Here is a 144,179-nt window from a genome sequence, read left to right on the forward strand (position 1 = left end):
AATATTCTTGCCTGGAGAATTCCATGGACAAAGGAGTCTGGCAGGCCACAGTCCATGGGGTCTCAGAGAGTCGCACACGACTGAAGTGACTTAGTACGCATGTACATGAGGCGCAAGTGTGGGTGTTTAGGGAGGAGTGAGAATGATCTGAAAGTGGAAAATAAGAGTGCAGTCCTTGAGAAGCCTACAGGGGAAGCAGAATCCTCAGGGGAGAGAGGGAAAGACATTGTTTCCACTGGGACTTTCCACTAGGAAAGACATTGTTTACATGGGGAATTTAAGGCTTAAGAGAGACAATGCTTATACAGTATTCAGCACAGAAATGCCAGGGATTTTTTTTCTTTTTCTTTTTGTTACCAAAGCCTGAGAACTGTGCCGGTGCTGGACTTTCCCATTTTGGAAGAGAGCTCAGTTCATTTAGACTCCATTTCCTCAGGAACAAATGATAGCTTCAGGCTTCAGAGCCCTGGATGAGCTGCTGACTGAAGTGGCATGACTAGCAAACAGAATCAACTGCCTACGTGGTGTGATCTGTTGGGACCAGTGTTGGTTTCATTGGTGCCAGTTGCTCAAAGTGTTACCATTAAACTCCTATCAAGGAGTTGCCTCTGAGTAATTTTATTCTGTTTTTCCTCTATGTGCGTGCTAAGTCTCTTCAGTGGAGTCCGACTCTTTGCGACCCTATGGACTACAGTCCACCAGGTTCCTCTGTCTATGGGGATTCTCCAGGCAAGAATACTGGAGTGGGTTGCCATGCCCTCCTTCAAGGGATCTTCCAGACCCAGGGATCAAACCCAAGTCTCTTATGCCTCCTGCATTGGCAGGCGGGTTCTTTACCTCTAGTGCCACCTGATGTTAAAAAGTTTTCCCTTGTCTGCAGAGGTTTAATTTTCTGATCATCTAAAATGATCTTTTGTATAAGATGGCCACCCACTCCAGTACTCTTGCCTGGAAAATCCCATGGATGGAGGAGCCTGGTGGGCTGCAGTCCATGGGGTCACAAAGAGTCGGACACGACTGAGCGACTTCACTTTCACCTTTCAGTTTCATGCATTGGAGAAGGAAATGGCAACCCACTCCAGTGTTCTTGCCTGGAGAATCCCAGGGATGGCGGAGCCTGGTGGGCTGCTGTCTATGGGGTCGCACAGAGTCGGACACGACTGAAGTGACTTAGCAGCAGCAGCAGCAAAGATTAATTTCATGCTCAAATAATCTGAAATCAAGAAGAAACTGTTAGACCATGGAGGAAGGAAATAAGATGGAAACTCATATTAAGTGCTGACATATGCCAAGCATTGTGGTAAATATTTTCCTCATTTGAATGATTCATTTGTTCATTCATTCATTAACTTACCAAAAGTGTGAGTGTGTGTTTGTGTGTATGTGTATAGAATCCTTGCTAAATACTAGGGATTCAGCAATAAAATAGACAGAGATTTTCCTCCTTGGAGGAACTTATGGTTAAATGAGAGAAACAGCTAAGCAAATAGAAATTATAATATAATGGGACATATGTTAATAGTTTAAAATTCAAAAATATTTAGTAAGCACTAGGTACCCTGTAAAGATCCTTTACATTGGTTCATTTAATCTTGTCAGCAGTCTTCTCAGACACTATGTTAATTATCTCATAATAAAGCTGTGTTACAAACCATTTCAAACCTCAGTGGCTTGTGACCATAAATATTTACTTCTCTTGCATTTTTTTTTTTTTTTCTGCTTTAGACTATTGGTCATCTGGACTTGGCTCCAGGCTTCTGACTGGATTCAGGTCTGCTCATGTGTCCCCATGTTCTCCCTTATATAGCAGTTCTCCAGGACATATTAAAGCCCTCACTCATGGCAAGTCCATTAGTACTGCACTGGTCAAGGTCTGATGCATGGTCAAGCCCAACACCAGTGGGTGGGGGACGTCCTCTGCCTCCTCCAGTGAGAGTTCCTGCAGTCACAAGATGAGAGTGAAGAGTTGAGAACAGTGATTCAACCAAGCGTAGGTGCTGACTATTGTGTCATCTCCAGCTTGCCGGTGAGGACATTTAAAGTAAAGAAGGTAAGCAACTTGCCCAGGGTGAGAGAGCTAGGAACCTTAATCCCTGGATCCCATGCCCTTGACCACTACACTATTTTGCACAGGCTACTTGGGAAGGACATAGGGGAGGTGGCTTACCAGCCTATAAGGATATAAAGGGTTTAAGCAGGATCTGTAGGTAAGGAAGGGCCTGGAGTTGATCCTGAGTAAGATTTGGCCAGATTGGGAGTTTCTATCTGGTTTAGCAGCGAGGGGGGCATAGGTAGTGGTAAAAGCAGTTTCACTGGAGAGGTGAGAGCAGAAGGGAGGTGGGTGGGTTAAATGGTGCATGGGAGGTGTAGAAAGAGAAACAGGCTCTGGAAGCTTGACTAAGGTGGGTAGGGAAAAAATAAAACAACAGGATGGGAATAAGATAGAAGATTAGCACTGGGGATTTTTTCTTCAGAGACCTGAAAGTTAGTAGCGAGGTCCTGTTGCCTTAAGGTTTGATCTCTAGAATATCCATCACATCCTTGCCCTTCTGTACAAGATGGTCCTGCTGGATGGTGGGAAGTGAGGAGAGAGAAGAGTTGCTGCTGCTGCTGCTACTAAGTCACCTCAGTCGTGTCCAACTCTGTGTGACCCCATAGACGGCAGCCCACCAGGCTGCCCGGTCCCTGGGATTCTCCAGGCAAGAACACTGGAGTGGGCTGCCATTTCCTTCTTCAATGCATGAAAGTGAAAAGTGAAAGTGAAGTTGCTCAGTTGTGTCTGACCCTTAGTGGCCCCATGGACTGCAGCCTACCAGGCTCCTCCATCCATGGGATTTTCCAGGCAAGAGTACTGGAGTGGGGTGCCATTGCCTTCTCTAGAGAATAGTTGAATGTGACTCAAAAAAAGAGGGAGAGGGAATGAGTTCAATGAGTGTGTGTGCTTTTGCATATAACATGTAATCTCCCTCAGTGTCTGTCTTCTAGCCTACAGAACTGAATGGATACATTTATTTAATTGACATTAGATACAATAAATATGAGGTAACATATGTATTGCAAGCAGGTTTGAAAAGACTTTCTTGATGTCCCCATTGCTTGAAATGGAATCCTACGCAATATTCCAAGCTCATAGTAGGTTAGTAAAACTTACTCCATCCTTTCACATACAAAAGGGTCTGCTGAAGCCTCAGTCATGGAACTATGCGGGTTCAGTTGAGTTCTGTTGCTCAGTTGTGTTCGACTCTTTGCAACCCCATGGAGTGCAGCACGCCAGGCCTCCCTGTCCATCACCAACTCCTGGAGTTTTACTCAAACTCATGTCCATTGCATTGGTGATGCCATCCAACCATCTCATCCTCTGTCATCCCCTTCTCCTCTTGCTTTCAATCTTGCCCAGCATCAGGGTCTTTTCAAATGAGTCAGTTCTTCACATCAAGTGGTCAAAGTATTGAAGTTTCAGCTTCAGCATCAGTCCTTCCAATGAATATTCTGGACTGATTTCCTTTAGGATTGACTGGTTGAATCTCCTTGCAGTCCAAGGGACTCTCAAGAGTCTTCTCCAACACCATCTCAAAAGCGTCAATTCTTTGGTGCTCAGCTTTCTTTATAGTCGAAGTCTCACATCCACACATGACTACTGGAAAAATCACAGCTTTGACTAAATGGACCTTTGTTGGCAAAGTAATGTCTCTGCTTTTTAATAAACTGTCTAGGTTGGTCATAACTTTTCTTCTAAGGAGCAAGCATCTTTTGATTTTATGGCTGCAGTCACCAACTGCAATGATTTTGGAGCCCCCCAAATAAAGTCTGTCACTGTTTCCACTGTTTCCCCATCTATTTGCCATGAAGTGATGGGACCAGATGCCATGATCTTCGTTTTCTGAATGTTGAGCTTTAAGCCAACTTTTTCACTCTCCTCTTTCACTTTCATCAAGAAGCTTTTGAGTTCCTCTTCACTTTCTGCCATAAGGGTGGTGTCATCTGCATATCTGAGGTTATTGATATTTCTCCCGGCAATCTTGATTCCAGCTTGTGCTTCTTCCAGCCCAGCGTTTCTCATGATGTACTCTGCATATATGTTAAATAAGCAGGGTGACAACATACAGTCTTGACGTACTCCTTTCCCAATTTGGGAAAGTACAACAACAACAAAGTCTGTTGTTCCATGTGGGTTAGGAAAGTATAACTTTTAGAGGTAGTTGGTATAAGCATGCATGTGAAGCTTTTTGCATGCCAGAATTCATACAAGGATTTTTTTATTGGAGAATAATTGCTTTACAATGTTGTGTATCATATGAGGTTTTGAACTTTCACTTTATTATCTTTTAAAGCAATGCAGGTGACTACAGCTCAAAATAAACCAATGAAGAAATTCAATTTGCCTTTCAGTATTTGAGATAAATAGTCCAGTTGGTTAGGTCAGGTTTGCTTCCCAATATCACAGCTTTAATTGGTTTCTTTGACATTTAGGATTCAAATGAATTGAAAATATATGAGTGACTTGAAAGTGGTTGAAACATTCAATTCTGGACCAGGGATGATGTGGCTGACTAGGGGATGTGTTATGTGATAGTGAAAAGAATTTCAATTAATTAATATTTATTAGTGAATAACAAGTAATCTCAAAGTTAAAGGGTCATAAAATAAAAAGAGCTCATCCCATTCCTGATATGTGTCTGTCACAGATGGGAGCTGTGCTCTGCTTTTTCTTCTTCAAGGTCACCGTAGGAGGGGGAAACCATTCATGGTGAATTGTGAATTTACTTTTAAGGTTTCTGCCTGGAAAAGGCACAAGATACTCCAGCACATATAACACTGAGCAGAGAAAGTCACACAACCACACCTCACTAGAAGTGTCAGGGAAGTAGAATCAATCCCAGAAGGAAAGAAGCCAAAAATATTTAGTGAACAGCACTAATGAGGAACAAATAGAAGGTATCCTAGTTGTCATCAGCACTATTCTCTGATTCTGACTGTGGTCTGGACTGCAGGTGGCCATGGCCTCTGCTCACCCCTCCTGATTCTCTTTCCATCTTTATGTACTTTGCTCAGCTCCAGAGGCTGACTTTTATGTAATGCATCTCCTGGGCTCCCTTGCCCTCTGGTTTCTCATTGGATTTGACCACTGCAAGTCTTTGGCTATAGTTTGAAGAGTTAGGGAGGAAAGAAGCCAGGATATCTATTCTACGGATCCTTCCTTGCTGGGCTGCATTTGTTAGAGGCTGAATTCTTCTCTTCAAGGTCAAAGGCCCTAATCAGACAGGCTTCTTCTATAGCTACAACTGTCTCTAGGGTCTGTAGTCCTCGGATGGAAATGGCTTCTCTCTGGTGGTACACCCAAGGTCCTTCACCACCCTTTGCTGATTTCTTTTAATCTGTCCACATCCTCATAAAAAGAGAATCTTCATTAAATATATGTCATTTACCCTTTATAGTATGCTATCTGTTTCTTGCTAGGTGATATGATCAGTAAAAGTGTAATGACTCTTGGATCTACAGTTTTGGTGGGCAGTAGGCTAGCTAAGAGCTGCTCAGATTCCACAGAGGGTGTTTCCTCCAATGCCCTAAGGAGAATGAAGGAACAGGAAGATCTGCTTAGGTCACAGAGCAGAGCCATGGACTGGGAAGCTCCTCTCTGGGAGCAAGATAGAAGCAAGGAGTGTTCCCTATTCTCAAGGACAGAGGGGCCTGTCAATGACTGGTCAATAGCACACCAGAATTTCTATCATTAGTGAATGCCACGTGTTCCCTATTGCTTCGCCTTTGAACAAGCTTGTTTATTGTTGATTATCTGTCCCCATTTCACCATTGTATATTGACTGTGTTAGGGAAGATAAGCTGTCTTTTTAATTTATTTGTCTCTGGACAAGAGGACTCATGTCCACATCTGTTGGAGAGGGTACTGTGCATCACAATGGACATTGAGCTTGATGTCATGGTCAAATGGATTGGGTTTTTACATCTTAGGGACAGAGTGAATGTGTTTACATGAGGGGAGGAGAGTGAACCTGTTACTTGGTGACCAGTAGGGTGATAGTCATTGATGCTGGCTTTCCTTCTGAGCATATGATGGAATGACACTTTTCTGCTCATTTGGCATTAAATGTGGTTGTATCGCTTACTTGGTAGAGCCAGTGGTAAAGAGTCTACCTGCCAATGCAGGAGACACAAGAGATGAGGGCTTGATCCCTGGGTTGGAAAGATCCCCGGAGAAGGAAATGGCAGCCCATTTCAGTATTTCTTGCCAGGAAAATTCCATGAACAGAGGAGCCTGGTGGGCTACAGTCCACGGGTTCGCAGAGTCAGACACGACTGAGCACACACATGCCACGCCATCACTTACTTTGATCAAGAACCTGTTCTACTTCTGGGTGGAAGCTTTGAGAGAACCAGTGTGTGAGCTGACATGCTTAGGTAACATTCCAGATATGGGTCACCCCACAGGTCTTTGGCCCCAGAGTGAGGAATACAGCAGAGAAGCGTCCACCGTGACCCACGTTGAACTTGTACAGCTGGAGTAGGAAATGAATTTTTGTGGTTTTATTTCACTGAGATTTGAAGGATTTTTTTTTAATCACAGCTCAATCTAGCCTCTGCAGACTGATGTTGTAGGGAAGATGATTCTAGACAGAGTGCAGTCTATGCATGGAGGCCAGAAATTGCATGTCATTGGTGAATAATTTGGTGCCAGGATGAATAATTTGGTGTCTTAGGAGAGTAATGTTCTTGAGAAAAGAAAGGAATGGTGAGAACACTTTAATAACACTTATAGAAGTACAGATTTTATCCTGGTGATAAAGGGGAGGAGGTAGTGGATTATGGGAGAGATTTGATCAGAGTGTAGAGGACGCTATAGACTGGAGCAAAAGAGACTTATTAGTTGGTTGCTTTAAGAGTCTAATAGTGTCCAGGTTAGGGCAGTGGCCATGGAAGTCAAAGAGCAAGGAAAGAGGGGCAACCTGGAGGTCAGTCAGTGCTACATTATGATCATTTGGAGGTGTGTGGTGGGGACAGTGAGAAATCGAAGATGATCTGAGATAATCTGGGGGAGCTTGGGGTTGTTAGTTTTGCTTTAGGATCCATGTTTGCCTTAGTGGTTTTCAGCAAATTGCCTGATTAGAAATCAAGGACGATTGTTTCGTCTTATTCTGAGAATGATCCTTGAATTGCTAAAGTCAAGGGTGTCACGTCTCCCCCTTCTCATTCTCTCCTTCAGTGGGAAGAGTGGTGGCAGGGGTGGAGTATGGTGATCAGTACACGTTTACCTTTGCCTTCTCTGAAATGTTGTGAAGTCTGATGCCTGATCCAAGGAGGAAAATCACATTTATCAGTCCTCTACTGTTTCACACATTATTGAGACTAGAAGAGATGCAAGGAGGGTGAACCTTCAAATCAATGGGATTATGTGAGTTTTCTTTAAAGAACATTTCAAAGTCATATACACAATTTAAATGTAGTCCTGAGGAAATCAAGACTCCATGAAAAAAAAATCTGCAAGTGTAACCAGGCAAATAAACTGCATATTTCATAAAATTGCACCATCTCTACAAAGAGCTCCTAGTTCATCTCTTAAAGGGACAGGGGCATCTTCAGGTGTTTCAGTGTGTGTGTCGCTCAGTCATGTCCAACTCTTAGTGACCTCATGGACTGTAGCCTTCCAGGCTCCTCTGTCCACGGGGATTCTCCAGGCAAGACAGAGTGGCTTGCCATGCCCTCCTCCAGGGGATCTTCCTGATCCAGGGATCGAACCTGTGTCTCCTACATTACAGGCATGTTCTTTACTGTCTGAGCCACCAGGGAACTCTACTGAAACCATATGTCATATGAAAGACACAAGACCATTGGTTCCCTGACCTCACTTGTCTCTTAACCCTACTCCAGCCCCTAGGTGTTTTCTTTCTCGTTTTATTATTTTTTAAGTGTAGTTGTTCATTTTTTCTTCTTCTTGGATTCCGTTGTGTTCCACTCCCACTTTTTCAAATGGGATCGAATGTTTCATTTCATGGCCACCTCACTCCCCAATGGAACATACCCTGACCGAAATAGATGCTCTCGGTGTGGCTGCCGCCAAGAATCTCCACTACCCAGGTCCATTTCATTGTTTGTCTTGGGCTTCTCAAGTGGGTGTGCAGACAGGTAGCATGAGTGTCACCTGGGACCATGAGAGAGTGCACATCCCCAGGCTTATACAGATTCCGGGAATCAGAAGCTCACTTTTTTTTTTTTTTTTTTTCCAACAAACCCTCCAGATAGGACTCTGAAGCATAAATGAAGCTCAAATAAGGACCACTGGTCTAGGGAAGTACACAGAAATAACCTGTCTGCTCCGCCGTGGTGAGATTTGGGGATGGTCTGCTGATGAGCTACTTACTAGTAAGGAGATTGTGAGAAGTGGGTGTTGGGACCTGGAGCAAAATCACTTATCCCTCTCAGGGCCTTAGTTTCTTCATCTTTTGAGACTAGGCATTAGGCTGGTTGGCAGCTCCAATTTAGGCACCACAGAGTAACACCAGGAGTTTGTTGATCATTTCTAATATTTCAGAAAGCTTCAGAGAACTGATGGGATTATGCTTTCCCTCAATATGTTTTGAGGACTGAGCCCTTCTGGGCTAAAACAAACTATGAGACTATGAGCTTCTCACAGTGATTTGTTTTCATATTCCCAGGGCTTAATCATAGGCTTTGGCCCAGTGGAAACCCTTCAAGTAATGTTTTCCAAACTGAAATAAAAATCAGTGTGAGAACTCATAGATACAGAGAACAAATGAGTGGTTGCTGGAGGGGAGGAAGTTGGGGGTGTGTGAAATAGGTAAACAGGATTAACAGGTAGAAACCTCCAGTTATAAAATAAATAAACCACAAGGATGTAATAAATAGCACAAAGAAAACAATCAATAATACTGTAATAACTTTGTATGGGGACAGATGGTTACTAGACATTCTGTGGTGATCATTTTATAATGTATGCAAATGTCAAGTCTTATGTAGTACACCTGAAACTAACATACTATTGTAGATCAAACTGGATTTAAATAAGGAAAAAGTATCACTGTGAAAAAATAGCTTATTTTCTGCTCATCAGAAGCTCTGATTGATTTCCCAAAGGAAGATCATGGAATTCATGTTTTTAAGGATGTGTTTCAATGCTTGCAGTATTAGATTCCCACAAATAAAGGATATTCAAGATAGGGACCAGGTGGCCTTCACCTTAAACTTGGCTTGTTAGCACGCCTATGGATGATAGCCCAGTTTGCTTATTCATAAGTCTGTGTGGTTTCAATTATTTATGATTTTCTGCTAGAACTGGATGTGGTTCCTTTGGTCCTGCAGGATCCATCTGGGTCACTGACAGGCCCCCTGTGGTGTCCATGTGTGCAGTGTGTTTATTGGCAGTGCAAAATTCAGCAGTATGGTGGGGAAATCGCATTTTAACAGGCTGCGGAAGGTGTCCAGTGGCCGCGTGGGAGAATGTGAGGCTGTGCCAGGAACCTTCCAAGCGCTTTGAGAGGGGGTCTCTTCCGTAGACTTACTGGTCTGAAGCCGTGGTGTCTCCTTCAATCTTGACTATTTTCAAGGGGAACAGATTGAAGACTTCTCCCGCTGTGTTGGGCTGTCAGAGGGAAGAGAAAAGTGACGCTTCCTGCTGCTCTAGAAGGGAAGTGAATCAGCAGGGGTCCTGGTTTCCTTCAAACTCTAATTATTGTCTGTTTCTGAGACCGTCTAATCCAACAGCCACACTAGTAAAATCTGAACTCCAGGGTCAGACACACAGAAGGGCAAGAGAACAGACCAAACCTGTATTAGTTCACAGAACTCCAATTCTTTATTAATCACAGCTTGCTCACAATGACATACAGGAAAATAGCACTAATGAAGAGTAAATATGCAGGCAGCAACCTTCAGGAGTTGGGAGTTGGGGGAGAAACGACTTCAAAACTGCGATAGGTACTCACGGTGGGTATTTGGTGATTCTCTTAGTTGGCACAAATGCCCTGCCTAGCCCCCTCGACTGCATCAGCCCTCACAGATGGAGAATTTTTTTTTTTAATTGGCAGGATTGCCTCACACTGGGGAAGAAAGACCAGCTTAAGTGAAAATCCGCAGTGTTTTTGATTGTGTTTGCGTGTGTGTTTGAATGCAACAACCAGCTCACAGTTTCCAAGTGGAAAAATATTCAGTAGCATCATGTACTTGTACTATAGGTAAGAGCTTAAAATGAACATCATCAACCATGGCATCCACAAATAAGCCACCTGACACATTAATTCATTCCATCAAAAGAACTTAAACTAGAGAATTAAGCCCACTTCATGAAAAGCGATTTCACGGCTGCTTGAACCATTTGGGTTGGGATCTGTGTTCAGCACTTTAAAAGGTTCAGCTTTTTGCTTCTACCCAGATTGATCTCAGATCTGTCTTTTTCATCCATCCCTTTCTAAAGCCAAAGCACATTTGTAGCACATAATCCAGTAGAAGCAGAAGTAAATGCTACGAGTAGTGGTGTTACTTAGCCTGGTTTTGTAGTTTCTAGGCAGTTATTAGATTATGAGCGAACAAATGTGGTGGTTTGTGTGGAGTTATAATACCAGTGATCGAAGTATGGTCTCAGTCAAGTCCAAAGATTACCAAGCTGTCTAGGTCATTAGGCAATGGTGGGTTTCTAGCACCAAAGACTGTCTACTGACCTCATTTTTCTGTTGGAATGTAAAGGGTAGGGAATGGAGTCAGACGTGGGGAGCTTCCAAAAGAACAGACCTAGCAAATTCATTTGAGTGGAAAGACACAACATCGAAAGCCTGTTACAGGGCATGTACGATTATGAAATAACTTGCATAATGCAATACTTGTATTTTTTAACAAAAATGTAAGTATTTACAAAATAAGATCCAAGGTATTTTTTAAACATCAAGCAAAACATTCTGCAAAGAGACCGCATTGATTTTTTTTTTTATTTTTGATTCTGTTTTTTGTTTTTTATAATGAGTTCTTTTTTAAACCATGTCATACATTTCCCATACTGATATCGCATGATCCATTATAATATAGGCAGGGGGATTTACTAATGGTGGGGCGTGCCATACCCTCCGTCGCTTCAGCCAGACAGTTCGACCTGCAGCTCCTTGTTCCTGCGCACCTCCGCCGCATGCCTCTCCTGAAAAACACCAGAGGGAGAGTAGACATCACGCGCCTCTTCCACAGAGGAGCAGGAGAGCCCGCCCCGCCCAGTAATTTACATACTACGCGCTTGACAGAAAGTAGCTCCTCCTCACCCCCCCCCACCTCCTTCCCATTTAGTGTCTACCTTTGCTGCTGCTGCTAAGTCGTCGTGTTCGACTCTGTGCGACCCCATAGACGGCAGCCCATCAGGCTCCACCGTCCCTGGGATTCTCCAGGCAAGAACACTGGAGTGGGTTGCCATTTCCTTTAGGAGACAACTTTCTCATTTCACAAGAAAGTAAAACATGGCATCCAATAAGCGTCATGTCACAGAAGACCATGGAAAACTAATAGTGTCTATAAAAAAAAAAACTATCCCTGTATTTGACTAAAATAGTGACCAAAAGATCACATGATTAAGACAATTTTCTTTTTCATTTTTTTTCTTTTTTGATTGAGAGAATTTTGACTCTCAGGACTACTGTCTGAATCTAGCGAACAGCAATGAAATACCATACAGTCTCGTCTGTCTTTTAAAAAATTTGTCCCTGTATTTGATTAAAATGATGACAAAACGATCATATAGATCATATAGTTAAGAGAATTTTGACTATTAGGACTACTGTATAAATCATCAGAATAGCAATAAAATAGCACACTGTTTTCTCTATGATTTTTGATGGTCTTTTTCCTTTTCTCTAACACTTTAAGGGATTTGTAACTGCCAATGGACACTTTGGGAGGATGGGATGTAGGAAGAAGACCCTATGTATGCTTCCTAAATTCTTAACTCCTTAATCAAAGTCTTTCAAAACTTGAGTCGTCCAAATGACCTCTCCAACCTTACCATCTACTCTTTTCCTACACCTACTTGATTTCTTGGTTTAATGGAATTGTCATGAGATATTCAATTGTTGCAATTCCTAGTCTCTCATCACCATCTGTCAGGAGAAGACTCTTTATTTTTTTTTTTTTCTTTATAATATATCACTCTTTCTTTTTTTTTTTAATTTTTATTTTATTTTTTAATTTTATTTTATTTTTAAACTTTACAAAATTGTATTAGGAGAAGACTCTTTAAATCCCTGTAGTGGTTGTCTCTTTCTTCATGAAGATTTTCATTAGACTGAAAACTGTCTCACTTTGCATTTGTAAATGTGCATAAATCTCGTTCACGGGGCAGCCATTTTATTCTAACCTGTACTTTGGGCATTGCTGCTCCTGTTTCATCTGCTGTCTTTGACAGGTGCTTATTTAGAAGTTCCCTGAGGGCCAGGGCTGTATTTTTTCACTTTTGTTCCATCTGCAGGGCCCAAAAGAGTGTTTTGCATATAGTATATGATCAATGAATGTTTGTTTACATGAGAAACTGAGGTGCTAAATTTGACTTGGGAACTAAACTTTCTGAGGAGGGAGTTGATAGGCAATGTGGAATGCTATTTTTAGTACATCGTTCTTCTAAGCACATGGTTTTGCCTATTATTGTCTATTTTCTAAGTTATGTCTGACTCTTTTGGGACCCTGTGGACTGTATCCTACCAGGCTCCTCTGTCCATGAGATTTTCCAGGCAAGAATACTGGAGTGCATTGCCATTTCCTTCTCCAGGGAATCTTCTTGAAACAGGGATTGAACCCACATCTCCTGCATTGGCAGGAGCCAATGAGCCACTTTACAACTGAGCCACTGGGGAAGCCCCTTGTCCATTATAGGGGCTAAATAAGTGTTGGTAGGTATAACTAATATTCTAAATAGAAAAATAAATGTTGATAATGATATTAGTATTTTTCAATTTTAATTTAGTCCCTTGCCTATTATAGGATCTAAATGTTTATTAAATTAAAATAGAAAATGATTATTATTATTATGAATTTTCTATTTAGAATATTATTTATATTGCTATTCCCCCCCTGTAGCTCCAGAAATTTCTTGTAGCTTTACAAATTCCTTTAGAGGCAATGACCTTGACCAGCCATAAAGTAAATCTTATCATTAAGCTCTATTGATCTCAAGAAATCTTTGCTTATAGGTTCTATATAATACTAAGCATTTACTAGTCACTTAACATGTACCAGTTCTGCATAAGTACAGATTTTGCCTGTATTAATTCCCTTGATCATCACAACAATCCTGTGATGGAGACTCTATTATGGTTCCCATTTTACAGATGAAGAAATTGAGGCACAAAAAGATTAAGCCATTTGCCCAAGATCACATAACCAACAAGTAGCAGAGCTGAGACTTAAACTCAGAGAGCCTGGCTCTGCAGCCAACCCCACCCCTCAACCACTGCTATGTAGTTTTAGTGTGAGTGAGCAGAGAAAATTTTATAGTTGTGTGGAAAAAAATGTGTCTTTTCAAATGTAGGTCCTTGGAGAAAAAGGCATATATATAGCCATACATTTCCTTCAAAAATACAGGATTACAGTAAGCAGCAAGTTGATTCTAGAGAAAGAGTTTAAAAGCAATTTTATGTAATTGGTTTAAATGAGCTTTTTGTCTGCATTCAAAAGCCATGAAGAAAAGGGGAAAAAAGCATGTATAGAGAAATCATGTCCTGTTTGGAAATGTCACGGGGGAATTAGCATGGATGCAGCTGACTCTTCCTTCTTTTTGTTCTGCTCTGATGAGGAAAAAGATGCTGTAAAATCTTTTTCTCATGCAGGAAGAAACTAATTAGTAAGAGCTCAGTTCTGACAAAAATTGAGAAAAAGCTCAGACCATCACTATGCTAGGAAAAAAAAACCAGCCTCAAGTCTAAAGATTCATATAAACCCAAATTTACAATATAACAGGAAAGATTATAATTAGTATTATTAGGCTACTTTGGAGCACACTTATTACTCAACTTAAAAAATTAGTTGTAAAGAAATAGATTTTGCCATAGGAGAGAACAAATATAATCTGTGAACTGAAGAAAAAAGAAAAACAGGAAATTTAAAGGCTGTGCTCCTAGGGAAAATATTGTTTATTTTCAGGTATTTTAGTAAATCTGTTATTTGAAAATTTTATATTCAAATCATCAAATATACTTAAAATTGTAATGCAATTCCATATAAAAATGTGGGAGAATCAAATGGAGATACGCAGTGGGCTTGTCATTTTCAGCACAGTCTGTTTTTTCAATCAGCAAAATGTTGGTAATTGTCTACAAGACCTTCCAGAACTAACATCCCCCAAAGATGTCCTTTTCATCATAGGGCACTGGAATGCAAAAGTAGGAAGTCAAGAGATACCTTGAGTAACAGGCAAATTTGGTCTTGGAGTACTGAATGAAGCAGGGCAAAGGCCAACAGAGTTTTGCCGAGAGAATGCACTGGTCGTAGCAAACACCCTCTTCCAACAGCACAAGAGATAACTCTACACATGAACAACACCAGATGTTCAATACCGAAATCAGATTGATTATATTCTTTGTAGCCAAAGATGGAGAAGCTCTATACAGTCAGCAAAAACAAGACCAGGAGTTGATTGTGGCTCAGATCATGGACACCGTATTGCCAAATTCAATCCAGTCTGCTTACTGTGAAGAGTTGGCACAAGTTACATTTTTAACTTAGCATAAACGTTCGGAGTCAGAGAGACTTGTTCAGACTCCAAAGTCCTTAGCTTTGTGATCTTGACCAAATGGCTTGATTTCTCTAAGGACCGGGTTCCTTAGCTGTGAAATGGGGATGATTACAATATTTCCTTCTGGAATTAAATTCCATAGTATGTGCCAAATACCTGGCTTACAGTGAGAAATCAATGAAGGTTAGCTTTGATCCTCTTTTTCCTTTCATGATTCATTTATAAGACATATTCCGTAGGAAATAGTTACATAGATGTCACTCATGACTCAGAACGACAAAAAACGCCCCCCAAACCCAAATATCAGATGAGAAGGATGAAAGGTTACAATAAATGGAAATTGATAATGGTTGAAATCTCTACCTAAATAGTTATATGTTATCAAAATTACTTCTGAGATAAAGAATCACAGAATCTTACTCTCTTAAAATCTTTGTATCTTTTTAAACTAAGTCATATTAGTAACACCATTATCACTAAAATAGTAACTATTATGCTTTCACTTGACCTTTCATCCATTGTTAGAGGTGAAAGTATCAGTTACATCGAAACAGTCTCATTTCTATACTTTGTGGTTGAATAAGGTATAGTAGTTGTCAAGGAAGTCTGTTTTCTTTTCTTTTTTTCTCTTTCACTCCTAAACACCTAAAACTCCTTCAGTATTTGTTACAAAGTTTCAGGCTGGGAGGTCTTGACATTGGCTAGTGAATGACTCAGTAAAATTTTGAAGCCAAGATGTCTTACAAATTGGATTAAGAGAATTCATCAAGATTCAGTAGAAATCTTCTTAAATGACCTGCTAGGTGAGTTAGTAGTCCCCATTCCCTCCATGTTCTTTATCCAATCTCCTAAATCTAGCTATCATCTATGTTGTGTTGTTTAGTTGCTAAATTGTGTCCGACTCTTTTGCAACCCCATGGACTGTAGCCTGCCGGGCTCCTCTGTCCATGGGATTTCCCAGGCAAGAATTCTGGAGTGGGTTGCTATTTCCTTTCCAGGGGATCTTCCAGACCTATGGATTGAACCCACATCTCCTGCATTACAGGCAGATTCTTAACCGCTGAGCCATCGGGGAAGTCTTAATGAATATATGCCTTAAATGATTAGATCTGCCTTAACTGATTTTTCATGATTAACTATTCACTCCAGTTCCTGGTTGGGTTTGATAACAAAGCTGCTACTACTCATGACGCCTAATGTGTCAAACGGTGAGCTTTCTGAGGGATATAGTCTAGCGCATGAGGGGAAGAAAGAGGTGTTGGGTGAGGGAGAAAGAGTCTCTTATCCTTTCTGCATGGTGTTCCCCCTCCCCCTCTTTTTGAGAAATAGAAATTCAAAGAATAAAAACATTTTCAGTTTCACCTCAGTGTTTGTCATAATCCCCAGGTTACATTATTGTGACCTGGGCATGACTGTTTATATCAATTCGAGTGACAAAAACACATCAGCCTACTGTAGGTCTTTGTGGCCCAGGTATCTTTTTGTCCACACCCTTGTCACTTGATTCTTTTCTGTATAAGTGGGAGCGTTAAGAACGTAGTGCTAAGGAAAGAGAAATGGAAATTTTAGAAAGAGAGTAACATTCAAAACTGTACTGAGCACGAAGCTAATATGTGTCATAATATATGTTTGGTAAATGTAGCATCATTACAACTACATTTATTATCATTAATAATTCTTAAGCTAATGATTAATAATCATGAAGGTAAGTTCTCATACAGGAGATAGTACAAATTGTGGGAGGCAGGAGGAATCCTCGGAAAAGAACAGAGAGAGAAGAAGGACCATGAGCTAAATTCTGTATGTATGCATTCAAAAATATTTGTGGAGTTCTTCCTCTGTGTCAAGCAACATTCTAGGTGCTGCATTTTCAGTGGGGAACCATATAGACACAGTATTTCCCTACATATTACTTACATGTTGGTGCTTTTATATTTTTATAGTTGCTCATTTATTCAATAAACAAATAGAAATATATGTAAAAAAGAGTGTAACATTATTCTTTGAAGAAAGAACACTTTCATGGAACAAAGATGAAAATATTTTGAGATAACTTATAACAAGAAAATAAAACATTTAAGAAGCCTTTAACTCAGAGTTTCTTAACTCGGGCTAAATACAAGTGTCTACTTTGCTGCTGTTTGTTGTTCAGACGCCAAGTGATGTCTGACTCTTTGCAGCATGCCAGGCTTCCCTGTCTTTCACTATCTCCCGGAGTTTGCTCATGTCCATTGAGTTGTTCATGTCCAACCAGTGTCTCCTGGTAAGCTTTGAAAATAATGCTGATCTCTGGGTTCTGCCCCAGATGATTACATCAGAAGGTCTCATTTAAAAGAGCTTGTCAGGAAGTTCTAAAATGCAACTGGAATTGTTTTTGTTTTAGGCTTTCAGCTAAAGGCTTTGAGGGGCTTCCCTCGTGGTAAAGAATCTTCCTGCTAATACAGGAGATGCAAGAGACGTGAGTTGGATCCCTGGCTCAGGAAGATCACCTGGAGAAGGAAATGGAAACCCATTCCAGTATTCTTGCCTGGAAAATTCCATGGACAGAGGAACCTGGTGGGCTACAGTCCATGGAGCTGCAAAGAGTCGGACATGACTGAGTAACTGAACACGAGCATAAAGGCTTTGAGCTAACATGGCTGGGACTCCGAGAGGTTTGTGGGAATTCATGGGCAAATGACACGGAGGACACCATTGTAGTCACCACTGAGGGACAGGCTCTGTTCAAATACTCAGTTCAGTTCACTAAGGAGGAGGGGGGCTGAGCGCTGGGTGGTAGGCAGATTGTTGCAAAACCTCATGTGGAATTTTATCACATCTCTCGGCTAATTGGTAGGGCTAGGGAAGACTGTCAAAACGGTGGGCAATTAAAATGTATAAAAGGCACTTAGTGTGGTCACCTCATGACAACTTACTAAGTATCATTTCAGTAATGATCATCTTTTGTGGGAGATTACAGAAGAGCTTATGTTATATTGGCAGTTTCATACACTTTCAGTATTATTATTGACCCTTTCCTTAAAGTTCTAACTTCACTGTAGTAATTTCATTCAGACAAAAGGCTAGATATTGGCCATAATAAAAAATTTACTTTTTCTTATGTTAGGAAAAAGGAAAGTAGTTTTAGTATATACAAACACGTATACCGTATGCAAACAAAAAACAGTGTATTTAAAATACATCAAATGGAAGTAAAGTCGGTGTTCTCTAAGGAGTATCTCCACTTTACTGAAAAGATAACAGATCTTGGCAAGTGTCACTAGCCATGGAATAAGGGAAAATGTAGCCTTACATATGATGTGAGCTGCATAATTCAGCACAAGATAGAATGCTGTCAGCTGAGATTTATATCAGAACAGACTACAAACCACTAGTTTTCAGACCTGGCTGCATACTGGAATCATCTGGAGAGTTAAAAAAAAAATAGGGTTGCTTGAGTCCCACGCATGGAGATTCTGCAGCTTGATGTGAAAAATACTAATAATTCCATGGGCTGAATATTTATAGGACAAACTGTATGTATTCATGCATATACGTATGAATGTATGTTTGTCTGTATGGAGGAGCCTGATTCTGGATGACAGAAAAAGGAGCTGGTGGAAGGGGGTGGGTGGGTGAAGATAAATATGCAGAGAAAAAGAAATTGCCCATTAAAAACCAACACTTCTGGAAATACTAGTTAAATATGCAAATTTTATGACCTCTTTTACAATTGAAATCAAGAAGGATGTGCTGTGTGTTCGAGTGTGTGTAATTAAAAAAAAAAACAGTAATGCTCCTGGATTGCCGTGGAGTGATATAAATCTTGTACTTGAGATTAGAGGTCTAATTGCCAATCCTGGATAAGATCAGCATGCCCCATTCCTAGCAACGCCATTTTATTTTATTTTTTTAGGGCCTAGGATGAGAGATGAAGGTTGATTCATAATTATCCTGAATAAAAGATATTATAGTTCTGAAAGAATAATTTCCAGAGCATCTCCAGTACTGCTCATCCTGACTGATGGGAATGGCCATCATATATTCAGACTGATGAGAAGAAAAATACCAGGGTGCCAGATCTGGAGGTAATGAACTTCCTCTACTAGTTTTCCATGGTTTTTTTTTTGAAAGTTGCTCAGTTGTGTCTGACTCTTTGCGACCCCATGGACTATACATTTCGTGGAATTCTCCAGGCCAGAATTCTGGAGTGGGTAGCCTTTCCCTTCTTCAGGGGATCTTCCCAACCCAGGGATTGAACCCAGGTCTCCACATTGCAGGAAGATTCTTTACTGACTGAGCCACAAAGAAAGCCCAGTTTTCCATGTAGATTTTCCTACAAGGGCTTTCCACTGTTCATAAATATTCTGTCCTCTTTTGACAAATATATTTTTCCAAACCTATGGAAACATGTCCAAATATATTTTGACAATAAGTTACATATATAATATTATATATTAATTAAACATTAGACCAAATATTACATATTTTATTTTATATTATTGTTTTATATTATTATTTTTAAAAATATTCATTATATTATTGATATGTATTACTGTTTATATAAAATAGTTAACATTTCCAATTTAATATTTTTCCAGTAGGTGAGTTTCTAAGATTTGTACTGAAGCCTCATATACATTTGAAAAGCAAGAATCGGCCTCCCTCAGTCTATTCAGTACTGGAAAACCTGAGAGAATTCCAGCTGTAAGTCACACTTATATTCCTCAACCACATTGCAGAGCAGGAGACACTGCCCATGGGGTTAGTGCCTTCTGCACCTGCAGCAGAGTTTAAGTCTCTGATGCCCGGTATTTGAGAATTCACTCGCTGTGTGTTGCATACGGATGTGCATCTGCTCGGTTCTATGTTACGATTACCTTTTCCTGCAGACGTTCAATAATAGCAGCTAGATTCGCCTCACGGTTCTCCTTGATTTGTTCCATCTTCAGGATCAGCTTCTCCTCTGCCATCTTGCTGAAGTTGTTGTTCTCCTCCAAAGCCTTCTGGAGGACCTCTCGCTCATGTTCCCGCTTCTCCGCCAGTTGTTTCAGCACCTGAGCCTCCTGAGACTGGGGAAGAGAGACACAGCCATCTCAGAATCACCCAGACACAAACCTGGCCGAACACTGGTCCACTGATTCAAAAGAGCATTCTTTTTAAATGAATATTGCTTCTAGCCTTGAGCATTATTGTCAATTCCCTTCTCATCTTCACACCTTTGAGTTTTCTATAGAATCAGTGAGTTGGGAAGAGTGGTGAGCTGAATTTTCAGCTGTGAGTCTTTTGCACAGACTTTTAAGGAAGCATTTAACCCTGCTGGAAGAGTTCTTGTTTTTGTTTTAATGAGTTGCTGCTAAGGGTTTATGCAACAGGGAATGCTGTAATCAATCAGTGAATGACAACATCCATGGAAGCCTGTGGAAACTAGGTGAGGACTGGGGCAAGTTCCCGTCTTTTCCCTGCCTCATTGTTTTGATTAGCTGTAGGCTCCGCCCTGCAATGAGCCTTTCAACTTTCCCTGGTAAAATTGTCAAATTCACTTTCTTGTTTTATTCCATGTTTACCTCCACCCTTTCTTCCCTTGCACCAAACTGTCTTTGGAGACTTGTGAATACTGCAAACTTCATGGCCATGTGGCCACAGACAACAGAAAGTCCTTTTATGGACCCGTCTTGAACACGCCAAAGCCACGTGGGTCATCTTTGAAACCCTGAGATTGCTCAGGGATTACAGAAGAATCATCAGAGCCCTGTGTACCCCGTTCCCACACAGCCCCCACATTCTGTGCACTGTAATTCTCCTGCAGCATCAGGAAGCTGGATGGTTCTGTATGTTAATCATCACAGGGGTGCTTGGTAAATATGCAGAGGCCTAGTATCCACCTCGAGATTCTAACTCTGTGGTTCCTTCATGACACCCAGGAATCTATATTTTTGATAAGCATCCCCTGTGATTGTAATGCAGGCAGTTCAGACTACTTTCTGAAAAACACACTGGCATGGGCTTTGGTGTCAGGCCTGTGTTTCAGTCCTGTGTTGGTTGCCCTGGATACATTAATATCTTTCCACATTCATCTTTTCCTCCACAATCAAGCAGCTAAGAGAAGCCTTACCCAAGACTGAACTATCCAGGTTTAAGACTAAATTATTACACATCCATCATTCTGGGATAATTCCTTGGGATCAGTTGGTCCTCTGAGGTGAACCTTCATAGGAGTAATTGTAAATGTGAATATCTAAACAATGGTAGATCAAAAAATAGTCCATGGGCTAAGTATTGATTACCATTAAAAACATTAATAGACATTTCAGTTGATGGGAGTGCTTGTGGGACCTTACTGGAGAGCTCTTGATGTATAAAAGATATGAAGTCTGAGAGGGGAAGAAACTTCTCTTCAGATAAAATTCTACAGGAATAGTAAAATCATATAACCTTAAGAGTCTTTGCGGATGTGTTTGACATTTACCAGGAATATGTCTAGTGACTCACTGGACATTAAACAGTTTTGGGGACTAGCCCCCACTTTTCGCTTTAACCCCATAGTAGTTTCCTGACATCCTCAGTAGACCCAATTTCATTCTTGCTGTGTTACAGCTTGCAAAAATCTAATATGAAAAATGATAAATATTAATAGAAATTCAAGATCTAATGGAACCCTTCTGGAAGAAACAAAAAATATTTTCTAGTTTATTCATCCTCCTGCCTCTAGGTGGGACTATTGGTAAAAAATCCTGCATTGATTTTGCTTATCTCTTGCTACCAGGATTACAGAATTGCGACACGGGGCAAGGGAGACTGGCTAAACGTGTGTGTGTGTTTCAAGTTTCTCTCTGAGAAAAGTCTTCATGGGATTATTATTTTATGATATTATTTTATTTATTTATTATATTATTATTTTTTTGCATACTGGTAAAGATAGTACCTGTTTCATAGGACTCTTTGCCAGCATCAAATGAAATAATGTTTGCAAAGTATCAGCACAGTGTCTCATATCGAGTAAGTTAGTGCTGAGCAAATGGCAGCCATTACTATTGAAAGTAAAACTCAAAACACACTGTGACTGGAGCTGATGGCAACTGAACTTCCTGCTACAACTAAACCCAGATGTAGAATCTTGGTTATCTCACATGTTCAGGATATTTGTTCCAATCCTTTTAGTTGTCACCAGTTAGTGGACTCAGGTGTCCTCGTGGTGCCAGCCAGCCCTTCCCTAACTCCTTTGTCTGCAGTACACTGAATGGGGCTGTGTTGATAGGAATTGTCACAGTTGAGGAAGTACCACAAAAAAGTAAGAGGAAATGACTTGGATTTTTCATTTCAGAAAGTTCGTTCAATCTATATAACCTCCAGTCCAGAAAACCTTCAGAGAAGGCAATGGCACCCCACTCTAGTACTCTTGCCTGGAAAATCCATGGACGGAGGAGCCTGGTGGGCTGCAGTCCATGGGGTCACTAAGAGTCGGACACGACTGAGCGACTTCACTTTCACTTTTTACTTTCATGCATTGGAGAAGGAAATGGCAACCCACTCCAGTGTTCCTGCTTGGAGAATCCCAGGGACGGGGGAGCCTGGTGGGCTGCCGTCTATGGGGTCGCACAGAGTCGGACACGACTGAAGTGACTTAGCCTTAGCCAGAAAACCTTGTAGAGGGAAAGAAGTCTGGGTTATCACAAAACTCGGATGCAATGTATCCAAGAATTAGAGATAAGTTTAGGGCCTTACATTTCTCTTGTATTGGGCAGAAAACCATGTGGCAGCTTCAGGATATCAAAGAAAACCAAATCAATCAAAATAAAGCAAAACAAAGCTTAACTTTTCAAAATCCACTACAGCGGTGGTTTTAGATTGTATTCCTCTGACATCATGGACATCATATATATATATATATATATATACACACATGGACATCACCAGATATCTGGTTAACACCGAAATCAGATTGATTATATTCTTTGCAGCCAAAGATGGAGAAGCTCTCTACAGTCAGCAGAAACAAGACCAGGAGCTGACTGTGGCTCAGACCATTGTGAACTCCTTATTGCCAAATTCAGACTTAAATTGAAGAAAGTAGGGAAAACCACTAGACCATTCAGGTATGACATAAATCAAATCCCTTATGATTATACAGTGGAAGTGAGAAATAGATTTAAGGGCCTAGATCTGATAGATAGAGTGCCTGATGAACTATGGAATGAGGTTCGTGACATTGTACAGGAGACAGGGATCAAGACCATCCCCATGGAAAAGAAATACAAAAAAGCAAAATGGCTGTCTGGGGAGGCCTTACAAATTGCTGTGAAAAGAAGAGAAGTGAAAACAAAAGATATAAACATCTGAATGCAGAGTTCCAAAGAATAGCAAGAAGAGATAAGAAAGCCTTCTTCAATTGATCGATGAATGATCAATGAAAGAAAGCGATCAATGCAAAGAAATAGAGGAAAACAACAGAATGGGAAAGACTAGGGATCTCTTCAAGAAAATCAGAGATACCAAAGGAACATTTCATGCAAAGATGGCCTCGATAAAGGACAGAAATGGTATGGACCTAACAGAAGCACAAGATATTAAGAACTGATGGCAAGAATACACAGAAGAACTGTACAAAAAAGATCTTCACAACCGATAATCACGATGGTGTGATCACTGACCTAGAGACAGACATCCTGGAATGTGAAGTCAAGTGGGCCTTAGAAAGCATCACTACGAACAAAGCTAGTGGAGGTGACGGAATTCCAGTTGAGCTATTCCAAATCCTGAAAGATGATGCTGTGAAAGTGCTGCACTCAATATGCCAGCAAATTTGGAAAACTCGGCAGTGACCACAGGACTGGAAAAGGTCAGTTTTCATTCCAATCCCAAAGAAAGGCAATGCCAAAGAATGCTCAAACTACCGCACAATTGCACTCATCTCACATGCTAGTAAAGTAATGCTCAAAATTCTCCAAGCCAGGCTTCAGCAATATGTGAACCGTGAACTTCCTGATGTTCAAGCTGGTTTTAGAAAAGGCAGAGGAACCAGAGATCAAATTGCCAACATCCGCTGGATCATGGAAAAAGCAAGAGAGTTCCAGAAAGGCATCTATTTCTGCTTTATTGACTATGCCAAAGCCTTTGACTGTGTGGATCACAATAAACTGTGGAAAATTCTTCAAGAGATGGGCATACCAGACCACCTGATCTGCCTCTTGAGAAATTTGTATGCAGGTCAGGAAGCAACAGTTAGAACTGGACATGGAACAACAGACTGGTTCCAAATAGGAAAAGGAGTATGTCAAGGCTGTATATTGTCACCCTGCTTATTTAACTTATATGCAGAGTACATCATGCTGGACTGGAAGAAGCACAAGCTGGAATCAAGATTGCCGGGAGAAATATCAATAACCTCAGATATGCAGATGACACCACCCTTATGGCAGAAAGTGAAGAGGAACTAAAGAGCCTCTTGATGAAAGTGAAAGTGGAGAGTGAAAAAGTTGGCTTAAAGCTCAACATTCATAAAACGAAGATCATGGCATCCAGTCCCATCACTTCATGGGAAATAGATGGGGAAACAGTGGAAACAGTGTCAGACTTTATTTTTCTAGGCTCCAAAATCACTACAGACGGTGACTGCAGCCATGAAATTAAAAGACACTTACTCCTTGGAAGGAAAGTTATGACCAACCTAGATAGCATATTCAAAAGCAGAGACATTACTTTGCCAACAAAGGTCTGTCTAGTCAAGGCTATGGTTTTTCCTGTGGTCATGTATGGATGTGAGAGTTGGACTGTGAAGAAGGCTGAGCACCGAAGAATTGATTCTTTTGACCTGTGGTGTTGGAGAAGACTCTTGAGAGTCCCTTGGACTGCAAGGAGATCCAACCAGTCCATTCTGAAGGAGATCAGCCCTTGGATTTCTTTGGAAGGAATGATGCTAATGCTGAAATTCCAGTAGTTTGGCCACCTCATGCAAAGAGTTGACTCATTGGAGAAGACTCTGATGCTAGGAGGGATTGGGGGCAGGAGGAGAAGGGGACAACAGAAGATGAGATGGCTGGATGGCATCACTGACTCGATGGATGTAAGTCTCAGTGAACTCCGGGAGTTGGTGATGGACAGGGAGGCCTGGCGTGCTACGATTCATGGGGTCACAAAGAGTTGGACACAACTGAGCGACTGATCTGATCTGATCTGACAACAAAGTCCATCAGCCAAGGCTGCTGAAGGTAGCAGAAACGTGAACCTTCTCCTCAGTGAGTTAGTAAGTCCCTTTCTCCTCCACCTCCTCCCATAGATCAGAGCTTCCAGCGCTGCCCAGAGAGGATCTACCTGGACTTTTTTGTGTCCATTTCTCATGGAGAGAGTTACCACAGACATTTATCAAGAGGCAATTGTGTCATTTCTAGTTTTAATAGTTTTCAAGAGGCAATTGCATCGTTTTTAAATTTCAGATGCTTAAATTTGGAACTTTGTGAAATTGCATTGTAGGTTGAGGTTTATAATTGCACTTTTAATTTTCTTTTATGAAAGAGTCGAAAGCAGCCAGGAGACAGCAGGGGAAGAGGATGGAGAAGGGAAGCCTTTGGCATTAAAAGGGTAATAGAGCAACACATTCCTTTTCAACTCTGTTGCCGGAATGGGACACATTTGGTCTGTGTGAACACACTTTCCCACGGGGCCCATGAACAGTAATGGAAGCAGGCTTATTGCCCTGAGAGGAGTGTGGCATTTGGCTCAGTTTGAAATGCCTCAATTAACAGCGTTAGTACTTTTGCAGTCCTTGGGGCTAAATGAGATTACCCAGCCTAGGTGTCAAGTGCATTTCTTTAGTTCAATTAATGGGGTGAAACAGAAACAGAAGGCAGAATAGAGCGTTCTCATGTGAGGCCACTGCTAAATGAAGCAGGCCTGCCAAGCTGGGCCAGGCGACCCTTCAGGGCCGCTCACCTGTTATAGCCACGAGTGCCTCCACTGAGGTGTTTGTAGGACCTCACAATTATATACGTTTCAAATATAGGATGAGATGACTATGGAGAGAATTCCCCACTGAGAAAATGTCTTCCTCCCCATTTTGATCCTTCCTCATAAATACTCAACTCTTAAATTCTTTTATGGAGCTAACAGACCTGAGGGCCTCAAGCTCAGTTTCTAAGATTTCTGGAACTGCATTGCTGCAGAAAGTCATAATTCTTCCTTCTTACAAAGCCCAGCATTCAGAATAACTTCTCTAACTTTACTCCTGGGGATAAAGTGCTTCTCTCATGAATATAGCTTAATCTCTCAGTCACAGTCTTGCTGGTTCTGATTCTCATATTTCTATCAAGGAGCAAATAAGCATTTGGTCCAGAGAACTGCCCTAAAACATGACATGAAATGAGTGTGAGGATCGAGTACACAAAAGTGGAAGAAACACTTTCCTTAATTTCAGTAGAAGTGAAGATTTTGCTACATTGTTGAGTGTGTGTGTGTGTGTGTGTGCTCGGTCGCTTCAGTCAAGTCCGACTCTTTGCAACCCTATGGACTATAGCCTACCAGGCTCCTCTGGGATTCACTAGGCAAGAATACTGGAATGGGTTGCCATTCCCTCCTCCATGGGGAATGGCAAGCCACCTTCCCAACCCAGGGATCGAACCCACGTCTCATGTCTCCTGCATTGGCAGGTGGGCTCTTTACCACTGATGCCCCTGGGAAGCCCTGGTTGAGTGGGTATTCTTGTTTTATTTCTCACTTGAGCACATTAGCAGAAAGGAATCTTGATTGCCTGATGGGGAAGCTGGAGAAGCGGGATTTGTTGAAAGTTGTTAAAAATAAATTGCTTAAGGAAAAAAGATCTGACCCTGGAGAAACATTTCTGAATAGCATGTACCTAATGTTGAAGGTCACAGAAATTTAGAAATAGAAAATGAGGGCATGATAATGATCAGCTGGTATAATGCAAATGTCAAGGCAAAGTATTTATAGAACTAAGACATCCAGCATGACGGTCTGGGAGCTGAAGGGACGGATGGTCTCCATATTGCTATTGTAATAGTGGAGGTTCGTTAATGATGAACGGCCTATTCAAGGCATAAACTTCCTCACGCTGAACTCGGTACCACTGGAATAATTACAAGAGTGGTATGTGAAGGGAAAAATAATGAGATAGTGAGCAGAGTTATTGTGCATTTAGGAACACTTTAACTATATAATTTTCCAAAGAGGTTCATTACCATTTCTTATATTACTGAGTATAAGCATTTAATTACTATATAAATGAAATGGAAGATAAATTTGAGTTAAGTGGTATAATAAAACTCATTTTACTTTGTGTACACAGAGGAGATTTAAGACTATAGTTTAGAGAGTGCTAGTGTCTATCTCTATATGTTCTGAAGTAAGCATATTTCTAACTTGTTATGTTCCTGTCCCCTTGCATCATTTGGCTATATTACTATTCCTTGCCTTCTAGAACCATTTATCAGACATTAGATGTCCTAGTTCTTAAGTGCTTTTGTGGTAGTAGGTTAGAGGATGTATATCTCATTATTTGCTTTCCTATTAACAATGAAAAAACAGTATTAACCCAGCTAAAGTCACAAATAAAGCCTCGTTAAATATGATGATTGAATATAATTATGTAAAACAAGAGGGTTTACTATTCACTTTGTGTAGAAGAATCAGATGTATAAGATGAAATTTAAAATGATTAAAATCCAAAGACCTTTAGAACGAGCCCTTTGCCAGACTCTGTAATGCACTCACTGCGGTTAACTCCCAGGAAAAGAATCACAGAAGGTGAGGAGGGCGGCACTCTACATGGAGGGGATAACATGTATGAAGAGTCTGTAGGGCACGTGTTAGGTTCTCTAAGGAGCAGAATGCTTCCTGAGTGTTGAATTGTATAATCTAACACTTTGACTCACAATCCATTGTTATACAAAACACCCCCTCTTTTTCTGACTTCGACTTGAATTGCTGTCTGCAATGTGAGATGCCCGCAGACAGAAGAGGCAAGCCTATCAGATTTGGTGGCAAATGATCCACTTTAAGGCCATATTATTAAGAATAAGCAACACGACTTTCTTTCAGAGGTTCAGTGACTTTGGAGTTGATAGTGCCGATATCGTCTGTGTGCCAGTTATAGCTTACTGGAGTGGGTGAGTAGTAGTCTTTGTAATTTAATCTATGTTGTCATGAGATTTTATCAATGTCATCCAATTCCTTAAATTTTCATCATTTTTTCATAATATCAATCTTTTTCCAGCTACTTTTAGTTAGGCTGAACTATTTATATATGTTACATATCAAACTGTTCTTATAGTTTGATAACTGGTATTTTATAATGTTTAAAAATAGTCACAAAATGTATGTAACATTTCAATATATGTGTTAATGAGAAAATTTATAAAATCATGAGTTTACTAGATCGTCATCTCTGTGAGGCTGGCAACTAGATACGTTTTTACACAAAAGTAGCTCACACTTTCACAGTGCTTGTGGTATGCCTTTATGTGGAGTAACTCTTCTAAATCACACAGTGACTCCAGGATGTAGGTCCTACTGTTAGTCTCATTTTACGGATGGACAAAATAAAGCAGAGAGAGATTAGTGACCTGCCCGAGGTCACACAACCATTAGGTGGTGCAACCAGGCTTTGATCAAAGGTATTCTCTTAACCATGTGTTCTTAACCATGATGTTTTAAAAGATATTCTTAAACACTATGCTTGGCTTACAATAATCATATAATTTATTGTCTAATCTGAGATCCTTATGCAACTGAGACAATACTGATATCTACACAGCAGGAATAAGCTGGAGTTGTCCTGGGCCAACTGGGACCTAGGGTTGACTTAGCTCTGTTGCCTCTTACTAAATAAATGTTTGCTGTGTAAATAAATAAACGGATGGACAGATGGATGACTGAAGTGTTCATATCATTTCATCCATGTGGGTAAGCTGCTGGATGGAATATTTAACTTCAGATAATGAGTTTTATGTTGACTTCATGAGGTAATGTGGTTTGATGGAGATGAATACTGATTCTCAGAGATAATCAAAGAAGGAAGAAAAAATCAGGAAAAGGACTTCTTCCTTTTATAATACTCTTCTATCAGCTCACCAATGGAGCATTAACTCTGGTTCAGAGGAAGCTGATAGGAGGAGCGTTTAATGTAGTGACCAAATGGTCAGTGCTTCCATATCAACAGATGGAGTGAGGAGGTGGGGAAACTGCCAAAGCATTGAACACGAAGCAAATTTGAGCCCACAGGGAGATGCCCCAGAGGCAGCCCTCCAGTTCTAAATCCAGCAGTCTACAGCAGCACAGCCTAGGTCACTGCTTCCCAGATGTGGTCTCTTGACTCAGGTCCCAGGAGCAAATCTTTCAAGAGTACCAATGGAGGGGGAGTACCAATGAGTACCAATGTTAATAGGTCAGTCGTGTCCAACTCTTTGTGACCCCATGGACTATAACTTGCCAGGTTCCTTTGTCCATGGGATTCTCCAGGCAAGATTATTGGAGTGGGTAAGGGGCCTTGGTGGCTCAGACAGTAAAGAATCTGCCTGCAGTGCAGGAGACTCACCAAGGAAGCCCAATGGAGGGGGAGAGGTCTCATAGCCTTTTTGTTTTAAATGCCATATCAAAAATCATATTTCACCTTTGTGTCTCTATTTACTTTGAGGTAGAATTATGTCAGTGTAGTGAGTTAATGCTTATTTTATGATATTCAGTAATATTAATTGGTCGTTATAGATTGAAGGCAGGAGGAGAAGGGGACAACAGAGGATGAGATGGTTGGACGGCATCATCGACTCAATGGACATGAGTTTGAGCAAGCTCCGGGAACTGATGATAGACAGGGAAGCCTGGCGTGCTGCAGTTCATGGGGCCGCAAAGAGTTGGACATGACTGACTGAGTGACTGAACTGAACTGATAGATTGATTTGATCATAACCATAACAAAAGGAACTGTTTAATACCTATTTAAATGTCCCGTTCAGCTGGCGGAATCTTTACAAACTTTCAGCTTGTAGGAAAGGAAAGGAACTAGGGCAAAACAAATGTTGTTGGTCACTGGCTAGGTTGGACATCTGTGTGTTTTTGAAAGCTTTCAGTGACTCCTCATTTCTCAGATAAAATGGAGTTTGAACACCTAACTTGGCATTCAAGGCCCTCTACAATCTCACCTCACTACTCTCCAACTCCTTACCCAAGTCCACTAGCTCAAACTACTATGTCTTCCCACTGCCCTGAAAACAGACTTTCTGTACTCTCACCTCTGGGAACCATTCTTTACTCTAGAATGCTTTCATGTCTTCTCTATTTATCTAAAACTATTTTTCTAGTCACTCAGGTTTTTAAAGTAGACATTTCTCTGTAAAGATGCTGTGATCCACAGGGAATTAACTGGTTTTTATCTTTCTAATGACCTCCTCTTTCATTTGAAGTCGGTCTTTAAAAATGCTACTTTCTGACCTCAATTCCTACCTTCTCCCCCTGCTCCTTCTGCCCTGCCATTCTGTCCTCTGTGTTATTTCCAGAACAGTCCTAGCAGATTGCTACCTCAGGACCTTTGCACTTACTATTCTCTTTACTTCAAATTCTTCCCCCAGAGAAGAGTCATGTGGCTTACTCCTTACCTTCCTGCCTTTTTATAAATGTTCTCCCTCACTCCCTTCATGCTTCCTTTCCAATGTTCTTACATTCAAGAGGCCTTTTCTGACCATGTCATATGAAGAGCACTTTTCACCCCAGAACTACCATTTCCCTCTGTCCTCCTTTATTTAGTACCATCTTACTGGGCTGGGCATGTGACCCAGGACAGGTCACTGAGACTCAGTTCTATAACTTTTGTTAGAACTATTAGGAAAGAGAAGCTCTCTTTCTGCTGGAGTTGATGATTTGTGAGAAAAATAATTTGGGACTGACTGAAACAAAAATTCCTTGATATTGAAACCAATTAGTTGCAGAAAGAAAAGAAAAATGTAAAAAGAAATATCGATCTCCTGGATCAAGCTGGTTTTAGTCCCATAGTCTCTTCTGCTTTGAGTTGGTGTTTTGCTTATATGCTTGTCCTCAGTTACTGAGATATATGCACTTGCTAAAGGCTCTTTGAAGAGAATTAGAAGTTCTTCAAATGAGTGCTAATTAAGTCAGCACAACCCAATAGAAAAAAAAATCACTTAATGATTTCTTAAGTTGGCACTTTCTGTTAATTAGTTACATTTTCTTCTAATTTCCACTACCAGGATGTAATCTATATAATAGTTTTTTGCCTTGCAAATTTTAATAAGAGCAGAAATGTGAAGGAATGCTGATTTTTAAAGGGCTCCAAAGAACATTTTTCCTGGGTGTCACAATGTTGAAAGGTTACAGTTGTAGATGTCTTTTAGTTACTCAGCCAATTGCTAGTTCAAGTCAATTGTTTAAATGTAAAAGTGTTGATAATTTATTGTCTTCAGGGCACATGAATTTTACCATAATCAGTAATTAGTTAACTCAGGGAATTTTATGAGAATATCCAGTTAATTTTGGTCATCTCTGTGTTCTTTTTCTTTTAATATTTTCCTTCTAATTAAATATGCCAGCAACACCTTAAACCATGATGTTGAATTTTCATCTCTAATTTTCAATTTCAGCCTATTGAGTGACTTTGAATTCTAATCAAGTCATAACATCCCTATATTTCAACCTATGTCTTATAACTATACCTGTTACCTATAAGATGCCAATGCTTTGGAGAACTTTAAATTACCTTGACTGTAACATGTTCTCTACTACTATAGTTAGTTATTAATATCTCTTGGAAACAGACTCGAAGGACTGTAATTACATTAATACAGTTTTACTATGAGAACAAAGTTATAAATGACAACAAAAAGTCTGATAAATTTTTCTAAAACAACTTCCTGTATATATATTTTAGGTTAGTAGCTTAGTTTCCTCCTTTTGAAATCCAACTGTATAACAACAGCAATTTGTCAAATACGATAAATAATATGTAAAGAAATACTCATTGGATGTTAAGAGAACTTCATGAGTAAAAACTGAAATTGTGATCAGGATTGACACAATATAGGGAGACTTTCCAACTATAAAAGTTAAGACAAAAAGTAGTTTGGGGTTCAGAAAATTTAATCTAGGATTTATAATCTTTAAGTCTTGTTATTTGATGATATATGGCAACACACTCCAGTACTCCTGCCTGGAGAACTCCATGGACAGAGGAGCCTGGAGGGCTACAGTCCATAGAGTCTCAAAGGGTTGGATACAACTGAAGCGACTTAGCACACATACACAGGTAAGTGTGTGCATTTGTGTGATTGTGTGTATATGTAGGTATATGTAAGCACATAAACACACACACTTTTGGGTTTGCTCTGCACTCCCTGTTAGAGAATTCAGTTTTTAGGAAAAGCGCTATCTTCATTTTCTTTGTAGGTATCCAACACAGAAGTGTTTAATTTATTGGCTGACTTTTTACAAGCATCTAAATGAAATTTAAAATTATTATAAATGACATTCCCAGTCACACCATAAGATCATGCATGCAGCATATTCTTAGTGACATGGTTCTAAAAATGTCCCATGATAAAGTCAGTGAAAAGTACAACACAGTAATTTCATTTGAATTAATCAAGAGCATCTTGATGGGATGGACTTGAATATGGACACCCATATTCAAGCATAATTTCTGTCTCTATGTACGTAGTCCTTGGGGTTTCTGAATGTCTTGCATTTTTAATACCCTTGGCTTTTTTTATTCAGCTGATTGTGGAAAATTAAAGATTTAGTTCTGTAAGAAAAAGCTCTTGGATACAAATAAAGACCAATGGAAAAAAGAAAAAATGCCATCAAGGCTTAGATATGAGTACAGGAAGATACTCATAGATTCCAGAGAGGGTACTGATCTTGGATGAACCAACTTCAAGGACAAAGACTGAAGCCTGGGGGACAGGGGCAAGCCCCGGGGGTGAACAGCATTTCTGGGCAGGAAACATCTCAGCGGGGTACCTGGTGCTTTTTTGTTCCGAGGAAAACTGTCCACGATGCAGACTCTGAGAGGGAGGACTCACCACTTTGGCCCCTCGCCTCATGCAACACCTGGAGGCGCCTTATTTAAGGCTGTGCTTTCCTGACAGGATAGGCTAAGGCAGGCAGGCTTTTATCAAAAGGGACCCAACATGGGGAAAGGGCACTAAAGCATTGAAATTCGGTGTCTGGGACCTTTGGTTTTAACTACCCTCAAAGCAGCAGATTTTACTTGAACTAGTCTGGATCTATGTCTAGAAGACCTACATGTGTTGGAATGCTGCAGGTTCAGGCATCATTGTCTCTTGGAATTTCTGCTACAAGTGTGTGTGTGTGTGTGTGTGTGTGTGTGAAAGAGGAGGGGGCAGGGAAGAGAGAGAGGAGTAGAGAGAGAAGGTAAGAAGGGAGAGCAGAATCTAAAAACCTATGGATATTGAAGCTCCAACTAAAATCTTAATTTATCTACTTAAAAAGTAACTGTAATAGATAACAGAACTATATGTAACTTTGTTCTGTATTTTCCAGTGTTAAATAAGTGTTAGTCCACTCAGTCGTGTCCAATACTTTGTGATCCAACAGCCTATAAACCTCCAGGCTCTTCTGTCCATGGAATTTCCCAGGCAAGAATACTGGAGTGGGTAGCCATGCCCTTCTCCAGGGGATCTTCTTGACCCAGGGATTGAACCTGGGTCTCCTGCATTGCAGGCAGATTCTTAACTGCATGAGCCACCCAGGAAGCCCTCTATTTCCCAAGTCTCCTATAAATGTGTTATTATGCTTTCATAAGTTAAAAAACAAACAAAAAAACCTATGGAAAAGTTACCTTTCTTCTTTCCTCTGCAGCCTCCAGTTTTTTCTGGATCTCCTCCAGGGACAGGTCTTTCTTCTTGGGAGAAGCTAAAGTTCGTGGAGCTTCTGAGATGGGAGATGGTGGTTTTAAGATCAGCTCAAAAGCCTGGCCAGAGGCACGCTTGTTGATTTGCTTCACTTCCATATCTGAGAGATGAATATTTGAGAAGGTTAAGCAGACAGAACACAGGCACGCATTTACTTAAATAATTTGCACTCTGGCAGTTAAAAGTGGCCTTGTTACTCTGATGAAGATGAATAAAATGCTACATGTGATCATTTGCCCTACCTTGTTTTGAACATATAAGACCTCTTTCTTTAGTATATTTAAGGATCTATTTTAACTGAATAAATACTTATAGTGTTAGGAAATTCAACACTGTCCATAGGGAGTTAAAGCATGGTAGGCATGCCCAGAAAAAAGTTAGCCTGACTCCGTTTTAAACTAAACTTTATTTTCCTTTTGAATAAACACGAGCCTCATATGAAAATCAAGTAGCTCAGATTAAGGTTTATTTATTTTTTTGGAAATCACCTAAGTTGGAAACATTTGGAAACATAGTTGGAAACTAATTAATGAGGAAAGTAGCAAAGTCCTCCAGTTCTCACACCTAATCCTATGGTTGGGAATCACAGAAGCTGGGTTACAAGCAACATTACATTCAATATTAGCCTTGAATGGTTGGAAATACTGGGTTGGCAAAACAAACATTTTGGCCAACACAATATTCAACCCATTCAAGGCTAATGTGCAGGGTTTCCTACTGGTTCCTGTTTTGCCCTTCAGTGTGGCTGTTGATCTGAGTCATCAAGCAGCATAACGTCAGCCCTAGGGAGGACACTGTCATGGGAGCCCCTGTCTTCAAGGTGCTTACAGTCTAATGAAGACCCATGGTAATGCCTTTGCTTGTACTTTGTTGCTACTTGGAATGCCTTCATCATTCTTCCGCTGTAGACAGGAGCCGGGGGGAAGAGGCATTGTGGTGGTTATCTAATTTATACACTCCGTACTTCTGAACAATATTTACATTCAATAACTGCATAATTGCATAATAAGTCAATGGGAAAAAACCTGAAAATAAATGCATAATATGATTCAAAATATAAAAATATTATTTATAAAATAAAATAGAGTGACAGCTAGCATCTGCTAGGACATTAGTGCAATTACACACCTTACAGCTTAGTGAAATATACTGATTTTAAAAAGCTCATTAGACAACTCTCTACCTCTTTTTTACCTGAGTGTTTTTGATTTTCATCCCCAGACTGCATCCCTCTCATTTCAGCCCCCCGTTTCTTGTTCTGTCCTCTGAACCCACCCAAATTTAGGCTAGTCTCTGTTGTGCATCACCGTCTTTCAAGTATTTGAAAATAGTTATGATCTTCCATTTCAATTTTTTCCCCAGGTTAAAACACCCCCAGTGCCCCAAAATGACACTGTTTTTAGATCCTTACTGATACATCACTCCCTAACATCACAGGGCTTGCTAATTTATTAATGTCCCTTGAAAATTGTGGCAACCAAGCTGACCAGGTTTCTAGGCAAGTTCTAACTAGAGCAGAGCAAAGAAGAAATATCACTTCTCTTGATGTGACTATTAGCTTCCATTAAATTCTTTTAGCAATCTGATTAGCGTATTTTGAGGTTGTGGTCTAGAGCGACCCCAGGTGAACAGGAACTGAACTTATTTAGATCTATGAATGTTAACAGATCATATGTGTACGCTCGGTTGCTAATCATGTCTCTTTGTGACCCTGTGGACTGTAGCCCACCAGGCTCCTCTATCCAAGGGATTCTCCAGGCAAGAATACTGGAGTGGGTTTCCATTTCCTTCTCCAGGGGATCTACGCAATCCAGGGATTGAACATGCATCCCCTGCATTGGCAGGCATGTCTCTACCACAAATACCACCTAGGAAGTGTGCTCATACAAACAAAGTCAATTCATTAAGTATATTAAAAATGATGTGGGTTTTTTCACAATTATAAAAATATTCAAAATCTTTGTGAAGGCATCCAAATTTGTACTTATACCTTAAGTACAATTCTATAAAAAATATGTAAACTTATGGAAAAGGATTTCAAGAGAACAGCAGCAAACAAAAATCACTTGCTTGATAAAGTGATGGGATTTTAAATGGATAGAGTTAGAAACTCCAAAATCAGAACTGCCTGAATTTGCATTCATATAGTGATCCCTGGGTCAGGAAGATCCTCTGGAGAAGGGATTGGCAGTCCACTCCAGTACTCTTGCCTAGAGAATCCCATGGACAGAGGAGCCTGGCAGGCTACAGTCCCTGGGATCGCAAAGAGTCAGACATGACGGAGTGACTAACACTTTCATTTTCACTTTCAGCCAAGATGAAACCCAGGAATCCTCTTCAACATGGCCAATTTATATCCATCTATCAGAACTCAACTAGTCATTCTTACTAGGTGTGTGATACTGGGAAGATGAATTCACTTCTTTAAGTTTTCTTTTCCTCGTCTAAAAGATGCAGATGAAAAGCACCTTTCTCACAAGACCATGGTGAAATTAAAAGATAAAGGATACTTGTCCAAATCAATCAAATTACATACATTAAATATGTGCCGCCTTTTGTATGTTACTTCAATACAGCGGTTAAAAAAATTAAATTGTGAACATGTTCCAAAAAGATTTATAAAGGATACTAAATGTAAAGCACAGACTTTATAAATGTAAACAATTCTTCTTCTCATTAATTCTTATTATAATGTTGGTCTACAGTAAATGCTTGTTGTAATGTTGTCTACAATAAATATTGCCCAGTACAGAAACACAAGGCAAGGTTAAAGACTTTGGGAATTTGAAATTCTCTACCAATTCTTTAAGGAAATAGTGCATGAGCTATGGTGAACTGTCTTTCCAACTTCTAAGACTCAGCTTATATACAGCTTCTGATTTTCATTCCCCCCTCTCCAATCCCTAAGAAGGCAGACACCATCACCGTCTTCTGTGTCCTACCAGTAAATGTGTATAACCTCTGTCTTAACCGCACCGTGCTCCACTCGCTGGCTATCTGCACGCTGTAGTTCTCCTCTCCAAGGCCATGAGTGCCTGGAAGAGGCCTTAGCCGTGCTTGTCATTGGCTTTCCTGAGCCACAGTCGTCACTGAAGCCCCAGCGACAACACACGGTGACACATCAGTGCCTCAGAAGAGCAGTCCAGTGTATTTGCTGACTGCATGGACTTACACAAAGTAAGCATGGGCCTGCCTGCTAATGAGAATTTTGGTTGGAAACTGAAACTTTTTTGCATGAAAGGCAATCCCTTGTGAAACAGTTAATTCTTATTCATGATAGAATCAGTTTGGAAGAAAAACTGCTTTGAGTCCTGCAGTATTTTAAAGGCATAGAAGCAGTTAACTGCCATAGATCCCTTTGCCTTACCTGTAATGTATTTCCTTACACACACGGAAAAGAAAAAATTGTCATGAGCCAAACAGGTAGCCAAACATCCCTCATTTTTACTACACATGTAACAGCACCCAACATTTAGATAAATGGACAGAATTAAGTGAAGATGGGCTTCCCGGCTGGTGCTAGTGGTAAAGTATTTGTCTACTAATGCAGGAGATGCAAGGGGCGTGGGTTTGATCCCTGGGTCAGGACGATCCCCTGGAGAAAGAAATAGCAGCCCAATCCAGTACTCTTGCCTGGGAAATCCCATGGACAGAGGAGCCTGATGGGCTATGGTCCATGGGGCCGCAAAGAGTGGGACATGACTGCACTGAACACATATACATCACATCAAGTGAAGATGGTATTGTTGATGACAGCTACCATTCTGAATGCTTACAAGAGGACAGGCTCTGTGCTAAACGTGAAACCATTTAAATGCCACAAATTTGCGTTAAACCATTTAAACTCCACAAAAACACTGGTAGGAAGATACTAGAGTTAAATAAGGCTCAAAGAATCTGAGTTACCTGCCCAAGGTCAGGCAGATAGTGGCAGAACCAGAATGGTCATCAAACTAAGCAGAATGAACCAGGATAAATCAAACCAAAAGGTTTTCACTGCAAAATAAGGTTCATAGCTATGCCAGTCATTTACCCTCTTTATCTGGACTTCAGTCATAAGTCAGTTTTATTATTGGAACGTATTAGGTTGTTGAGATGCATACAGAAAATATGGGGATTTTATAAAGACCATGTGTACTAAGTTGTTTCTGTTGTGTCTGACTCTTTGCAACACCATGGACTATAGACTACAAGGCTCCTCTGTCCACAGGATTTCCATGGACAGAGGAGCAATAATACTCCAGGCAATAATACTGGAGTGAGTTGCCATGTCCTTCTCCAGGGGATCTTCTCAATCCAGGAATCAAACCCACGTCTTTTATGTCTCCTGCATTGGCCCTAGTGCCACCTGAGAAACCCTCATTAAGACTATGTTAAAGCATAAACTGTTGGTGGCCGATTTTCTTTCCTGAGTTTTCTAATTATAAAGCATTTTCTTGCAAACTGTGATCTTCTCTAATTATAGCTTAGTGAATTATGTTATTTGCAAAGAGAAGCTTCGAACATATTGTGGATATTGATATGCTGGATAAGATGGCTAATAACAGCTCAGCCATCTTTCTTACGAGACATTAATATGCTGTTATTAGCATCAAACTCATATTGTTTTCAGCAAATAGCAATCAATAAGACCCATTAGCTAGATCCGGCAAGTCAATAGTAAGATCTACAAAATATTGATTTCATTATATGAGGAGCTGTGAGAGAGAAACAACCACATCCAAGCTTTTTAAGCTGGTCCAGCCAGCAGGGGCATTTTGTAGGCAACTCACCATCGTAAGTGTAGATGTTGATGTTGCGAGGTTCCGGGTAGAAGCAAGAGCAGATCAGGGACAGCATGGACAGTTCCTTCATTTTTTCCTTGTAGGCTGAAACAAACAGCTCAAGATTAGTATCTCTCATTTCCTGAATTTCCTCTGAATGCTTCGTTTCACCTGAATGATTGTTATAGCCTCCTGTAGAATGAATGTTGGTAGGGACTCTCTCTCACAAATTCGATGGAAACAGAACTCTGGGGTGCATATTTCTTATTACAGAGGACATAAAAGGCAAATTACTGCAGGTTAGATAAGAAGTGAGGGGAAGGGAGCTAAAGAAAGACAGGAAGGTAGAAGGAATTGAGATCCAGCAAGGTAGGAGGGAGAGACAGAAAAGATATGGAGGAAACGGAAACAGACAAAATGGACAGAGATAGGTTCATTCTGTGCATGTGTGCGCAGGTCTGTTGTATATAAGTCAGTTTCAGGAGATGTGCTTTGTTAAATCTGAATGGCCACATATTCATTTGGGAAGAGGCAGAGAACTCATCAGGACAATTATTAAGCAAATACATCCTCCAGGGACCAGTGTTGCTGCCTTCTCTTCATCCCCAAGTGCACTTTCATTTATCTCCCTCTTTCCACAAAACAACAAACCTGGACTGGAGATCTGATAAGGATCTCCCTTCCTCTCTGCACACTCAGTTCGGATGCCAAGCAGCTGCAGGGATTCGGACCTCCTTCCTCCTTCACCCCTCCCAACTCCCATTTCATTTTTCCCTTTTCCCCTCAAGAAGCCTCCTGCCTAGGTGACTGTGGGGCCTCTTATCACTGTTGGCCATCACTGAGACAACAGACGGGGATAAGGAGGTGGGATTCTCTAACCTTTGTTGATTCTTAATTCTCAAGAATAATAAATTAAGGAAAATGAAAGAAGAATCATAGAGAGACTTTGTTCACTAACTTATGAGAACATATAAACAGATGGTGAGGTCCTAACATATTGAACCTCACAGGGAGCTAGTGCCTCTTGGCAGGGTCTTCTGATGGTTATGCAACCCATGGGAGAGGAGTACCTTGGGAAGGTGAGAACTCGCAGAAGATTGTTTGGGCATTATTGCCAGGTGCATCTGCAGTTAGCCAGTAGAAAATAGATTCGATATCTGGATGCTTTAGAGATACACAAATTTAGGTTGGGAAGGTTCTAAGAGATCATTTAGTCAACTGTCCACCCACCTTACCATCAATTTTGCAAATGAAATGGACCACAGAGGCTGATGTCATATATGACTAGTGACAAAGTTGCGGTCTTGAGAAAATGTAGTAAATCAAGGTCTTAAGATTGCCAAGAGGTTTCTAGCTACTTGTAAAATTGTCTAGGCAAGAATACTGGAGTGGGTAGCCATTCCCTTCTCCAGGGGATCTCCCCAAACCAGGGATCAAACTTAGATCTCCTGCATTGTAGGCAGATTCTTTACCATCTGAGCCACCAGGGAAGCCCTGTGGACAGCATACAAAGGTCAAATATTGCCATATTGCATATGGTGCAACCTAACACATCCTGAGCTTCTCTCTAAAAGAATCTCCTTCCCTATTTAGTTTATTTCCTTAAAATAAGCAACACAATTTGCCTTGTACCAAAACAGTTCTGCTAATACCTATTCTCTGAGATTTTATTGATTGCCTCTGGAATTTTAGAAGGCTGAAACCATATGTCTTTGTCTATGTGACTATTTAGTTAATAAAAGTATGTCCCTTATAAAGGTTCAAGCCAATCTTCACATGGATGTTCAGTGTGAATCACAATATCACATAAGAACATTCTGTGGTTCAATGTGTATAATTCCATGAACAGATTAAAACCAAACAGCAAGGCTTTGTAGCTTGTAAGGTTTTTAGTAAGAGGATGCCATATGGTATCTGAAATGCTTTGCAAAATTAAACACATATTAGAAGCACATGTTAAAAATATCAACCTTATTAGGGAAGGAAAATCCAAAAGCAAAATAAAAGATATTTTGTCTCATGGGAAAGGGAACCCTCCTACACTGTTGGTGGGGATAAGTGCAGCCACTATGGAAAACAGTATGGAGTTTCTTTAAAAAATCTAGAAAATGAACTACCATATGATCCAGCAATCCCTCTCCTGGGCATATATTCAGAAAAGATGAAAACTCTAAATTGGAAAGATACATGCACCCCAAAGTTCATAGCAACAAATAGCCAAGGCATAGAAACAACCCGAGTTCCCATCAACTATATTTATGTATTATATATTATTCCCATAATATATTTTATATATATATAATAGAAGAGAATGATATATTGCCGTTTGCAGCAACATAGATAGACCTAGAGAATATCAAACTAAGTGAAGTCAGTCAGACAGAGAAACACAAATATTACATGATATCACTTTTATGTGGAACCTAAAAAATAATACAAATGAGTCTATATCCAAAACAGAGACAGAGTCATAGACAGAAAACAACCTTACAGTTACCAAAGTGGAGAGGAACTGGGGGCAGGGATAAATGATAAGTATGGAATTAACAGGTACAAACTACTACACATAAAATAGATAAGCAACAAGGCTTTACTGTATGGCACAGGGAACAATATTCAATATCTTGTAATAATCTATAATGGAAAGTAATCTGAAAAAAATATAACGGAATCACTTTGTTGTACAGCTGAAACTAACACAATATTGTAAATCAACTATACTTCAATTAAAAAAAAAAGACTTTCCTTCTTATGGCGGTAATAGATTAAAGGTGTAGAAGAAAAAGATTTTCTGCAAAAGAAAACTCTTCACCATCAGTCCTTAGTTTCTTGGAAATGCAGCTCACTAATTTTCAGTAAGGTCACTCACTGCTCTAATTGTGCTTGATACAGGTGTATATGTTGTCAGGAACCTACACGTTTGGCGCCCATGTGTAATGTATAACTGTGACTGATAGAAACGCTGTTTTTCCTACTCTAAGGTGCTCTGGGGACAACCCCAGTTGATATCTGTGGATGATTTCTTTCTTGTGTGTGATTTCTTTAATAGCATCCTTCTTTTTCACTGGGGTATAGTAGCTTTACAATGTTGTTAGTTTCTGCTGTAAATTTAAGTGAGTCAGCTATGTCTGTTCAGATATTCCCGCCCTTTTGGACCTCCTTCCCACCCCCATCTAGATCATCACAGAGCACCGAACTGAGCTCCCTGCTGTATATAGTAGGTTCCCACTAGCTACCTGCTTTACACATGACAGTGCACTTTGATTATTTTTAAAAATCAGGACCTGTGACTCTACATGGCATGATTGACTCTGTCTAGCAGTAGATATGGAGAAGGCAATGGCACCCCACTCCAGTACTCTTGCCTGGGAAATCCCATGGATGGAGGAGCCTCATAGGCTACAGTCCATGGGGTCGCTAAGAGTCAGACATGACTGAGCGACTTCACTTTCACTTTTCACTTTCATGCATTGGAGAAGGAAATGGCAACCCACTCCAGTGTTCTTGCCTGGAGAATCCCAGGGACAGAGGGGCCTGGTGGGCTTCAGTCTATGGGGTCGCACAGAGTCGGACACGACTGACGCGACTTAGCAGCAGCAGCAGCAGCAGCAGCAGAAGATATGGTGTAGATTTTCACTCCTATAGTTGCTCTGAATCCTAGGCAACCCATTAAAGGCAGTTGAAACCACAGCCCAAGGAAATTCTGATTGTTGCCAGGTAGCAAAGTAAGTAAGTGTTAATTGCTCAGTCGTGCCCGACTCTTTGAGACCCCATGGACTGCAGCCCACCAGGCTTCTATGTCCATGAGATTTTCCAGGCAAGGATACTGGAGTGGGTTGCCATTTCCTTCTCCAGGGGATCTTCCCAACCCAGGGATCGAACCCAGGTCTCCTGCACTGCAGACAGATTCTTTACAGAGTTGCAAGGTAGCAAAGGCAGACTGTGAAGATGGGTCTCTTCCTCTCTTGCTGCACTACCCACACTTTCCCCTAGGTGGCACTGCCCTTTCTAATCCTCTCCTCTCATCTACATCCTTCCCAAGATCTGAATCTCCATTCAGATCCCCGCTCCTCACTGTTTCCCTCTTTTAGGGCTGCTATCCACATTGATCTCCTATTGTTCTTGCTGCTACTGCTAAGTCACTTCAGTCGTGTCCGACTCTGTGCGACCCCATAGACGGCAGCCCACCAGGCTCCCCTGTCCCTGGGATTCTCCAGGCAAGAACACTGGAGTGGGCTGCCATTTCCTTCTCCAACACATGAAAGTGAAAAGCGAAAGTGAAGTCGTTCAGTCGTGTCCGACTCTTCGCGACCCCATGGACTGCAGCCTACAAGGCTCCTCCATCCATGGGATTTTCTAGGCAAGAACACTGGAGTGGGTTGTCATTTCCTATTGTTCTTAGTGGGCTGTAATACCTAATCTTTATTATATTGCTCTACTTGATTATATACTGCTCCTTCACTGGAAGGACTGATGCTGAAGCTGAAGCCCCAGTACTTTGGCCACCTGATGCAAAGAACCAACTCATTGGAAAAGACCCTGACGCTGGGAAAGATTGGAGGCAGGAGGAGAATGGGATGGTATAGAATGAATGAGATGGTTAGATAGCATCTCTGACTCAATGGACATAATTAGAGCAGACTCTGGGCTTTCCAGGTGGTGCTAGTGGTAGATAACCTGCCTGCCAGTGCAGGAGACATAGAAGACACTGGGTTTGATCCCCGGGTCAGAGATATCCCATCAAGGAGGAAATGGCAACCCACTCCAGTATCTTTGCCTGGAGAATCCCACGGACAAAGGAACCTGGTGGGCTATAGTCCATGGGGTTACAGAGTTGGAGATGAGTTAGCAACTGAACAACAAGACTCCTTCATTACTAGTTTTTGATGTGTACTTTTTGTTTATTAAACTAAGCTCTTTAAAGGCAAATGTTGCATCTTACTCATTTATAAACTAATTTACAGCATAGTCCTGAATGGAACAGAAAGCAGTTGCTTTGTGAATCATTGTTTGCTATTTTGCTCATTGATTTTGAATGTCTCTCAATTAAAAAGTATTTATGGTCACTATCCATGGTCAACAGTTTCTGTGAGGCATTATGGAATTACAAAGAGATATAATATATGTGTCCTCATTCTTAAGGAGCTTTCAAGTCAGGGAAGTGAAGTATACAGATGTAAAAAGCGATAGTGTGAAACTGAACCATGTTAGTCGCTCAGTTGTATCTGACTTTTTGTGACCCCATGGACTGTAGCCCACCAGGCTCCTCTGTCCATGGAATTCTCTAGGCAAGAATACTGGAGTGGGTTGCCATGCCCTTTTCCAGAGGATCTTCCCAACCCAGGGATCTAACCCTGGTCTCCTTCATTGCAGGTATATTCTTTACCATCTGAGCCACCAGGGAAGCTAAAAAGTGACAGAAACACATGCAAAGTAAGGTAAGTGTCAAATAGAGGTACAGATGAATCATACTAGAAATTCAGAAGAACCTCCAAGTCCTGGGTTTGTGGAGAGGGTGGTCAGGAATGACTTTATAGTTAGAGTTGCCAGATGTAAAGCAAATAAAAATACCAACATCTAGTTAAGTTTAATCCAAATATTGCATGGGACATACTGAAAGCCATTCTATGCTTTTCTGATATTCAACTTTAACTGATTATCTTGTATTTTATTGGGTTCCAAAAAGCTTATTTGGGTTTTTCCATAACAAGTTCCCAAATGGACTTTTTGACCAACCCAAATTTATTTTTGTTGACATGGAAATGGTCTTCTAAAGAGACCATATGGAAAACTTTTATGGGTGGAACAGTGAATTCACTTAAGGATGAATGACTCAGCTCATTCCAGGGAGCATCATTCACTTAATCTTTGTGAATGGCATTCTCCGTGTTTCAGTACACAGCCTTCTCAAAGACTATGCCACAGAGGGATGTTAGAAGTTGTGTCCTGATAGTAAGTCTTCTTTGAGGTCAGTTGTATGCCAGGATTTTGGGTAAGATGTTTTGAACTTTTGCTCATGTAAAAGGATTGTTGTGACTTAAAACATTATGTTTATATTAAAACAAACATGAATATATACTACAATGTTAGTATTCTAAGAATTTTAAATGTGTAAATTTAAAAGAAATTTGAACTTGAGAGTTTGATCCCATCCTTAGGAATATTTGTGTGAGAAAGTTTGAGAAGCACAGAGTTGGCATTGGGTTGATTTTCTGTAAGTTCTGGTTTGCCTGTGTCACCCTGGTTTAAGCCCATTAATGACATCCTCTTTCACGGTTGGAAAATTTGTCTGTTACAAGTCATCCTAGCAATAGGTAGTCGTTGAACATTTTGAAAGTGAAATTACCTGATAAAAGGCTCTTCTTAGATCTATTTGGCCATTTTATTCAGGAAAGACACCAGGAGACACACTGAATAAAGTTAAGAAAGAACTGAATAAAGTTCAGTAGAGAAGGCAGCGTGACTTTGGGGAATGATAATACAGAAGAAAAGGAAAGAGAAGATGCAAGAGATTTTATGAAAGGTGAATTGATAGAAATTTGGAGTCAAGGGTAGAGGGAAGAGAGTGAGAGAGCCTCATGGCTGGGTAGCCAAGGGAAGCTTTCCAGAGAAAGTGTTGCTAAAACTGAGTCCAGTAAGATAAGCTGGCTTTGCAGAAAACAGACCATGGGTTGAAGTACTGAAATATATATAATTTGGATAAACTTTTTATTACCAATAAAACAAATCCCAAGCAAGGGCAAAGGCTATTAGAAACATGTTATTAAGATTTCACTATTGAAATTTCACCCTTTGAATTGACAATCATTTCCTTTATTGGTTTTTGGAAGTCAGCATATATTAATCTTTTCACTACACTCAACACCAAACAGAATGTGCATGCTTGTAAGGATGTGGGCGGAGGTAGGTAATTCCATATAATAGTTTTCATTGTTGGCTGCATTTGCTATTAACTATTAATGTTTTCAAGTAAGTGTATTTCTCTAGTAAATTCATTTAAAATTCAACCCACATGATGTATAATGATTTTATAGCAATATCCACTTAACCTAATGGTGTATGAACACATAATTTTTCCATTTTTTCCAAGTGGCTACAATGAACTCTGAATAATAGCAATGTGTATGCTAAGTCGCTTCAGTCATGTCTGACTCTTTCTGACCCCATGGACTGTAGCCTGCTGACTCTTCTGTCCATGCGATTTCCCAGGCAAGAATACTGGAATGGGTTGCCATTTCCTTCTCCAGGGGATCTTCCTGACCCAGGGATCGAACCTGGGTCTCACGCATTGCAGGGAGATTCTTTACTGTCTGAGCCACCAGGGAAGCAGGTGGTAAAGAATCTGCCTGCAGTGCAGGAGACTTGGGTTCAGTCCCTGGGTTGGAAACATATAACATATATATTATATATGTATAAAATTGTTTTTCCCATTCTTCTAAATATATATCAGACTCCAACCCTTTGCCTAAACTTTCAAACACATCTTAATTTTATATATATTGTGTTTCAACAAGAAAATAATGTATATTATTCATGGCAATATACTGCATTGTTTTTGAAAGGTCCAAATAATTAAAAATGAGTTTTTAAAAAATGTTCAGTTTTGTATTTCACCTGGCTTGTGTGGAAGTGGCCATCAATATGACTTCTCATACTCACTTTGTTATTTGACTTGGACAAAAATATCATTTGGTTACTCATTCTGAGAAAAATTTTGACTTCAGTTTTGGCTAATGCTGAGTGTAAAATAAAGTGATATGTATTAGACTTCCTATTAATATATGAATGACAGTTATGGAATGCTCTGGAAATATAATGTATATACTATTTTGGGAGGAAATACTTCACAATCACTGAATGGGCTGCTTGTCTGTGTTACCACAGAACAGTGTTCTTAACATCTGTATGAACACTGTCATTCAGGCACTGATCACCTGACTATGGACTTGTGTTTCAGGGGCTCTGATGAAGGATGCTCAGGGTCTGTTAACACCTTTCTTTCTCCCTTTCCTTTCTCATGTTTTCCCTGTGATCATTTTAGTCCAGCAAAGTTTTTTTTTTTTTTTTTTCAAGTCCTAAAATACACAACTTGGAGTCAATCTAAATTTCTTCTTTTGAAAGGTCTCTAGGCAGAAAGTAAAGGGCCAAGGTAGATGATATACAGAAGGCAGGATATAGTTCCCTAGCACTGGTTTCACAGCAAGTATATTTGCAGGTTTCTAAGAGATTTCATTGACAACATTTGAAGTTTTCCAATTTGTTACATATAAACAGTAAATTAAAAGCACCTCTTTCTTAAAAAGTCTAGCATTTTCAGGTAGGGGCATCTTTAGAATCTGGCAAATGGGGGTGACAGTTGTGGATATTCTTGGTAGTCCTTTGGGTGCTGGTGACACGGTTTCAATGATATAAGGGGAGAAACAGGGTCCTAGGCTAATCAGTTCTAAAAAGACTCAAGATTTATACCCACAATCATTAAACACCAAACCCACATTCTACCACCGATCTCTTAACTCTGTCTTCCTCTGTAGCCCTCCTATTTTCTAAGTCTTCAAATAGGTGAGAATCAGTTACCTATAAGCTCTTTTTTTGATGCTTTATTCATGTCATAAATTAAGCTCCTGCTGCTCACTTTAACTTGATTTTGACCATATTGTATATGTGTGTGTGTGTGTGTGTGTTGTGTTTGGTAGTCTGATTGTTTTGGAGTCCTAGAGCCTCAGGTCAGATTATTTTCTAAAAGTCAAATCTATCAACCCATTTAGAAATACTTTCAAGAGCCCCATCACTGATTTTCCTCTTGAAGGATGAAATGCATGAAAATGACTTTATTTAAAACATTTGCATACTATATTGGCTTCTATCTGGGCCCTAAAAAAACTTTGCTTGATGAATACGTAATTGAGAACTTAACATTTACATGAAAAAGAAATCTCAGATTTTTCATGATCTATTTTAACATCCTAGAAGATCTCTGATATGAGGTAATGTTCTAGATATTTCTGCCATGATGATGTAATGCTAATTGGCTTAGTATAAATATAGATTCAGCTGGTATTTATTCCATGCACATCTCCCCGTAAGAATTATGATCTCCTAAGCTATAACAGCCATGGAGGTTTTGAAAGGTTAATATTTTGATCAGCCAAAGCAGCATATTTTTTCTGTAGGAATAGATATCAAATCAAATCAAGGGACATTTAAGAAGGTCAAAGCTGTACAACCCATCATTGGATTTTGCAGAAGCATATGAGACTCTTAAATTTCAATTCCATTGATAATTGGTCAAGCAGTTGTAACAAGGAAAAGAAACTGGGTGACCTGAATCAGTCCCTGTGGTCAAAACTGTAATAAAAGCAGTAAATTGTATCAACTTGGAACTTCACCTTACTCTTACTTCCAAGTCAAACATCCCTTGAGTTTAATGAGAATTTAATCATGCAGGGTGTTGTTCTTTTATCTTTCCCTGTGATGAAAGAAATTCTTGTAGTCTTACATGGAGACCAAACTACACTATGGTTTACACAGGAGTAATGGAAGCACTTTATTTTATCTGCAAGTCAAGATTTTATTACCAAGCCTAATTCTAGGTATCAAAGGGTATATTTTTCTTAAGTCTCCAGCAGTAGTCACAAGCCTAGGATGATAGCTAAATTGGTTGGGACTAAAATGAGAGAAAACCAGAGTGGAAGAACAGAGAGTTTGTTCATTTGGCTGAGTGAAGTTCTCATAGAGCAATGGCTTTTTTTCTCCTTTTTTTTCTCTTCTTCCCTGTGGTCTCCTGAAGTGGAAAGTGTTAGTTGCTCAGCTGTGTCTGACTGTTTGCAACCCCATGGACTGTAACCCACCAGGCTCCACTGTCCATGGAATTCTCCAGGCAAGAATATTGGAGTGGGTTGCCATTCCCCTTCGTGGGGGATCTTCCTGACCCAGGGATCAAACCTGGGTCTCCTGCATCACAGGCAGATTCTGTACCATTTGAGACACCAGGAAAGGGCCCTTCAGGGGCTGCCATGATGTTTTTTGAATTGTGTCTCCAAAATGGCTAAATGTGACACCCAACTGATTTAAATCTTGTCCTGTTAATTTTTAACTTTTGACTGAGAGTAGAAAGATACTTTGTACCCATTCTTAATTCAGCAAAACTCATACTTCCTATGCAGACTGACTATGGTATAAATTCTAGAATCAAAAATGTTGTGGTCATCAATGAGGAGGATATTGGTTTCTTTATTCTTTTTCTTGTAATATGTAGCCTTTCTCTAGAAAATAAGCCCTGGGTTCCCCTTCCCATGGATTTTAGAATTCAGTCTGACTGTGATTCATGTTTCTGAATTGCAAGATCAGATCAGTTGCTCAGTCGTGTCCGACTATTTGCGACCCCATGAATCGCAGCACACCAGGCCTCCCTGTCCATCACCAACTCCCGGAGTTCACTCAGACTCATGTCCATCGAGTCAGTGATGCCATCCAGCCATCTCATCCTCTGTCTTCCCCTTCTCCTCCTGCCCCCAATCCCTCCCAGCATCAGTCTTTTCCAATGAATCAACTCTTCGCATGAGGTGGCCAAAGTACTGGAGTTTCAGCTTTAGCATCATTCCTTCCAAAGATTGCAAAAGGAAGTATAAAACTGCATATATGGTGAATTTCCTATTATATTCTCAGTGCAAGCAAGAACTTTCAGAAATAAAAAATGCAAGACTTTTATGACAAGTGAGAAACAAAAAAATCTATAAGATTCACATAACTTTATCTCACTTAATGGGCCAGTTGACTTTTTCCTTGAATTGATCAATGGTTTAGATGCTGAAGATACAAGGAATTCAAAGGGAGTCCTCTCTGTCTTTACAAGATGGGGTTGCCTATCTTCAGATAATGGAATATGCTAATTTATACAGAACATTAAGAAGAAAACAATCTGACTAAGCAGGGCTTCTGCAATAATTTGTGGGACAATTTCTATTAGTTATGTGTGTGTGTGTGTGTGTGTGTGTTTGTGCGCGTGTGCGCTTAGTCACTTTAGTCATGTCTGACTCTTTGTGACCCTATGGACTATAGACCGCTAGGCTCCCCTTTCCATGGGATTCTCCAGGCAAGAATACTGGAGTGGATTGCCATGAGCCACCTGGGAAGTCCCCTGTTAGTTATATCCTGATTTAATTCCTCTACCAATCTGAAAATTTGCTAGAAGTTGAGAGCACAGTTCTTGAAGTTTTCACACAAACCTCTACTCCCTTGGAATGGTGGAATGTTTCTATGCATTTGAAGAGTTCCATATTGTTGTTTTAGTTCTGAATGGGTCTTAAAAAACACTTACTACTTGTAATAGTTACTAGCTGCAACTGAGAATAAAAGAAGCATTTAACTTACTGGTATTGTTAAATAATACTTAATAAGTTTCCATTGACTAGAATTCCTATCTGGGTAGTATACATGCTGTATTTATAGCAGTCTTTCTAAAGTTTTTCTTAGGAAATGAATGGTATATAAATGATTAATAGACAATATTTCAGGAAAAGGCCACAAAAGCCTCATATAGGAGCTGGTATATTGTTTGTTCCTCAAAACCTGAGGAGAATGCTCGAGTCTGACTGTAACATTTACTCACTGGTGCTCTAAAGCTGGATTTTCAAAGCGTGTTGCTCAGAGTTCTAATCTAGTCATCCATTCAAAAACTGTGTATTAAATGCCTAGGTAACTGGAGTAGGGAACAAAAACTGAGCAGTCAGGTAAATTTCTCCCCCTGAATGAAAACAAATCTTGTGACCTTGTTAGTCACACTTAAGTAATATGTCATGCAGTCTTTTTGTGTCATAGAGAATAGAACGAACAAATATATATTTAAAGAAAAACAGAAAATAGACATTATCAAAATTTAGAACTCCTACCAATATTAAAAAACACTAATTGAGTGATACTCTTCTTGAATATCTCTGGGAATGGATGAAAGTACCAGAGCATTTGAAATGAATGTGAAGTCTGGTACAGCTTGCACTGGGTGATTACCTTCAGCATCCATTTTCGAGGCAGCTAAACAGTGTGGAAGGAATTTCGAGGTTAACCTAAATATGCCATGGAAATTGCTTTCTGTTTTGAAAATCAAATGCTACTTTCTCAAGCTTTATCATGTAAAGACTCGTTTTCTGAAATAGGATTCTTCCCATCATATATTTGAACTTACGTGAGTATAATTTTCTGCAAGGGATGAAAAGCAATATAAAAAGCAAGTAAGTAAAATGTCAGAAGGTTCTGAATTCCCCAGTCAATTTTGGGTCATGACTGTTACAAACAAGATTAAAATAGAAAAGGCAACTTGGTCCAAGAGAAGTTTTCCGAATTTTCTTTCACATCTTTTTGTTTCTTCTGGAAATAAAAGTTCTTCGAAGAAATTGTCACTTTCAGTGGCACAAAAGTTTTATATGCTTGTACTAAGATAAATGTAGTTTTGTTAAGTTATTGTTCTTTGTGTGACAAAATATCCTTTTGCCTTTTTTTTTGTAATAAAGCAAATGGCTACAGAAAGGCTAAAGATACTGAAATTTGGGTTTTGATTTATTTGAAATAAGCAATATATGTCACAAAAAGTCCAGAAATATCTAAAAAGTAACTGTATGTTCTCTTAAGGGTGGATTTCACAATACATTTAACCTTTAAGATACAAATAAAAATAACTGAGTGATCAGGAGAGTTTGTTCATACTTTGAGAAAATATATTATTACTGAGGAAATAATGTAACAAAACATTATGATGTTCTGGTTATGCATTGTTTTTCTGCTTCTACGAAATCTGGTTGACTTGAATTGGTGAGCACTATTTCTCAAAAACTTACTCTAAGATTATCAACATAAATATTATTAGGTTTGCATTTTGTTTAATGCGATTGGAATCACTAGCCATAGCATCTCAGAACTGGAAGGAAAAGCAGAATTTTGAAGGCATCGCAGAAAAGGTTTTTATGTTAAGACTTTGGACAAGCTATTTAATGTCTCTGGACTTTTTTTTTTCCTTCTCATTGATAGTTGGTATTCCCAAGCTCTGGAATTTTATGATTCTACAAATTTAGCAATTTTGTCTTTAAATGGATTAGCTTTCTCATTATGTGCTGATTCATTCTTTTGTGTTTTCTGCACTAAGGGTTTCCTTTATCTACCTTCTTTTAAACAAATTAAGCCATTACATTTTTAAAGAAAAGGAAAACTTTCTCTTCATATTTTTGCTTTGTAAATTTTCCTCTTACCAAAACTTTGTATTTCATAATAAATATTTACATGATAGACACAAAATGTTATATATAATGTGATTAATAAAGCTACTCATGGTTTGAATTTCAAATTGTCTAACTATTCGAGCAAACAACTTTACCCCATACTACATGGAGGATCTATTTTTGGCTTTAAATATGTATCTATTTTCACAATTAGGCAGACTAGGTGATGCATAAAGTGTAAGGTTTTGGATGCCATCTGGAGTTCTTTTTGAGTTCTTAATACTCATTCCTAAGATATGAGAAAGATTACATATCATTATAACTGGTTGAGTGAGATCAGACTAACATGCATCTTATTTTATGTAGCAAGTGGCCTTTGACTTGCTCATAAACATTCCTAATTAAAAACCTGAAGGCAAAATAGTATCAAGTATTTGACCTGTATAGATAAATATTAATTAGAATTTGGCATAATAAATTGCTTATATTATTTTAAAATCACAGCTTGGTAATACATAATACTTATAGGCATAATATGGGTTTTCCTTTATGTTCTGTTTTGCCTACATTTGTTCAGCCTAAACACATTCATAAAAAGGTGTGCTTGTGGTTTGGGATATTATTCACAAGTTCAAAGAAGTGTTCAAGTAATAATATATAGAGCAGGACAGAGGATCTGACTAGGTTAAGGTGAAAATTCAAAAATGTCTCTAATGGTTGTGACTTCCAAAACACAGAAGGGACTGAAACTTGATGGTTTCCATTGCAAGGGGCTTTGAGTCTCTTCTCCTTTCAAAGCCACAGTCATATTCCTAGCTTGTTTCACAAAGCTTAGCCCTTATTCCTCTACTGTTGTGTTTGCTGTTAATCATTTCTTCCCAACCATATTTAAGGTTCTGAGGGTGAGAGAAGGTGTCTCATTTGATGTGTGCATATAGAGTTGTGTGAGGCAGTTGCGCTCAGTTGCTCAGTTGTGTCCGACTCTTTATGACTCTATGGACTGTAGCCTGTCAGGCTCCTCTGTCCATGGGACTTTCCAGGCAAGAATACTGGAGTAGGTTGCCATTTCCTTCTCCAGGGATGTGGCAGTTAGTGTTCTATAACTGCTAATCTTTTGGTGGCTGAGGGGGAGGAGGTGTCACCAGCTGTAAATGACACCAGCCCTCCACCCCACTGTTCCCCTGTCCCCACCCCCCACCCCCCATCTCTCTGTGGCTCAGCTGGCTTCCCCACAGAGGATAGGTGAAGAGTGGGAGTGGTTAAGAGCCCAGATGTTGGACCCAGACTGAGCTCACTGATTCTCTCCAGTAAATTTATTAACTTCCTTTTATGCTACAGACAGGAATTTCTGTGCTTTGCAGTGGCCTGTTTCTGTCACTTAGCTCTTATCCCATAGCTGGAACTATGGCGATAGTTTCAAATGGTGTTAATTAGTAACACAACAATAACTGCTCAGTTTCCAGGCAAAATTTAAGCAATCCTCTCACCCTGTCTTTCATAAGGTCAACTTCACAGCTGGTAATCACGTCCCTCTATGTAAGGAGAAAAAAAGAGGCAGGTAAATGTTTCCTCTGCATTCATTTATAGGTTCTGTTGCTTTTCTGGGCTTCCCTGGTAGCTCAGCTGGTAAAGAATCTGCCTGCAATGCAGGACACCCTGGTTTGATCCCCAGGTTGGGAAGATCCTCTGGAGAAGAGAATGGCAACCCACTCCAGTATTCTGGCCTGGAGAACTGATTGCCAGGATCCACTCCATGGGATTTTCCAGGCAAGAATACTGGAGTGGGTTGCCATTTCCTTCTCCAGGGAATCTTCCCAACCCAGGGATTGAACCTGGGTCTCCTGCATTACAGGCAGACTCTTTACCAGCTGAGCCACCAGGGAAGCCCATGATACTGACTAAAGGTGAGTAAATATTACCTTGGCATAATAGAAAAAATATGAATAAGAACTCAAGACTTACGCTCTAGTTTAGGATCTTACGCTCTAGTTTAGGACTTTAACAAATTTATTAAACCTTCTAAATATGAGTTAATCCAAAAAATGGGGGTAGGATACGATATCATTGTAGAGACCAAATTAAATGATGTTTTGCGAAACTGAAGTGCTAACTAGTATAAGATATTGTTATAAAGATTAATCCTCTCTAACTTGTTCTTTGTTTTTTGACTTTTGAAGTCCTGCAGAGCGTGGCTATAGTGAAATGCTGTGGCATTTTTCTTCTTGTAATTCTGAGACTTCGCTTCATCCTTATCTCATCAAATTACTGAACACAAATGGAGCCCCTGCTGTATCCAAGGGAGGCTGTAGGCACTGTTGCCCTTGCAGGTTCTGGGGTCAGACTGATTTATTTCAAATCCTAGCCTGAGCACCTACTAGCTGTGGGTGACTTGCCCTCCCTCCCTTGCTCACCTGTGAAATGGGGATGGGAATAATCTTAAGGTATTTGGCACAGTTTCACTACACTCAGCACACTAAACACTCAATGCACATTAGCCAACAGTATTATTACTGCCAGCCATGAGGGGAGATGAGGTACATGAAATGTGGTTCTGGCCTAAAAGAAACCCTTGGTATAGTTGCATATAAGACAAATAATGTCTGTAGCAACACACAAAGTCAACAACCATTCTTGGCAAGGCAGTTGGAGCGAATAGAGAGAGCTTGAGACCTGAAACCCGCCTCTGCCCTGAACAATGTGTGTGACTTCGACAAAGTTACAGAACTTCCTGTGGCTTCTTCCTTCCTTCCTTATCAAGGGGGGATAATGAAACCTGTTTAAGAGTTGACATAACAATGAAATAGGAAAAAGGGCAGAGGGGTATACATGTCACTGGTTCATGCATAGTAGGGGAACAATAAATGACAGGGAATATGATGACCACAAAAAGGTGCCACAAGTCAGTATGTGGCTAATTGCCCAGTGCATTGTTAGATGGTAAACCTGTAGAGTTCACAGGAAGAAAGATCAAGGAGAGCTAGATTTGAAGTTGATTTGCAAAGCCTGCTTACTCTTTGTTTCTAGGAGACCGAACTCTTTTTCAGAAGCAGTTCTGAGAAACCTTATTTGACTTCGCTGACTGGTCCTCACTCCATGTATTCACTTCTAAAATTTATCAAAAGTGATAAAGTGTTGGCTATTTGTTGTCAATAGCAGCAAAAGTGGGTAGGCATTTATTTTCAGCTATGTAAGCAAGTTATAAAATTCATTGCTGTCTCCCAATTTATATATTTTTCTGCAGTTCTTTTACTGACAATGAAGTGTGTGTGTGCGTTAGTCACTCAGTCACGTCCAACTCTTTGCGACCCTATGGATTGTAGCCTGCCAGGCTCATCTGTCCATGAACTCTCCAGGTAAGAATACTGGAATGTGCTGCCGTTTCCTTCTTCAGGGGATCTACATGAACCAGGGATTGAATCCACGCCTCTTGAATTGCAGGCAGATTCTTTACCACCTGAGCCACCAGGGAAACCCCAACACACACACAGCAGCAAAAGTGGGTATGCGTTTATTCTTTTCAGCTCTGGAAGCAGGTCATAAAATTCATTCTTCTCTCCCAAGTTACATTTTTCTGTGACTCTTCTCTTGCATATGTTGGAATATAGCTTCCTGAAACTCAAAACCAATACAGACTGCTACTGTGTATGCTTAAAAAATTCATTTTAAGAAAAATTTCAGCAGATGGAATTAAATTCTTTCAAAGCCGCTTAATTCAATATTTCTTCAATGTTAATGCTGAACGTATAAAAAACGTTCATCCTAGATACTGAATTGCATTTTTTTATATGTTCTACTACTAAGCTCTTTTTAAAACCAAGTGTTTTGTTAATGGAAGAGATGTAGGTCTTTTTTCTGTACTTTCGTGTTTTGGTTAGGCATTTGGAACCTTGTTTGACTTTTTAAGGTGAGAGAATGTCTACATTTTCTTTACAGCTGAACTTTTCTACTCAGTGTAATATATTATGACCTCATGAGTGTTTAAACTGTATTGATGCTTTCATATAAAGCTCCTCCTTTGTCATTATTTCCTGTTTATGAGAAAGGAGAAAGTATATTTTATCATCTGCATTTTATGGCCTATAAATGTGAACAATAGGGAGCATCTTTATATGTAGATGGTAGTCATCAACAGTATCTAATTTGTAAAAGGACTACACTACACTTGTAAATGTAAACATATTTCTATTAATATGCCTGCAATTATGTCATATATATAATTCCAGGCTTATGTACCATATATTTATATGAATTGATGGATTGGAGGCAAAACAAAATAGTGATAATGCCCCTTTAGGTCATTAGTCAATTATGCTCCGTTAAGTCTCTGTAACATCAGATGTCAGATGAATGCTAATCTTACTTATTTATTGTAATTATTTAAATAATAACATTCCACTAATATTTTACAGTGTTTTACTGATCAGTACTTGGAACACTACTGATTGAAAAGGTATTATTTTTACGAATGACTTGGAGAACAGTACTAAGCTGTACATTTCTGTATCCATTTCCCCACCAGAGTTATCTAAGGAGCATTCTGTTTTTACTGCTTGGCTCTAGTTATTTCTGTTGTGCTTATTTACTAATGGGTGGCGAGTAGGAAGGCTAAAATGGTCCAGGTAAGAAATATCTGAAGTTATTCCTGAAAGAAAAGATCTAGCTGAAGGATGGGTGTTGAAAATGGAGGAGAGCAGGAGAGTTCTAGGTTGGGAGGAAATTGAAGAAACAGGAAAGAGAGATTATGAAATAGTCAAGTGATGTCAGATTTGGATAAAACTGATGGGCTAATAAGATTTTAAGAACAAGAGACTCTGTGTGTGTGTCTGAGTGTGGAATGTGATATAATTTCCCCCCAAACTGATAGGTTAATAACCTTTTTAAGAACAAGAGACTGCTCTCCAAGAAAATTCAGTGAAGACTTTTAGATTTTAATGCTTCTGGAATCAGTTTTTATTTCTATTAAATATGATATTTTATGATGATGAGCCTTACTAGGTAGGCAAGAGGGTTAGTTTTATTGATGCTATATATATATATTTGAGGGAGGAGGAGATATGAAATACAACAGGGAAACATGAGATGAGAAATAAGTTCAGAAGAAATGGATTGGATTGGCCAAAAAGTTTGCTCAGGTTTTCTCTAACATCTTATGGAAAAACCTGAATGAACTTTTTGGCCAACCCAATACTTTTTATTCTGGCATTTCCTGGAATGGATTTATCTTAGAGATATATGATATTGGCAGCTCTTTCTTAAATATTGTTATCAGTTCTCCCCTACCACAAAGAATTATTGAGTAATGATCATTTCCTAAATTCCAAGTAATTCTAGTAGATTTGTTATTACATGTAAAATTTACAAAGTAAAATAATTTAGTCATTTAAGTTAATATTTTTGTTTACTGCTTTCATCATCCATTGAAGGTGTCAGGGAAGGTGATTACTATTTGGATTGTGAAGTGAAAGTCGCTTAGTCGTGTCTGATTCTTTGCAACCCCATGGACTGTAGCGTGCCAGGCTCCTCTGTCCATGGAATTCTCCAGGCAAGAATACTGGAGTGGGTAGCTGTTCTCTTCTCTAGGGGATCAAACCCAGGTCTCTCGCATTGCAGGCAGATTCTCTACTGTCTGAGCCACCAGGGGAGCCCGTGATGGATTTGGATTATGAAATGCTTAATATTGAATTGTTTACTTAATCCTCTCAACAGCCATGTGATTTTCTAAAAAATCAAAGTATAGTTGATTTCCAACACTGCAATAGTTTCGGGTGTACAGTATAGGGATTTAGTATTTTTTCATATTATACTCCATTACAGGTTATAAGATAATGGCTGTAATTCCTTGTGCTATACAGTATATCCTTACCTGTTTTATATATAGTAGTCTGTATTTGTTCATCCCATACCCCTAATTTGTCCCTCCGCTCTCCCCTTTCTCCTTTGGTAACCGTGAACTTGCCTTCTATGTCTGTGAGTTTGTTTCTGTTTTGCATGTATGCAAAAATAATATCATTTGTACTTTTTTTAGATTCCACATATAAGTGATATCGTATAGTATTTGCCTTTTTCTGTCAACAACCATGTAATTTAGGTGGTATTATTTTTCCTTGAGATATATTGTGAGATATAATTGAGAAAATGGCAGTATAGAGATGATAATTCACTCAAGGATTATCAGATAGTGAATAGATGGGGCAAGACTTAAAACTATGTCCATCTAACCCCATATCCACTTCCGATCTGCCAGAGGTGCCTTAACAGTCTTTGGGTGGATCTCTGTGCTTCCTAATCGATGGTCTTAGGGTATCATGTACTGTATTGTAATAATGTTGCAGGGTAGTATAGCAAAATTGTTAAAATTGCGGACACTTCTATTTATAGTTATAAGCTATTATTACTGATTATTATTTTTTTGTATATTCAGGGTCCTGTTTTCCACAAAAAACTAAATTCTCCAAGGGTGAGGACCATGATTATTTATATTTTCACAACACCTTGCATAGGCTTCAGAATGGAATGGGTGCTTGAATCTATTTTAATTAATGCCATTAACCATTAATAACTTTAGACTGAAGGCAAACCCACTCAATGCCTGCCTTTCTTCACTTGTGCATATTTCATTACTGGACAGGAGAAAGTGCTAAGCTTTATTAGCTTACTTATATATTATCATAACATATCTAATACAGGTGTAATATATATGATATATATCATAGATATCATATCTAATCTAATTCTACCTAATCATATAATATTAAGATATACAATGTATATTAGATATCTACATCTTTTTATTGAAGTATAATTGACTTTAATATTAATGTCAGGTGAACAACCTTTTGATTCAATATTTTTACACATTATAAAATGATTCCCACAGTAAGTTTAGTTACCATCTGTCATCATGTATAACAAAGTTATTACAATATTATTGACTATATCACCTATGCTGTACATTATATCCTTGTGGCTTATTTTTTATAACTGAAAACTTATACTTAATGTTTCTCACCTATTTTGCCCAATCCTGCACCTCCTCACCTATCTATGAATTTCTATTTTGTTTTGTAGATTTCATATATCAATAAAATCATATACAGGTCTAATAAAGATGTGTATTTTTACTAGACCTGTGTTCTAATAAAGAAATATGTATATAAAGGTCTAATAAAGACATATACATATCTTTATTACACATATACATATGTATAATAAAAATATATATTATATATACCATATATATGTTATATATACTATTACATATATAATGCAATGTGCTCTGGCTCTAGTTCTAAAACTTATCATATGTAAACTTGCTTAAGTAAGTTTTTTGAGCATTTTTAAACAGAGTAACATGTATACTATGATCATTTCATAGGGACTATTTGAAAGTTAAAAAGGATGGAGCTTGTGAATATTTTCTGAGAACCACAAGGTCCCATGCTAATTCTTCTTTTGAACATTTTCAATCTCCTATGTTTATCTGCTTCTTTTTTTAATTCTAAAAGGAAAAAGTAGGTCAGAAGTAGAATGAACAGATGATTTTTAAAGTGACAGGAGTCTTGGATCATGTAACCGGGACATCAAAAGACTAGAATCAACTCGTGATACTTCATGTGTTTGAACAACTAGAGTGAGAAGCATGCTAACTGACACTGCTCAGATAAAGCTAAGACTTAAGTGACAATAGGCATTAGTGTGTTAGGAAAAAAAAGAAGCATGGAGTAGGAAAGACAAGTCTGCATGTTCTGAAGCAGGGTTCCAAGGCAGGCTGCACAGCCTCCCTCCAATTGCTTGACATGATTGGTGCTCCTCCCCATTAGAGTCTAGAACTGTTAAGAAGTAACATCTTGATACGATATTCTCGTCTTCTCGTCTCAGTTCTGAAATAGCATTTTATAGATTGAACTTTATCATGTGAGTTAGGCTTCTATTTACTAGAAAGCCCAAACTGAAAGACTGTTATTAGGCTTACTGTAATCAGTTTTGTTCAGTGGAACAAAACTGGCTCCATTATGGTTGCTTTTTTAAAAGGGGGAAAAAAAAATCTTCCAAGATAGGGAGTAGAAGGAAAATCTAAACTTTAAAATACTTTCTTGTACAAGTATTTGTGGAACTAAATCTAGATGAATGTCATCAATTTCTTTTTATACTGATATAGACATATAACCAAGAGATTGACAGACTCATATCACTGAGGATTTATTGTTATACTAAGTACTTGTGCTAATGAATGATAAACAATCTGACATCTAAAGTACAATTACTTCAGAAGAAAAACTGCTAAATAAGCATTCTAATAGCCACCACTTTATAATTTAAAAAATCAATTCCAGAAAGCATTACATTTAATGTGCTATACAAGAACTATAATTATCTATGTTTGGTCACAAAAACAAATTTTTGGAATCTTATAATTTTTCAAAGTATTAAATATTTTAATCTGGAGGTCAACAAAATTACAAATGAGAAAAACCTTAAAATTTTGGTTATGGTTTTATGGTAGAGTGTGTGGCTTCTTTTCTTAAGTACAATTCCTCTAGAAGCTATATTTCCAGATGACTAGCAAAATGATTGCTGAGATGCATTAATTAACCTTTACGTTCACATAAAAGTGTTTTGCAAGAACAAACGAACACAAATTGTTATCTTTAATCACGACTAATAAAAATGGGCTATATAAACAGATTTTACTACTGCAAATGTCTCCTTGACAAATGACAGGACCTGATTCCTTTATTAAAAGATAATTTAAAATGTTTCACAGGTGATTCAGAACCTTCTCAGAGATCAATCTTGCCTGCTTGCCTGCTTTTGAGATAATATGATGGAGAAATCTTCAAGTAATGTCTAATGGTTATACTCAATGTGGATACCACTGCCGTATCTCTCTTTTAGCTCTAGATTTATTTTATAAAACAAAATATTAAAATTATACATCTAGGGCCTATGGAGACAGCTGAGAGTCCATTTGAAATGTGCCAACCAGGATGATACTGATTAGATTAAGATTTTTTTTTTTCCAGAAAGAAAATTATTGTGTCCACATGAGAAGTCCCTGCTGTGCTCTCAGCTGAACCTTCAGCAAGCCAGGTGGTGCCATGTATTACAGCCCCCAAGGTCTCATAGCTCTCTTATCCAGAAGCCTGAATCATGGCAATTACTGTAATAAGCCCCAGGTTAGCTATTATAACGAGTCATTAATTTGAAGGTGTTTCATCTTCAAGGTGCTTCTATGCTCAGAAAGGATGAGCCCATTGGGCCTGTTAAACAAAATGGTGCTATCACTGGTTCAAACCCCATTGAGAAAACCTCTGACATGTAAGGTTACCCATTAAAGATGAAGATTCTGGAGCCAGGACACGTGGGTTCAAATTCTGGGTCTGAGGAACCATGTGACCTTGGGAAAGTCATCTTCTTCTCTGGGCCTCAGTTTCCTCATCTGTAATGGTACTGACTGTTGAGGAGGCCTGGATAATGAAATGTGTGAAGTGTTCAGTGCCTAGCATGTTATATATGCTATGTAAGGATGAAATCAATAAAGGAATTTCTTATACACACTCTGAAATTTACTTCTGTGCCAGAAAAATGACTCTTGAAAACAACGAACATCATAGGAAAACTATTGATTGAAGGACCAATCAGCAAGTTTTTTTTTGCTCAGTCTTCAAGGACCACTAGTTTAGATTTTTTTGTTATGTCCTGATGAAGTACACGTCCAGCTATCAAGACTGCTAGGATTAAATGTTCAAAACATGTATTACTTTAATAATGCTGTCTTCTTCCTTTTGTAATGTACTAGGAGTTACAAAAATGCAAAGTTTCCTAGCTTTTGAGAGACCCTGAAATGGACAGGAGGAACAAAAGAATGGATAACCTTGAGGCTTACTCTAATTTCACAGAGAAAAACAGCGTATTGTACTATCTCTGGTCAGCTTTATTTTGGGACCATGTTGTTAATGCCCTATTTGGGAAATAGTAAATTTATAATTTGAGATATTTCATGCATAGTATCTTTTCTATGCATAGTATCAGGATAGCATTTCCAGAGATGTGGTAATGTTTGGATGGTCAGCAACCCACTGCATGGAAGGATTGACGTAGGATATCTTTGATGATATTCCTTGACGGCACATTTCTTTACCTCTAGGTCACCTTTTTAGAAAGTCAGCATTGAATAACAGAAGTCCCTTATTAGTTTACATAAACAGATAACACACACATAATTTGTTTTCAAATATCCATCCATACTCAGTAGATTATTAATAATTTGCTAATATGGTATCCAGGAAGAAATGCTCTTAGATAATTTGGTAAGTGATAAATGCAGGATGTATTGAGAGAAAATTTTAGCGCTGCTAGATCCTCCTTGTTAATTTCTTTAGTGTGTGGAGTACTGGCAATGAATTAGTCAATGTGGTAAATGGGGTTACAGACTTTTGCACAACATTCCACAAGTAAAAGGTTCTGAATTGAACTTTTTGTTCTGCATATTGTTTTGCGAATGACAGGAACGAGCATTATTGATTTGTCATCCTTCTCAACTGTACCACAATTTACATTCTGTTCTTACACACACACAGGTACATACACATGCACAAATTCTTATTTCCACATTCTCCTGAAGGTCTTCTGCTGAGTCCTGCAATACGAATATATTTTAAAAGTCCAATTAAAAGAGAATGGATGGCACAGAACACATAACTCCCAGAGGAATAAAATCCCTAAGTGTATGAGATTGGAGGTGAAATATTTTGTAAAGATTGCCATAGACTTGAAAATGTTAAGACATAATGTCAGAGCTTTCTGTGGAAGGTACGTATATATCACAGTTTTATATTTCTTAAATCAATGTATTTGGTGGTTAGAATCAGCATCTTCTCGGAACTTGTTAGGAATGCAGCATATCTGGCTTCAACCAGACCTACAGTATTAAAATTTGCATTTTAATGAAAGTCGGGGGTAATTCACATGCATATTATATCTGGGGAGCATAGTAATATGAACTGATTAAATATTTTATGGTTGGATTATAGTTACATGAAATATAAGAGAAAAAGAATTCCCTACCAATGCAAATATTTAAAAAATCCAATTTTGATAATCCTAAAAATTGGCTTATGCTTATCTGTTTCTTCTTATTTCATTAAAATTAACATCAATTTTCTACTAAACTAATAAAACTACTACAAGGGGGTACTCAATAATTATTGAAAGCTGATAAAACATTAGATTTAAATATTCGAGCTGAAATCACACTGGATTTAATTTAAAAGAGATATCCTTTAAATGGAAAAAAGCTGAAAAAGTAGGAAACAGTAACAGCCAATTGGGGGGTAGGGGAGCCCTCTCAGTATCACATTGTATCTGTCTGCTTTAGCCACTAACTTGCAAGATCCCTGAAGGTGGAGAATGGCATTCAGATGCGTCCACAACAATGAGCACATTTTAAATAAATGAATAAGTAAACAATGTTTTTGTTTAATTAATTTATTTAAACGTTGAAACATTCTGTACCTATATAATCTTGATATTACTACTGACCACTGTCTACTATGTATCCACTCCCCAAATAATATAAATGACATTACAATAACAATGTAATGATACCAGAAAAGTAAAATCATCAGAGAATTAACCAGGACGTACACCTACTTCCTGAACTGAACACCTACTCTCAGATTGTTAAGATGGCTCATTTCATGTTTCCTTGAAAAAGTGCACAAACCCTTTTCATTCACTAGATTAAGCATGACATTAACTTATCCAATAAGCAAGTGAATGCTTCAGGCAAAAGAAGTTATTATAATAAATAGCAAGTATTTGAAACAGGGCTTAAATAAGCAAGTAAAATTTGCTTAAAAAGGCAAATCTACTTTTTTGAGAACATGATTGCCCTCTAGTGGTGTGAAAAGTTAATGCAGGCACCAAGCTTTCACAGTTCGAAGAACCAGCAAAGAGCCTTGGTTCTGGAAACATCTGGGTCGCTGGCTAATTCTGTATTTTTTTTTTTTTTTCGAAAATTTCTTGCGTTTTTTATACAAGGTCACAGATTGTGTGACAACAGAATAATGTGTATTTGTCTAAGACCACAGGGGAAACTAGAGTGAATTGGAGTTAAATATCAGCAGCCTGGGGTGACCACACCCAAAAAAGGTAGCCCTCGGCTCTGAGGCCAGCTTCCTCCAGCCTATGTGAGCAATGAGCTGGTGGGAGTGGGGCTGGGGTGGGGGTGGGTGTATAGTTGGCTGGAATAAAAAACACAGTTATTGATCAATGAGGCATTTTCTTAAAAATGGTTTGGCTTTATCAATGACAAAAATCCTCAATTAATTATGCAATTGATTTATCTTCCATTTCATTTTTAATTTTACAAATTTAGCTTAAAAATTCTGCTTGATAGCTACAACTAGATAATCACAGAAATGAGTAATTATTTTGATCCTAAGTTACAGGGAGGAAGACTATTTCATTGCATGAACCGGCTTTATGACACTGGGAGAGGACATTTCTTGAATCTGAGGAAAATGTAACCTCCTGCAGCATTTCACCACTGAGAACGAATTATTTGATGGAAGACACAATGTGTCAAATGCTTATTCCATGTTCTATCCATTAATAATGAAAAAATACGAAAGTAAGCAAATGGATTTTGAATGTAACTATACAACTCTGCTAAAAATGTTAATGATTAAGGGCAGAGACAATTCCTCTGACAATAAACACTCCTTTTCTCCTTAGAATAATTTAGTACAAATCTGTAAGTCACACCACAAAGGCATGATTAATTTTAATTAACTTTAATTTAAAAGTTGTAGATTTTAATATGACAAACCATCCAATCTTAATTACCACTGAAAAAATTATTTTCTTTCAGGTAAGACAACCACCAGCAAATGTATTAATTTATATCATTAAAACAGTTACTTGCCTTTGGCTACACTGGGTCAGTAATGCTTACTGTAGGCTCAGCTTACTCACCTGGTATGAACTATACATATACGATTAAATGATAAGCTACTGCTATTTCTCTTTCCATCTTATCCTGAAATTTTGATCAAATCCTCCTCTTTCGACTTCCAGTTATTTATGTATCCATTTAGACGGTGTCCACTTCATTAGAGACGATAACAGAGAGTATTATACGCATCTAGTACAATCATGCTGAACACAATAATTGTTTAATGAATCAGGAGAAAGCATCCGCCCTGGTGATTAATTGATTATGCGTTGCAACTGGAATGATTTCAAAATCCATTATTTTAATAATGCAGAGGTTGTACTTCTTTTCCTGATTTGCTTACTCATGGCAGAAAGGGCCCTTGCATTTATCGTATTTGGGGTGGAATTTTTATTAATGGAACGATGGCTACCGTTTCACGACCCACGTTTCTGTGCAAAATTGAGTTTCGAAAATAAAAAAGAAACAATTAAAATTTTGTGCATAACATACGTTGATATGTTTATAGATATGGCCTATGGAATACAAGTGCTAAGATCATAATATTTCAATTATATATGCATATTGCAGCCACAAACAATTCTCTGCGGAGAATATTCCAGCAATCTTTGGCACACAAGCCCTGCCCTTAGCAAGCACCTTCACTTATGAACATACAAAATCCCTACAACAACCAAACATATACTTGTTTTATAAAGTATAATTAAAGAAGAAATGCATTCTTTTCTGGGAGAGGGGAGTTGGGAATAGGAGGAAGAAAAGCTAGCGCAGCAAGGGTTAATCCTCATTGAAATGCCGTTTCATTCAAACCGTTTGAACAAATATGGCACCTGAGTCATCAAACAATAATAATTTGAAATAACAGCAGTAATACTGATGATGGTGATGAGTTTGCAGAAGTCCTCCTGCAGCAGAAACCTCTCGGTGGGGGTGCAGAGCGCAGAGCCAGATCGCCCCCATCCCCCATTCTCAGACCCTTTCCCGACTTGAGGGTGAACCACGACTGTGGGGAGTTGGGGTAGTTCAGGACACTGCGTAGAAACCGGTCTCCTGGGCTGCACCCGCGGGGGGCGAGCGCCCAGCTCCGGGGAGGGGCGCGCAGGGCGCGGCGCGGGGCTCTGCAGGGCTGGCTGCGATCCACGCGCCTGCTCGCCAAGTGCGCCCCCATCCGGCCAGCCGCTGTCGGGTCTGCGCCCCAGCTGGGAAGGGTGGGGCCAAGCCCTCGCTCGAGGAGCGAGGGTCTCTCGCACCAAGACCACCCAAGGGGTCTCCACCTGAACAGGGCGTGAGTCGTGTGCTTCGGCTGGGGGAAGCAATCCCAGGCTCCCTGGACTGTGGGAGGGCAAGAGAAGCGCCCCTCGCACTCCTGGGAAGGGGTCACCTCTGCGGCCCGGCGGCCGGCAGGGGTGGGGCCGCGCCTTTGTGTGGCCGGGCAGGGCTCGGGCCGGCCTCTCTGCAGAGCCACTCGGTGGGCTGGGAGCGGCTCCGAGCCTGTATTCGAGCAACGTCCGGGGTCTGCGAACATCGAGGGGCGTCCTGTCTGTTCTAGACCGCGGGGCTGGAAAAGAGGGCACTAGGACTGCAGATCGCTCTAGGGCCCTCCTCCCCAGCTCCCTTCCCTTTGGCCAAGAATCTAGCCGGAGGTCTCCCCGGCTCCGCTTGGGAGGGTGGGGCAGGGCGGAGTGGTCCAGAGCAAACCTCTTTGGCCTCTGTTCCCTTCTCCGCATCCCGCTCCGGGGGAGGGGTGCTTCCAGCCGCCGCCCGAGCTCCAGCCCCTCCCTGCCTGTCCCCGGGGGCCGCCGAGGGGCCCGGAGGCGCAAGACCCAGGGGTTGGGGTTGGAGGCCTTGGATCCGGAACCTCGTTTGGTATCTGTCTCTTGATACCGGCTGAGCCTATGAAAACTGCGGATATTTGGCACTGTTTGACCTACAAAACTGTTATATCACTTGGCTCAGTTAAAGACCTTGACCTCTTTTGTATCTGAATTATTATGTGTACTCGTATCTAGCTTCTAAAAGCTTTTCCCCCCACCGATCAAATGAGTGAAGGAAGAATTTATCGCATTTAAGTCTAATCACCCTAGGTGATGTGGCTTTGAAAAGAAGAATGTTTAACCCACTTTTATCCTCTTCTCTCTATAGACAGAACAATGAGGCCAGGGTGGGGAAGGCGGGGGTAATGGTCAGGTCTCACTTGGAAGCCGAGGCTGGGAGTCTGGAGCGCGAGGCGCGGGGCGTGGCGTCGCTGTCTACCCAGGGCCGGGCTCCAGGCTTCGCGCTGCGCTCCGCACCCGTGCCCCCCTTTACGCGGGAGATGCTGCACCGGGTTCGGGGGGGGGGGGGCGGGGGGAGGGCGCCGGCGCGGCTCGCACAGGGTGGGGCAGTCCGCATTGTGTGCCCCGCGCTGCAGGTGCCTTTCCCCCGCCCCCCCCACCCCCACCCCGGGACGGCTCGTCTTCACACAAAGAAACCCCACCCCAGCGCCTGCGAAACCGCTGTCCCTCCCTAACCGCGCGCTTCCCCGCCCCTGCAGCTGCCCACCCGCGCCCTCTGTGCCCTCCCGACTTCCTTTCTCCATCCCCTCCCTCTCCCTAAAACAAAGGAGTATAGGTCTCCCCGCAACCCCGCCCCGCGCCCTTACCTCCCCACACCGCGCCCCAGGACTAGCGGTTTTTGCCACCAGACAATACCATAAAATTTGCCCGGTTCTTCACCCGCCTCTCCTCGTCTCCACCCATCTTCCAAACAGCCTAGATGGGACCACTTTGACTTTACATTTTTCTTTTTCCTTTCTCCCATCCTCTTTCCTCTTCCCTATTTTCTTACTTTCTTAATCTTTAACTAGAGAAGAAATAAAGGACGTTACAAAGCACTTTCCAAAATGTCCCTTAAACCCATTCAAGGCATATAGTTAAGGTAACCCCCTCCCCCCAAGCCTTAATTTTAAATATGGAAACAATAAATTCGCTCCCCATGGGACGGCAACTTACCTGCTTCCACCTTAAAAAAAAAATCCTTATCTTTAGATTTTCGAAGATCCCCTCTTTGCCCTCCCTCAGACCCCGGAGCTGCCTCCATCCTTCCCGATTCCTATGTTACCAATAATGTCTTTTCTTCTAGAAAATATCTCCGAATGCCTTCCAAGCTCTAAGAGAAAAGGTAAGAGGTGGGCTTCAGGTGGAGCCGAGAAAGAACGAGGCGCGATGCCTTACCCATTGCTGTTTTAGCCATTGTAGGGATGTGCAGATGCTGAGCGGTGGCGAAGGCGGAGGGTCCGGCTACAGCAGCGCAGAGAGCGAGAGAGAAGACTGAATAAGGCACTGAGTCTGCAGAGTGGGACCGTGCGAGAGAAAGAGCAAGAGGCAGGAGCCCATGAATAATTATCACTCAGAAGCTCAAGCAGATTGGCTCCCAAGGTCCCCTGACATGACTCCCGCAGAGTCAGAATCTCCAAGCATTAAATATTGATCGGCCAATGGTGCTGGAGTACAAAGTACCAGAATGCAGTTTGAAATGGAAATCAGTCCTTCCCAGGCAGCTCCCCCCGTTTTGGGGGCCTGATAGTACAGTCCAAGTAGAGTGGAGCCTTAGCCCAGAATCCTTCTAGGAGCTAAGAACTGGGCTGTACCTACCTAGGAGCCAGGAGGCTTGACGTGATTCACACTTGTTTCATTGCACAAATAGACGTAGGAAAAAGGAAAGGGTTTCAGAGGCCTGAGAAGTCTTCACAACCTGCTGACTGTTGGAAACGTCTATTTAAAAGTTGTTTTTACTTGTTTGTGTTTTCTCTTTCACCTTTGGTCATATCTTTGGTAGATTCTAGTCTCTCAGGGTGACCCCATGTCTGGCTGTGGTGACAACTCAAAGCAGAAAGGCACGATTGTCATTTGTCTCCTAGCACAGCTGAACTTAAATGTCTCTGGACTCCTGGGGATCTCTCAGCAGAGCAAGATCTGCTGCTTTCTACTTTTGGCACACAAGGAAGGGGCTGCTGGGTTGCTAGGGAATAGGGACAAGTAGTTATCGTCTCTCTGGGGACTTTGGGAAGACTGTCCTGTCCAACGGGTAACAGGGCAGACCCAGATTGACTGGCTGACTTGAGCATTGGAGGAGCCACAGGTGGGTGGATGCTATCGTGCCCTGGAGATATAGGATTACACCGATTGAAACCTCAGTGACCTTTCCAGGGCTCTAAGGACAACCCTTTACACTGAAAGCTTAGTGGAGTTGAAAAGTGTGATCTGGAGCAAGATTTTTGGCCTGAGATCCAGAGTCACTGTTGATACAGGGCAGAGAAAGGTGGGTCCATGTTTCAGGCTGAGCAGTGTGAGGACCTCTGAGACCGGTTGCAGAAAGTGATTTTTCATTATGAGCCAGCTGTTCATTAATTCCTTCCTACTCACTAAATGAATGCCATTCATTAATTCATTCTTTCTCACTTGACTCCCATGAATATTTATTGAGCATTTACCATGTACCAAGCTCTAAGGACACAGCAGTGAGCAAGATTTTAGGACTTGTTCATATGGACCTCATGGACTTTTTTTTTTAATTTATTGAAGTATATTTGAATTGCAATATTGGGCTTATTACTGTTGTGCAACAAAGAAACTCAGTTATATATGTGTGTATATATATATACAGTTATATATGTACACACACACACATATACATTCTTTTTCATATGATTTCCATTATGGTTTATCACAGCATACTGAATATAGTTCCCTGTGCTATATAGTAGGACCTTGTTTATCCACCTTATATACACCATTTTGCATCTGCTAATCCAAAGCCCTCTCTCCTACCCTCTCCCACCCATCTCCCCATCAGCAACCACCAGTCTTAGTCTTTATGTCCCTGATTTTGTTTCTGTTTCATAGACAGTTTCATTGGATTCCTATCATGGTTTTTACTTTGTTTTTCTGACTGACTTCACTTAGCATGATAATCTCTCATTGCATCATGGAGTTTTTAATTATGGTTAATTTAACTTTTCTGTGACTTCACTGAAACTTCCTTAAACCTAAGTCCATCCAGAGTCTGTGGTTTTGACATTTGAAAAATAGACAAATAATCTCTAATCCTGTTGTATTTTAAAGCTAAAAGATTAGTGTGTTGTTGAAATCAGATACATGTACAAAACTTTGGCAAGTTTTTAATTTTATAGAAATGGTTAGAATTTTTCTCATAAGCTATCTTATGAGATAAGTTTTTAGCAGCTTTCTGTCAAACCGCCTTTCAATTTCTTTCTAGCCTCATGAATAATATGCAGTTTTGAATGCATAACACCATTTGAAATGAACAGGGTACTCTCCTTGGTGCTGAAATAAATATCATCCTCTCCTATTGTAAGACATTTTTAACTCAATGGATATCTTGCTGAATGATAGAAAGCTACAGGAGCACGTGCAGTTCTGACCTGCTGAATCATAAGAAAAATAAAAGATAGAGTTGAGATCAATAAAATCATTTCTTGAACAGGAAGATTAGAAGTTATTTTTCCTGTCATTGTACAGGTCTGTGACTATGACCCAGCAAGAGAGCAATATGGAAGTTGGGAGTGTCTGGAAATAAATAACCTTTTTCTCCTTCCTTATAGTCATCTCCCATTTTAAATATGAGAGCTAATTCCTTCTCAGTGAAGTAGTTACTAGTCATGAGATAAGGGATTACAGTAGGTCTGTATGATTAATATCTTTAAAGTGTTCCTCTTCTTCCCACCACACCCTTTCCCCTTAGACTGTGTGTCCTCTCTACCCATTATTAGCATCCTTGGGGAGAAGGTCCCTAAGTTATGGTGTTAATGCCTTTAACAACCACCACTGGCAGCTGAACAAGATCTATTGCACTTTTGATCACTATCAATAACACAAAATAAAACACACATTTTACGGTCTAATCTCTCAATCTCTGGTGAACTTTACCTACTGATGGATAGGAATGTGAGATGAGGTCAGTATACACAGGGACAAGTATCAAATGTGTAAATCTTTTCTATTTCTGACTTTCCAGATGCTACCTAGCATCTACTTACCTAGCTACCTAGCTACCTACTTAACCTAAAGTTATGTATTATTTTCAAATAATGTCAAGCAGGGGAGGTAGTAGGTTAATATGACTTACTATAGAATATGGGCTTTCCAGGTGGCACTAGTGGTAAAGAATCTACCTGCTAATGCAGGAGATGTGCGTTAGATCCCTGCATTGGGAAGATCCCCTGGAGAAGGAAATGGCAACTACTCCAGTATTCTTGCCTAGAGAATCCTATGGACAGAGGAGCCTGGAAGACTATAGTCCATAGGGTTGAAAAGAGTTGGACACAACTGAAGTGACTTGGCATTGTACAGCACACAGCACTGTGGAATATAAAGATAGGAGACCATCATCAACTGGCTAATAAAAACTAAGTTAAAAGAGCTGAGTTGCATCACTTATTGTTTTGTATTTTCTTTTAGCATAACAATGTCATAACAATGTTTTAACACAACACATTATAGCCTGAGAGGATAGGGGCAAAATAGGAACAGAGAAATTATTTCATAATCACTAGCTCAGTCATTACTCATTCTTTTGTTCTGCTAATTCATTCAGCACATATTTAATGAAATTTCAGGCTTTTATATTGTGAAATCAGCTAATTTTTTCCTTATTGGCTAAAAATGATAAAATATAAAAATTATAAAATCAATTAACTGCCACCTCTTTAAGAAAATGTTACTAATTTTGGAGGATGATTGTTATTATCCTGTGTATCAGTTAGAATGCTTTTGGTTGCAAAGAATAGAAAAAAAATGCAAACTGACTTTGATAATAAAAGGGGATTGGTTGGCTCATCTAACTACAGAGATTGAGTGGGTCCCAGAGGTCAGAAGATGAGAATCAGCTTTCCTTGAAGCAAATGGTTTTGATGGGGATGTTTTTATCATTTAGTTGCTGAGTCATGGCCAACTCTTTTGTGACCCCATGAACTGTAGCCCACCAGGCTACTCTGTCCATGGGATTTCCCAGGCAAGAATACTGGAGTGGGTTGCCATTTCCTTCTCCAGGGAATCCTCCTGACCCAGGGACTGAACATGCATCTCCTGCATTGGCAGGCAGGTTCTTTACTACTGAGCCACCAGGGAAGCCCTTGATGGAAATGGAGGGATACCAAATGAAACAATAGGTACAAGATCTGTGCCATGCAGATAAGGACAACAATTCTTATGTTACAGCATTTGGAGTAAATTGAAGGGCTGCCATGTGTAAGCTGCCTGAACCACCATGGATATTTAATAAGTTATAGCTATTATGTTTTCGTTTTCAACACATTTAAACTTTTAAAGTTAGATACTGGGTAGTGTGTATCTTTAGATCCCTTTTAGTGCTTGGTTTCATGATTCACATGGTCAGTTCAGTTTGGTCACTCAATCATGTCCGACTCTTTGCGACCCCATGGACTGCAGCATGGGTGGATAGTCAATAAATGTTTGTGAAATAACAACAGTTTTCAAAGCTGTTGAAAATAAATCAAAATGATTAAACCCAGTGAAGCCATAGCAATACTTTGAACCACCTTTCTTTTCTTAGCTCATCTAGGGAGCAGGTACTAAGCTGTTTACTATTGTATCTTGATTCATATCCTGCCCCACTCCCAAAAGGACATAGAGGGGTAAAGCTCATGTTAATAGAAGATCCTTGGTAATTTTTAAAATCTTTAGCAGTAGTCAGAGGAAGTTGTGAAAATCAAAGGCGTGCTAACAGAGATTTAATTACTGTGAGTTTTGGTGTATTGTGTATTCTCTCTTCAAGGAGGCCTGAGGTGTTGATATCTTTCCAAACTGAAGAGAACAGTTTCTTTGGAGTATTTAACTGATGTCATCTAATATACTCAGGTGATTTTCTGCTAAGAATAAGCTGTCTGGGAAAGAATCTTAAAGTAATTATTAAAAGTGAGTGAGATAGGAAAAATATTGTGAGAATTGAATTAATTGTTTTGACTGAAATTCAGTTGATCACAAAGAAAACTTATAAAAAATTCATAGAATTTTTTTAGGTGGTTGGAAATTCAGTTAAAGCTGAAAATATCTAGAGATGTACCTAAAATAGTAACACATGAAAAAAGTTAATTGACTAACATTTTGATGATTTTGCCATATTCTTGTAGATTAATTAAAAATGAAAAGGATTTGACATCCTTTATTATTTTTTTAATTTATTTAAAAAAATGTTTTTATTTATTTATTTGGTCATACTGGGTCCTATTTATGGCTTATGGACTCCTTAGTTGAGGCATTCTAACGCTTAGTTGCAGCATGTGGGATCCAGTTCCCTGGCCATGAATTGAACCTGTGTCCCTTATAGTGAAAGCCCAGCGTCTTAACCAGTGGACCACCAAGGAAAGTCCCTTATTTTTTATTTTGTATTGGAGTATAGTTGGTTTATAATGTTTTATTAGTTTCAGGGGCACTGCAAAGTGATTCAATTATATGTATACATGTATCTATTCTTTTTCAGGCTTCCCTGATGGCTCAGTTGGTAAAGAACTTGCCTACAATGTAGGAGACCAGGGTTCATTCTCTGGGTCAGGAAGATACCCTGGAAAAGAAAATGGCAACCCACTCCAGTATTCTTGCCTGAGAAATCCCATGGACAGAGGAGCCTGGAGGGCTACAGTCCATGGGGTCGCAAGAGTCGGACACGACTTAGCAACTAAACCACCACCATATTCCTTTTCAAGTTCTTTTCCCATTTGGTTATTACAGAATATTAAGCAAAGTTCCCTGTGCTATACAGTAAGTCCTTATTGATTTTCTGTTTAAATATTGCAGTGTGCGTATGTCATTTCCAACTTCCAGTCTGTCCCTCCCTCCATCCTTACCCCCTGGTTACCATAAATTTGTTCTCTAAGTCTGTGAGTCTGTTTTGTAAATAACTTCATTTATATCAATTTTTTAAAGATTCTGCATATAAGTGATATCATATGATGTTTGTCTTTCTCTAACACATTTTTATGATCATCTCTAGGTCCATCCATGTTGCAGCAAATGGCATTATTCCATTCCTTTCAGTGGATGAGTAATATTCCATTGTACACATGTACCACATCTTCTTTATCCATTTATCTGTCAGTGGACATTTAGGTTGCTTCTGTGTCTTCGCTATTGTAAACAGTACACCACAATGAACATTGGGGTACTTGTATCCTTTCAAATGATGTTCTTCTCCAGATATATGCCAAGGAAGGGGATTGCTGGGTCATATGGGAGCTCTATTTCTAATTTTTTAAGGGGCCTCCATAACTATTCTCAATAGAGGCTATACCAACTTACATCCCCACCAACACGGTAAGAGGGTTCCCTTTTCTCTACATCCTCTCCAGCATTTATTGTTTGTAGTGATGTCCTTTAAAAGAACCACTGATATGGTTTATTTAAAGGGAAAGTCATTCCAAGGAGGGAGTTTATGTTCCTTATTAATGAAAATATATATTTTTTCATTAATGGAAATGTATATTTAATGAATGAAAATATAATGAAAAAATATATTTTCATTCAATGAAATCTATATTGTTTGGTGAGTTATAGTTGATTCTGCAGTGGTGAATTAACATACCTTATTATTTTCCTCTTAGGTTGGTTATTAATAATGGAGAATGCTGGGACTTGCCTGGCAGTCCAGTGGTGAAAACTCTGTGCTTCCAGTGCAGGGGGCATGGGCTTGACCCCTGGTTAGGGAACTAGGATCCTACATGCTGCACAGTGTGGCCAAAACAGGCAAAAAGAAGAATGCTTAGTTAATTATTATATCCTTTTTTGTACCTATGATTTTTTTTTAATGTCCAAATGGGACTTAATACATATTAGTAATTAGAATAATTTACCCAGAAGCAAAGTGACTTATTGAAATTAGTAAGTCTTATTGATAATTTTATAATTGAACTTTTTTGGACATGAATTTACTTTGATCGTAAGAAGGACTTAATATTAATTTAATAAGTTGAATTTTTACATTAAATTGATAATGTTGAAAATTATTTGCTATCTTGACAGCAGCTACTGTACTGTTTTCCTTCTTTCTGTGAGCTGATTTGCAGTTTGAGTCCAAGGAGAACATTAGTAGGATACCACTGAAGCTGGGAAATTGATTCCTCTTGGGATTCCACTCAGCATTTTAGCTTACAATACTCTAGTGAGAACACCGTGGACACAAAATATTGAAGTGCCTGGAAGAGAAATCTAGGAGAAATATGACTCACTCCATTTATCCCACAGGCCTTATTTTTATTTTGCTTTTTAAATAGAAACCTCATCATAAGCATTGCACTATACATACAGGTAACATTGGTTGCCTAAGATCTTGGTCTTATTCAAATCACATCTGGAAGGAGGAGGAGGGGAAATTAGGAACGAGAAAAGAAAAAGCAATTTATTGTACTGCCTTCTGAAGATACTTTTCCAGAAGGGATATTTAGGGAGTTTGGAATTGACATGTACACACTGCTATATTTAAAAGGGATAACTGCAAGGGCCTACTGTATAGCACAGGGAACTCTGCTTAATACTATATGGCAGCCTGAATGGGAAGGAGTTTGTTCATGGCTGAGTTCCTTTGCTGTCCACCTGAAACTATCACAACATTGTTAATTGGCTATACGCCAATATAAAATGAAAAATTCAATTAAAATAAACAAAACAAACAAAAACACAAAGATACTTTCCCACTAATCACTTATTAACTCATTCTCTTATCCTCTGAACTTCCCCCACACCATCCTACTTTATTATCAGATGGAATTGAATTAATAGATATAGGTAGAATTTTTAAAAAGTGATTTCATTAAGAATTCAATTTGACCATAACATTAACCTTGAGTTCTCATATAGACAGTAGAATTTCATTCTGTATTTTCTCATCTTTTTACATCTTGATGGATTTGTCCTTTTTTCCCCCTGCAACTGCTTCCTCAATCATAATGTAAGTAATTACATCTAACTTTTCAGGAATTCAGGTCAGTGACAAGGGATAAATGTGCAGATTTAGGTAGCAAATGGTGCCTACTGTGGCAGAAAAAACATTTTCCACAGTTTTGCTCTTTGAGTTTATTTAGGAAATGCAGGAAATGTCCTCTTTTGGAAAAAAGGGTTTCAAAAAGAATTTCAAAGTTAAGAATATTTTTGTGATGAACAATTTCAAATGGACACAAAGGAAGAGAAAGCAAATAGTGAACTCATATCAATCAGGTTAAAAAATAATCAGAATTTCCTTGCTTCTATTTTTATTTTTCTTTATTTTTTCCCACCTTTGTTGGAATCTTTAAGAGAAAATAGACATTATTTAAAATTTCTCTTGCATATCTAAGTATCTCTCTTAAACATATGACCCTTTTCTTACATAAATGCAATTCTAATACCACACTTAATTATAATGATTCATTGGTAACATGTAATACCTGGCTCAGAATTACATTTTCATGATTGCTTTGAAAATGCCTTTTTATAATTTATTTGCTTGAAATGGGACCTAACTATGGTGCATACATTCTATTCAGTTTTAAGTTTCTCAAATCTCTTTTAATCTGGAGCAACCCTGCCTTCATTTAAAAAAGCCTTGCATTGAGTTATTATAGAAACTGGGTTAATTGTCCTATGAACTATTTTCCATTCTGGATATACCTCTTTGCTTCTATGTAGTCACTTAATTTTTTCCTGAGCTTCCTGTAAATGGAAGTCAACTTTTGGATCTTGATTAGATTGAGGATCATCTTGCTAAAGAATAACTCAGATGTATTCAGTTTGATTAAAAACATAGCTGATATTTACTCGTATGTGATAGAGGTCAACCATGGAAACAAAGCAAGGGATGGTTTTATTATTTATTTATTTGGCTGAGCCAGGTCTTAGTTGCAACATGTGGGATCTTTGATCTTCTAGTTTATGCCTGTGAGTTGTTAGCTGTGGCATGTGGGAGTCAACTCCCTGATTAAGGACTGAACCAAGGCCCCCTACATTGGGAGCATGGAGTCTTCGCCAGTGGATCACCAGGGAAGTCCCAGGAATGGTTTATAAAAAACACACACACAGCATCTGAGAATAAAATATAATTTTTGGCCCTTAGGCAAAGTTATTAGTTAACATTTATTAGGGGGAACATTTTTCTTGAAGCAAGGTGGCCTTCATCAGGGACTGGCAGTTACCAGGGAAGGCCACTTTAGTTATTTATGAGTTTTCTGAGAAATTCTGTGACTGCAAGTGGTATGTCTTATTTCTGAATATGGCTACTGCTGAACTCTTAGCTGGACTTCTGCTGAACTCTCCTGTATCGTTAAGGTAAGACTGCACCATTTCTCTGTTAGAATAACTTGGTCCTCCATTTGGTCAAAGTTAACCTGAGTGAGCCATAATGGGTTCAGTCTTTTTGATACAGTAGCATCAGCTGAGTGTCAGCCTGGCATAGCGACACTTTGGTAATTTTTAGGCACCTGCGTATCATTCACTTGAAAAAGCGAGATAAATCCTAACAAAAGAAATATTTGGAATCCCACTATTTGTACCTAGATTTTAATTGGCCTAGAACCAACCAGGAGTGTAAGGCTCATAGATCAGTTTGCTGCTGCTAAGTTGCTTCAGTCGTGTCCGACTCTGTGCGACCCCATAGACGGCAGCCCGCCAAGCTCTGCCGTCCCTGGGATTCTCCAGGCAAGAACACTCGAGTGGGTTGCCATTTCCTTCTCCAATGCATGAAAGTAAAAAGTGAAAGTCAAGTCGCTCAGTCATGTCCGACTCTCAGCAACCCCATGGACTGCAGCCTAGCAGGCTCCTCCATCCATAGGATTTTCCAGGCAAGAGTACTGGAGTGGGGTGCCATTGCCTTCTCTGATAGATCAGTTTAGGCAGCCTTAAAAACCATGTGCCTATCCCCCCCCTCAAAACTAGTTATTCCACTTTCATGGATCACATATTTCAGTCTGAGGAAGAAATCTGCATGACGTCTAGTGTCTTGAATCTTTTCTGATGAGTTACCATGTGAAGCTTCCCATCAAAAATATGAGAAGAGGGATTTGTTTAGAATCCCAAGAAAGGCAACATGATTTTGTCAAAGTGTAGATCATTTTTGAGGTCCGTCTAATTACAGAGGAAAAGTAATCCCTTGGATGTGTATTGTTATTATTTAGTCTCTAAATCACTGTAGCCTGCCAGGCTCCTCTGTCCATGGGATTTCTAAGAGGATTTAAAGATAAATCAGTTCATATCAGTTGCTGCTTGATTGCAATTAGTCTAATTGCAAAGAACAAGCATTCTCAGTAGATTTAAACAAGCCACGTGATGGTTCTGAATTAGTTTATGACAAAATAGTTGAATCATAACTTATATTATTAGTCACCTGTTCCTTTACATCCCATGGGTGACTTTGAGGTCTGGATATATGTGCAGCAGTAATTGTGGGAGACCTAGAGTTCAATTCTTCCCTGGTGGCTCAGATGGTAAAGAATCTGCCTGCAATGCAGGAGACCAGGGTTTGATCCCTGGGTTGGGAAGATCCCCTGGAGAAGGGAATGACAATCCACTCCAGTATTCTTGCCTGGAGAATTCCATGGACAGAGTTGCCTGCTGGGTTATAGTTCATGGGGTCGCAAAGAGTTGGACATGACTGAGCAACTTTCACTTGAGTTCAACTGGGGCAAGTGTGTTAAATATGTTTGGGTTAACACTTCTGGACCAGGTAAGAGTTTCCACAATTGGGCATGTTGGCAGCTGTGGCAATTGTCTGTTTGTTTCTACAAATTTCCTGTGTCTGGAGATGTTTTAGGGAGCCCACGATTTGATCTCTAATGGGAATGGATATCCAGATCGTAAGGTCCTTAGTACATATGTGTTGAGAAATATAAATCCATGGGTTGTGTGTTTCAGAGTTTAAGAACAGCATTAGTGATGAGAAACACTTGAAAAGGTCCCTTTCAATATAGTTTTAAGACTAACTTTCATGGCTGTCTTTCTCTATATAACTCAGGCTACTTATTGTGCAATAATAAAAGCCTACTAGGTGTGGATTCACCGGAATCTCTTTAGGAAAAGCAGTCTGTACCTATTGGGTGTGACTCTGCATAGGATACAAGGTTTTAAAAACAGCGGAAAAGATCAGGATGTAATAAGGGTAATGTTAGTCAGCAAAAACATGAGAGTTTATGGGGGTTTTGTAATGTAGACTATAGCATAATTAAGACTAGGGTAGGCATGCAATAAGTTCTGATAAATTCTCTTTTCATTTTTTTTTTTGAGCTTTTTAAAATATAATTTAAAACTATTTTGTACCAATACAATATATTAATTTTACAAATGTAAAATTTTATCTGCTGTTAAAGCATTTGCAAAAACCACACATCCTACTTTAGCTTTATTGCACGATATCTATAAGAAAATATTAATTTTTAAATTAGAAAACATAAAAATGCTTTCAATATAGAAGAGACAATCTGATTTTAAAGACAATACTCTATAAGAATGTCTACCCAGAAAATAACAAACGTTTCACAGGATACCAAGCTGGCCAGGCGCTTCAGCAGATCCAGGACAAAGCACTTGTTTAAAAGCAGTCCAAGATACTTAATCCAAACTGTATCATTCTTCATGAGAAATCTAGATGCCACTCAAGGTGGTTTCTTTAAACAGTTGAGGCATTCTCAGTTGTGAGCATTCTGAGTGTATCTTACACATTAAAAACCATCCTTCCAACTCCACAGCCATCTGCAGGGTTTTCTCCTTCATGCAGATTCTCTAGCAACTGTGTCCAATGTCTATCAAATGATCATTTCAATTAGTTTATGCTAATAGAAAACACTGAGTTAGAGACACCTTTAAAACCTAGTCCTTTTACAAAAATCAGTTTATAAATTTGTATCATAAAAATTAGTGTCGAGACCATCAGGATGGCCGCTGTTTGCTTTACATGAGTCGGTTCTCCCAGAGCTGGGGTTGCAGACCTCCCACCACCCAGTGTAGTGTTAACAGGAAACAAATCCCAGCACGAAGCCGGAATGCCAAGACAGGTAAGGTGTATGATGGATTTTAGTGGGATATTATTACCCTGTACCAAAGCAGGCATTAAAATACTGACAGAAGGTCTTGGTGGTAACTGAATTTATCTCCAAAATGAATATAATCTGGAGATGCCAAAGGACAAGTGTCCATAAATACATTATCAGTTGGGCAGAGTGTATTGTAGAAAAGGGGGGAAAAATCTTTATTTGTAAAAAAAGTGAAGGATTCACTAAATTTGATCCATAATATAGATTATACATCTTTTTAAATTAAAGCATGTTAATTCAATCCCAAGTGTTCATTTTTATTCTATTAAAAATATTTTCTAATTTTACTTGTTTTGGCTACTTAGATACAGCCATCATTTAAAAGTGGACACTTGATTTCCAAATACATGAGATTTTTAAAGTATCTTTGATATCAGTTTATCATTTAGATATTTTCTCAATTAAATGCTTTCTTCTCTGCAATCATCTCTGGTTTTCAGTCTTATAACTTTATTGATTTCAATGGCTAAGTCAAAGATTTCTCTTGGTAAATGTCACATTGCACTTGAAGATTAGTGGATTATTTCCAAATATCTTTTGATATTGATCTCTAACATAATTCCGCAGTGAGAAGAGAACAGACTCTGTATGATTTCAATACCTTTACACCATGAAGTTTTTACACCTTGTTTTATGTCCCTGGATATGTTTACATTTGATGGGAACTTAAACAGAATGTGTATTCTACAAATTCTTTGTTGCTTTAAAAATTGTATAAATCTTAATTGGGTTGAACTGGTTCATAGGTCTACCATATACTTATACTTCTCTGTCCATTCACTCTATTAATTTTTGAGAGTTTAATATTGAAATTCCAACTAAAACTTGTAATTTATCTACTTAAAAAGCAATTGTAATGTATAGTGGTACTATTTAAAAAAAGACTAGGATAGAACTTTAGGATAAGGAGGATTAAACTCTTTTGTACATATTAACTGTTCTGATTTAAAATACTATGAGTTCAAAACTTTAAAATATAGTGATATGATTATATATCTTCAATTTAAAGACAACAAACCCCCCCCACCCCCCAGCCCAAAGAAAGTAAAAAACCCTTCAAACCTTGAACTTTGAATGCACTGTTTCTTGTAAGTGTAGTAAGAGTGAAAATCCTGGAATCCTTTTGTATATACAATAAGATTGAAAAGCTGACTAAATGTACTATTGTTGGAGTCAGGCTCGTCTCTGTAGGAAAGAGATATAAATACAGAATTGGGGAAGGTAGAGAAGAATATTGTGGTGTTAGATTCTCCCACATTGCAGGCAGACTCTTTACCATCTGAGCTACCAGGGAAGCCCCCAGATTGGAATTAGGGATATAAGAATTCATAGTATAAATGAATTTATACTAAGTCATGATTTGAAATATACCATATTTATGATGAAAGTCTGTATTTCTTGGTTCTATCCACTGAATGAGCTTAGAAGCAATTATACCCCTGTGTAATACTACCTGGATTTTGGTTTTGAAAAATAATTCTCCACTAAAAGGAACTAGGGCAGGATGATCTTGTCAAGCTCACCTTTTCATGTAGTCAGCATGAGAGTGCCATCTAGATACATGGGCAAAAATATTCCCTAAGGGTTCACATTGAGGGCATGTAAATTTATTGATATTGTAGAGAACAAACATTCTAGGTAGAGTTAAAAAAACCATGTAATGGTTTCTGAAGATCTTAGAAATATGGTTGACTCCACAGCTGGAACAGAAAAAATCTGAGATAAGTCTGAAGTGCTTCATTGTGTCAAAAACTGAGGAAGTTCTAAAAAGAAATGAACGTTGTAAAAAGGACACTGGAGCCAGTTTGAGGGGCTCTTGATGGGACAGTCTTATCAACACAAATATATCAGTAATAGATAAGAACTTATTAAATAAAAAGCTCTTCTTTATCATAGAGTGTTATAGAGTTGGGAAAAAAATCACCAATCTGCAAGTACCATAGTGATAATTGATTTAGGCAAGAATGATTAATAAATGTTAACACCATGAGGTAAAAGTGTGATGGGGACCAGAGAATTAAACTGTGTCAGAGTATTTCCCCACAGATTACTTATTAAGTACAAGGGGAATATCGATAATTTTACATGGAGAAATCTTGTTGACACCATCTGCACCAAGCTAACATTATTAGTAATGTGATAAACGGATATCCTGTGACTCTTGATGTGTTGCACTTACACAGCATGGGCTACTTTTGTATTCCTGACAAGCAGGCAAAGACTAATTGTGACAGAACATCAACAAGTCCGAGTGCATAAAACAACCACCTGCACTCTTAACAAATATTAATGTCATAAAGGCTAGCACAGGGGAGAAACTGCTCTAAAGAAACCAAAGAGAAACTAAAGAGACACTACAACTCATTGTAACAAGTCATCCTAGATTGAATTCTGGATCAGGAAAATAATATGTGAAGGACATTGATTGATTGATAATAGTGCTTACTTGCTGAGCACGAGCTCGAATGAGTGCTTAGCATATGAGTGTTTAGTTGCTAAGCTGTGTCTGACTCTTTTGCAACCCCATGGACTGCAGCTCACCAGGCTCCTCTGTCCGTGGGATTTCCCAGGCAAGAATACTGGAGTGGGTTGCCATTTCCTTCTCCAAGGGATTTTTCCTACCCAGGGATTGAACACGTGTTTCTTACATCTCTTGCACTGGCAGGCAGGTTCTTTACCACCAGCACCACATTAGGAGATAATTAATATGTTATATTGTGATATCATATGGATATTGGGTTTTCTAAATGTGATGACTATATTGTGGTTGTGTAAAAGAAAGTTCCTATTCTTAGGGGATAAACACAGAAATATTAAAGAATAATGAGTCATGATATCTGCAACTAACTTTCAAATAGATCAGTGTTAGTAATTATTAAAGAAAGGAGAAAAAGCAATGTGTAAAATGTTAACAATTAGTGAATGTTGGTATAGGGTATATAGGAATTAACTGAACAGAAATTATTGTTCTTTGCTATAAATTTGGATTTAAAAATATAAAAATGTAAAAAATTAAAAATATCATTAATTCATTTTACTTCTCCAGGGCTTTGAGGCTTATAGGTCAAGTTTTGTTTTAGAGTAAGCATCTTGTATAGCTTCTTGAGCAGTCATCAACAGATAATATATTGGGGCTTCTGTGAGAACATTAGTCACAACAAGATGGGTCATTATGGACAACTGCTAATTTTGATTTCTTTTTTCTGCCAGCTTTTTTGAGATATAATTGATGTATAAATTGTGTACGTTTAATGTGTTCAATTTATTGATTTGATAAATAAGATGATTACTACCGTAAAGTGTTAGAGAACACCTCCATGGCATCACATGATTTAATAACCATTTCTTTTTTGTATTATCAAAACCCCAACTCTGCATACTGAATAGAATAAAGTCGAAAGTCTATTGAAAAACTTTCGACCTGTGAGCCAGGAAAATCAAGGCTATGGTAGCAATGAATTCCAAGTTACTCACAGACTCAGGAGTTTTTGCAAGGTAAGCGTGGAATTTATTTGGCTTTTTTCAGCTAATTAGTTCCCTAGTGGTTTTCTTCCCTATTTGAATCAGGATAGCTGAGTGAGGAGAGCAAGGAAGTTCCAAGATGGTGTGAAAACATTTGGTGTTTGGAAACTGATTGCAGTCCTCTGATAATTTCTGAGAAGAGTTGTAAATTCCTGTAAAGCTTGTTTAAGATTCTGTTATATGTTTGTGTTGACCATTTCCATTTTGTTCCTGTCATAAGTGTTTGTCATTTCAGTTTGGTTCTATGGTTGTGAGAACATTTAAGATCTGCTCTCTTACCAAATTTCAAGTATATAATAAAGTATTAGACAATGGTTAAATATTCATGGAATTCACCTTTACCAAGAAGGGAAAGTGAGGTATCTGTATTTAGATTCGAGCAGCATTTGACTGAAGGGGATGATAGAGGGTGAGATGGTTTGATGACATCACCAACTCGATGGACATGAGTTGGACTCAAGCTCCAGGAGTTGAGTCAGACACAACTGTGTGACTGAACTGAACTGAGCCTTTATAAGCCAATCATGGAATAGGATCTATCAAACTCTGAGAATTTGTAATCTAGTTTATTAATATTCTTTGGAAAGGACAAAGGTATACCAGTATATTTTTTTGTAACGTATTTTGTACTCACTCAATGGAAAAACCTTATTGCATTCTCATAAAAAATTGGGATTTTTACTCTTTAAATATGTACTGTTTCTCTAAACTAAGCAAGAGGTAGCTCAACTTCAAGTTTTACTAATATTTTGTTGTTGGCATGAAAAGCTTTCTTTATATCTTGATTTCGTTCTTTTTGTGTATTTCTATGGGATTCCTATTTCTTTTCTGAAGAGAGGAGAAAAAAATCATGAATTAGAGAAGTTCAGACTTTTCGGGAGGTCCTGAATCTTCAGATAACCCAGAAGCCATAAATCCAATTCCAACTGCATATTCTTGTCAGCGCATTTACTCAGTTGTACAAATAATTAGAGTTTTTTTTTTGTTTGTTTTTCAAGTAATGTGAATGTTTATATTACTCCCTTATTATCCTTATAATGTCTGTAGGATTTCTATTTAAGTTTTATCTTTCGTTCTTGACATTGGTAATTTGTGTCTTTGCTCCCTTTTTTTTTTTCTTAATCGTTCTGACTGTTGGTTTCATTTATTTTCTCTATAGTATTTTCTGCTTCATATCTCATTGATTTGTACTTTCCCCCCTTATTATTTCCTTCTTTCTGCTTGACTGCAGATCTCAGGAAAGGCTACCTGCCCTGGAGCTGACTGACAGTTATCAGGAAGGCATTTTTAGCTATTTTCAAAATACCCTGTGACTGTGGAATGTGTGTGGTATGTAGATTTCTGGGTAATGGCTGCTGAACATCTGCTTTTGATGTCTCCATCATAGTTAAGCCAGGAATGCCTCCTTCCCTTCATATCGATTCCCTCAAACTTGTTTTAAAGAATTCCTCAGGGTTAGTGCTGTGTGTCCCATGTCACAACATTTTAGGGTACATGGACTGTCTAAATTTTTGTGGTGCTAAGATTGATCAGTGGGTTTTGGGTGGTGGTAGCCTGATCCCTCCTTATAAAGGTCCCTTTCATCCAATGATTTCATCTGTTGATGATGTTTAAATCAGTTATTTCACTGGGGTCATAAAACATCATTTAAAAAATTCTCTACTTTCTATATTGAGGAGGGCATGGCAACCCACTCCCTATTCTTGCCTGGAGAATCCCCTGGTCAGAGGAGCCTGGCAGGCTGCAGTCCATGGAGTCACAAGGAGTAGGATACGACTGAAGCAACTGAGCATATGCGTACATACTTTCTGTATCACAGTTCTATACTTTCATCCACATTATGCCATAAAGGAAAACTTTGTCTCATTAAGAGGGAAGATTTTGAATCCTTGAAATATAGTTAGTAGAGTGAAGGCAAGATGGAACTTAATTTTACAATTTTCAACTGAAATTTTTTGCAGTATTTATTTTTCATTTTTAAAAATTTATTTTTAATTGTAGGATAATTGCTTTACAATGCTGTGCTGGTTTCTGCTGTATAACACGGTGAATCAGCTATAAGTATACATATATCCCCTCCTTCTTGAACCTCCCTCCCAACCCCCATCCCACCTCTCTAGGTCATCACAGAGTATTGAGCTGGGCTCCCAGTACAGTGTAGCTGCTTCCTGCCAACTATCTGTTTTACATATGGTAGTGTACATGTCAGTGCTGCTGCTGCTACTTTCTCAATTTGGCTTACCCTCTCCTTTCCTCACTGTGTCCACAAGTCCTTTCTCTATGTTTGTGTCTCTATTCCTGTCCTGCAAATAGGCTCGTCAGTACCCTTTTTCTAGATTCCATATATATGCATTAAGGTACAATATTTGTTTTGTTCTTCCTGGTTTACTTCACTCTGTATAAGAGGCTCTATGTTCATCCACCTCACTAGAACTGGCACAAATTCGTCCCTTTTTATGTCTGAGTGTTAGTCCATTGTATATACATATCACAAAGAAGTAGGGATTTTTAAAATGCTATATATTAACTAGGTTTCATTTTTTCACTTTATTATTATTTACTTGTTTAAAATGTATCTATATTCAATATGTTTTGAACAGTTATGCTCATTATTATATTAGCTAATCAAATCATCTCAAATGTGGCCAGTAGCCACTCCTTCATGTTGGCTCCCTGACTTTTGGAAATGATTCTTTGACTGATAATTTCCTTGCTTTTTGGCACAGTAAAATTTTCATCTTGTATGTTTCCAGATTCACATTTAGAATCAGCTATTCCTCTGAAAAGGACATCTATTTTGGGTGTTAGTTCCAAAAGGTCTTGTAGGTCTTCATAGAACCGTTCAACTTCAGCTTCTTCAGCATTACTGGTTGGGGCATAGACTTGGATTACTGTGATATTGAATGGTTTGCCTTGGAAATGAACAGAGATCATTCTGTCATTTTTGAGACTGCATCCAAGTACTGCGTTTTGGACTCTTTTGTTGACCATGATGGCTACTCCATTTCTTCTGAGGGATTCCTGCCCGCAGTAGTAGATATAATGGTCATCTGAGTTAAATTCACCCATTCCAGTCCATTTCAGTCCATTTCAGTTCGTTGATTCCTAGAATGTCAACATTCACTCTTGCCATCTCTTGTTTGACCACTTCCAATTTGCCTTGATTCATGGACCTGACATTTCAGGTTCTTATGCAATATTGCTCTTTACAGCATCGGGCCTTGGTTCTATCACCAGTCCCACCCACAGCTGGGTATTCTTTTTGCTTTGGCTCCATCCCTTCATTCTTTCTGGAGTTATTTCTGCTACTGATCTCCAGTAGCATATTGGGCACCTACTGACCTGGGGAGTTTCTCTTTCAGTATCCTATCATTTTGCCTTTTCATACTGTTCATGGGGTTCTCAAGGCAAGAATACTGAAGTGGTTTGCCATTCCCTTCTCCAGTGGACCACATTCTGTCAGATCTCTCCACCATGACCCGCCCATCTTGGGTTGCCCCAGGGGCATGACTTAGTTTCATTGAGTTAGACAAGGCTGTGGTCCTAGTGTGATTAGATTGACTAGTTTTCTGTAAGTATGGTTTCAGTGTGTTTGCCCTCTGATGCCCTCTTGCAACACCTACCGTCTTACTTGGGTTTCTCTTACCTTGGGTGTGGGGTATCTCTTCACGGCTGCTCCAGCAAAGCGCAGCCATTGCTCCTTACCTTGGACGAGGGGTATCTCCTCACTGCCGCCCTTCCTGACCTTCAACGTGGGATAGCTCCTCTAGGCCCTCCTGCACCCGCGCAGCCACAGCTGGAATGTGAAGTCAAGTGGGCCTTAGAAAGCATCACTAAGAACAAAGCTAGTGGAGGTGATAGAATTCCAGTTGAGCTATTCCAAATCCTGAAAGATGATGCTGTGAAAGTGCTGCACTCAATATGCCAGCAAATTTGGAAAACTCAGCAGTGGCCACAGGACTGGAAAAGGTCCGTTTTCATTCCAATCCCAAGGAAAGGCAATGCCAAAGAATGCTCAAACTACAGCACAATTGCACTCATCTCACATGCTAGTAAAGTAATGCTCAAAATTCTCCAAGCCAGGCTTCAGCAATATGCGAACCGTGAACTTCCTGATGTTCAAGCTGGTTTTAGAAAAGGCAGAGGAACCAGAGATCAAATTGCCAACATCCGCTGGATCATGGAAAAAACAAGAGAGTTCGAGAAAAACATCTATTTCTGCTTTATTGACTATGCCAAAGCCTTTGATTGTGTGGATCACAATAAATTGTGGAAAATTCTTCAAGAGATGGGCATACCAGACCACCTGATCTGCCTCTTGAGAAATTTGTATGCAGGTCAGGAAGCAACAGTTAGAACTGGACATGGAACAACAGACTGGTTCCAAATAGGAAAAGGAGTTCGTCAAGGCTGTATATTGTCACCCTGTTTATTTAACTTCTATGCAGAGTACATCATGAGAAATGTTGTACTGGAAGAAACACAAGCTGGAATCGAGATTCCTGGGAGAAATGTCAATAACCTCAGATATGCAGATGACACCACCCTTATGGCAGAAAGTGAAGAGGAACTCAAAAGCCTCTTGATGAAAGTGAAAGAGGAGAGTGAAAAAGTGGGCTTAAAGCTCAACATTCAGAAAACGAAGATCATGGCATCCGGTCCCATCACTTAATGGGAAATAGATGGGGAAACAGTGGAAACAGTGTCAGACTTTATTTTGGGGGGGCTCCAAAATCACTGTAGATGGTGACTGCAGCCATGAAATTGAAAGACGCTTACTCCTTGGAAGGAGAGTTATGAGCAACCTAGATAGCATAGTCAAAAGCAGAGACATTACTTTGCCAACACAGGTTCGTCTAGTCAAGGCTATGGTTTTTCCTATGGTCATGTATGGATGTGAGAGTTGGACTGTGAAGAAGGCTGAGCGCCGAAGAATTGATGCTTTTGAACTGTGGTGTTGGAGAAGACTCTTGCGAGTCCCTTGGACTGCAAGGAGATCCAACCAGGCCATTCTGAAGGAGATCAGCCCTGGGATTTCTTTGGAAGGAATGATGCTAAAGCTGAAACTCCAGTACTTTGGCCACCTCATGTGAAGAGTTGACTCATTGGAAAAGACTCTGATGCTGGAAGGGATTGGGGGCAGGAGGAGAAGGGGACGACAGAGGATGAGATGGCTGGATGGCATCACTGACTCGATGGACGTGAGTCTGAGTGAGATCCAGGAGTTGGTGATGGACAGGGAGGCCTGGCGTGCTGCGATTCATGGGGTCGCAGAGTTGGACACGACTGAGCAACTGCTCTGATCTGATTCCCCTGAAGCTGCTGCTGCTGCTAAGTCGCTTCAGTCGTGTCTGACTCTGTGGGACCCCATAGATGGCAGCCCTCCAGGCTCCGGCTTCCCTGGGATTCTCCAGTCAAGAACACTGGAGTGGGTTGCCATTTCCTTCTCCAATGCATGAAAGTGAAAAGTGAAAGTGAAGTCGCTCAGTCGTGTCCAACTGTAATAGACCCCATGGACTGCAGCCTACCAGGCTCCTCCATCCATGGGATTTTCCAGGCAAGAGTACTGGAGTGGGGTGCCATTGCCTTCTCCATCTGAAGTTGCTAAGATGTTTTAATAGCAAATAGTATTTAGTAACCATAATCTAGGTGTTAACTGTGTTCAGTTCTATTTGGTTCTATTGGTTCTAGGCCCCTTCAGTGAACAGAGCTAGGAAATTTGTTTTCCAAAGTAAGGAAAAATCAGGAGCTTATAATGATTTTTCAAATTCAGATCAAACATTAAAATAATTTAATTTTTTTGATTTTATACTTGTACTTTTTCTCTTACAAGAAGTATTTTACTATGTAATGCTATCAAATTTAATTACATATTTACCTATATATCTATAATTTCAAGGTACAACTACCAGTAAGTATACTACTATTAAGATTTCTTTTAAGCTCTTTTTATTCACAAAATATGTTATACTCAACTAAATATGAAAAGTTAAAAAACTGTGGAAAACAATTTCTTTGGTGTTTTCTTGTGTCTCTAACTTGATGTACAATTCAATTCATGCTTTCACATTGTTTTTCATATTTAAGGGCTCTTACTTCAATTCTAATTTCATCCATCCTCTACCTTCTCTCTCTTTTTTAAATTGCTGCTTATTACAAGTTTACTATAACAAATTCTTACTTCAAATGCAATTTGCCAAGTAAATATGAATTCTTTTCTTATATAAAAGATAGCATACCATCTATGTTATTCTGCATTTTAAGTTTCCACTTAATAATATATTAGTGTATATATCAGTGTATGTTATGCATCAGTGTATCAGTATATGATATGATCTTCTTCAATCCTGTTCAAGACTATGTAATATTTAATTTATCATAATTTATGTAATCATTCCCTACTGATGACCATTTGAGTTGTCTGATAACCATTGAGGTTTTGGTATTAAAAATAATTCTGCAATGAGTAATTTTATATATAAAAAATTCTGAATTTTTCCATTTCTTGACAGATACCTATAAGTGGAATTGCTGAGTCAAAAAGAAAGCATAAATAATTCTAGTTACTGCCAACTTCTCTTCTATCAGTGTTATCTCTTTCTGTATTCTCACTGTCAAGGAGTTGCTGTGTCACAATAAAAGAATATAGGATCAAATTTTTGGATTTTTGCCAATCTTATAGGTGAAAAGTGATATCATAATAAAATTTGGTTTGTGATTATGTTGCTAAACTCATATGTTTAATTCTTATATGTACTGTTTGTTCACATCTTTTGCCCATGTTTCTATCTGGTTGTGGTTGTTTTGCTTCAATTTTTAGAATATCTTTGTACTGGGAACTGTCATCCTTTTGTAAATTGTATATCTTTTCTTAGTATATCCTTTGCCATTGTTTATATTTTTTCAATACAAATCTCATATTTTAGTGCAAACATTATTTATTTTATTGTTTCTGAATTTTGAATATTTTTCCAACTTCCAAGTTGTAAAGAAGTTCATTCTTATTTCTCCATGATATAATTTAAAAATTAATTTTTATATTTTAGATCTTTGATTTATTTGGTATGAGTGTGAAATGAAAATTCAATTTTATCTTTTTCCAAATGTTTGCCTTTTGTTCCAACTCTACATAAAAATGTCTATCTTTTTCTCACGAATTTGCAGTGCCACCTTTATCATATATACTTTTAAGGGTCAAAAGTTTATACAAACTTTTCTGGTATCAAAGATAGGTGTTCTGTTTAATAATCTGCCTTCTATTCAAATAACTTCAACTGAAACTCATCCTTAAATTTGGCTTACTTAAATGCAAATAGATTAAAAACAGAAGTAAAATTTCCAAGATGTTATCCTACACCCTACTACAAAGATGTATAAGGCATGGACTTTGTAATTAGGAGCTTATAGTTTAATAAGAGAGATGGATATGACTATTTCAATGTATTTTTCCATATAAAGTATTTGTGTCACGTGTGCTAAGTTGCTTCAGTTGTGTCTGACTCTTTGTGACTCCATGGACTGTAGTAGCCTGCCAGGCTCCTCTGTCTGTGGGATTCTCCAGGCAAGAATACTGGAATGGGTAGTCATGCCCTCCTTCAGAGTGTTGGGTGGGGGGGGGGGTGTAATTTCCTTGGTTATGTCTCATCACAACAAAAATTTGAAGTGATGGACCAGCGTTACAGCTTTCAGACGGACCAGCGTTACAGCTCCCTGTTACAGCTCAGTTTTATTTAGAAAATAAAGGAAAATACATCCTTGGGGCGTGAGGGCATGCTGACCCAAAAGACTTGAAGAGAAGAAAGAGAGAGAGAGAGAGAGAGAGAGAGAGAGAGCCCTCACCTCCTCCAGCCCTTTGGCTCCTCTTTTTAGTCCCTGGGGCTGCCTTATGTACATTGGGCTAGCCAGGAGTGCTGTTTGTTCTACCTGAGGTCTCCTCGGACCTTCCTTTGTTCTATTTTTGTGGATTTTTCCCTTCCTTGTTTTTTAGCCACCGCCATTCTGGACTCCTTTATCCTATTCCAACTACCTCACGAGAGGATCTTCCAGACCCAGGGATCGAACCCTGGCCCCCTGCATTATGGGCAGATTCTTTACAGTCTAAGCCACCAGGGAAGCCCAAAGCGCTTGCAAAGATATATTAATATATGTGGACTTGGGGTTTTCAAAAACAAGATGTAAAGAAACTATGAGGACAAAACAACTATTTATTTTATGCCTACTCCTTGATTATTATTAATCTTGTTTGTTCATATTTTCAAATAGCCCTAACAGACTGAGTGATTCAGTGATTAAGAACAATATGCAAATAAGAAAAAATTACTGATGTGAAAGGCAGAACACAAGGTTGATAAATTCTGTGGGTTCTGGTGAAGAAGAAACTCTGCATTTCATATTCAAGGCCAGGGTGCTTTATGAAAACAGAAACTCTGAATTCTGTCTGTATCTGAATGTTTTCCCACCTAGTCAGAGGTTTCTGCCCTTTGGTGAATCGTCAGCCCCAGGACCTGCAATAATGTACTAGATGGAATAGTTTCTAACCACATGGTCACCTGGACTTGCTTTCTGGCTGAGCTTTTTGACTTTTAATTGACCCCTCCTCTCCTTTTGAAGGTTTAAGAGGACTTTCATTATTGGGAAAGGGTAGTTCTAATTTTCTACTAAGAAGGTCAATTAAAGATCAATTTTATTCCTTCTTGCTTGGCATTTGAAGGATTAGAAAAACTTTTCCTCATTTGTCAGATGCTGAGGAAGCTAGCTGAAGGATGGATTCCTGGAAGCTAACTGAAGGAAGGATATGAGGTTGTTTCCTTGATGTAGAAGTTGTTCAGGAAGAACTGCAAGTAAATGAATTTCTCCTTCAGAAAAAATGTCAATTCCAGACTAGCATTGTATACTGAAATGCTGCCCTGAGGAGAGAGGTGAAAGAGAGCAATGGTAAAGAGGTGTCTTAGTTAATAGCCTTAAGTGAGAAATAGCATGTCATTTCTCAATCAGTGTCATTTCCAGGTCCTGTAAGGAGATTATTTATGGGGAGGGGTTATATGGCAATTCATACATCGTTTGTATCCACATCTGCCCCCTAGGTTTGGTAAGATGGATTTAGAGGTTTAATTAAAAAATATATATCACTTTCAGCTGTTCTTTTGCAGTTTGGCTGATCTCCCAGGTTGAAGTTGTATTTGTATTCATGGAATTACTGTATTTGCTTCCTTAAAATATGGTAGAGGAGAAATGTGAGAATATCCCACATATCATGGGATGAAATAAAATCATGAGAATTAGAGTGGAAAGAAAAATAAAGTTGACCACTTAGCTACAAAATAGGACTTGTCTACTTTCACTTTCTGATATATTCTCATCAGAAGAGGACACAGAAGCCTATTGTTTCTCAAGGGCTTCCAAGTCAACTATTTGATGTTTAGCTCAACAAATAGTAAAGTGTAGCCACTTTATAGGTTTCCTTGATGGCTCAGACAGTAAAGAATCCACTTGCAATTCAGGAGACCTGGGTTCAATCCCTGGGTCAGGAAGATCCCCTGGAGAAGAGAATGGCAACCCACTACAGTATTCTTGCCTGGAGAATCTCATGGACAGAGGAGCCTGTTGTGGTATATAGTCTGTGAGGTCACAAATAATCAGACACGACTGAGAGACTAAGCCCGTGTGTGCATGCGCACACATGTGACTACTTTACATTAGTAAGTTTTGAATGCTCACTTTGTACTAGGAGAGATGGGCTTAATCTATGTATTACTTAATTTGATTTAACCCACATGTTAATCTTATATGATAGAGATGATTATCCTCTTTTTACAGATGTGAAATCTGTGGGCTAGGAGAGTTTAATACTCTGTGCAAAGTAACAGAGCTAAGATTCGGACACCAGTCTGTCTGATTTCAAAACATATGTCCTTAGAACTATGCTTTATATGGAAATCTAAAAATATTTTAGATTTAGAACTTTATTTTAGACTTAAAATATATATTAGAAATTTGATATAATATCTTCTGGAAGAATGAGAAGAGGTCATGACCAGGAATTTGAGATCTGGACACCAGTTTCTATGGAGTGTGGATTATAAACATCAAGATTTATTTAGCTATGTGTGTATGGATGAATAAATGGGGTAGTAAATGTTTAACTGAGAAATTGCTGTTCATACATGCATAGTTATAGAGATATATAAAAATTCCTTAGCTGACTAATGGGATTGTTGCATGTTATAAGTTGGTTGTGTGTGTGTGTGTGTGTGTGTGTTAGTCACTCAGTCATGTCTAACTGTTTTCAATCCCATAGACTGTAGTCCACAAGGCTCCTCTGTTCATGGAATTCTCCAGGCAAGAATACTGGAGTGGGTAGCCATTCCCTTCTCCAGGATCTTCCTGACCCAGGGATCGAACCCAGGTCTCCTGCATTGCAGGTAGATTCTTTACTATCTGAGCCACCAGGGAAACCCCCATAAGTTGGTTACCAAGGACTTAGTACACAATTTCCTGTAGAATCAATGTTCATCATGCTTATGTACTAAGACCAATTTGTAGAAAAGTCCATAATTTGGTTTTTTGTAGTCATATCCTCAGACTCATAAATGGTGCCTGCCACTTACCGAAGCCCACTCAAATTAATTTAAGCAAAAATAGAAATATGTTAAAAAGATACAGTGACCCAGGGAGAGGACTGACTGATTTGATGGGTTTGATCTCAAACCAGTCAATCCTAAAGGAAATCAACCCTGATTATCCATTGATAATCCATTTTCCATTCAGCTAAAGCTGAAGCTCCAAAACTTTTGGCCACCTGATGTGAAGAGCTGACTCATGGGAAAGCACCGTGATGCTGGAAAGATTGAGGGCAGGAGGAGAAGGGGATGAAAGAGGATGAGATGATTGGTTGACATCACTGAGTCAATGGACATGAGTTTGAGAAAACTCTGGGAGAAATGGACAGGGAAGCCTGGTGTGCTGCAGTTTCATGGGTAGCAAAGAGTCGGACACAACTTAGCAACCAAACAACAACCACAATAATGAAGTGAAGTCAGACACCACACCTGAAGTGGAAAGTCATTTTCATCCATTCCATCCTTGCTCTGTCTCCCTCCCTTGGGTTTATGTGGTATCTCTGCTCTTTCTCTTTCTCTCTCTTGGCTCCTCCATTTCCTTCTCCTTAGCAGATTGACACTCACTTGTGCACACAGTAGAAAATGTGTGAGTGTGTTGTGAGTGTGTGTGTATGTGTGTGTGTGTGTGTGTGTGTGTGTGAGAGAGAGAGAGAGAGAGAGATGGAGATAGCAAGACAGAATAATGATTTTTTACTATCACTTTAGAATCGTGAAGTTGAGGCTTCCATTTACTATCACTCATCATCTGAGTTTGTGTCTGATTTTTAATAGAAATTCAGAAATATGCTTCTTCCAAATATTCACACTTTAGAGCTTGTAAATGCAATTACTTGTAGATATATTTTCTCTGAAGTTTATGACAAAGCCTTTTGCGGTGTTGTCTGTTTATTCCTTAATTTCCTGAAGGAAACTGCCTCTATCATCTTTCTAGTGTCTTGAATTACTCCCCTCTACTACCTTTGGAGGTATGAAAGTTCATTCATTGTGAGGTATTTATTCTCCTCTCTTTTTATTCCTTTGGGCAATTTCACTTTTTGCTTTTTAAAAATGCCTAATTATTTACTCAATTTAAATAATTCATCTCACCTACTAGAAAAGTGGGAGTTCAATACATCTCACACTTGTATTTCTGAAATTAGGAAATTTATATACAAAAATAGAACAAGGAAATAATGAAATTATGCCTCATTTATTATGGTGACACAGTGAGATTACATGTAAAAGTCCGGACTGTGGTGATTGGCATGTAAAAATCACATTGTGTGTGGGTGTCTGTGTGTGTTGCCTTATCAGTGAGGAGCAGGTGGTCTAGTGGTTAGGAGTCTGGCCTCTGGAGCTATACTGACTTGGTTCAAATCCAGGCAACATCATATAGTAACTGTGACTTTGAGCCACCTTCCTAACCACATTGTATGTAGTTTAATCATCTGCAAAATTGAGATAATAGTACCTATCTCAAGGTGTGAGAATTAAATGTGATAATTTGCAGTAAAAATAAAAAAGCAGTAGTACCTGATATTCATAATTACTTGGTAGATATTTAATTACTAATATCATTTAACAGATAATCTCCCTTCTCCATCATTTAAGGTATAATATAGACAGGAGTAAACTGGGTTGCTATTTCTCCATGATTTTTCATGGCCTCTATACATACATTATCTGATTCTTTACCAGCTTTGCCTGAGGGATTTGATCAGCCTAGAGGGGAAAAAATAAGACTTTCAGTCTACTTTGGGGTATCCTCAAGAATCTATTTTCATTTTCAAATTTCCAAGTTAGAAAAAAGGTAACCAACTGAACATTCTTGAAAAGGATTCAGTATTTTCAAGACCTGGTATACCCAGCTGCTGCTGCTAAGTCGCTTCAGTCGTGTCCGCCTCTGTGCGACCCCATAGATGGCAGCCCACCAGGCTCCCCCATCCCTGGGATTCTCCAGGCAAGAACACTGGCCAGAGATAGCCTCAATTTCCCTAGCCACACTAAGGATAGCAGCAATTTATCTCATTGCCATACTCTTTCTCTATTTTAATATACATAACTTCTCGTACAAATCTGTATTTTACCCATGCCTATAAATCTGGATGTCTCTCAAGTTCTCTCATGGTAATATGGAGGTCCACATATGAAAGACACTAAAAAGCCTAGCAAGGAACTTCCCTGGTGGTCCAGTAGCTAAGGCTCCATGCTCCCAATGCAGGGGACCTGGGTTCGATCCTTGGTCAGAGAATTAGATCCCATATGCCAAAATGAAGATCATGCAGACAGCAATGAAGAGTGAAGATTCTGTGCGCCACAGGCAACCAAGACTGGCTGAGTGCAGCCAAATAAATAAATGTTAAAAATAAAAAAGCCTGGAAAGAAGACTACAAAGAACTATGCTGTGGTCTGAATGTATCCTAGCTTGTTGTTCACTCACCAAGTTGTGTCTGACTCTTTGGGACTCCATGGACTGTAGCATGCCATGCTTCTCTGTCCCTCACCATCTCCAGGAGTTTGCTCAAGTTCATGTTCAATATCCTAGGCCCCCACTCCCGATTCATTTGTCGAAGCCTAGCTCCCAAAGGCCCGGAGAAGGCAATGGCACCCCACTCCAGTATTCTTGCCTGGAAAATCCCATGGACGGAGGAGACTGGTGGGCTGCAGTCCATGGGGTCGCGAAGAGTTGGACATGACTGAGCGACTTCACTTTCACTTTTCACTTTCATGCATTGGAGAAGGAAATGGCAACCCACTCCATTGTTCTTGCCTGGAGGATCCCAGGGATGGGGGAGCCTGGAGGGCTGCCGTCTATGGGGTTGCACAGAGTTGGACACAACTGAAGCGACTTAGCAGCAGCAGCAGCAGCTCCCAAAGGCCATGATTTTAGGAGGTGGGTTCTTTGGAAGGTGATTAGGTCAGGAGGCAGAATCCTTATGACTGAAATCAGTGCTCTTATAAAACGCTTCAGAGAAATCCTTCTCCGTTTCCTCGCAGTAAGGATACAGTGAGAAGGCGCCTTCATGAAAGAAACAGGCAGAGAAACTTCAGCAGAATGTGATCATGTTGGCACCTTGACCTGGGGCTTCCCAGCCTCCAGAATGGTGGGAAATAAATTTCTGTTGTTTATAAGCCACCCAGTCTGTGGTGTTCTGTTACAGCTGCCTGAACAGACTAAGATGGACTATTAATTGTGCTATGCCTGTAAGCATGTCATAAAAAGTGACAACTCGGCCATCACTTATTTATTTCTTCCATAAAGCTTCCACAGGAAAAGATTTATTAAAAATTCAGAATATAGCATAGTTTCCTCAAAGGATAGAAACATATTGACAAATGATAACAGGTTTTGAGCATAGGACACCTGAGTGAGGAACACTGAACTCAGCCAGGAGATCTGAGCTACAGTCACGCTGACTATAGACACTCCACATGTCTCACATGAGATGTCACTGCCAGTTGGGCATCATGACTGCTCTGTTTCAAGCATAACATAATTGGAAGTATGAAAAAACTTTGAAAGTTATTGGCTAAGTCATCCAGGGTTATGCAGATTATTTGACTCTTGAATATTTACCATGTTCTCATGGGAGAGTCACTTAGACTTTTAATACATATGTTAAATTGAAATATTTTCAAACACTTATTGTGAAATATTTGACAGCTTTGGCAATGTATAGGTCCAGGCTTAGATGCAAATGAGAGCTTCTAACTACTCTCTTGAGAAGACACGCCTTTAAAGAAAATGGGGTAAGTGACAGCTTAAACATCCTATTTTAAAATCCTGTCTTTTGGAAAAACATTGCAAAAACAAAGCTTTGCAAAAGATAATGGTTCTAATTTGTTGGATCAAATAAATGCCATTTGTGCCTTTCACTGTCAGAGGTTATAGCCTATAGATATACACATAGCATCAGTGAAGGAAAATTACTCCCTTATTGTATTTGAAAAATGAACGGAGAGTAAGATCAAAGCAAAGAGAGGCTGTTTCCTCTGTAGTAGGAAAGGGGACTGATCACAGAATTGGAAGAGACTGAAATGGAGCCTTTGTAGAAACTGACTCCCTGATAAGAATTCAAGTCAGTGAACTGAGTAGGTCTTAGGGAAGGCCCTCTGCAAAGCAAGACAGTGCACATCTGGGTATACATCTTTGTCAGGCCTGCCTCAAGTGTATTTAGGATTTAGGATGTATTTAGGAATCAGAAGTACAAAGTAGAGCATTCAGTGGTCATGTGCTCAGAAGTGTCCAGGGAATTTAGCAATGCACAGCCACAGGCCAGGTAAGATGGATCCAAAGGTGATAGGGGTTCAGGAGGGTGCACCTGTTGGCCAGGTGTGCTCACACGGAATTGCTAATGCATTAAGGCTGCCCGGGCTCTGCGCTGTTATGCAATGCAAAGGTAATGCCAAACAGGCTGAGGCGCGTGCGCGCACACACACACAGAGGCCAGGAGCAGCCAAGCAGAATAATGATAGGGCTAGGGACGTTGAGTTGAGGAATTGCAGGATGAGCATCTCACAGGTGCCCACCCCTCCCACTCTCAGTCTCCACCGCTGTTCCACCTAAGGCCCCAAGGGAATCAAATAGAGGCCAAAAAGCACAGGCATGGAGGGCATGATGATCACCAGCATGGCAGTGCGGCTGTTGTTGGTCCTGTTAAGGCACTAGCCTGGCGGGCTTAGGGTGCATGGAGCACCCGGATGCAGGGGGCCCTTCCACACCACTCCAGCTTCTGGGGAACCTGTTGCAGCTAGTTTGAATGCCTGGACTGGGTACGTGTGGAGGTGGAGGTGATCCTGATTGTGGGTGGGGGCTGGGGGCGGCAGGCAGAATTCTGGATTCGCAAAGATGGGACTGGAGGCTGGAATTTCTGTTCTCTGAATGAACACAGACTTCCTTGGTGTCTCAGATAGTAAAGAATCTGCCTGCAATGCAGGAGATGTGGGTTCCATCCTTGGGTGGAGAAGATCCCCTGGAGAAAGGAATGCCTACCCACTCCAGTATTCTTGCTGGGAGAATCCAATGGACAGAGGAGCCTGGTGGGCTACAGTCCATGGGGTGGCAAAGAGTCAGACACGACTGGGTGACTAACACCAAATGACGACAGAGCTGAGGGCTCTGGGCTCATGAGTCCTGAGAGAGGCTGAGGCACCTGGAGTCCTGCCTTCAGGGATGGAAGGAAACTGGGGTGGGGAGCTTCCATCCAGGACATTTAGTTGTGAGGGAAGAGGAGACTGGGGTGGGAAGACAGGCCGGGAGGGAAAAGGGGCAGTGGGCTTGAGCTCTTGCTTCAGGACAGCGTCCTGCTGCATGCCTTCCCCCATGCTCCTGGGTCCTGAGGGAGCAAGAACCTGGGGTAGTCTGGTCCCAGGGAAAGGCAAGCAGAGAGATCTGTTCTGTTGAAGGTGGGGAGGTGTTGAGGACGTTGCCACCTAGTTCTGGGGGGCCCAGGGGCTGGGGAACCTGGACTTCTAGATCTTGAGGGAAGAGGGTGTGGTGCTGGACTTCTGGGTCTGAAGGAGAAGGGACCTGGGGGTGGGGTTCTAGGGTCTCAGCTGTGGAAGAGTCAGGAGCCCAGACCAGTAGGCTGGACACCAGCTCAGTGTAGCTCTCTGGTGTGGCGGGGCCCTGCCCTGTGGTGATGCTATGCAGCACTACAGCAATGTTGGGCACATCAGTTCAGTTCAGTTCAGTCGCTTAGTTGTGTCTGACTCTTTGCGACCCCATGAACAGCAGCACGCCAGGCCTCCCTGTCTATCACCAACTCCCAGAGTCCACCCAAACCCATGGCCATTGAGTCGGTGATGCCATCCAATCATCTCATCCTCTGTCATCCCCTTCTCCTCTTGCCCTCAATCTTTCCCAGCATCAGGGTCTTTTCCAATGAGTCAGCTCTTCTCATCAGGTGACCAAAGTATTGGAGCTTCAGCATCAGTCCTTCCAATGAGCACTCAGGACTGATCTCCTTTAGGATGGACTTGCTGGACCTCCTTGCAGTCCAAGGGACTCTCAAGAGTCTTCTCCAACACCACAATTCAAAAGCATTAATTCTTTGGCACTCAGCTTTCTTTATAGTCCAACTCTCACATCCATACATGACTACTGGAAAAACCATAGCCTTGACAAGACGGACCTTTGTTGGCAAAGTAATGTCTCTGCTTTTTAATATGCTGTCTAGGTTGGTCATAACTTTCCTTCCAAGGAGTAAGCATCTTTTAATTTCACAGCTGCAGTCACCATCTGCAGTGATTTTGGAGCCCAGAAAAATAAAGTCAGCCACCGTTTCCACTGTTTCCCCATCTATTTGCCATGAAGTGATGGGACCGGATGCCACGATCTTCATTTTCTGAATGGCACATCAGTGTTGACTAAAAAATGTAGTCACAACTTGAAAGTAGAGAGTTGGGAAAGTTTAGGACTCCGAGACCAGGAGACAGCATTTCAGTGCTATGGTTAGTTGCTCAGTCATGTCCAACTCTTTCTACTCCGTGGATGCAGCCCACCAGTCTCCTTTGTCCATGGGGATTCTCCAGGCAAGAATACTGGAGTGGGTTGCCAGGCCCTCCTCCAGGAGATCTTCCCAACCCAGAGATCAAACCCCAGTCCCTTGCATTGCAGGCAGATTCTTTACTGTCTGAGCCACCAGGGAAGCCCAAGAATACTGGAGTGGGTAGCTTAACTCTTCTCCAGATCTTCCTGACCCAGGAATCAAACTTGGGTCTCCTGCATTGCAGGCATCTTCTTTACCAGCTGAACTACCTGTGAGAAAAGTGCTCCAAGGAGGCAGGAGTCAGCTATGTACAAGTTTGCGACAAAGGGAACAGGCAGTCTGAACAACAAAGATCAGGTATTAAGTTAAGGAATTTAGCGTTCTCTGTGTGGGAAGATGCAAGAGTCCTCAGCTATCTGGGGCCAAATCCTGTTTCCTTGTTCACCTTATGGAGTGGCAGATGACTGATTTCTGTATACCCTGAGCTCCTCAGCAATAACTGAGGGGGGAGGTTGGCGGCATCTGCTGGATTGCAGTTTTGGGATCCCTCATTCATATTTGGAAACCAGATCACTGATTGACATTTCTTGTGTATGGTAGAAGATATTTTCATTTCAAAGTAGTATCGCAGGCAGGTGGTGTTTCTGGCTGTGGGGCTGTGGGGTTGAACTCTTCACACCCAGAAATGGTAAGGCTCCAAAGACCAGGACTGTTTCATTTTTAAAAGCAAGTTCATCACTTAGAGCAAAGACTTAAGCTGAGTCCACCCTTTGTACTCCGACACTGAATTAAATCTCATTTGTGGAGTTTTGGGTGAAGTAGAAAAAAGAACCTTATTGCTTTTCCAGGCAAAGGGGGGCCACAGTGGGCTAATGCGCTCTAAACTGTGAGTCCTGACCCAGGGGGTCTTGTTGGGAGTTTCATAGCAAATGACCGAAAGAGACTGTCTGTGTGCTCAGCTTGTGGACATTCTTCTGATTGGTTGGTGGTGAGGTAAGTGGAAGTCAGCATCTTCAACCTTCTTGTTCCAACCAGTCTGGGGTCTTCTGCTTGTGGGCAGCATACCGTTAACTTCTTCCACCTGGTTGGGGCTTCAGTGCCTTCAAAATAGCTCAAAGATATGTATTATTATACATGGGATTCCCTGGTGGCTCAGAGTCTGCCTGCAATGTGGGACACCTGGGTTTGATCCCTGGGTCGGGAAGATCCCCTGGAGAGGGAAATGGCAACCCACTCCAGTATTCTTGCTGGAAAATCCCATGGACGGAGGAGGCTGCCTTGGGGGTGGCATGGCAGTCCATGGGGTCGCAAAGAGTCGGACCCAACTGAGCGATTTCACTTTCATTTCATAGATATCCATTGAGGGGAACCAGAATCTTGCTCCAAGCCTGTATTATTGTTTCTTGATTGTTTCTCCCTTGTTTCTGCACCTCATCCCTTCCCTCAGATCAGTCGCTCAGTCGTGTCTGACTCTTTGCGACCCCATGAATCGCAGCACGCCAGGCCTCCCTGTCCATCACCAACTCCCGGAGTTCACTCAGACTCATGTCCATCAAGTCAGTGATGCCATCCAGCCATCTCATCCTCTGTCTTCCCCTTCTCCTCTTGTCCCCAGTCCCTCCCAGCACCAGAGTCTTTTCCAATGAGTCAACTCTTCGCATGAGGTGGCCAAAGTACTGGAGTTTCAGCTTTAGCATCATTCCTTCCAAAGAAATCCCAGGGCTGATCTCCTTCAGAATGGCCTGGTTGGATCTCCTTGCAGTCCAAGGGACTCTCAAGAGTCTTCTCCAACACCACAGTTCAAAAGCATCAATTCTTCGGCGCTCAGCCTTCTTCACAGTCCAACCCTCACATCCATACATGACCACAGGAAAAACCATAGCCTTGACTAGATGAACTTTGTTGGCAAAGTAATGTCTCTGCTTTCGAATGTGATATCTAGGTTGGTCATAACTTTTCTTCCAAGGAGTAAGTGTATTTTAATTTCATGGCTGCAGTCACCATCTGCAGTGATTTTGGAGCCCAGAAAAATAAAGTCTGACACTGTTTCCCCATCTATTTGCCATGAAGTGATGGGACCAGATACCATGATCTTCGTTTTCTGACTGTTGAGCTTTAAGCCAACTTTTTCACTCTCCACTTTCACTTTCATCAAGAGGCTTTTGAGTTCCTCTTCACTTTCTGCCATAAGGGTGGTGTCATCTGCATTGCCCATTGGAACTCAAGGGAAGTCATGGAGGCTGAATGAAGCTTACCCTGAAAGTAAGAAAATGGGGAGGTGGGGGGGGGGAGCACATGCATAGAAAAACTTTTATGCCCAGGAGTACCAGGGTCCTGCTCCATTTCAAGATGGGAGTCCAGCTTCTAGGAAAGAAGACTGTAACTGCTTCTGAGTGGAATTACTGATCAAGAAAGCTTGTGGGCCATCTTTCTAACTGATGCTTAGAAAAAGCATCTCTTTGGTAGGGAAGAAGGAAAGTCCTATGTGAGCCTACTATTTGGCAGCTTCTGGTTTGGGACTTAGTTGGTGGTGTGATCTCTTGTTGTTGTTGTTGTTTAGTCACTAAGCCTCCTCTGACTCTTTGCAACTCCATGGACTGTGGCCTGCCAGGCACCTCTCTCCATGGGATTCTCCAGGCAAGAATACTGGAGTGGGTTGCTTTTTTGTTTTCCAGATCTCTCATTACAGCTACATAAATGTTGTGAGCCATCTGAGAGAGAAAAAAGCTCCCTCTGGGAGAGGGAGATGGCTGATTTGGAGTCCTCCTTTCACAACTCTCCAGTTCTGTACCACAAAACAGAGGCTCATGTGTACCTTAGCCTCTGGGATCATTTCTGTTTCCAGAAGGTTTCAGGAAGATTTATGAAATTCTAGTCCTGAAGACCAACTTTACTTTCATCTCACTGATGGGCAGGCCCTGATTTGTTTCCAGAAACTAAGCTTTTGCTGACTTCCTGTGGGCAAGTCCCTGCCTTATTTCAGTAGCCAAGTCCCACTCATGTAGCCTCATCCATCCTTGTTCTCTTCTGATACTGCAGCCTTGCCTCATGCCATCTCAACCCTCCCTGGGACTGGAGTGCGGCCCCTAAATCACAACCACCTTGTCCATGTACTTGCTTCCTACTGGTCGGCTTGCTGACCAAACAAGATTTCCTTGACACAGTGCTCTCCTGTGATAGGGCCACCTCTGAAGTCCGCTCTGTTCTGGACTATAAGACCCCTGATGGCAGAGATATGTAAGACCCCTGAGGGCAGAGTTGGCTTCTATCTTGTTCTAGATAGATAGTTGGCTATCTATCTGGCGTTGTATCTCTAGGGTCCTGAGTGGTGCCTGAAACATACTAGCAGTCTAGTAAGTTTGCTTTTTTGCTGCTAATATCTGCTCTAGTCATCTATGTTGCCCTGACTAATCCATCTTACCTAGTTCTGGAGTCTGAGGTCTCACCCTCCCTCTCTGATTGATTCCCAATACTGACATACATAATTTAGTTGCAATCCCACACTAATTAATATTCATAGAAATAGTTAGTGCTTTCCATCATCAAAATGTCTTCCAATTTTAGTTAATTAATCAACCACAGGTTTGTATGGAGGTGACTATAAAATCTGATATATGGTGATAAATCATTGTAAAATAGCCTGACAGTTTATATGGAAAGAGATAAATGGAAGTTACTTTCAGATTAACCATTGTTGAGAAGTCAACCCGAGGAGTATGTTGTGATTACCTTTGTACAATGAGTCAGGGATACCTGGGTTCAATCTTCAATCCATCACTTCCCGCCTGACTATCATGAGCAGGATGATTAACCTTCCATCTCAGTATCCTTGTGTGTGAAATGAGGGTAATGCTAGGATCTACATCAGAAAGCTGTGAAGACTAAATGAAAATAACATGCAGAATACCAAATACTGTGCTTAACACATAGGGAGGGTTCAGTAAATACCTAATGATTGTGTAACTCCATAAACTGCTACTCAAGTCACAACTGTAAAATTTCCTAAAACTTTGAAGCAATGGAAATTTACTTTTTGGAGCAGTACAAAGAGTGGTAGGAACGAGACTTCCTCTTCTCATTATAAGGGTGGACTTGGGCAAGTTACTTCACACGACCAGGTTTTGTAGCTCCTGGGAAGCATGCTTCACAATATGCAATAGAATGGAGGCCCTTGGAGCTTGATCTGATATCCTGACATCTTAATTTTCTTCTGTATAAAATGTGCATATTAATTATTACTTTCCAGAGGTGGAAGGATTAATTTAGGCAATGTTTATAAAACTCATGGCCTAGCATATGGTAGGTACTTGAAAAGTAGTTATTATTTTGGAGAAATAAAAATATATTTAGTAATTAATACCATGTACAAAGTTAGCTCTAAAGTCATTTTAGTTCACGAATATTGAAATACATTGTACTTAACTTGGTTTTGAAGTAAAACTGTAATTTTAGAACTATGAAAGCCTGAGGAAAATTTCCACTTCATAAAAAAAGCAAAATAATCTTCAGGAAAAGGACATTTTCCCCAGTTCTTTTCTTCTTTAAACCTTTGGAGGTCTGAAGTCTTCTTCTTGAGAGTCTCTTACTCTTGATGTATAGGTTAGATTTATTCTATTTTGAATCTCTCCAATGCAAAACTCCTGTCTTTGATAAAACCCCAATATTCTTGAACTTGGATTTTTTTTCTCTTTACATCTGTATTTCTTCTTGACACTGTTATTACCATCTTCTATAATTTGATTTCCAGTTCACTTTTCCTCCTGTTTGTATTCACTTTTTGCATCTCTTTTGCCATCTTTCTTCCTGCTCAGACCTGCCAGCTTTGAAATTTGCCCTAGCATCAGCTCAGGTTCAGGGAAGACCAACCCATGTGCCATCACCTGGGTGACTGCAGAAAGCCTTAGAAGAAGCTGCGTTAAAGTTCCAGAGGGATCTATGGTCAGGCATTTGGGGCAGAGACCTAGCACTATGCTGCTGCTGCTGCTGCTAAGTCGCTTCAGTAGTGTCTGACTCTGTGCGACCTCATAGACGGCAGCCCATCAGGCTCCATTGTCCCTGGGATTCTCCAGGCAAGAACACTGGAGCGGGTTGCCATTTCCTTCTCCAATGCATGAAAGTGAAAAGTGAAAGTGAAGTCGCTCAGTTGTGTCCGACTCTTAGCGACCCCACGGACTGCAGCCTACCAGGCTCCTCCGTCCATGGGATTTTCCGGGCAAGAGTACTGGAGTGGGGTGCCGTTGCCTTCTCCAAGCACTATGCTACCCCCTACCCAAATTTCTCTACCGTCCTTCCTTCAAGGCCACTGCATACAATTACTGTGTAGCCTGTTCAATAGATAAGGGCAGTGGCTGAAAGACTGGGGCATGAAATCCAGCCTGCTCACAACTTACAGAGCTGTGCTCTATTTATGATGCTATATATACTTGAAGGTATATATAGCTTCCTAGGTGGTGCAGTGGTAAAGAATCCACCTGGCAATGCAGGAGATGCAGGAGACTTGGGTTCTATCTCTGGGTCAAGAAGATCTCTTGGAGGAGGAAATGGCACCCCACTCCTGTATTCTTGCTGGGAAGATCCCGTGAACAGAGGAGCCTGGTGGGCTACAGTCCATGGGGTTGCAGAGTCGGACATTAATAAGCATGCACTTACACGCCTACTGGGAAGAAGGATGTGTTTATCTAATTCACACAAAGACATCATCTGAGTTACCAGGAGATCTGCCTTCTTTTTGGGAATTCCTAGAAATTCACACAAGGTGGAAAGAACAGAGGTCATTTCACTCCATTGTGTGGACAAATTACTCTCTCAGAATGTGTTTTGTACTTTTCCCCACTGCTCTGTTGCTCATGATTTTCTCCTTGCTTGGAATGCCTTTGCCTCATCTCTTTCCTTACTCCTCACCTTGGCTGTCTGATCAGAGGCAACCTCCAAGTTTATCTTAAACATCATCTTTATGAAACTTTCATGTCATCTTGTGGCAGACACCCTATAAGGTGACTCCCAAATGAGTCAGTTCTTCATATTTTCCCCTCTTATTTGCAGGCAGAACTTGTGATTTACTTCTAGCTGATAAAAGATGGCAGTGGTAATGGGATAGTTGCTGCATGGTTATCTTAAGTTATAGAAGATTGTCTTAGCGGACTGGAGAGCGAGATCCTCTTGCTGGACTTGAAGAAGTAAATGCCACGTGTGAAAAGGCTTGTGAGAGGGCTGTGGTGGCCTCTAGGCCCTGACAGCCAGCAGGAAAATAGGGATGTCAGTCCTACAGCTGCAAAGAACTGAATTTTGCCAGCAGCCACACAAGCCTGGGAGAGAATCCTGAGCTCTAGACAAGAATGAAGCTCATCCAGTATTTGGATTTCAGCCTGATAAGACACTGGACAGAGGACCCAGCTAAGTCAAACCAAGACTTTGGCACATAGTGACCATGAGATAATTAATAGGTGTTTTTGTTTTTTCAGGTAAGGCTTTATTGGGGCCCCTGCTGCGTTAGGGAGAGCAAGAACAAATAACAGTTTCCCTTGCTGGTCACTCACTGAAGGGGAGCAAACTTGTTCCTTCTATGGGGTGAGGGTATAGCTGTTTTAATGTGCACCTCCTTCATTGGACATAGTAAGTAACAGGTCTCTGACTGCCTTCATGATGTATTGTGATATTGTTTTACTTTTATATTACTTTTGCTATAATATCTGTCAAATTATATTGTTATTGATCATTAACTTGTCTGTTTATTGTGCTTGATTTATGATCGCAGGTTATGTAGAAACATCTAAGCAGGGAATCAAGACATAAATAACAATGCACATTCATAGAACATGTCCATAAGGGGAGAAAACCACTGGGCTAGGTGACATCAGTCTTTGTCTAACTCAGAAGAGCTGGACAATGCTATCCAGTATCTTTTACTATTGCACACAAGTGTGTGCCTGCTGCATGCTAAGTTGCTTCAGATGTGTCTGGCTCTTTGCAACCCCATGAATGATAGCCCACTGGGCTCCTTTGTCAGTGGAATTCTCCAGGCAAGAATACCGGAGTGGGTTGCCATGCCCTCCTGCAGAGTATCTTCCCCACCCAGGAATAGAACCTGAGTCTCCTGTGTCTCCTGCATTGGCAGGTGGGTTCTTTACCACTAGCACCACCTGGGGAGCCCCACCCCCAACTGCATCACAGGAGATAAGAAATTCATGTCATTGTGTCCATTTGTAAGAAAGGAGAGAGATATAAAAAGACATTCTTTGGTAGTTTACAAGGCAAAGAAATGTATGGTAGTTTACAGGGCAAAGAAATGTATGGAGAAAAAAATACATCCTCACAAAATTAGTATACAATTTTTATTTATTTGAAAAGTGAAGCTCTTTTTAGAAGAAAACATATAATTTTTGGTTTTTATATTAAGAAAATATAGATTTGTCATATTTCCCCCAAAATTGACATCTTATTTAAAAATTAAATCAAATGCACAGATCAAAATGGTGACAGAGCTCATTTCCAACTTCAGACCAACTATCCATTCAGATCAGATCAGATCAGTCGCTCAGTCGTGTCCGACTCTTTGCGACCCCATGAATCACAGCACGCCAGGCCTCCCTGTCCATCACCAACTCCCGGAGTTCACTCAGACTCACGTCCATCAAGTCAGTGACGCCATCCAGCCATCTCATCCTCTGTCGTCCCCTTCTCCTCCTGCCCCCAATTCCTCCCAGCATCAGAGTCTTTTCCAATGAGTCAACTCTTCGCATGAGGTGGCCAAAGTACTGGAGTTTCAGCTTTAGCATCATTCCTTCCAAAGAAATCCCAGGGCTGATCTCCTTCAGAATGGACTGGTTGGATCTCCTTGCAGTCCAAGGGACTCTCAAGAGTCTTCTCCAACACCACAGTTCAAAAGCATCAATTCTTTGGTGCTCAGCCTTCTTCACAGTCCAACTCTCACATCCATACATGACCATAGGAAAAACCATAGCCTTGACTAGACGAACTTTGTTGGCAAAGTAATGTCTCTGCTTTTGAACATGCTATCTAGGTTGGTCATAACTTTCCTTCCAACGAGTAAGAGTCTTTTAATTTCATGGCTGCAGTCACCATCTGCAGTGATTTTGGAGCCCAGAAAAATAGAGTCTGACACTGTTTCCACTGTTTCCCCATCTATTTCCCATGAAGTGATGGGACTGGATGCCATGATCTTCATTTTCTGAATGTTGAGCTTTAAGCCTACTTTTTCACTCTCCACTTTCACTTTCATCAAGAGGCTTTTGAGTTCCTCTTCACTTTCTACCCTAAGGGTGGTGTCATCTGCATATCTGAGGTTATTGATATTTCTCCCGGCAATCTTAATTCCAGTTTGTGTTTCTTCCAGTCCAGCATTTCTCATGATGTACTCTGCATATAAGTTAAATAAACAGGGTGACAATATACAGCCTTGACGAACTCCTTTTCCTATTATCCACAGGCAAAGTACCATTGTGAAAACCCAAAAAACCCAGATGTGGGGCTGAAGCACTCCCAGGGACCATAGAGATCCTGAAGGACCTTACCTTAGAAGGGTAAGGGAGTAACTGTACTCTGACTGCATTCCCCATCTCCCAGCACTGCACAATAATACACTGAGGGTCTATGGTTTCTCCCAAGAGCCCAAGGTGGACATCCAGCTTCCTTGTCACTGCTTGGTGCTTCCCAAGAGACCCAGGGATAGCTGGGGAAATCCATGGGGCTTGACTACTGAGAATCAAATAGAAACAGAGAAGATTGTCAGAGCTTACAACAATTAGCACTGTGCCTGTTAGAATGTCTACTATCAATAAGATATGAGGTAACAAATGCTGGGGAGGATGTAGGTCAAATGAAACTCTTACTACAGATAGCAATATAGAGGTTCCTCAGAAAATTAGAAATAGAACTTCCATATGATTCAGAGATGCCCCTGCAATATATATCCCAAGGAAATAAATTCACTGTCTTGAAGAGACATCTGCACCCCTATGCAGATATCTGTGTTGATTGTAGCATTATTTACGATAGGCAAGTCATGAAAACAGCTTATGTCCAGTAACAGATAAATGGTTTGAAAAAAGGTAAATGGAAAGAAAATAATGAATAGAATATTATCCAGGGATTAAAAAGTAAGGAAATTCTGTCATTTGCAACAACATGGATGAAACTTGAGGACATTATGTTAAGTGAAATATACCAAGTGGAAAAAGACAAATACTGTATGATCTTACTTTATGTGGAATACAAAAACAAAAACACAAAACAAAAAAATCTGAACTCATAAAAACAGAATGGATTGATGGTTGCAAGGGTAGGAGTGAGAACTAGGAGGGGAAAAGGGTGAAGCTGATAAAAGGGTAAAACTTCCAGTTACAAGATGAGCAAGTTCTGAAGATATAATGTTCAGCATGGTAACTATAGTTAACAAGAGTATATTGTACATTTGAAAGCCAGAGGTTTAACGGTGTCCCAGGTGGCGCAGTGGTAAAGAATCTCCTTGCCAGTGCAGAAGAAGCAAGAGACTTGGGTTCAGTCCCTGAGTCGAGAAGATCCCCTGGAGGAGGAAATGGCAACCCACTCCAGTATTCTTGCCTGGAGAATCCCCATGGACAGAGGAGCCTGGCGGGCTACAGTCCATGGGATTGCAAAGAGTGGGACACAGCTGAACACACACTGAGAGGTTTAAAGGTTTTACTATACAGAAAATTTTGCAGCTTTGTGACTATGTGAATTGAATCTTTAATTTTTCTGCAGTGTATACATATATCAAACCATTCTGTTATAAATCTTAAACTTATATACACTGCTTTAATATAATTTTGCAATGTCAATTTTATCTCAGTAAAGCTGGAAGAAAATAGCATTTCCATAGTAATGATGAAAGACAAAATGACGTTATATAAAGTGATGTGAATAGTGAAAGAGTCCCATTGATTACAAAGCATGTCCTCCAAACCCCGGGCCTTCCTTTCTTTCTGCTCTAATGCTACTTTGACCAAAGCTCCACTAAAGCAGTTACTGTATTGTATTGGAATTACATGTCTATTATCACATGGGCGAGGGTGTGCAAGGATTTGGTGAACACAAAGGGAGAGCCTGTGTTGTGGCTGTCAGCTTGGATGGAAGAATATTGGGCCAGTGATTGTTAACATCTGACCCTTCCACCAGAAATGAGAGACCCAGTGAGTGTCAGATCCCCACCCACTGGATGGAGGGCAGTGGGTGACAATGGAGAAGGCAGCAGGAAGTATTCACTGCCATGTTCTATGAAAGTGAAAAGATGGATGGATTAGGGATTTTATCTCCCCACCCACAGCCCTTTGACTTAAAGCCCTCCTTTATAATATTTGTTAATATTTTGAAGCTTCCACCCTTGTGGCTCAGTTCTAGAGGTGTGCACCTGACGAAGAATAAAGTTCATAGAAATTTAAATATTTATTTATTTATTTTTAAAATATTTAAACATATTTACAAGATTTGTAAATATGCCAGAATGTGGAAGCAACCTAAATGTCCATCAACAGATGAATGGATAGAGATGCGGAACACATATACAATGGAATACTACTCGGCCATAGAAAAGAATGAAATTTTGCTATTTGCAGTGACATAGATGGACTTGGAAAATCCCATGGGCGGAGGAGCCTGGTGGGCTGCAGTCCATGGGGTCGCTGAGGGTTGGACACGACTGAGCGACTTCACTTTCACTCTTCACTTTCATGCATTGGAGAAGGAAATGGCAACCCACTCCAGTGTTCTTGCCTGGAGAATCCCAGGGATGGGGGAGCCTGGTGGGTTGCTGTCTATGGGGTTGCACACAGTCAGACACGACTGAAGCGACTTAGCAGCAGCAACAGCAGATGGACTTGGAGAGCATTATGCTAAGTGCAATAAACCATACAGAGAAAGACAAATAGTGTATTATATGACTTAAATGTTGGACTGCCCAGGTGGCACTAGTCGTAAAGAACCCTCCTGCCAGTGCAGGAAATGAAAGAGATGTGGGTTCTATCCCTGGGTTGGGAAAATCCCCTGGAGAAGGGCATTGTAACCTACCTCAGTATTCTTGCCTGGAGAATCTCATGGACAGAGTAGCCTGGCAGGCTATGGTCCAAAGGGTTGCAAAGAGTCAGACATTACTGAAGTGACATAGCATGCACACACATGTCAGTTATGTGTAGAATCTAAAAAATAACAGAAACTCGTGAATATAACAGAAAAGAAGCATACTCACAGATATGGAGAACAAACTAGTGGTTATCAGGCAGGGAGGAGGAAGTGGCAGTATAAGGTGGGGGAGTGGGAGGAATGAACTACTGGATATAAGATAGGCTACAAGTATGTATCCTACAACACAGGGAGTATAACCAGTATTTTGTAGTAACTATAAATGGAGTGTAACCTTTAGAAATTGTTTAAAAAATAAATAAAATAACAAAATCATTAAGTTTTTCTTTAACCCTATGAACAGGACCCATAAACCCTCCATACTTCTTTAAATCCTCCTTTTCTCCTCCAGTTGACTGTTCAGTTCAACTGACAACCAAGTGCCTCATCTCCTTAGCGCCTACTCTCACTTCCCCACCCCACCACACTTTCCCTCTCAAGTTCAGAGGCATTTCTTCCTATTCCATGTTCCCTACACCTCTGAGCTCATTATTATGTAAATTGACTTAGCTTCTTTGCTAAATTATTGCCTTCTTCTAGGAATATACTTACATTCTGAACTTGTTCTTCCAATTTTCTAGTACCAGTACAGCTCTGAGCACTTGAAATGTGGCTAAGCCAATTTGAGATATGAGGTGAGTAATACATACTGAATTTCAAAGACTAAGTGTGAAAAATGAATGTAAAATATCTCAATTTTGCTATTGACTGCATATTGAAATTATAATGTTTGAATATATTGGGTTAAATAAAATATATTATTAAAATTAAAAAAAAAACAAGTGCATGGGATTCACCTTTATATAACATTTTCAAAAGCTTATAGTAAGAAAAACTTTGCTTCTATGGTTCAGTATTTTACATATTCAAACTCTTTTTTCTCCTGGTGCATAAGCCCATAATTTTTCAAATTTTCATTTTGATCATTATAGCCTTAATAAAGGAACCTACTTTATTGCCATCAAAAGAAGAAAACCTCTTATTACACTGCAGAATCAAAAAAGATTTTGAATAATTATTCATATAAGCTAAGTCTGCCAGGCAATTACAAAAGCAGTTCACTTTTATTTTTACTGTATCTGCAGAATTCCTCCTCTGACTCTGTTTTTATAGGTCTATGCTTTCAAATATGAAAAATGGCAATAATTTGATTTTTAAATGGAAAATGATAAAGAGAAACCTATGAAAATCAAACATCCAATCAAGCGCTTTATTTCAAGGTATATCTTATTTTATTCTTTCTCTATCTAACCTGTTCTATTATTGAAGAATAATTTGAACCCATTGAACCATTTTGATTTAGGGCCATTTGTCAAACTGATTGTGGACTAAATTGGGAAATAGGAAGTGCTTGCACTTAGCATCCTTTTTGAGCCTCCTGATTCTGTTCCATTTCATCTGTTGTCCTCTGGCACTTGGGGACGGTCCCCCAAGTTGGGGAGGTGACTCTTGATTCTTCCTTCCTAGATACTATCTCACATCAGAGGTTTCTTCCCTTCCAGGAAATCCAAAGTTACTTGTACCTAGTCTTTTTTCTTCATCAGTTTATTAGGTAATAGGCTGGCAATTCAAGTAAGTAAGTTTGTTCAGAGACATTACTGCCTTTTTCTTATAGAAGGGCAATAATTATTTAAGATGGCATTTTAGAGTTTGCCAAATACTTTCCCATGTATCTCATTTGACATTCACAGAAACCTAGGAAGCAGAAATGTCTTTCCCTGTTTTGTTGTGGAAGAAACTGAGAGGTTAAATGACTTCATCAAGTGGGGTTCAGGATGGGGAACACATGTACACCCGTGGCGGATTCATGTCAATGTATGTCAAACCAATACAATATTGTAAAGTAATTAGCCTCCAATTAAAAGAAATAAATTTATATTAAAAAAAAAGAATGAAGCCCAAGGTTGGGGGGGAAAGAATAGGTGACTAATTAGAAAATCCAAGACTCTTGATTGCAGGCCTTTCCCTTTGACTATAAGATCCCTGACTCTGGATAATATATATTCAGCCAAAGAAGATACAGTGTAACTTCAAGCATTACATTAAGCAAGTGGGAGTTGTATTATTAAGCAATCACCTTGTTACCCCTCAAATCATATCACATTGTTAATGTCCTCCTTTGCTTTTACTGGTTATTCTTATGTAGCAGTGTGCATGCAATTTCCTGTGATGTTAGGATTGATGTATATGCACTACTACCTGTAAAATAGCTAGTGGGAACCTGCTATAAAGCACAGGAAACTCAGCTCAGTGGTGCTCTGTAATGATCTGGATAGGTGGGAGGGGGAAGTGGGAGGGAGGTCCAAGAGGGACGGGATATATATGTATACACACACACACACACACACACACAGCTGATTCATTTAACTATACAGCAGAAACTAAACTGTAGAGCAACCACTTCAATAAAAAAACCCCAAAGCCTATGTTAGCACCCTATCTCAGATTGAATGAATTAAAATTTCCAATAGATGGGGAATAAATGGTAGTTTTTAAAAAGGTTCACTGGTGGTTATTATGCCTGTTCCAGGTTAAAAACCATTAGCACAAATCCTGATAAGTAATTACTTTTTCTTGTCTTATAGATGTGGTCTTAGAGGCAGTCTTGGCCCAAACTCAGTTTAACTAATGGTAGCACCATGTTCCCTGGCAGCCTTTCCTATTCATGATATGAGGTGAATGGTAGTGGGGCAGGTGTGTTGTGATCAGTCTAGCCAGGCAGTCATAAACTAATCTACTACTGAGACTGCTTCCCAGGATCCCATTGTTAACAAATTAGGAAATGGGGTTTACTATATGGATTACTCAGATGGCAGGATAGGAATTGAAACCATTTGGAAGTTACATATTTCTATCATTCTGGCACTCTGTAAGCCAATTTAGAAGACTAAGGATTTGCTAAACAGGGTCAGTGGTGATATAAATGGCAATAGGATCAGACTAAGAATGAACATAATGCTCATATTTTAATTTCCTCATTTTCTTCCAATTAGAGCATTACTTTGTTTACCATGACTCTTCACTATGAGCCTTGTTAAATGAAAGCTACTTATTTCAGAGGATAATTGGTATTAGTGTTATCACTTATCTATTGCTGTGTAAGAAATTCTATAAAACTTATTAGCCTGAAACAACAAAAGTTTTATTTGCTAATGATTCCATGAGTTCCATTCAATGGGTCATCAATTTGGGCAGTTTTTGAGCTCTGCTGGGTAGTTCTCATTGTCTTCCTGGAGCCATTCACTTATCTGTAGTCTTCCAGTGGCCTAACTGGGACTAGATTGTCTAAGATGGCCTCAACACAAGGGAGGTGGTTAGTAGACTGTCCAGCCTGTGTACTCTGCTCTACTCTAAATGGTCTGCTTAGTAGGTGAGTTCAGGATCTTTCACATTATAGTCTTCAGGTCCCAACTGGGCATGGAAGAGAGAAAGCTCTAATGGGCAAGTACTTTTGAAGTCTTTGTTTATCTCATGCTTGCTAATATCTCATTGGCCAAAGCAAGTCAAATGGCTAAGCCTAGATTCAAAAGGTGAAGAAGAAAAAAACAAAAACAAAAACCTTCACCTCTTGATAGTGCGTGTATATGGGAGGTTATCCTTGAAAATGACTGACCACAGATAGAAAAAAAAATTGTATATGATTATTTAAAGCCCAGAGAAATCCAAATGACAAATAACTTAAGAATAAATAAAATAGCACAGAGAAGCAGAGTAGAAGGTTGTAAAATAAATTGAAGCATTTATTCTCAACATTAACAGATAGAGATTTAAGTAAACATTTTCTTAATATCATTCAAAGTTTGCTTTTCTTTTTTTTTCCCCAGAATGGTTTTGTCTACTGGGAAAGATTATATTAAACATCATTTAAATATTTAAGCCCTGAGGCATACCAGGTCATGAATTGTATTAATTTGCACAAAATGAAAGTTTGCATAAATGGCCAAACATAATTTCCATCCTAGAATATTTTATCATAATTAAGAAATACCATATTAAAGTGTGAGTATATTGCTCAAGTGAACTAGAAACATGTCACCAGTTCAGTGCTCTGACTGTGAAATGAGCAGTATTTACTCTTGAAAACTTCACTAAAGTAATGAGGGACATTAATTCTAAGCAGGGTTTCAGTTATTGCTTTGAATTTAATCTGATCTTTTAATTCTTCTGTGCCTATAAAAAATTCATGGTTTGAGTTTGATGTGTCGCATATTTCTCGTAAGCACACACACCTTGCTTCTAATTTGAGGTATATTTAAGTACAAGACAGGCAGGAGAAAATGCTTGATCTTTCTATAAAGTACAAAGTACATGACCAAAGAGAGCTCATTAAAGTAAAAAAATACCTTATGTGAAATTTGATGGGAGTCTCTGCCTAACTCTACTCTTGTGATCATCCACTTACTTTGAAATTAAAACATCACAAAACTACTCCTTTTTATCTCTATAGTTCCCAAGCTCTGACATCACCCATTTCTATCTCCCTGGTCTATCCTTTTTCTTGCTTTCTCCACACTGCAGTACTCATTTTAGTTCAGCTTACCCATTAATTCCACTCATGGGCTGTCCATGCCTGTCCCTTAGCTATCTTCTCCTATGCTTTTTTATGTGAGCTTTAGTTCACTGCTAGAAACTTTCCTTCATCTTCAGACTTTCTTTATGCGTTCAGTGGAAATGTTGCTGTTGTTCAGTTGCTCAGTCATGTCCAACTCTTTGTGTGACTTCCTCAATAACACTATAGATATAGACATAGGTATAAATATAGACACAAAGAGGTCAAACTAATCCATCCTAAAGAAAACCAACCTTGAATAGGCATTGGAAAGACTGATGCTGAAGCTGAAGCTCCAATACTTTGGCCATCTGATGTGAAGACCTGACTCATTGGAAAACACCCTGATGCTGGGAAAGATTGGAGGCAAGAGAATGGGGTCGGGGACAGAGGATGACATGATTAGATAGCATCACCAACTAAATGGACATGAATTTGAGCAAACTCTGGGAGATAGTGATGGACAGGGGAGCCTGGTGTGTTGTGGTCCATGGAGTCTCAGAGTCGGAGATGACTTAGCAACTGAACAGCAAAGAAAACAACATGGATGTTTAGATACAAACAAAGATGATAGATTTTTTGCTTTCTTTTGTGATTCTTGTGAACTCAGGAAGGTTTGACTCATTCTCTGCATGTCAGTGCTTTTTGCACTTCAACTATTTCCTGCCATTGCTTATTCTATATGCTACTTCTCATATTCAGTTCAGTTAGTTCAGTTCAGTTGCTCAGTTGTGTCCAACTCTTTGTGACCCCATGGACTGCAGCATGCCAGGCCTCCCTGTCCATCACCAACTCCCAGAGCCTACTGAAGCTCATGTCCATGGAGTCAGTGATGCCATTACAACCATCTCATCCTCTGTGGTCCCCTTCTCCTCCTGCCTTCAATCTTTCCCAGCATCAGGGTCTTTTCCAATGAGTCAGTTCTTCACATCAGGTGGCCAAAGTATTGGAGTTTCAGATCAATATCAGTCCTCCCAATGAATATTCAGGACTGATTTTGTTTAGGATGGCCTGGTTGGATCTCCTTTCAGTCCAAGGGACTCTCAAGAGTCTTCTCCAACACCACAGTTCAAGAGCACCAATTCCTCTGGCACTCAGGTTTCTTCATATTCCAACTCTCACATCCATACATGACTACGGGAAAACCATAGCTTTGACTAGATGGACCTTTGTTGGTAAAGTAATGTCTCTGCTTTTTAATATGCTCTCTAGGTTGGTCATAACTTCTTCCAAGCAGCAAGTGTCTTTTAATTTCATGGCTGCAGTCACCATCTGAAGTGATTTTGAAGCCCCAAAAAATAAAGTCTCTCACTGTTTCCCCATCAATTTGCCATGACCTTAGTTTTCTGAATGTCGAGTTTTAAGCCTCCTTTTTCACTCTCCTCTTTCACTTTCATCAAGAGGCTCTTAGTTCTTCTTTACTTTCTGCCATAAGAGTGGTGTCATCTGCATATCTGAGGTTATTGGTACTTCTCCCAGCAATCTTGATTCCAGCTTGTGCTTCATCCAGCCCAGTGTTTCTCATGATGTACTCTGCATATAAGTTAAATAAGCAGAGTGACAATATACAGCCTTGATGTACTTCTTTCCTGATTTGAAACCGGTGTGTTGTTCCACGTCCAGTTCTGTTGTTTCCTGACCTGCATACAGATTTCTCAAGAGGCAGGTCAGATGGTCTGGTATTCCCAACTTCTTAAGAATTTCCCACAGTTTGTTGTGATCCACACAGTCAAAGGCTTTGGCATAGTGAATAACACAGAAGTAGATATTTTTCTGGAACTCTCTTGTTTTTTTGATGATCCAATGGATGTTGGCAATTTGATCTCTGGTTCCTCTGCCTTTTCTAAATCCAGCTTGAACATCTGGAAGTTCATAGTTCATGTACTGTTGAAGCCTGGCTTGAAGAATTTTGAGCATTACTTTGCTAGTGTGTGAGATGAGTGCAATCGTGCGGTTGTTTGAGCATTCTTTGGCATTGCTTTTCTTTGGGATTGGAATGAAAACTGACCTTTTCCAGTCCTGTGGCCACTGCTGAGCTTTCCAAATTTGCTGGCATATTGAGTGCAGCACTTTCACAACATCATCTTTTGCAATAGCTCAACTGGAATCCCATCACCTCTACTGACTTTGTTCATCGAGATGCTTCCTAAGCCCTACTTGACTTTACACTCCAGGATGTCTGGCTCTAGGTGAGTGATCACACCATCGTGTTTATCTGCGTCGTGAAGATCTTTTTTTGTATGGTTCTTCTGTGTATTCTTGCCACCTCTTCTTAATATCTTCTGCTTCTGTTAGGTCCATGCCATTTCTGTCCTTTATTGTGCTCATCTTTGCATGAAATGTTCCCTTGATATCTCTAATTTTCTTGAAGAGAACTTTAGTCTTTCCCATTCTATTGTTTTCCTCCATTTCTTTGCATTGATCTCTGAGGAAGGCTTTCTTATCTTTCCTTGCTATTCTTTGGAACTCTGCATTCAAATGGGTATGTCTTTCCTTTTTTCTTTTGCCTTTCACTTCTCTTCTTTTCATAGCTATTTGTAAGGCCTCCTCAAACAACCATTTTGCTTTTTTGCATTTCTTTTTCTTGGAGATGGTCTTGATCACTGTCTCATCTACAATGTCATGAACCTCCATCCATAGTTCTTCAGGCACTCTATCAGATCTAATCCCTTGAATCTATTTGTCACTTCCACTGTATAATCGTAAACAATTTGATTAAGGTCATACCTGAATGGTCTAGTGGTTTTCCCTACTTTCTTCAATTTAAATCTGAATTTGGCAATAAGGTGTCCATGATCTGAACCACAGTCAGCTCCCAGTATTGTTTTTGCTGACAGTATAGAGTCTCCATCTTTGGCTACAAAGAATATAATTAATCTGATTTTAGTATTGACCATCTGGTGATGTCCATGCGTAGTCTTCTGTTTTGTTGTTGGAAGAGGGTGTTTGCTGTGACCCGTGTACTCTCTTGGCAAAGGGAAGGCACTTCTTATATTACTCTCTTCATATTTTTTTCTTAAAAAATTTTTTATTGGAGTACAGTAGCTTTACCATGCTGTGTTAATTTCTACTGTACAGGAAAGTGAATAAGCTATACATATATCCCCTCTTTTTTGGATTTCCTTCCCCTTAAGGTCACCATGGAGCATTGAGTAGAGTTCCCTGTGCTCTATAGTAGGTTCTCACTAGTTATCTGTTTTATACATAGTAACTCTTCATATTTCTTACCTCCCAGTAAATAGTGACTTTAATATCCACAATTTATGAGATGCTGAATCAAAGTTCCTTACTCAATATAATGCCAGTGACCCTAACTTCCATTTCCTCACATTGCTCTTATTACTCTCATATCCTGGATTTTGCCATTACCAACCCAGCTCCATCCTACAGATTGCTGACTTGTTTTTATCTGCTACTTAGCTGACATTTCTTCACATTCACTAAATCTTACCCTTACCTTTTTCATGAATAAGCATTCTCTCTGTCCATCTTCACCCACTTTGCATAAGTTGGTGCAGTAGAAAGAGTAAGAGGCAGAAGGCCTGTCTCACTCTTCGTCCACCACGTGGTACCTACATGACCTTAGCTGACTTCTGAGTTGTTTGGATTGCAGCTTCTTTTTTTGTACAATGGAAACAAAATAAAAACCTATTTCACAAGATGAAGTGAATTCTCGAAGGACTGAGTTGAAGATTATTGAACATATAAATCTTCTTGAGGTTATTGTTTGCTGTTATAAGAACAAAAGAAACATTTATAACAAAATATCATAATGAGTAGCCATCTAGCATGCCCAGTCATATTGTAACCATAAAATGATGACATCTTTGTAAGTGTGTGTTGGGAAAGGTCATCAAGAAGATATGACCATAAAAGAGATAGCTAGTGGGAACCTGCTGTATAGCGCAGGGAGTTCAGCTCAGTACTGTGGTGACCTAGAGGGGTGGGATGGGAGGGATGGGAGAGAGGTTCAAGACTGAGAGGATATATGTATACATATAGCTGATTCACTTTGTTGTACAGCAGAAACACACAACATTGTAAAGTAATTGTACTCCAATTAAAAAAAAAAAAAAAGGATGTGACCATTGGTTTGACCTGTGAGCTGAACCTGGTATTGGAAGACTGCTCACTCCCCAGCCTGCCCTTGGAATGTGTGCTCCATCTAACTTCCCCTCCCTAGAAGCTACCCAAAGATACAGATTTGAGACAGTACTGTGATGTTTCAGCCATCCAAACTGTATATGACTGAACCCTTAAAGCCTCCATATAAATTTGTAAGATTTGGTGGGGCATGGAAATTTACTTGTCTTGAGGATGCTGAAGACAAGCTGCATAAATAAGTTCCCTTGCTTGTAAAACTTGTCAGCTACCAATGTGGAGTGATTTGCCTCTTTCTTTGGTCTCTCTCTGCTCCCCATGTATGGGGGCAGATTTCAGATGGTGTCCAGGAAACACATAAGAAGGCTGTAACCAATAGCTTATGGAAGTTTTAGGAAGTCTGACCAATGTAGGTCTGACCAGAGTTTACTATACAGTCTTTGGTGAGTATTAATAGAGCTACTATTTGTAATACATTTGAACACATGGGTTTGTATACCTCTTTGACTTTCTGTGATACCATTTCTCAGCAACTTCTGTTTTATCTTCTTTTGCATCTAGGTAGTATAATGTTCGGAGAAGGCAATGGCACCCCACTCCAGTACTCTTGCCTGGAAAATCAAATGGACGGAGGAGCCTGGTAGGCTGCAGTCCATGGGGTCGCTAAAAGTTGGACATGACTGAGCGACTTGACTTTCACTTTTCACTTTCATGCATTGGAGAAGGAAATGGCAACCCACTCCAGTGTTCTTGCCTGGAGAATCCCAGGGACGGGGGAGCCTGGTGGGCTGCCGTCTATGGGGTCGCACAGAGTCGGACACGACTGAAGCGACTTAGCAGCAGTAACAGTAGCAGTATAATGTTGCTCAAAAAATCATTTAATGGTGAAGTGATTTATTACATTGAAGATCCATGGTGTTTCAACTGGGCTTTCATCACTACATTTTTTTTCTCTTGCTTGTTTCATAGATCACTTCTTGAGCTGTCGTCCTTCTCTCCCCAGACTCCCATACCCTCCCTCTTCATTCAGGCCAACTCATCTCATGAAGTGGATTTATGCCTTTTAACTGGACTTAGTAGCTTTGAGGCCTTTATTTATTACTATTATTTATTTTGGCTGTGCTGGGTCTTTGCTGTGGTGCACATGCTTCTCCAGTTGTGCCACACGGGACCTAGTTGCACATATGCGATCTTAGCTCCCTGACCAGGGCAGGGGATCCTTAACCACTAGACCACCAGGGAAGTCCCTGAGGCCTTTACTTTTAATTAATGGAGTGTTATTACTATTGCTTCCAAGGTGAATCATAGAGGCAAATTTGAGTCCTTTGCCCTTTAATTATTTGTGCATCCAATTACTTACCAAATCCCATTTTATCTCATATTTTCCTCCTCATTAAAATTTCTGGTATGCTATTGCCCTGGGTCAGGTTCTCATAACCTCAATCTGAGTGTCCTCAGAGAGTTCCAGCTGTTTCTTATCCAGTTTGTCCTGCACATTTTTCTTAACCTGGGCTTTCCACCAGAGCCAGGCCACTTGGCAACACATGTTACCCTGGGCCCAAATATTAATAAATATACTACTGAGCCTCCGTTATTGCATAAAACTATGGAAAAATCACCAAAGTTTTCACAAAACATTAGACCCATTGTGTAAATCTTCCTGAGAAAACAGCTTGCCTTGATTAAAGGAGAGAAGGCATGTTCCCAAGGAATGAGATGCCTGGGTTAATTAATTCAAATTTATATATTGAATGTGGAAATCATGTGATGAGTAAAGGAAGAAGAATTTGGATACAAAATTTAATTTTCAGATTCTGAATACTTGATTTAAGATGGTTTGATTTGATGCTTAAATTAAAGCATCATTTAATTTATGATGCTTTCATTATCTGACAATTCTACATGAAGTAGTTGACTTTCATGAGTCTGGTACCAAGAAATGTTGAATATATTATATTGGCACTGAAAATGGTCTACATCCTGAGACGGTGTTGCCATTAGTGATACATAGTCAGTTCAGTTCAGTCACTCAATCGTGTCTGACTCTTTGCGACCCCATGGACCACAGCACGCCAGGCCTCCCTGTCCATCACCAACTCCCAGAGTTTACCCAAACTCATGTCCATCGAGTCGGTGATGCCATTCAACCATCTCATCCTCTGTTGTCCCCTTCTCCTCCTGCCCTCAGTCTTACCCAGCATCAGTCTGTTCCAATGTGTCAGCTCTTTGCATCAGGTGGCCAAAGTATTGGAGCTTCAGCTTCAGCATGTCTTTCCAATGAACATTCAGGACTGATTTCCTTTAGGATGGACTGGTTGGACCTCCTTGCAGTCCAAGGGACTCTCAAGAGTCTTCTCCAACACCACAGTTCAAAAGCATCAATTCTTTGGCGCTCAGCTTTCTTTATAGTCCAACTCTCACATCCATACATGACTACAGGAAAAACCATAGCCTTGACTAGACGAACTTTGTTGGCAAAGTAATGTCTTTGGTTTTTAATATGCTCTTTAAGTTGGTCCGGAGACGGCAATGGCACCCCACTCCAGTACTCTTGCCTGGAAAATCCCATGGACAGAGGAGCCTGGTGGGCTGCAGTTCATGGGATCGCTAAGAGTCGGACACGACTGAGTGACTTCACTTTCACTTTTCACTTTCATGCATTGGAGAAGGAAATGGCAACCCACTCCAGTGTTCTTGCCTGGAGAATCCCAGGGATGGCGGAGCCTGGTGGGCTGCTGTCTATGGGGTCGCACAGAGTCGGACATGACTTAAGCAACTTAGCAGCAGCAGCAGCAGCTAGGTTGGTCAAAACTTTACTTCCAAGGAGTATGAGTCTTTTAATTTCTTGCTACAGTAACCATCCGCAGTGATTTTGGAGACCCCTAAAATACAGTCTCTCACTGTTTCCACTGTTTCCCCATCTATTTCCCATGAAGTGATGGGACCGGATGCCATGATATTAATTTTCTGAATGTGGACTTTTAAGCCAACTTTTTCACTCTCCTCTTTCACATTCATCAAGAGGCTCTTTAGTTCTTCTTCACTTTCTGCCATAAGGGTGGTGTCATCTGCATATTTGAGGTTATTGATATTTCTCCCAGCAATTTTGATTCCAACTTGTGCTTCATCCAGCCAGCATTTCTCATGATGTACTCTGCATATAAGTTAAATAAGTGGGGTGACAATATACAGCCTTGACGTACTGCTTTCCCGATTTGGAACCAGTCTGTTGTTCCATGTCCAGTTCTAACTGTTGTTTCCTGACCTGCATACAGATTTCTCAAGAGGCAGGTCAGGTGGTCTGGTATTCCCATCTCTTTCGGAATTTTCCACAGTTTATTGTGATCCACACAAAGGCTTTGGCATAGTCAGTAAAGCAGAAATAGATATTTTTTTGGAACTGTTTTTCTATGATTCAGCAGATGTTGGCAATTTGATCTCTGGTTCCTTTGCCTTTTCTAAATCCAGCTTGAACATCTGGAATTTCTTGGTTTATGTACTATTGAAGCCTGGCTTGGAGAATTTTGAGCATTACTTTACTAGCATGTGAGATGAGTGCAATTGTGCAGTAGTTTGAGCATTCTTTGGCATTGTCTTTATTTGGGATTGGAATGAAAACTGACCTTTTCCAGTCCTGTGGTTATTGCTGAGTTTTCCAAATTTGCTGGCATATTGAGTGCAGCACTTGCACAGCATCATCTTTTAGGGTTTGAAATAGCTCATCTGGAATTCCATCACCTCCACTAGCTTTTTTTGTAGGGATGCTTCATAAGGCCCACTGGACTTCACATTCCAGGATGTCTGGCTCTAGGTGAGTGATCACACCATTGTGTTTATCTGGGTCGTGAAGATCCTTCTTGTCCAGTTCTTCTGTGTATTCTTGCCACCTCTTCTTAAAATCTTCTGCCTCTGTTAGGTTCATACTATTTCCACCCTTTATTGAGTCCATCTTTGTGTGAAATGTTCCCTTGATATCTCTACTTTTCTTGAAGAGATCTCTAATCTTTCCCATTCTATTATTTTCTTCTATTACTTTGCACTGATCACTGAGGAAGGCTTTCTTATCTCTCCTTGCTATTCTTTGGAACTCTGCATTCAAATGGGTATCAGATTAGATCAGATCAGTCGCTCAGTCGTGTCTGACTCTTTGCAACCCCATGAATTGCAGCATGCCAGGCCTCCCTGTCCATCACCAACTCCTGGGGTTCACTGAGACTCACATCCATCGAGTCAGTGATACCATCCGGCCATCTCATCCTCTGTCGTCCCCTTCTCCTCCTGCCCTAATCCCTCCCAGCATCAGAGTCTTTTCCAATGAGTCAACTTTTTGCATGAGGTGGCCAAAGTACTGGAGTTTCAGCTTTAGCATCATTCCTTCCAAAGAAATCCCAGGGCTGATCTCCTTTAGAATGGACTGGTTGGATCTCCTTGCAGTCCAAGGGACTCTCAAGAGTCTTCTCCAACACCACAGTTCAAAAGCATCAATTCTTCAGTGCTCAGCCTTCTTCACAGTCCAACTCTCACATCCATACATGACCACAGGAAAAACCATAGCCTTGACTAGACAGAACTTTGTTGGCAAAGTAATGTCTCTGCTTTTGAATATGCTATCTAGGTTGGCCATAACTTTTCTTCCAAGGAGTAAGTGTCTTTTAATTTCATGGCTGCAGTCACCATCTGCAGTGATTTTGGAGCCCCCCCAAAATAAAGTCTGACACTGTTTCCACTGTTTCTCCATCTATTTCCCATGAAGTGATGGGACCGGATGCCATGATCTTCGTTTTCTGAATGTTGAGCTTTAAGCCCACTTTTTCACTCTCCACTTTCACTTTCATCACGAGGCTTTTGTGTTCCTCTTCACTTTCTACCATAAGGGTGGTGTCATCTGCATATCTGAGGTTATTGATATTTCTCCCGGCAATCTTGTTTCCAGCTTGTGTTTCTTCCAGTCCAGCGTTTCTCATGATGTACTCTGCATAGAAGTTAAATAAACAGGGTGACAATATACAGCCTTGATGAACTCCTTTTCCTATTTGGAACCAGTCTGCTGTTCCATGTCCATTTCTAACTGTTGCTTCCTGACCTGCATATAGGTTTCTCAAGAGGCAGGTCAGGTGGTCTGGTATTCTCATCTCTTTCAGAATTTTCCATAGTTTATTGTGATCCACACAGTCAAAGGCTTTGGCATAGTCAAGAAAGCAGAAATAGATGCCTTTCTGGAACTCTCTTGCTTTTTCCATGATCCAGCGGATGTTGGCAATTTGATCTCTGGTTCCTCTGCCTTTTCTAAAACCAGCTTGAACATCAGGAAGTTCACGGTTCACATATTGCTGAAGCCTGGCTTGGAGAATTTTGAGCATTCCTTTACTAGTGTGTGAGATGAGTGCAATTGTGTGGTAGTTTGAGCATTCTTTGGCATTGCCTTTCTTTGGGATTGGAATGAAAACAAATGGGTATATCTTTCCTTTTTTCCTTTGCTTTTGACTTCTCTTCTTTTCACAGCTATTTGTAAGGCCTCCTTAGACAGCCATTTTGTTTTTTTGCATTTCTTTTTCTTGGGGATGGTCTTGATCCCTGTCTCCTGTACAATGTCATGAACTTCTGTCCCTACTTCATTAGGCACTCTGTCTATCAGATCTAGTCCCTTAAATCTATTTGTCACTTCCACTATATAATCATAAGAGATTTGATTTAGGTCATTCCTGAATGGTCTAGTGGTTTTCCCTACTTTCCTCAATTTAAGTCTGAATTTGGCAATAAGAGTTCATGATCTGAGCCACAGTCAGCTCTTGGTCTTGTTTTTTGCTGACTTTGTAGAGCTTTTCCATCTTGGCTGCAAAGAATATAGTCAATCTGATTTTGGTGTTGGGCATCTGGTGATGTTCATGTGTAGAGTCTTCTCTTGTGTTGTTGGAAGAGGGTGTTTTCTATGACCAGTGCATTCTCTTGGCAAAACTCTGTTAGCCTTTGCCCTTCTTCATTCTGTACTCCAAGGCCAAATTTGCCGTTACTCCAGGTGTTTCTTGAGTTCCCACTTTTGCATTCCAGTTCCCTATAATGAAAAGGACATCTTTTTGGGGTGTTAGTTCTGAGAGGTCTTGTAGGTCTTCACAGAACCATTTAACTTCAGCTTCTTCAGCATTAGTGGTTGGGGCATAGGCTTGGATTACTCTGATATTGAATGGTTTGCCTTGGAAACGACCAGCGATCATTCTGTCGTTTTGGGATTACATCCAAGTACTGCATTTTGGATTCTGTTGTTGACTATGATGGCTATTTCATTTCTTCTAAGGGATTCCTGCCCACTGTAGTAGATATAATGGTCATCTGATTTAAGTTCACCCATTCCGGTCCATTTTAGTTGCTGATTCCTAGAATGTTGATGTTCACTCTTGCCATCTCCTATTTGACCACTTCCAATTTTCCTTGATTCATGGACTGAATATTCCAGGTTCCTATGCAATATTGCTCTTTACAGCATCGGACCTTGCTTCTGTCATCAGTCACATGCACAACTGGGTGTGTTTTTTTTTTTTTTTTTTTTTTTTTTTTTGCTTTGGCTCCATCCCTTCATTCTTTCTGGAGTTAGTTCTCCACTGATCTCCAGTAGCATATTGGGCACCTATCCACCTGGGGAGTTCATCTTTCAGTGTCCTCTCTTTTTGCCTTTTCATACTATTCGTGGGATTCTCAAGGCAAGAATATTGAAGTGGTTTGCCATTCCCTTCTCCAGTGGACCAAATTTTGTCAGAATTCTCCACCATGACCTGACTGTCTTGGGTGGCTCTATATGGCATAGCCTGGTTTCATTGAGTTAGGTAAGGCTATGGTCCATGTGATTAGATTGGCTAGTTTTCCATGATTGTGGTTTCAGTCTGCCCTCTGATGCCCTGTCTCAGTGCCTACCATCTTAGTGCGGTTTCTCTTTTCTTGGACATGGTGTGTCTCTTCATGGGCTGCTCCAGCAAAGCACTGCCGCTGCTCCTTACCTTGGACGTGGGGTATCTCCTCTCAGCTGCCGCTCCTGTAATACATATTGTGATTAAAAAAAGTTAAATATTTATTTATTCATTAGTTCCTTATTAATCAAAATACTCAATGCATGTCTATTACCTATCAAGTGAAGAGCTGATAGGTGACTAAATCAAAATTTGTAGCAAATGTCACCTGCCGAAACCCACGTTTGAGACACCACAAAACGAAGGGTTTCTCAAAACCCTAAGCTTGTGCTCAAAGTAAAAATCTTTTGCTCAATTCCATTGTAGAGTAAAAGAAGTATTCCTAATTCCTAGTAATCATAGCTTTAAATGAAAGTAGTCAGATTCATAAAGCCCACATACTTAAATAGAGCAACTAATACTTCTGGTTCTTGGGTAGTTATGGAGATACAACAAAGGGCAATAGATTAGCCAGTTCTATGATTAACTAAGATTGTTCCAAAATATTTTCCATGCCTTACGTAGCAAACATCTAAAGCTAGTTCAGGAAGAATAATATCTTGGTCTCAGAAATTCTGAGAAAATTCGGAAAAATGCAGTTTAGTTCAGTGAATGTGTAATGGATCTTCCCAGGTGAAAGGGAAAGTTGCTCTCTTGTGTCGGACTCTTTGCGACCCTATGGACTATACAGTCCATGGAAGTCTCTAGGCCAGAATACTGGAGTGGGTAAGCCTTTCCCTTCTCCAGAGGATCTTCCCAACCCAGGGATCAAATTCAGGTCTCCCACATTGCAGATGGATTCTTTACCAGCTGAGTCACAAGGGAAGACAAAGAATACTGGAGTGGGTAGCCTATCTCTTCTCCAGGGGATCTTCCCAACCCAGGAATTGAACCAGGGTCTCCTGAATTGAGGGGGATTCTTCACCAACTGAGCTATCATTCCCAGGTGATGCAGTGGTAAAGAATCTGCCTGCCTATGCAGGAGACACAAGTTTGATCACTGTGTGGGGAAAATACCCTGGAGGAGGAATTGGCAACCTACTTCAGTATTCTTGCCTGGAGAAACCCATGGACAGAGTTGCCTGATGGGCTACAGTCCATGGGGCCACAAAGAGTCGGGCATGACTAAGTGACTGAGCACACACATACACGAATGTGCAATATTCTTTTGAGTGCCTTAGAGGATACACATGTAAACAAGCACAAATATGAGATCTAATCTCTGATTTCAAAGAGATGAGAGTCTGGTTGCGCATAAAGGGTGTATATGACTGAAACAATTAGTAAGCCATAGTGCCAGATTCTATTATTTGTAATAAAATAATGTGGTAATGACATAGCAGAAGAGAGATAAATAGAGCTGAATAGGCAACAGAAGTAGGACAAAGTATGTCAGAAAATTTAGGATGGAATAAATTAAGTTTCATTCCCTAAGAAAAAAATGGGTTTACTCTAATATTAACTTACATTGGGGTACTAATTAGCTATTTGGAAAAGGAAAGACAAAATGGTTCTCCTATTAATTAGGCAAAATAAAGTACAGTTGAACTAAGATATAAAATTAAAAAAATATTGAGAGAAAATTCAATATGGAAGAATTTAAAAAATAACTACAGAATATGTGAGGAAAGCCTGAATAAAGCTCTGCATGTGTGTGTCCATGTGCATACACACACACACACACACACACACAGCAAAAAACCAGTAAAACGGAAGATGAGAAAATATTTGTATCAGGTGTGACAAAATTTAATATTTTTAACAAACAACAAATGGAAAGTTCATAAATAAAAGAAAAAGATGAATATACCATTAAGAATAAAATCACATGATTTTGTAATGTAGAAGACAAATATATAAATGGCATATATATATATATATATATATATATATAAAGATGTTCAGTCTAACAAGTAAGCAGAGAAGAAAATAAATACAGTAGAATGCTGTTTTTAACTTCTTATATTGGAAACTCTGAACAAATATTTAAGGTATTAATTAATATTTAGAATATGAAAATTTTATTTAAACTAATGAAAGGTAGTATGTTAATATTTATTAATATTTCATATAAGTATGCCTCTGACCCAGTGTGTTCACTTATGGGAATATATTCTTAATAAATTCTTGAAAATTAACAATTATATATATGTATAATATGGGGCATCCCAGGTGGCTCTAGTGGTAAAGGACCTGCCTGCTATTGCAGGAGAAGTAAGAGACATGGGTTCAATCCCTGGGTCTGGAAGATCCCGTGGAGCAGGGCATGGCAACTCACTCCAGTATTCTGGCCTGGAGAATTCCATAGACAGAGGAGCCTGGCAGGCTACAGTCCATAGGATTGCAAAGAGTCAGACACGACTGAAGTGACTTAGTATGCACACACATATGTATAATGTATGTGTATATATGTATGTGTGTGTATATGTGTATATATATATATATATACACACACACATTCTTTATGTGTATGCAGGTCAAGAAGCAGCAACTGGACATGGAACAACAGACTGGTTCCAAATTGAGAAAGGAGTATGTCAAGACTGTATATTGTTACCCTGCTTATTTAACTTATATGCATAGTACATCATGAGAAATGCTGGGCTGGATGAAGCACAAGCTGGAATCCAGATTTCTGAGAGAAATATCAATAACCTCGTATACACAGGTGACACCACCCTTACGGCAGAAAGCAAAGAACTAAAGAGCCTCTTGATGAAAGTGAAAGAGGAGAGTGAAAAAGTTGGCTTAAAGCTCAACATTCAGAAAACGAAGATCATGGCATCCAGTCCCATCACTTCATGGCAAATAGATAGGAAAACAATGGAAACAGTGACAGAGTTTATTTTGGGCTTCAAAATCACTGCAGATGGTGATTGCAGCCATGAAATTAAAAGATGCTTGCTCCTTGGAAGAAAAGTTGTGACCAACCTAGACAGCATATTAAAAAGCAGAGACATTACTTTACCAACAAAGGTTCATCTAGTCAAGGCTATGGTTTTTCCAGTAGTCATGTACGGATGTGAGAGTTGGACTATAATGACAGCTGAGCACTGAAGAACTGATGCTTTTGAACTGTGGTGTTGGAGAAGACTCTTGAGAGTCCCTTGGACTGAAAGGAGATCCAATCAGTCCATCCTGAAGGATATCAGTCCTGGGTGTTCATTGGAAGGACTGATGTTGCAGCTGAAACTCCGACAGTTTGGCCACCTGATGTGAAGAACTGACTTAACCAAAAAAGACTCTGATGCTGGGAATGATTGAAGGTGGAAGGAGAAGGGGATGACAGAGGATGAGATGGTTGGATGGCATCACCGACACAATGGACATGAGTTTGAGTAGGCTCCAGGAGTTGGTGATGGACAGGGTGGCCTGGAATGCTGCACTTCATGGGGTTGCAAAGAGTCGGACATGACTCAGCAACTGAACTGTCTGACCTACATGTTCTTTATTAAAGTTGCTCAGTCATGTTTGATTCTTTGCAACCCCATGGACTATAGGCAGCCAGACTCCCCTGTCCATGGAACACTCCAGGCAAGAATACTGGAGTGGGCAGCCGTTCCCTTCTCCAGAGGATCTTTACAACCCAGGGTTTGAACCCAGGTCTCTTGCATTGCAGGTGGATTCTTTACTGTCTGAGCCACCAGGGAAAACCAAATATATATGCAAAAAGATTTATAATTTGAAAAAACTTGAAAACAACAAGAGGTAGTGAAGTGTTGTTAAAACTATCAACATTTTAGTCAAATTGCATGAATTTGAATTCTAGCTCCATGACATTTTTTGTAACATTAGACAAGTTATTTAACCTCGGTTGGTGTCAGTTTTACCATTTACAAAATGGACCTGCTTCGAAGATCAAAGTACCTACCTTGAAGATCTAAACAGAAATTTATCCAAGAAGACACACAAATGACCAACAGGCACAAAAAATGCTCCATATCACTGATTATGAAGAGAAGTGCAGAACAAAACTACAGTGAAGTACCTCCTCACACTGGTCCTGGTCAGAATGGCCATTTTGAAAGTTACTCCAAGTAACAAATGCTGGAGAGAATGTAGAGAAATGAGAATCCTACTTCATTGCTGGTGGCAATGTAAAGTGGTGAAACCATTATGGAAAGCAGTATGGAGGTTCCTTACAAAGCTAAAAATAGAGTTATCGTATGATCCAGCAATCACACTCCAGGGTGTATATCCAGAAAAAAACTATAACTCAAAAAAATACATGTACCCCTATAATCATAGCAGCACTATTCACAATAACCAAGACATGGAAACAGTCTAAATGTTCATCGACAGATGAATAGATAAAGAAAATGTGGCACATATAAAAAACAGAATACTATTCAGCCATAAAAAAGAATGAAATAATGTCTTTTGCACTTACATGGATGTAGAGATTATCACAGTAAGTGAAGTAAGTCAAAAAGAGAAAGACAAATAGCACGTGATATCACTTATGTGTGGAATCTAAAATATGACATAAATGAACTTGTCCATGTAACAGAAGCAGAGTCACAGACATGGGGAACAGACTTGTGGTTACCAGGAGGGAGGGGAGGCAGGGGACAGATGGGTTGGGAGTTTGGGATTACCACAGGCAAACTATTATATATTTATAGAATGGAAGAGTGACAAGGTCTTAACTATATAGCACAAGGAGCTATAGTCAATATCCTGTGATAAATGGTAATGGAAAAGAATATGAAAAGGATTGTAAAAGTATAACTGAATCACTGCTATACAACAGAAATCAACACAACTTTGTAAGTCAGCTATACTTCAAAAATTAAAAGAAATAATACAAACAAAGCTCTTGAAACAGAATCTAGGACTTTGTAAGCACTCAAAACTATAAGCTATTATTATTAAGAGATTGGCTAAAAATGATTGAGCTTCTATTTCCTCTGAGAACAACTAGAAAAGTTGGACAAAATATATAAATCCCATATATTTGAAGTCATGGAAGACCTAAAAAAGCAATGAAAAATTACAGGGCCAAAAAGTAGGAGAAGAAAGAAATCAGTGGGTATACATTTGGGCCACTTTCCCCTTGCTATTGCTGCTGCTGCTGCTAAGTCACTTCAGTTGTGTCCGACTCTGTGTGACCCCATAGACAGCAGCCCACCAGGCTCCCCCATCCCTGGGATTCTCCAGGCAAGAACACTGGCGTGGGTTGCCATTTCCTTCACCAGTGCATGAAAGTGAAAGTGAAGACGTTTGGTGTGTCCAACTCTTAGCGACCCCGTGGACTGCAGCCCACCAGGTTCCTCTGTCCATGGGGTTTTCCAGGCAAGAGTCCTGGAGTGGGGTGCCAGTGCCTTCTCCAACTTTCCCCTTGAGTATGGGGCAAAAATTAGAGCTCAGAGCTTGTCGAGGAAGGTGAAAATTTGGTTCAGGCACTAGTTTTTTGGGTGAAGTAGAAGAAGTTCTTCATGGAAGTGAAAGCCTCTAATGAAGAGCAACCAGGATGACTAAAGCTCAGGTTTAATAACTTAAATGCTAATTGGACTGAAATAATCTTGGATTGCTCCTATCTCTATGTATGTCCATAACCAGAATAAAAGGTAAACTCTCATTCAGTGAAAACAATATTTTAGCCTTAAATGGTCTCTCAAAATCATTAGAATTTAGTGCCTAACATAAAAATAGAAACAAGGCCAAATATGGAAAAGTGTTAGTCACTCAGTTGTGTCTGAATCTATGCAACCCCATGGACTTTAGCCCACCAGGCTCCTTTGTCCATGGAATTCTCCAGGCAAGAATACTGGAGTGCATTGCCATTTCCTTCCCCAGGGAATCTTCCTAACCAAGAGATTGAAGCTGAGTCTCCTGCTCTGCAGGTGGACTCTTTACTGTCTGAGCCACCAGGGAAGCTCAAACCCAGGCATACTAGGTGACAAAGCAATATGAACAAATGCCAAAGGAAATAACAGATAATAGAAATAGAAAAAAAATCTAGATAATCAATTTATTAGACATGGACTTACAACAGCTCTCTTCAAAATAGTCAAAAAAATAAATGGGAATTTTGGCAGGGAATGGCAAAAAAACTGCAAATGGAACCAAATCAAGATTTTACACTTGAAAAATATGACAAAATTTATTCAGAGCTCAGTGAATGTGTTGATTAGTCACAACTGAAGAGATAATCAGTTATAGTTTGGAAAAATATCCAGAATGAAGTACAAGAAGACATAGAGTGGGAAAATATAGAAAAATTAAAACAAAGGTTAACAAGTTAAATAAAAACTTAAACCCAATTGTGTGCTTCTTCAAAGAGACACTTTTAAAATATAAGGATTCAGAAAATACTAAAAGTGAAAGAATGAAAAAATGCATACTATGTAAACACTAATATATACAATGCAAACACTACAAGAAAGATGCTGTGCCAGTATTATTGTCAAACAACTCAGAAAGTAATGCACAGAAGGTCACTAAGAACTTGAAAACATGGTTCATAATGTTTCAATTTGCCAGAAGAGTATAGGTATTCTAAACTTGTTTGGGTCTAACAATAATTTCGAAGTATAGGAAGCAAAAATTGATCAAATTTAAAAGGAAAATAGATTGATTCACAATCATAGTAGGAGATTTCAAACAATTGTCTTAATAACTGATAGGCAGATAAATATCTGTAGGGGTACCAAAGAGTTTACAACATGAGTTACACACTTGACCTCATCACATTTATCAAACATTGCATTCACCTACGGATATATACATATTCTCTTCAAGCACACGTGAAACAATTAACTAAACTTTTATATGCTGTCCATAAAGCTAGTTTTAACACACCTCACACATTTTTACTTCTATAGAACATGTTCCTGGACTTCAATGGAGTTAACTAGAAATAAATAACAAAAGATAATTTGGAAAGTCTTGTGTTTGGAACTTAATCAACATACTTCTAAATAAATGATAGATCAAAGAAGAAATCGCAGTGTATTTTATAAAATATTATGGACTGAATAAAAGAAATGATGTATCAAAATTTGTCATGCTGCTAAAACAGTGCTTAAAGGAAAATGTGTGGCCTTAAATGCATATGAAAATAAGAACTATTAAATATTAATTAACAAAATCTGAGCCATTACAGAAAGAACAGCAAAATAAATGCATAAGTTATGACACACTGTAAAATGGCATATATACAGAAAATTGATGTCATGTGGGAAAAAATAAACTGCTTGTAGAATGGGTTTTAGAGTTTTGTCCTGTTTATATAACATTATTTATATATGTATTGAAATATGCTTAAAAGTACACATACCTAACTCTAAAATAATGATCACCTTTTCACTTTCATGCATTGGAGAAGGAATGGCAACCCACTCCAGTGTTCTTGCCTGGAGAATCCCAGGGACGGGGGGGCCTGGTGGGCTGCCGTCTATGGGGTCGCAAAGAGTCGGACATGACTGAAGCGACTTAGCAGCAGCATGGTGATGGCATTTTGGGTAATTTTTCATTTTTTTTTTAATTTCATTGCTTCTTATTTGAAGAATATAATTCATAAAAGTAATTATTAAAAACTCCAATTAAATGAATAATAAAGCTATTTTTTATTCTAAAAAATAACATAAGATAATGAAAGAATTGGAGAAGGAAATGACAACCCACTCCAGTATTCTTCCCTGGAAAATCCCATTGCTGGAGGAGCCTGGTAGACTACAGTCCATGGGGTCACAAAGAGTTGGACACTACTGAGAGACTTCACTTCACTAATGAAAGAATAATCTTTGACTAATCTCTGAAATGTGTGGAGTTAGCCATCAGGCAGTTGGTTTGGTCAGAGTAAGGAGAAATCAAAGAAATCTTAAAAGTGGTGATGGTCAAGAAAGCCTTCCAAGAAAAAGTCAGGACATAAGCCAAACCCTGAAAAATTGGTACCATTTAGACAGATGGAAAGTAGTGGTTCTGGTATGCCAATGTGGGCATACTCTGTCTAAAGACCTATATTTCACTATAGATGAGGTTTTTCCTTTCTGTTTCTCTTTCTGTGTGTCCACAAGTGTGTGTGGACACACACATTGGGGGGTTGTCAGTGGGAGAGAAAGCAAGGGTCATTATTTCTGTGCATGCCTGCTAAGTCGCTTCAGTCGTGTCCGACTCTTTGTGACCTCATGGACGGGAGCCACCCAGGCTCCTCCATCCATGGGATTCTCCAGGCAAGAATACTGGAGTGGATTTTGGTGCTTCCTCCAGGGGATCTTCCTCACCCAGGGATTGAACTTGCATCTCTTATGGTCTCCTGCATTGGCAAGCAGGTTCTTTACCACTAGCGCCACCTGGGAAGCCCGTAATTGATTCTAATGTCACTTAACGGCATCAGCTGTGTTTAATACAGAATCCTGTCTTAGACTTTCAGACTCTTTCCTCTCTTTTCATGCTTGTATCTAATCAATTTTCATCTTGATTATATTTTAGATTTCAAATACTTATCTTCTGTAATATTGTCCTTACTCTTCTTTAAGTCCCTAATTATTTCTTGAATATACTCTGCTATTTCCTACCTCTATGCCTGTGCTTTTGATGTTTGTTCTAGCTGGAATGCCTTCCTCACATTTTTTTTTTCCTCCTGGCTATGTTCATTTTTAAGACTTGAGTGAGGCATCATCCTCTCAGATATCTTCCTTGAGGGATAAATATTTATCTCTAGTCTTCTATGTTATTTTTATTTACCTTTGTCCTAGTAGTTAAAATAAAATCTTCAGATACTTATATTTTCTACTAGACTATAAACTTTTCTAGGGTAAAGGCTGTGTCTTATTCTATTGTGTAACCATAGAGATGACAGAGGCACAGAGTAGTTGTTCAACAAATGTTTGGTAATTTGGGTCATTGTAAAGTGATGAGGGAAATCAGTTCTGAATATTAATTGGAAGGACTGATGCTGAAGCTGAAACTCAATACTTTGGCCACCTGATGCGAAGAGCTGACTCATTAGAAAAGACCCTGATGCTGGGAATGATTGAGGGCAAGAGGAGAAGCGGACGACAGAGGATGAGATGGTTGTAAATGGACATGGGTTTGGGTGGACTCCGGGAGTTGGTGATGGACAGGGAGGCCTGGCATGCTGTGGTTCATGGGGTCGCAAAAAGTCGGACACGACTGAGTGACTGAACTGAACTGAAAGTGATGAGAAGTTTGGATCTCAGTCTGTAATTCCTATTGGGTCCAAGAATAAGTTCAGATATACAATGATCTAGGTGAAAATTTTTTTCATATTGCCTTCTGGAATTTTAAATACTTTCTTTGTTAAATTATTTTAATGATATATTATCTTACTTAAACTATAATTTAACTCTAAACAAATATGTTATTGAATTCTTCAGTACACGATCAAGAACTACTAGTCATCAACTTTGCTAAGTTATGGTGTCTATGATTGCTTCCCATTAATACAATCTTAAATTTGTATTTTGGAGATTACATTATAGAGACCTGTCTGTATTTGTACTGGGCTTAGGGTGATGTTGAATGTGTCAAAACAATGTATAATTTAGCTTATGAATTCATTAGTTTTGCTTTTATCATTGCCTGTGATGGGGCACAAAAACCAAAGTACTTCTGTTACGGAGACTCATTCAATGGAAACATAAAGCCCCTGGAAACAATGAACACTTTACATTGGTCAGTGAAAAGCACAGAGAAAATAACATGTTTTGAAGAGGGTCTGATTTAAAGTCTACAATTTTACCAAGGCTAAAGTTTTCTCTAATCTACAGTCTTTTTAGATCTATCCTACAAATTTGCTTTTGATAAAGTCTAGTAAAAAAAAAAATAACATAATGGGTAACTTTGGTGAATCCATTTCTCTTGGAAATGTGGAGCTTATTTATAATTTGGAGCAGAATGAGACCAGAATTAGTCTATTTAAATGATATCATACACTTCAGAATTGCTTTTACATTTATTCTAATAATCTAAAGTGGGTAATGAGGGATATATTTTCTTTCAACATGTGACTGGGTAAAACTACCGGGTGGCTCAGTGGTAAAGAATCTGCCTGCCAAGCGGGAGACGTGGGTTTGATCCCTGGCCTGGGAAGATCCCCTGGGAGAAGGAAATGGTAACCCACTCCAGTATTCTTGCCTGGGAAATCTCATGGACAGAGGAGTATGGTGGGTTACAGTCCATGGGGTCACAAAAGAGTCAGACAAATGACTAAAACAAATAACAACAACAGATGTCTTAGTGATCAGAGTTTCGGATTTTCACATATTATGCATATGTAGATATTTTGTGGGCTTTTTTTTGGAATCACAAAGTTGACTTTTTCAAAATGGTTAAAGTTTGGTTAAAAAAAGTTGAGTTGGGAAAATAATGTCATCTACTCTGCCTATAGAGGGAGTGCTTGTAATGCTTGTAAATACATCTGGTTTTATGGATTTGTTGAAGAATGATGTCCACTCTTCTTTCTCCTCTAGCATACATGGCATCAGAAATTTTGAGAAGAATCTCAAAGAAGTCTCTGAATGTCCTCCACTTTAGAAGAGCCAGAATCTTGAATTAACATATCTTCAATTAGTGTTTCAGAAAATAGGGGCTTCCCCAATGGTTCAGCAGGTAAAGAACCCACCTGCAGTGCAGGAGACACAGGAGACATGGGTTCAATCCCTGGGTCAGGAAGATCCCCTGGAGGAGCATGGCAGCCCACTCCAGTATTCTTTCCTGGAGAATCCCATGGACAGAGGAGCCTGGTGGGCTACAATCCAAAGGGCTGGAAAAAATTGGACATGTCTGAGCAACTAAGCACAAGTTGCAGAATAGAAATATGCCTTTAAAAATAACCATGTAATATGAAAATTCATATATAAGACATAATATGCAATAAGTATTTTTAAAGTGTTTATTCTTTAAAATACATTTGTAAATAGCAAATAAGATACATTTATCTGCAGGATAAAATATATGCATGTCTTAAAATATATATAATATATATGCCTTTAAAATATGTATATCTTTATAAATATATGTATAAATGAATATATGTATCATATAAATATATACTGTCATCTAAGAAGAGTAATTTGATTGTGACCAGCCACATTTGAGAATGCCTTGCTTCCTAAATCCTTGCCAACTTTGGGTATTATCACTGAAAAATATTTTCTGCTTTGATACGTGAGAAAAGCATATTATTATTATTACCATTAGTATTTCAGTTTTTAATTCCTTATTGTGATCAAATTTCTTTTTAATATCTTGATTTTTCTTTTGAAGGTGATTTTCCACACACATTGTCTATTTTAATATGGAAGAGTTTGTCTTTTGCTTAACGTGTCTATGGAGAAGGCAATGGCACCCCACTCCAGTACTCTTGCCTGGAAAATCCCATGGACAGAGGAGCCTGGTAAGCTGCAGTCCATGGGGTCGCTAGGAGTCGGACACGACTGAGCAACTTCACTTTCAGTTTTCACTTTCATGCATTGCAGAAGGAATGGCAACCCACTCCAGTGTTCTTGCCTGGAGAATCTCAGGGATGGGGGAGCCTGGTGGGCTACCGTCTATGGGGTCGCACAGAGTTGGACACGACTGAAGTGACTTAGCAGCAGTAGCAGCAGTAATGTGTCTATACTCTTTAGGTATGGTATGGATATTAAGCCTTTCTCAGTCACACATGTTGTGAATTGTTTTTCATTAGTCTCTTGTTTGTTTTTCAGCTTTAAGATAATTTTTTGAAATATGGTCATTCAATAAGCCAGTGAAAAAGTCCTAGTTACGCTTTGAAATGGACTGGACCCTTAGAGAACTTTTAGAGAATCTGGTACTTGGAAGCATATTAGTGTTTTCAGCTGCCTATCTCCCACACTCCCTAATTTATAATCATTGTTTGTTGTGTCTATGAACAATATTCCGAGGGTTCTATTGTCCATTTACAGATAGTGAAATAAAAGCACAGAGTCCCAGCTCTTTAGAAATACAGTTTATCCTAGGCATGGAGTGTTTTTGCTTAAACCCTTAACATTAGGACATCGTTTAGTGAGCTGTATTCACCAACTTTAGCTGGTAATAAATGACAAATATCATCCAGTTGCCTAGAGAGCAGCTTGATATTTTTTGAAAAAAAAAAAAAAAAACCAAGGCATTAAATACCTTGTGTATATTGGTGAATGGCTCATCTGAAGCTAATCCATATCTGGAAAGCTCTTATTTTTGAATCCTACTCGTGTCCACTACATGATTCTTAAGTATGGCACAAATACTGAAGGAATGGGAAAGGGAGATTTTCCAGGCCAGAAAAAGAAAGGGAAGACTGGATTCAACTTACTAGTTTGCTTGTGGAAAGAGAGTAGGGACTTTTCAGTGGAATGTGAATCCTTCCTGGTGAGTGGGCCATCAAAGATTTGATGATGTATATATGCAGGAAGACAGTGGAATGAATGCACACAAAACTTTCATGCTTTCACTTTTCTTTGAAGAAGTAACATTCTCTTTTTAAAAAAAATTATTTATTTTTAATTGAAGGATTATTACTTTACAGTATTGTGTTGGTTTCTACCAAACATCAACAGCCATAGGCTTACCTATGCTTCCTCCCACTTGAAAATCCCTCCCACCTCCCTCCCCATCCAACCCCTCTAGGTTGTTACTAAGCCTGGTTTGAGTTTCCTGAGTCATACAGCAAATTTCCATTGGCTATCTATTTTACATATAGTAATGTAAGTTTCCATGTTACCCTCTCCATACATTGCACCCTCTCTTTCCTCCCCTGCAGCTGTGTCCATAAGTCTGTTCTTTATGTCTATGTCTCCATTGCTGATCTGCAAATAGGGTCATCAGTACTCTTTCTAAATTCTAAGGAAGTAACGTTCTCTTTGAAGTCTCTCTTTTATTTATTTATTTATTTTTTAAAATTTTATTTTATTTTTAAACTTTACAATATTGTATTGGTTCTGCCATATATTGAAATGAATCCACCACAGGCATACATATATCTCTTAAAGAATGCTCCTGCTGCTGCCAGTATTTAAGAGAAGAGTTCAGTTCAGTGACACAATAAACAGACATCCTTTAAAATAGAGGTCTGCAAACTATTGGGTCTAATGCCTGATGATCTGAGGTGGAGCTGATGTAATAACAATAGAAATAAAGTGCACAATAAATGTGCTTGAATCATCCCCAAACCAACCCTCCCTCCCAGTCCATGGAAAAATTGTCTTCCATGAAACCAGTGCATATTGTGTGCTGCTAAGTCGCTTCGGTCGTGTTCGACTCTTTGTGACCCCATGGACTGTAGACTGACAGGCTCCTCTGTTCATGGGATTCTCTAGCCAAGAATACTGGAGTGGGTTGTCATTTCCTTCTCTAGGGCATCTTCCTGACCCAGGGATCAAACCCATGTCTCTTATGTCTCCTGCATTGGCAGGTGGGTTCTTTACCACTAGTACCACCTGGGAAGCTTTAATGAAAGCAGTGCCTGGTGCCAAAAAGGTTGGGGACTGCTGCTTTAAAAAGTGGCAGCAGAGGGGTACTGGACAAAAACTGGCAAGGAAAGGGGCAGTTAATGATGGAGAATTTAAAGGCATTTTGTGTCAGATCCCAATATAATGTGAGTTGTTGGAATCTTTTGTCCTTTTCCAGAATTGTGGGTCCTGATAATTGTGGGTCAGGAATAGCGACTCCTAGTGCCCAGAAAGAGTAATGGATTGGCGTTGATTTCTACTTGAAGATCACCGTCTTAGGTCATCCTGCTCAGGCTGCTAGAATAATGAAAAGGCAAATGTCTTGGTTCTGTTGCTGTTTACTTTTCTTCAAGACATAGGCGTGAGTATTATACTTTCCTCTAATTACAGGGCATTAAGTCAGAACTAGCAGTATACACATGACAAATGAATCTTATGTAGCACGTTTATCACCTAGTTAATATTGAAAGTCAAAGTTTTATTACACTATATCACATTCCAGAGATTTTGTAAATTGAGATTTGGTAAAATCACCATTGTAAAATATACCATATAGATCAAATGGGAAGACTCAAGATACAACTTACTAAGATTATTTTTTAATAAAGAAGCTAGGCTTGAATAAGAATAGTTGTCATATGACAGCCAGTATATGGACACTAACTGATTTATAAAATCTTTTGGCTTATTAATAGATGCTTAGGGAAAGAAGTGTTGCTTTAAATTTTAAAAAATGACATGCTGTTAGAATAAAAGCTGAGGTTTCACTGCACCCTTAGAAGGATTTGGAGATGACCAATCAAAATTGATACTGTGTTGTTAATGTACATGCTAAAGAAATACTGGAATGGGGACTGGGAATAAGTGGGGAGAAGAGAGGAAAGTACTTATTTTGGGTTAGTGGAATAAGGCTAATCACAACAAGTAAAAATTTCAGAAACTGATTTGTTAAATATTCACTTGACAGAAAAAGAACTATGTAGATTTTGATTTCCTCAGAAAAGGAATAGGGAAAAAGAAAGTGAAAGTCGCTCAGTCGTGTCCAACTCCCCATTTTAGTTCTGTGACCAGAAAGTGAATCCATGATCTCTAAATTGGGAGTATGGAGTCTTCACCACACGATCACTAGGGAAATCTCAAGAATATCTAGTTCAAACTGTAGCCTGACAGTCTCCTCTGTCCATGGAATTCTCCAGGCCAGAGTACTGAAGTGGATTGCCATACCCTTCTTCAGGGGATCATCCCAACCCAGGGATTGAACCCAGGTTTCCTGCATTGCAGGCAGATTCTTTACCAACTGAGCCATCAGGGAAGCCCAGGGAAAAAGAATGTCTAGTTGATTTATTTTTTTTAAACATATTATTTTACTTTTATTGAATAAGATCTTTACTCCCCTTTTTTGGTTCATTATAAGCCTTGTCCATTATTTTTTCCCAGCATATGGGATCTTAGTTCCCTGACCAGGGAGTGAATCCATGATCTCTGAATTGGGAGCATGGGGTCTTCACCACAGGATCACTAGGGAAATCCCAAGAACATGTAGTTCAAAAGATAGTAATAATAGTGATAATAACAATAAAACAACTAAGCATATAATATAGGTTATGGATTATAGAAATGCATTTTTACAATGTTAAATCAATCAAATTATATTAGCAATTTCACCTAGTAGGAATATTTGGAAAAACTATTTTAATAAGCAAGCAAATTGAATTATATTTAACAGGTAATTTTTGTATAAATGGTGCTTTTAGCAACAAATTATTTTGTCTTACTCTTTCATTTATACTATGTATTGGTATAGATTAGTAAATGCTTAATAGATGCATGATTTTTGAGGGTAGTTAAAATATTTCCTCATAACTCTTCATTAGGATTCTTTTCAGTCATCAAGTTTATATTGAGTACTTGCTATGTTTCTGGCTTGGTATTAGGTATTTTGTAAATATATGAAAAATATAACTCACTTTCTTGTGAGTCAGAGGATTTTCTTTTACAGCTTTATTGAGGTATATGTGACACAAAATAGATTTAACTTCTTTAAAGTGTTTAATTTGATAAAATTTTACATTAATGTATATATGTGAAATAACCCCTACAATCCAGATAATGAGCAGTGCCCGTCACCTTCAAAAGTGTCCTGCCCCTTTTGTAATCCTTCTTCTGTCCCTCTTTTTCCTGTCCTCAGGCGGCCATCAATTTGACTTTTCCCCCTGTAGTCTAGTTGGCATTTTTTGGAATTATACACAAATGGGATAACATATTTGGTACTGTTTTTGTCTCACATCTTTTACTCAGAGTGTTTATTTTGATATCCATTTATGTTGTTATGTATCAGTAGTAATTTCCTTCTGTTGCTGAGTAGTATTCCATGGTATGGGTATACCAGTTGTTTTATCTACTTATTCACTGATGGACATGAGTTTTTTGTTTTGACTAGTCTAAGGCTACTATGAATATTTTTCGTACATCTTTGTGTGGACACATGCAGTCATTTGTTTTGAGTAAATACCTAGTGAAGAAATAGCTAGGTCATATCGTAGGAACATGTGTAACTTTTAAAGAAACTTCCAAACTGTTTTCCAAAGTTGTACTATTTAAATTCCCACCAGCAGTGTATTAGAGTTCCAATCATTCCTCACACTCTCCAGCACTTGGCTTAGTCAGTTATTTTTAACTTTTGCCATTATTTCTTTAGTGAGCATGGGCTTGAGTTTATTAATCTGACCCACTGATTAAATAGCATTATCTTTGTCATAAACTAAAAATCAGGAAATCACTATCAGATGATGAGATTTAAATATTCACCAAATTTACAAAAAACCAAAGCAAATTTGAAAATTTGGTAACATAGAGGCTTTAGGACTGTTGGAAGGACTGTTGCTGAAGTTGAAGCTCCAATACTTTCTGATGCGAAAGCCAACTCATTGGAAAGTATTAGATATACTTTAAAAAATCATAGTATCAACAGTTGTCTCTAATAGAATTTTTAATCATCTATTATAATCTGGACTGAATAAAATAAAAAAAAAAGCTTTCTTCTAAACTTATCCCAAGCATTTAATTAAGTGCACCAAATATAAAGGGCAAACTTATTAATCTGGTCCCCCAAGCAAAAATGTCAGAAAAAGCCTTTTACTTTTTATTAATTAAAAGATTGGAGAAGGAAATGGCAACCCACTCCAGTATTCTTGCCTGGGAAATCTCCTGAACAGAGGAGCCTGGCAGGCTGCATTCTATGGGATTGGATGAGACTTAGCAGCTAAACATCAACTCTATTAATTAAAAAATAAACAAATCTCTAGGAGAACAGAGAATTTTGGCTATTTTAATAGGTGTTATTATGGATTGTACTGTTTCTCCCCACAGAAGTCCTAAGCACCTTAGGATGTGACTTTTTTTGGAAATAAGGTTGTTGCTATATTAATTAAGATGAGGTCATACTGAAGTAGAATAGGCCCCAGAACCAATATGACTGATATCCTTATAAGTAGGAAAGATTTTGGCATAGAGATTCACACACAGAATGAACACAATGTAAGGATTGAAGTTCTGCTGCCACAAGCCAAGGAATCAGCAGAAGCTAGGAGAGAGACCCAGAACACATCCTTCTCTGGTATATGTTTAACTTTTTAAGAAATACAAGTGTTTTCTAAATCAACAGTGCCATTTTATACTTCATCGGCACTACACAAGAGTTCCAGCTCCTCTGTAGTCTCATCAGTACTTGATATTTTCATTAAAAAATTTACTTTAGCCATTCTAATAGCTTTGTAGGAGTACCGCACTGTGGCTAAATCTATTACATTTTGCTAATG

The 144,179-nt window shown here is 39.6% G+C and overlaps 1 protein-coding gene and 1 non-coding gene across 2 annotated transcripts; both read right to left on the bottom strand.

Annotated features, from left to right (window-relative positions):
* Positions 1 to 9,800: 9,800 nt before the first annotated feature.
* Positions 9,801 to 67,932, bottom strand: STMN2 (stathmin 2). The gene is made up of 5 exons (XM_006057043.4): positions 67,736 to 67,932; positions 38,367 to 38,462; positions 33,522 to 33,694; positions 19,585 to 19,776; positions 9,801 to 11,152 (listed from the first exon to the last, which is right to left on the bottom strand). Exons 1-5 carry the CDS (start codon positions 67,752 to 67,754, stop codon positions 11,093 to 11,095), a joined length of 540 nt encoding a protein of 179 aa, XP_006057105.1. The 5' UTR covers positions 67,755 to 67,932; the 3' UTR covers positions 9,801 to 11,092.
* On the bottom strand, positions 53,377 to 53,448 carry TRNAY-GUA. The gene has a single exon. It is a non-coding gene; the product is annotated as a tRNA-Tyr (tRNA).
* Positions 67,933 to 144,179: the final 76,247 nt, after the last annotated feature.

Source organism: Bubalus bubalis, chromosome 15, assembly GCF_019923935.1.
Source record: "Bubalus bubalis isolate 160015118507 breed Murrah chromosome 15, NDDB_SH_1, whole genome shotgun sequence".
In the NCBI taxonomy this organism is placed as follows: domain Eukaryota; kingdom Metazoa; phylum Chordata; class Mammalia; order Artiodactyla; family Bovidae; genus Bubalus; species Bubalus bubalis.

Bases quoted from the DNA above. Each gene is read 5' to 3' on its own strand.
- STMN2 (XM_006057043.4), bottom strand. The intron at 19,777-33,521 runs GTAACTTTTCCA...TCTCTTCCCCAG, and splicing joins CTGCAGAGGAAAGAAGAAAG to TCTCAGGAGGCTCAGGTGCT. The intron at 11,153-19,584 runs GTAATCGTAACA...GGTGTTTTTCAG, and splicing joins TTGAACGTCTGCAGGAAAAG to GAGAGGCATGCGGCGGAGGT.